The sequence below is a fragment of the Streptopelia decaocto genome, assembly GCF_964273445.1.
Source record: "Streptopelia decaocto genome assembly, chromosome: 1".
NCBI classification, from domain to species: domain Eukaryota; kingdom Metazoa; phylum Chordata; class Aves; order Columbiformes; family Columbidae; genus Streptopelia; species Streptopelia decaocto.
In genome coordinates this window covers 116512596-116656774 of record NC_138663.1, presented here as the reverse complement: position 1 = coordinate 116656774, position 144179 = coordinate 116512596, and the positions used below count along the sequence as shown (strand labels likewise).

General features: G+C 44.0%; 2 protein-coding genes across 4 annotated transcripts; one reads left to right on the top strand and one right to left on the bottom strand.

Annotated features, from left to right (window-relative positions):
* Positions 1 to 77988: 77988 nt before the first annotated feature.
* HSF2BP (heat shock transcription factor 2 binding protein) lies at positions 77989 to 109573 on the bottom strand. 3 transcript variants are annotated; one of them, XM_082074845.1, is made up of 8 exons: positions 109509 to 109573; positions 107048 to 107198; positions 103397 to 103500; positions 99213 to 99362; positions 95475 to 95613; positions 94121 to 94238; positions 87115 to 87218; positions 77989 to 78703 (listed from the first exon to the last, which is right to left on the bottom strand). In XM_082074845.1, exons 1-8 carry the CDS (start codon positions 109542 to 109544, stop codon positions 78495 to 78497), a joined length of 1011 nt encoding a protein of 336 aa, XP_081930971.1. In that variant the 5' UTR covers positions 109545 to 109573; the 3' UTR covers positions 77989 to 78494. The 3 variants fall into 3 exon arrangements, with proteins under 3 accessions (XP_081930971.1, XP_081930972.1, XP_081930973.1); XM_082074846.1 differs by having other exon boundaries at positions 107048 to 107195; positions 109509 to 109564; XM_082074847.1 differs by lacking the exon at positions 109509 to 109573 and adding an exon at positions 108177 to 108300.
* A 490-nt stretch (positions 109574 to 110063) lies between these two features.
* RRP1B (ribosomal RNA processing 1B) lies at positions 110064 to 134432 on the top strand. Its single transcript, XM_082056271.1, has 16 exons — positions 110064 to 110278; positions 113746 to 113828; positions 114335 to 114392; positions 115113 to 115198; positions 116228 to 116289; positions 118351 to 118480; positions 120496 to 120560; positions 121114 to 121277; positions 121826 to 121920; positions 122762 to 122859; positions 123364 to 123383; positions 123798 to 123923; positions 124712 to 125445; positions 129830 to 130024; positions 131882 to 131948; positions 133042 to 134432. The coding sequence occupies exons 1-16, from the start codon at positions 110146 to 110148 to the stop codon at positions 133230 to 133232; spliced, it is 2307 nt and encodes a 768-aa protein (XP_081912397.1). The 5' UTR covers positions 110064 to 110145; the 3' UTR covers positions 133233 to 134432.
* Positions 134433 to 144179: the final 9747 nt, after the last annotated feature.

The window sequence follows — 144179 nt, the reverse complement described above, 5'->3', positions numbered from 1 at the left end:
GGCGCAGGAAGCTCTGTCTACCTTGCCTGCTCCTTCTCTCAGAAAAAGTCTGGGTCCCTTCTTCTCCACTGCTGAATCTCCTGACAGCAGAAGTCTCTGCATTAAGTGTAAAGGGTGAATGCCTGAGCCAGGAGGGACCCCATGCTCTACTTCCCACCTTTGAAACCCAGCTCCGGATGTCCAGGCAGAAGCAGGTCAGGCTGGCTGTATGTCCCATCTTCCATCCTTCCTGGCCCTGAGGGCAGTGTAAGGGGAAGGGTTGATCCTGGGTTTCCCAATTGGCTCAACTTTGTCTCCCAGCAGCTCCCTGGTCGATGCAGTTGGTTATCCTTGAAAGCCCTTGCAGCTGTCGAGTCTTTCATTCGCTCTGGAGCCAGGATAATTAGCGTGCTCCAGGTCCAAAATAGTTGAAGACAACTGCATTCTGTCCACCTAAACGTCACCCTGCAGGTTCTCTCAGACAGCCCCAGCAGCTGGTTAGTGTTTACACGCACTGTTTAGCAGCTGTATTTTGGAAAGGGAGAGGAGGCTCCTGTAATGTGTACAGTTGTCTCAACTGCCTTGGAAAGAAACAGCACACTGTCTGTCCTGGCTTGACTGAAAATGCCCTCAGCCAGTGCTAACTGTGCCAAAACCATAATTACCTCGTCTTCCTTGTTCTTCTGGGATAACCAAGAGCTGCTTTCTATAGGCGATAATAGCAGTGCTGCTTCTTTCCCTAACAAGCTCATGTGAGCTGCTTCTGACGTCTCCATTTCTTGAATCCATAAGTGCAAGCAAGAGAAATTCCCTACCTGCTCTGTAATTATGTGATAACAGATGGGCACAGGAGTGGTATATTCTGCCTGTTTTGAGCCCAATTGGCTTTCGGCTACAGCTCGTCACCTGGTGTTCAGAGGTATCGGAAGAATTGCCACCCAAAAGCAAATTGTGGTGGTGTGTTCTTCAGTTTCCAAAGCTGCAGTGCCTTTGTGCGTAAGCAACCCCACGCAGTCAGTAGATCAGTGCATCCTCATTATTCACCCTGCAAAAAATATGAAACGTCTGCAAAATTTGGCAAAGTGTGTAAAAAGGATTTGGACAAGTTTCGGTAGCGCTTGGGTACCCCCACAGAGTGGATGTGGTGAGTCTGGCAGGGTTGACTGCCCACCCACCAGGTTAGATTTTCTGCTCAGTGACCAGCATTAAGTTTTGACTTTAATTAATCTATGCACAAGAAGAAAGGAAAAAAAGAAGAAAAAAAAAGAAAGCCTCCGCATCATGGGCACTTTTTTTCCCCTCTAACCACTGTGATCCAGCATTATTCACCTTCCTCCTCTCCCAGCTCCTGAGGAAAGAGGCTTTCTTTCAAACAGCCATGTCAGCACAAAGATGCATTTGCCAGGTCAGTAAACAGCAGTGACATATGAAGATGCAAACAGGCTGAACTTCTGTTTTAATGACCAGAGAGTTTGAACAAATGCAGGTAAAGAAATGTACAACCCTTCTGCTTCCACCATCACCCCCAGCATCAAAGGCCCTACTGACTCAAGAGACCGACACACATGTCTGTGGGTAGGAACACCCTTTTTGCCTCTACACCATGAAGGAGTAATTCATGAAGGAGACTGATTCATGAAGAAGACTTCCCTGACACACAGTCTTTGCAGCAGGAACAAGCCCTTGATACTAGGTTGTGTGGAGAAGCCCAACTCAGTACATGAGCCACAGGACATCCCTTACAAGTCGCCTGCTTTAATAAGCAAAGAAGGGCATGTAGCCTCGCTTGTCCACACTGCTTAACTGCTCACTGACTCTGTGGGTCTGTTTTGGACTGCACCAGCTAATTCTTTCCAACACAAGTCTGCTCAGAAGGGGCCTAATCCTGCACAGTGGGAAAGTGAGCCAGCAAGTACTGCACGGGGTCAGTCGGTGGCTTTATTTTTGATTAGCCAGATGTGAGTGCCACAGGGGCTTAGGTGAGCAACGACCCGGTTCTCAGGATCTGGCCCCTAGGATCTGATGCACAGCCCAGAGCACACACACCGATTCAGCAGGTCCCGGACAAACAATGCTGACTTCCACCCGCCTGCACACAAGGCATTTTTAATGTCTGCATTGTGTTAAACAGTGAAAATGAATGCTTCCCTAATAATTGCTCTCAGGAAGAAGTAACATTATAGTCAAGGCATCCTGCAGAAACACCGTGAGTCAGAGGAGAGGTAATTCCAAGACAATCTTGCTGTTAGCTGGAGTCCAAGCTATGAAGAGTTTGCACAGCTCTGAGCAAACAGATCCCGATAGGACTGCAATTTTGAGTCTGTCATCCTTTATTTTCCCTTTTTTCGATGAAGACCTGCCTGCTCTGAACCCCAGGCCAGGCTTATTGCATTACCCATATTCTTGGGAGTACAAGTACCCTTTGGATACGTGGCTTACGTCATTAGTCACAGACTTTGATGCGTCTGCTCCCATTACCTCTGTGGCAAGAGCCCAATCTTGTCCTTTCTCACAGCACTCTGCAGGGCTCAGTCCTTTTGCCACTGCACTGAACAGCACTGCAATGTTTTCAGTAGCTCATCAGGAATCCAGTGACCTGGCTGCAGATGGAAATGTCTAAAATACTCCAGTACATACATGTTAATAACATCCAAACTTTGTTGAGCACTAAAATGCAGCCCTGGAGGATGGCAGAGCTCTGTCTAGGGGGTAGGCACATGAAATGGCCAGCTTTCTATACCGCGCAAGCTTTGCTAATGGGTTGGACATGTCAGGCAGATGGGCTGGGCACCAAGCCTTATGGATTTAATGTGTCTCTTCGATCAGAAACTTCCTGTGCCAGGGGTTGTGTCACACAGACAAAAAGTTAAGCATGCCATTGGCTTTTTGTAAATACCCTATTAGCAGCTGACATCTTCAGTGATCAGAACTTGAAAAGCACAAGCCAAGGAATCAGAGTTCTCTGGGAACCGGGGTGTGGTGGTGGAGATGCACAGGGACAAGATGAGAGGCAACAGGAATTGGCTGTAAGAGAGAAATTCTTATTAGGTACTAGAAAAGCTGGGTTTTTTTAATCCTGTGAAGGTGGTCACACATGGGACCAGGCTGACCAGAGATGCTGTGTAATGTGCAGTCTTGGAGATACTCAGAGCTCAGCTGGTCAAGTCCCTGAGTAGCTTGGTCTATGCTGGCCATGCTCTGAGCAGGGGCTGGGACCAAATGTCATCCAACGTCCTGCCTGACCTGCACAAGTCAGTGGTTTTATTACTCTGTGGCTACTGCCAGCCAAGTCACAGTGATTCAAGAACGCACTCAGAGGGTGAAGACTGAGCTAAATTCTCCTCTGCTTTCTAAGTGTTAAATGAGAAGATGGAAAAATCATCTTGTTCACCTCAAGGACTGTAAGCAGCTACTCTGCATTAGGGACCCAAGAGGCTGTATCTGCTGTTGCTTGTCTCTAAGCTACAACTTCGTTAAGGCTGGATTTCTCTTCTGACTGATAGCTTATTCACAAGAAACATGGTCCCAATCAGCTGTGGAGCGTGCAGTTCCTGTTCAGCAGCTGACATTTCAGGAGGGATCACAAAGCCATTGGGACCCAGCAGCAGCATTTTGTGGTCAGGGCACAGAGCTGAGCTGTGGGAAATCCGTCTGCCTCTTTCAGTCCAAGTGGTGGAAGTGGGATGTGCCACCACACAAGGAAGTCTCCTAACTCCCAGGTCATCCTCTTTTTGGCTCCTGGCTATTTAAACAGCCTCTGTGAAGTGAAACAACTCCAGCATGAGAGACTGGCAGCAACCCACCCTCAGAGAGCACAGAGACGTGGTCAGGACGGCTGCGGAGGAGGCTGGAGACATGGGTTTCCCTTGAGGGGCAAAGCAGTTGTCTCTGCATCACCCACATCCTGCGCCAGAGCCCTCAGCCTGGGGACATGGGGGCACCGGCAGCCCCACGCCTCCCAGGAGGGGAACAGGCACCAGGGTGTTTTTGCTGAGGGTCAGACGAGGGGCTCCATCCTGTGCCAAACTTGTTGCTTGTTTTTGCTGCCAGAAGGACAAACCAAATGGTCCCCCCCAGAAGAAAGGGAGCAGAGGCATGGTGGTGTCCAACACACCTTAGACAGAGAGCAAACAAGAGAGAGCAAGGTGAGCAGGATTTATGGCTCTGACCCTTGAAGCTTTCAGCACTTCTTACACTGTATAGCGGGTAGTTTTCTTTGAATGAGTTGCAACACCTTAACAACCTCCTGCACTCAAAAACATAAGGGAGGTGTGTGCCTGTGTGTTTGAAAGTAAAAATCAAACATTAAAGTGGTGAAAATTGTATATAAAAAAGAAACACCAGATGTAGAAGAAAAGCAATAAAATGAGAACTGCACACAAGCCCAAAAGAGGAACAAACAATATTGAGCAAACAGCATAGGTGAAACACAAGCCAAAGGAAGTCAGCTCTGGGGCAGTGTGGGGAAGAGGGGCAAGTTGCTCTGCAGGTGAAAGCAAGAGCCTTTGTGTTCCAAGGGAGCAGCCTGGAGAGGTGGGAAGCGGGAGGTCGGAGCCGGAGATGGGGAGAGTGGAAGAAGAGATAAGCCCATGGTGCTCCCATGTGAAAGGGAAGAGTAGGAGAGAAGTCCAGCAGGGTTGTGGGCAGGGGCTGCTCAGCCCGGAGTTTTAAATGTCAGAATGAAAAGCTTGGCCAAACATGGAAGGGAGGTGAATGGGATGGCAGCAGATGGAAGGGGCAGCCCCACAGGCAGGAAGGGCACTGACACCCTTGGGTGGTGCTGGGTGACCTGCCCTGCCCAGCACGGGGTGGGCACAGAGCAAGGGGGAAGGAGAGATGGCAGCACAGCACTGCCATGGTGGTGGGACACGTCCTCACATCCCAGAGAAGTGCCGGGCGCTGTGGCGGTGGGAACAAACGGCCCTTTCAGGGACCTCTGCAGTAAACAGGAAGGAGGAGATAAAGCTACAGCTAGAGAGGCTGCTTGGTTTTGAGGGAGATTTCCTCCGTCTTAGAAAGACCAAGGCATGCTTGCAGCTGAACAGTTGGGCCTGAGGGAAACGCAGCCTATGGACCGAGGGGAGAACCCTGCAGGCTCCTTGCAGGCAGGCCCATGCCAGGGAGCATCGCCCTACAGTGATGTGGAGGACCACAGGTGCAGCTCCCCTCCCTAGTGAGAGCTTCACCCCATCTGTCCTATTGGCACCTCATCCATGCTCAGGTTCCACCCCCAGGAGGAGGAGCTCCCTTGTATTTTCACATCAGCTTCATACATCCCAGCCACCAGAGCAGGTTTTCCTGCGATGGGCTCCTCTGGAGAGCTGCCACCCAGATGTAGTGGCTTAGCCTTGCATGAGGCTGGTGGCTGCTGGCAATGCCACTCACACCTTGGACTAGCTTCCTCTGCATGCTCAACCCCCATTCCCATTCCCATCTTACTTCATCCTATCCCATGCTCAGGCTAGGAACAGCAGCCAGAGGAACAGCTGGCTGTACAGAAGCAGCAGAAATGTAAAGGAGATGCAGGAAAATACAAACTGAAGACCCACCATGAAAGCGTCAACAGACAGAGATGCAAATGTCTGGCCCCAGGGAGCACATCTCCATTGCGTTGTATCTCCGATTGCATCTCCTAGTGGTTCTGAGTGGGAAGCCAGGTGAGATGCAGTAAACAGTGCTATGTGGCCCAGGGAAGCCATACTTAATGATTTTGAAGAACTGTTGCACATAGGCTTTCCTTCAGCTCTTGTCCAGATTTGTTCTCTGACACTGACAGCAATGGCTGCTGTCAGCATGTCTGTCCTGGGCAGACCTGGCAGAGGAGACAGGGCTGCTCATGCCTTCCTTTCTCCACAAGGTAACCTGACCCAGTGGGGGTGGGAATAGGCCTCCTGCAGCCTTTCTGGCCATACTGCTCTCACCCCTGCTGTCACCAATCAGTGATAACGGAAGGGAAGTGTTGGTTTTCCAGCAACGATTATTTTCCTAAGGGTTCTTATCCCTTGTGAGTCACTGGAGGTTTTTCCACTGGCTACAGAGAATGAAATCCTAGCACTGAGATGTTAAAAAACTGTGTGTAATGGTCAGGAATGTTGCTTTGTCAGCTTTGAGGACACCACTTGGCTGTAAGACCACTTTGATTAGAGTTGAGATACAGCTAACTACAATTTAAAGACCACATTTTCAAGTGAAGTACATGGGCATAGCTTTCTCTGCCCGTTATGTAGAAGAGCAATGAAGCTGGTGAGGGGACTGGAGCTGCTCCTCTAATGAGGAGCAGCTGAGGGAACTGGGGCTGTTTAGCCTGGAGAAAAGGAGGCTGAGGAGAGACCTTGTTGCTGTCTACAACTGCCTGAAAGGAGGTTGTAGCGTGGAGGGTGTTGGTCTCTTCTCCCAAGTAGCAAGTGACAGGACAAGAGGAAATGGCCTCAAGTTGCACCAGGGGAGGTTTAGATTGGATATGAGGAAAAATTTCTTCACCAAAAGGGTTGTCAGGCGTTGGAACAGTGGAGCCACCATCCCTGGAAGTGTTCAAAAGATGTGTAGGTGGGGTGCGTAGGGACACAGTTTAGTGGTGGACTTGACAGTCCTAGGTTAACAGTTGGACTTGAAGATCCTAAAGGTCTTTTCCAACCTAAACAATTCTATGGTTTTATGATTCTATGAAATATCTGCAATACCCCAAAACAAAGTTCTAAGCTGGTATATGTTTAGCCCACTGTGGGCTTAAGTAAATCTTTTGGTCCATGAGAAGCATTTAAAGTTGGGCTTCAGTGCTAGATGACTATGACCCCGCCATGAGTTTTGTACACAGAGGCACTTTGCCCTTTCCCAGAGCTCACCGCGACGGGCTGATGTCAGTCACGGCAGAGTGCAGGACGATTTCTTAGCGCAGAGTCCCTTCCTCCCAGCTGCCCCAGTTGCCAGCAGCCGAGCACTTCCATCCCACACTGTCAGAATAGCAGGTCAAAATATTTCCAAACAAATAGACACCAACTAAAAGCAAAGTTCAGGGTTTTAAAAACCAACAGTTTGTGCGCAGCTGAAGAAATTCTCTGGGTGGTTACTGCATAACTTTAAAATAGCTAGTCTGGGGAAAAGGGATGTATTACCTACAAACATTGATTTTCTTGCAAACAGAGTGCTTTTTCTGCGCTTTCTTAGAAAGAACCCTCCAGATGGGATCATCCCAACTATCACATGGGAAGATTTTCAAACCACACTTATGTGCAGTGAGATGGAGACTCTTAAGTGCTGGTTTAGACATACTGGAGAAGGTCAAGACCCTGTTTAACTACCATTAATGTCACTCCAGTCACTTTTGATAGTACTGAATAGCAAAGGGGAAAAGAGAAAGATAAAAACAATCTTAAAAGCTTTTCAAAAATACCACATTATTAAGGAAAGCAGACTTTGCTTTAAAGTGGCTTTAAAGGGAAAGCAAGCATGAAAGAACAAACGTTTCTTCACTGATTCCCAAATAATGGGCTGGGCAAGGGATGGCCAAGGCATGATTCAGTACTCACTGGACACTGATATTGACTCAGAGTTGCCCTTAGCGCTGCTGATGTTTCCAAAAGAGATGGTCAGATACCAGTGGGGAGCACTGGGTGGGAAATATCTCCTGGTCCCCCTGCACTTTGGGAGCTGCACAGACTAAGGAGAAGGAAAGTCAGGCTCTGTATTGCACAGCAAAGCAAAGGGTTGAAGAAAAGGGCCATAAAAAATGTTTCCTGTCCAGAAGGAACAGAAACAGGGGTCACAAGCTCAAAGAGACCACAGCTGCTCTCTGCAATGCATAAATGTCACATTGCGCCTAAAATATTTGATCAGCTTTGTTCAGCCAGCTTGACTCTGGCAATAATGTGCTATACTACTTTCTAATGCTTACCTCAAAAGATTGTCCAGCAACAAACACTGCATTCAACAAAGCCCCACAGTTGCAGTTTGAGATTTATTTTAACTTTTCAGAAAAACAAAACCTCAGAATAAAAACAAAAGGAGCCAGAAGGGACTGTGGGAAACTTTTTTCCTAGATAAACGTGAAGTTACATTATTTTGCTCTTTCCACCCTGGCAGGGCTGTTGGGATGCCACCCGGAGAGGACGGCGGATGTGTGGTCTAGTGACTAACAAGGCCAGATGAGTCTGAGTCCAGATATTGCCAACGTACAGAAGCACCTCAGGCAAATCACTAATTGCCTGTGACTTATTCTCGTTTATCTGAGGGGCAGCAGCTCAGTCCTGGGAATGCGGTGAGTGTTTCATCAATTAGGGCTCAATTGCTGCTTTGAAATCCTGGCTTCCAAAAGATGCAGAATAAGTGCTGGAAGTCCTTTATTCTTCCCATAAGCAGGGACCATGGTGCCCTCGCACATACGAATCAGACCCTTCCCAAGACTGGCCGGTCCCCCTGCCCATCTGGGTGATATGCTGATTGCAGAATCATAGAATCACTTCAGTTGGAAGAGACCTTCAGGTTCATTGAGTCCAACCATAACCTTACCTAACTCTAGCACTAAATCATGTCCCTAAGAACCTCATCTAAACACCTTTTAAACACTTCCAGGGATGGTGGCGGTTCACAGCTAGAAGAAATGGCCGCAGTGCCCATCAGTAGTTGGAGCTTTTTTTGAACCCTACCAGATGGGGCTGTGAAGGGGAAACCACAGGGAAACTGAGGACAGGCAACCAGAGGACTGTGGCACTGGTTGCACTGATGAGAGAGGACAGCCAGTTTGCACCCCCGACCCCAAGCAGTGACACCGAAAGGAAGCAGAGGGCATGGCGGTGTTCCTGGCAAGAAGGGGCTTGTCTTGGATATGAGATGGAGATGGAGATGATAGGAAGATGATGGAGCAGGCTGCAGTGACTATGATCAATGGAAATATCAGTGGCCTTTAACTAAAGCCCCCCTGCACTCTGCAGACTGATATGGCTGAAACACTCAGCAAGATGGTGAGCTGGAGGCAATAGTGAGCTCCACGCTGCCCCGCGCTCCTGGGAAAGCAGGACAACCCACAGGGACCCCAGCCGCTGTCCCAGAGGGGTGAGCCTGTGTCCCCCACGCAGCACCCGTGACAGGACACGGTGCAGCCAGCACGCAGCCGCGGGGCTGGAATGGAGTCGTCCGTCAGCTGTGTGGAAGGAAGCCAAGTGACATTTTTTTAGGCGTCACAGATGAGAAGAAGGCTAACTATTATAACTAGATTAGACATTTTCCATCTAAAGAGGACATTTTAAAATGCCCCATTCCCAAACAAACATTTCTGAGAAGCTTGAGCAAAAACAAAGTTCGAGCTCCTCTTGCCTCTGTTTTGACTCCCCTGGCCTCACTTCCCCCTTTGCCTTCTTTCAAGGAAGAAAGAAAAAATGTTGAAATTGGAAGGCTGCCAGCAGGACTGAAATTTCATTTTCCAGCAGCCTCAGTGGCCACACCAAACCCTGTGGGGCCCTAGCGCTGTGCAAGGGCGTGACCCAAGGGGACAGTCCTGTGGCACCACAGGGCTGGTGGCCACAGCCACTGCTGGGCTCCGCTGGGGACCTCGGGCTCCTGGAGGTGGAATGAGGCAGGGTAGCATTTCTACCCACCCATGAAGCGGTGCGAGTCGTGGGGACTGGGAGTGCTATGGGGAGCACCCTCCTCTTCCTCTGGGGTTTGCTCACCCTTGAGGGTGCTAGAAGTGACACGATGGCTCCGGAGGGGCTTGACCCTTCTTCCTCATTAGCTTTGTGCCATTTGCTGTTGAAATCAATGCCCTTGGCTACGGTTTCCCTTCTTCCCTGGGAGTGTCACCCACCTTCAGAGCTAGCATCCCAGTGCCCAATTTGCCTGGGGCAGCCTCATTTTGGAAAGTGCCCAAAGAGGATGACCACTCTATCTACTGTGAAATGTCCTACGTGACACTTCGCCATGTCCTGCTGTGTCTAGATAAGACGGCTGGGTTCAGAGCCTGTGCTGGTGACTCAGTGCCTCACTTCAAAATCACCACAGCTGAAGCTCTTGCTGCACGCAGCATCGAAGTGAGGAACAAAACCTGTGTCGGAGGTCCCCAGACCTGATAGCATCCATGCTCTACCACATCAGCGTAAATCAACCCATCCTGGGAAGCTATTGAGCCAGAAGAAAATCGTTCCTCCTGAGAGCAGGAATAAAGCCTTGATCCTTGCAGGTGAGGCGATGCGGCAGAGCTCAGGTGAAGCAAACATCCTGACGCTGCTGGTGGTTTTATGGCAGCAAAAACTCTTAGGCTGTCAGGCAATGCCAAAACCACGTGTGCCTTTGAAATGCCATAAACGCCAGGGCCACCTTCTCCACCTTTGCAGGGCAAGATGGATGAACGCAATGACTTCCCATATTGCAGCACCGTCTTTGTGCCAATCCTTGCTCTTGCTGACGTCTGACAAAAGGCTTGTCAGATAACCTTAGGGGTTAACCAGATAACCCCACGGGCAAGGAGAGCGCTTGGTCACTCCATCACCACAGCCCTGGGTGTGCGCGAGTGCAGGAGTGGGGAGAAGCCAGTTGAGAAATACGAGTTCTCAGGGAGAACTGCAACAGCCCCCTGGGGAGTGACCAGTGGGGAAATGCCATTGATCCATGTTTCCAAATGAATGGCATTGCCACATGACCGAAAAAAGGAGAAGTGGAACAGTGTAGAGACTGCCCCATTAGCTTCTCCTCATCTCTCCTCTTACCCCACTCTCTCTAGCTCATCTCATGTCCTGTCTGCTGGGATTCAGTTATTTTTCCCTCCTATCAGGCTGGGGCTGCCACTGTTCCTCATGGTGGAAGAGGTATGTTTTAAGGTGCCATTTACACCCTGTTAGCTTTAGCAATAATTCCGCAAGGTACAGAGGAACTTCGGTAACACCCATCAGAGGGCATCCCCTTGCTGTGACCATTTTGTGTCATTCCTCCTCCCTTGGAAGACGTGTGTCTGGCCGGAGCCTGGCGCCCAGGCCTGGGGCTGCCCAGGGGGGTGGCTGTGCTGTGCTGCGCTGCCCTGGGGAGAGGCACAGCTGCTGCGTGAGGGTAGAGGCAGCTGGGTTGCTTGGAAAACAGCTGGGAGGTGGAACTTCTTCAAAAGGTTGACGTCTGGGAGCTCCAGGCTGGCTCTGACGGTCTGCAGGCTCTTGGGCAACCCCCATGTGCTGTCCATCAAGGAGAATGATGCAGCCTGGGCGTATTTAACATGACCCAGTGAGCAAAGGGGAAAAATAGTTCAGTGACAGGCAACAGTTATTAGCATGAGTACCTCTGACAAAAATATCCCAGGGTAACTGCCGTTCTTGATTTCCCAATCCTTGCTCTCTCTTGCAGCTCTGTGCTAGAAAACCATCCCACCTTTTCTGTTTCCTCCCAAAGGATTGCTGGCTAACTTGGTGGAGAAAGGATTTGGGGGATTCATCTGGATGAATCCTTTTACTTTTAGAGACATACCACAAGCACAAACATGTACATGCCATGCGTATGTATATAACATAGTCATACATGCAGCTACCCTTTTCTTTTGGCTGTAAGCTCACTTCTCCTACAGAGTGCCTCCTCCTACAACTCACCTCACATCCTTTATCCCAACTCAGTGTCTCCACGGGGTTCCCTTGCCTCTCTCTTTGCCTCAGGCTCAAATGCATGGGAGCTCCCACACACCTGTCCCCTCTGGCAGTCTACACCATCTCTGGCATCCCGCAGATGAACTCCTTGCTCAGGCACTCTGACATGTTCACCAGGCTCCAGTAAGACTGGACTGAAATGTCTTTAAAAGCATTTAAGGGGTATTTCCCTACAGGCTGCAGAAGAAACACAGTCCGCATGGCCTAAGGAGCCCAAGTCCTGACTTGTCGCCCTCACCATGCAGGTGGCAGACAACAGAGTTGAAAAAGCGGTTACAAAAAGCCCCTTCACAAAACCCGAGGCAATGAACTACAATATTTGCCATCAGGAAAGGTGCTGCCAGCCCGCTAACCAGGAGAGAGGACATTTACCATCCACGGCAGAAAGCTGCCAACCCACACTGGAGGCGTCCCCTCCCAGTCGGTGCCAAAAGTCACGTCCTGCCCCCTCGGATAACCCGCCTGGGACGGGCTGAGCTCCGCCGTGATCCCACCAGCAGATACTGCGGGGAGGAGCCCGCCGCCCTTGCTGGGAAGAGGCCGTGTTCCCACAGCGCCCAAGTCAGCACTATAAAGCCACTCCTCAGGGAAGATTAATAATTTAGGAATAAACTGAAGCCTCTATTGTGTTCTGAGTAGGCTGTCCTATTTACTTATCATGACAACGTCTGAGACCCTTCCGGTAATGCACTTGGCTATCTGATGAATGCTTGGCATGTTTGTTCTCTTGTCCTCTCCCCAAAAAGAGAAGCGCCAGCCAGCCTGATTGCTTGGACAGTGGGAGGCACTTGCTCAAGTGCTGAACACCATTTATCAGACAAGAAGATAGTCCTATTAGAAGCATTCAGAGTAGGGTCTAACAACTCAAGGTAGTCGTGGACAGGGACCACTAATGGTCCATTGAAATGTTAGAAACACAAGCCGTTGAAGAATGGTTGTCAATTGGTTTGGTAGCTCCCCATGCAATCTGGGGTATTTGTTGAACCCACGTAGACCACTGGGACCGATTTAGGCTCTTCAGTTTTCTTCAGTGATTCCTGGAACTGTTCTGGGACAGCTTTTCCTGGACAAGGCTGTGTGCCAGCACCCCTGTCCCAGAGTACACATGTGACTCAGTCCATCCATTTTGGTTGAGGTGCCCAGGAGGAGGTACTGTGCTTTAAATTCACAGCTGTCACTAACACCAGATAGATTTTCTGTGTGGACAGGCTCATGTGAAAAACAGAGTGACCTGGAAATGTTCATGGTCATCTCCTATTGCAAGCAGTGGGGTAATAAGGCACACCACTGTTCGGGAGCAAGACCCAAGCTATAAACGTAGATACAGACAGAAGTTAAGGGTAAGACACGCTTACCTTCCTGTCAGCTAAACCAAGGGGCTGCAACTCCTATGGGAAGTGCTTAATGAGAAAGGAAAGAGTGATTGAAATACAACTTAATCTGCATTCAGCAGATTTCATGAAACCAGTAAATTGACAGATCCCTTCTGAGAAGCCTTGAAAAAGGGTGACCTGAAGGCAGCTGGTTTACAGGAATACGCAGCGTGTAGCACAGTCTCTCCATTAGCTGGATGGAGGGAACAGCTTAGTCACCATTAGGGGAACCGTTCACGGAGAGCCGAAACCTTCACCTCCTCTTGCAACAGAGGAGTTGCTGTTTTTTTTCTTGCCCACCACTTATGTCACCGCTTGTGCGTGGCAGACAACTCTCCCCCACTTCCCAGCAAGCTTTCCATGTCACTGAGTCACACCATTGATGTCCCTGCAGGGAGGTGCCCAAAAATGAATCTCTCTCAGGGAATATTGCAAATACCTTTGGCTGAACAGCAAGGGAGTACATATTCATGGGGGTTGATATTTGGGTAATGCTACAGCCTCTTACTGAAACTGCAGCTCTTTAGAAGGAGCAACAAGGGTCCTCCAGGGGCTTGACTCAGTGGCCGTGAGGTGAATGCCTTTCATCAGAGGCCAGCCGAAAAGTTCTCCAAGATCAAAGGAGACTCACACTGATCCCAGTGGCGTTTTACTCACAGATTAAGGGTCTGGGGTTAGGTTTGCAGAGGGATTAAGATGTTACTTCTGTTCATGAGCTAAAGGTGGGTCCATCCTGTCAAAGTCTTCCTGGCGACAGCACCCTTGTATGCAAGGATTTGAGAATTAAGACCTCTGAGTAAAGGGATTTAAACCCACATTTCCCATCCCATGTGACACAACATAGCACACTGGGTTCGGAAGAGATGATCTCATTCCCTCCTGCTGAAGCTGTTCTGCTTGACATAGATAAATTAAGTATTGATGCAAGTATTGATTACTCTTGTGCTACGTATTGGAAAACTTATCCTCATCCTTTAGTGGACGTTTTTCCATCTCGCTATAATTAGACACCCAGGCAGATACTCTTCCCCCTGAGGAGGCAAGACTGCATTGTCACAATGTCCTACAGGTCAAGACTAGGGCTGGTGGGGAAGGCAACATAGGGCATTGTTGCCTTGGTAGGCAGGGGGAGAACAGTGCTACCAACAGAGCCCACACATGAGGGCTACAGCTGTCAGCTTGCCTTTAGAGGTTGTGTTTGAAGAGTGTCAAGCACAAGAGGGTGAGATCCCATTAGAGGGCTACAGTGCATGGGAAATCGCTGGTTGGGACTGGGAAGGCCTCAAGTAGGGAACTGCTGGAGAGAGTCCAGCGCAGGGCAACAAAGATGATTAAGGGAATGGAGCATCTCCCTTATGAGGAAAGGCTGAGGGAACTGGGTCTCTTTAGCTTGGAGAAGAGGAGACTGAGGGGTGACCTTATTAATGTTTACAAATATATAAAGGGTGAGTGTCATGAGTGTGGAGCCAGGCTCTTCTCAGTGACAACCAATGGTAGGACAAGGGGTAGTGCGTTCAAACTGGAACACAAGAGGTTCCACTTAAATTTGAGAAGAAACTTCTTCACAGTGAGGGTGCCAGAGCACTGGAACAGGCTGCCCAGGGGGGTTGTGGAGTCTCCTTCTCTGGAGACATTCAAAACCCGCCTGGACACATTCCTGTGTAGCCTCATCTAGGTGTTCCTGCTCTGGCAGGGGGATTGGACCAGATGATCTTTTGAGGTCCCTTCCAATCCCTAACATTCTGTGATTCTGTGAAAAGGCTCCTCTGGCGCTGTGACTCCGAGTATGACTTTTCAACAGCATTTATTAACCCACTGTATTAGGCCACATCTGCAACAGGAGTATTTGACCAATCTGAGTTCAATAATACTGGCAAGGCACATGGCTTTTATTGTGCTTTGGGTCAACATACTAGATCTGTGTGCATCTCCCTGAACAATGCCGAGTGAACAATTGCAGCGAACTAGTGGTCTCTGTGCTTTTGCTCAGAGAGTCTGCAAACTGTCTGGGTGAGGATCACACTTCTTTCTACCCCAGCTTAACCCAGCAGGTCTGTGGTATAGATGTGGTCTGTATGAACTGCATCCTCTACCTGTGTACAGACACCGTTGGAAAACACCTTCATTCTTTCACATTTTGGAAGCCCTTCATCTGCAGGGTGCAAACGAAGTAGAGTCAAAGAACCTTACAGATACTAAAGCCCTGGAAACAGAGCAGGGCAAAACAGTTCCTCCCACTTCATGGCTTGATCTATGCCCTTTTCAGGTTTTGCTGTGAATCACAAGGTTAATACAGGTCTTACAGCATGGAGACACTTTCAGTAGAAACAGTAGTTTCAGTTAAACGTATGTTAAAGCAATATACTAACACAACATTTTCATAACTAAGAGGCAAAATTAAAAGAAAATGTATTTTTGATCAAAATAGCTGATGGAGCTTTTGATCAGAAGTAGATTTGCCAATGAGACTGCAATTAAGGTACACCTACAGGGAAGGTGAATCTGCCTGGACCACTCCCAAAGCATAGCAGCAATCTGTCCTATGATTTTGACTTGAAGTAATTTATAATCTCTGGGCTTTTTGACATAAGTCATGGGGCTGTGTGCCAATGCTGTTCACTGACATAGGGTGCATTCACTTCAGAAATAGGAAGTAAACAATAGGTCAGATAAGAAATGTCACATGTTATTCACAAACAGGGAAAACAAAAATTAGGCTGTTTTTTCATAACATCGTGTGAGCTAAAGCTCCGCTGTTTGTCAATAAAGGCATTCTTGAATACTTACTGGCACTCAGGGAGACAACTGAAACATTTTGCAATTTATCAGCCTCTCAGTAGGGTGAAATTTTGCACATGGTGGAGCTTTTTTCTTTTTTTCTTCTTTCTTTTTTTTTTCTTTCTTTCTTTCCCAAAATCAACTGAGAGGTACATGATTTCTCACTGAAAACATAACCGGTTTCTGCAATTCTGCCAGAATCAATAGATTCCAGTGATGCCTTTGATGTGGAGATATGTTAGTGAAGCAAACTCGCCGCGGTCTGTTTTTAATGCTTCCAGCGTGTATGCTCTCATTGGAGAAGAGTAGAGAGAGGGAGATGAAACAAAAACACAAAATGCATTTTACATGACACCTTATCCCACCCAGAAGCAGGGAAGCACTTAAATCTCACAGCTCCTCTCTGAATGGTGCTTCTGTCAACAGTTTAAAGCAACACTGCCTAAAGTGGCATTTATCTTTGGGGCTATCCATCAGATTCCTTTCTCATTTTGTTATGGACGTACTCCTCGCTGTTTACGCCATACATGGTTTGTTTCTCCTCCACAGGTTACAGCGAGGTCAGGACTGAGCACTGTACATCCTTTCGCTTCCTAAATATCGGACACTTAATCCCGAAGGCTCTGTGATGGAGGTGGAAGTGCAGCTACAAGGATACCTTCCCTCCAGTGTGCCTGTAAGGCTACCTCTGCACACAAATCCGAGCAGCCGCATGGGTAGTCCCGTCTGGAAGCCTGTCCTGAGGTCTGCAGCGTCAGGACGAGTTTATGAAAGATTTCAGGCAGGCATGAGCCAGTTTCTTCCTGCTTTAGGTTTACATTAAAAGCTTGGCGAGAAGGGATTTACCCTTGCGCTAACCTACCCTGGGGGACTTCTGAGACAGGCAAAGCAAATCAGACCCTGGAGTGACCTGGGTGGTGATGCCAGCTCTGGCCAGGATATGCGCAAGGTGTCCTTGTCAATTCACAGCCCTGCTCCTATTCCCCAAGATGTACAGGGTTGTGTCATTTGCTGGACATTTTGATAATAACCACACAGTACTTACACATAATTAATTTGCAGCCCGTTAAAACTGGAAGGCAAATCTCAGCTGCCCTTGACTTGTCTGTGGATGAGTGTTGGTTTATCTAAGGTGGTGGAGGGAGGTGTTATGATTTAGGTGATTAATAGTTTCTTCACTCTGGCCCATCAGACAAAAATTAGGGCCTTGGTGAAAACATCAACAATTTCTAGTCTGTTACAGCTGTTTGTGTGCCAAGGAGGCTACACCTCCCTTCCCTCCACTGCTCACAGGAGGAAGGTCCAAGTGCTTCATGGTGTCACAGCAGTAGCAGTAACGCGCCTTAGGAGACAAGTCCCTGTCTGCCGCTGCTGTTTGAGAAGGACAGCCTTGGAAGCAGAGCCCCACCCATCCTGTGGAAGCACTTGACAAAGATGGAGCAAGCCCACCCTTCACACCAGCACACATAGAGCTGAATCTCTGAAGCAGAAAACTGAGCAGGACAAGGGGTATCTTCCTTCTTTAAGGCCCTGATGGGAATCACTTGCACAGAGAAAAAACATTTGACACTGAATGGCACCCCAGGCCTCTTAACAGTGATACACAGATGCACAGAGAACCTCTTCTGTAAGCACACCACGGCACATGCCCCACTCACCATGCAAAAGCTCAGGCTACAATGAGTTGTCAGGATGGGGGAACTGAGTCTACAGTTGAGGAGACAGAAGAATAACCCATGTCAGCAAAAGATCTGATGAAACAAATTAAGAGAAAATGAAAACACCATGGATGGTCAAAAGACCGCATGTTCCTTGGCTCTCAGAGCTTCTCTACCTCCTTGAGGGACCACGAGAGCTTGATTGATTCCTCCGACTGCAGGAGAGGACTTAACTGGGCAACACTATTAATACCTCCAACTCCAATCGGTGAGCAGTTGTGGTTTGCATGGCATGAATTTCAGTAGGAGTCTGGCAGAAACAGAAGGCTCCTTTGCTGTTTATGGCGTGTGAACAGCTGCTTGAGAGGAGAAACATCTCTGCTGTAAAAGTCATGCCTAGATTTTCGGGAATTTCTGGCGTTTGAATCCCTGCTATACCACAGCTGTCTGAGCAAGGCTGAGTGCAAACACACACCCCTCTATCTCAGACAGATGCCTGTAAATCTGACAGAGAAGGCAAAATTAACACAACACTAACTGAATTAACTTTAATGAAGTTACTTCTGATTTCAACCCATGTGTCCAGGAGAAGAATCAAGACCTTTACGCTGAATCTATTCCACAATGTCATGGTTTTGTAACACTAGAGAAGATTAACAGATACACACTAAAACCAGGGAGAAATATCTGTGAACAACTTCACGGATAAACGGTTAAATTCTGGGCTCCTTTACAGTGGTGTAAGATAAGAGAGACAGCATTACCATTGGTGGCGCCTCTCCAGCAGAGATCTGCTGGTCTGACACATTTCATACTCACACCAAGGAAAGCAGGAGCAAAAAATTGCTGGCACCACTGGTGAAACAGCAAATGAGATTGGAAACCCCTGCTCCATACCTGCTCTCAGGGGATAATATTTCCAGCAATTCCATTTATTCATGCCTATGCAGTAGGCTCCATACTCTTGTAAGAGCTATTGAAATCTGGCAATGGGCAGTTAAGAGGCACCAACAAAATGAGATTACTTTTATCTTGCATTTAACCATTAGGAGAACTATTAATCCACACATGTCATGGGGAGGAAAAGCAGCCTTTCTCCTACGTGAACAGTCTCACAGGGTTTTTCTCAACCCTTGGAAAAGTCTATACGCACACTGATGTGCCTATGTGGGTGTGTAATCGTGCCTCTGTTCAGAGTGGGACATACAGTGAGACACGTCTTCATTGAAGACAGAGTCACTTCTGAAGGGGTTGGGTATTTTTTTTAATCTCTTCCTGACCACAGCAGACATTTAAAGGCTGTGAGAACTTCCTTTGCTACTCATATGCCTGGTAAGGACACACTTCTGAAATAACAACCTCAAGGGAGAATTGCCCCCCTTCCCCATCAGCGCTCCTTTCTACTGCCATGCTGCTGCTGTGGCACTTTTTGGTAACTGGCTTCTGCTGCTTCATCCTCCAGGAGAGCTAAGCCAGCGTTTTACTGCAAAGCCCTGTGTGTGCAACTTTGCATGTGTGCAGCTGAAGGGAACTTCAGAACTCGGAGTAGGATGGGTTCAAAAGCTGCGCAGCCGCATTCTTGGGGCTTGTAGGAAGGAGAGTGGTGGGAATCAATAAACAGAACAGCACATGTCCAAACGCCCTCGAAATCCTCACACTGCCAATAAAGCCTGCCTAGGGAAGAGTTAAAAGCAGAGCTCTGGAAAGTTTGGCCAGATGACTTCCTGATGGAGTTTATACAAGTATAGTGTGCGCAAGGACGTATGTGCCTACGTGCCACTTCTCCCGAAGCAGCCTGAGCGAGCAGAGGGAGGAAAAAAAAAAATAATAGAAACATCACAGATGGCTTCAGGCTGAAAACAAGAGTCTGATGGATGTGCAGGGTCATCACACACCTCTCATTACAAACCCGCCTGCCAAATCTGTGTGATGCCTCCTCTGCTACGTAGCCCCCTTGCTGAAGAGCAAGAGCACTGAGGGCAGAGGCAGGGGTGAGGCAGGGCAAGGGGGAGGAAGAGGAGGACATTTGCATGGGGAATTTGCAGTGCCTCAAACCAGCTGTCAGGTTTTCAGCTCTCAGGACACCCCCAGGACTCAGTGAGATACTACAGTCATCTGCAGCCCCTGGGATGGCAGGGTGATGCTGGGGTGATGCCTGTAGGTTCAGTCAGGAGGTACGATGGTATGTAAGTACATACACATGAGCTGGTGTCATAAGACCTAGCTTGGATAAAAATACCAGTGAAACGCTAACACAAGCTTGTCAGCATGGATTGTACAAAACTGTGCAGGACTTTGGTACTCAAACTGTCCCCTCTTCCCTGCTAGCTGTGCATAAGCTGGCTGGATGGCAAACCCTCAGGGTTACCTTGGTACACTCACATGCATGTCCTGCTGTGGAGCTGTGATAGCCAGAGCTGCTAACCGTGAGGGAAGTGGACTCATGTATGCACAGGAACTTAATTCTCACTACCATGATCTCTTCCAGGGAAGGATTTGCAAAGATGGCTATCGATGGCTTTAGTTTGGCTGTAGCTGGCTACCCTGCACCCCTTTTAGCCTGGGTTGTACCTAGTACTCTCTGTAGCAGCAGGAATTAGCTGTTGCAGCCAAGTGGACAGTAGTTCGTGCAGTGATTTATAGCAAACTCATATTCCGGGTCTTTACCCCAACTTTGAATTAGGGTTGAGACTTCAGTATTGCAGCTGTATGGAAGTGGAGTCATCTCCTAAGACTTCTCAGCGTGTGTAAGAACAGGGGAGTGCAGAGCTGGCACAGGACCCAAGGCAACACTTGAGATATCAGCCTCATCTGCCTTGAGGCTGAGAGCCTTTCCTGCCATGTGCTGAGTGGCAGCCCTCGCTGGCCTCCCAGGAGAAAGCAGCAGGGGCAAGGGGTCAGGAACAAATCAAGGGCTATTTGCAGTGGCCTAATTGATAGACTAGCCTGCTCTAGGCAGGTCAGTAAAAAAGGAAACTCCATATTGCTCCCATTTGCAAACTCTGTATTGCTCCCATTTAGCAGTATATGAACCTTACTCTTAATTATGTCGTTTCTCTAGAGTGCATTTGCCTCCTTCTCCTTCAGAGCGGGGTGAGAGGGCACCGTCTATGAAAGGATTAAGCATCAGTCCCTTCAGGGATGCTTAGTCAGTGAACCCGTGCTTCTCATTACATACTTTCAACCTGCTGTCATTTGATAATCTTGTGGAAGAGTTCACAAGTTTGTGCTGTCTCAGAAATTTCTGCTTGTTCACTGCAGCTGTACTCAGAGGGGATGCTCTGTTCACAATAAGTCTCTCAGTGAGACTATGGCTAATTGCTTCAGGAGGTCAAAAGGAAGGTCTTCTAAAGTGCTACCGTTGCAAAGCCCAACTGCATTCCCAGAGTCAAGCCGGCTTGCTTACAGAGCCATCACTAGCACCAATAACTAAAAAAGCTGCAGACAGAATTTAGACAATGTGAAGCAAAAATAAAAAAATACTATTATTTTTCCGATAACTGTGCTGACTTTGGAAAGTTAAACATGTAAATGGTAGAAATTGGCCATCTAAGTAAAATGAGCATTTTATTAATTGATTTCTTTTAGATTGGAATGCTAACACTGAATCCTACTATTTGACCGCCTGATTTCCAAAAGTCATGTTATTTTCTTCAGCTAGTTCCTATCCCATTTTTTCTATGGAGCCCACAAACTTATCTTTGACTGGAGCAATTACAAATCCTAAATTCTTGGGTGCAGTTCTCTGGAAGGCAGTTTCAAATTTTGACTTACTCTGTCCCTTTTCTGGATATTCCCATTTTTACATTTCTATCAAAGATGTCTGTCATTTCCATCTTGCCTCTCTAATGCCCCAAGCAAAAGGTAGGAGAAGTAGGGGAAGAGACGTTACATTTTGCACTGGTAGAAGGAAGTCTGCTGAGAATGAGAAGCCAGGGAGCTGATTTTAGCAGTGGCTGATTCAGAGCTGATTTTCCACCTCTTTGCATTTCACTCTCTCTAGAGACTAGCACAGGCTCAAGACAGAGCTATTAGGATTAGGATAAAGTGAGACAGTGGAAGTGATTTAATCTTAACGCAAGCATTTTGCACCAGATTGTCTCCTGATTGAGCTGATGTGTTAAAGAACAGAGCTGTTTACCTGTGTGCGGTAAAATTAATTCACACTGGGTACACAGCCTGCATTGCACTGCAACCAGAAGTGTCCCTGCTCCTGGATCACAGTCTGAAACACAAGAGGAGAGCACAGAGCATGGTTCAGACTCCCCACCTGACTGACAGACATCTAATGCCAGCCAGCACAGTAGCCTCCCTGTTTGGGTGGGAAGGACGGGCAGCATCAAACAATGGGCGGATTCATATCAGATTTATTCCAAAACCTATGAATCAAATCCATCTTTCCTAAACAACAAGCTCCCTTTTCAAAAAAGAAGAGCAATTTAAGGTCAAATACTTCCATCCTAAGCAACATAAAACGAAGAATAGCAAAATTTGTTTGGCATCCTGTGTGGTTTACCAGCGGTGCCTCAGTCAGGGGGAGGAATGCAACGTCCTGCCTGCACAATGCAAAGGCCAGCAAGTCCTGTGGCAACACCGCGTGGCAGCAGAATGACACCAGGTCACATTACATGGGAACATGCCACACAGAAAAGGTCATACCCTGGGCTCCAACCCAGCCTGCCCTGCTCAGAAAGCGGGTTTCTGTACCCGGCTCTGGCTGCCTTGCTCTGGAAAATGCCTGCTCAGGTTCATCTCCTTGGCCGGCGCTGCCCTCCTGGGCTGCAAGCAGATGCTACCCGAGCCCCCAACAGCAGCTGGTCCCCGTCAGGGAACCTCTGAGCAGGCACAGGTGGTAGGAAAAAATAAAGCAGTCAAAAGGGAGGGCTCGTTTCTTAGAAAGAGAAGAGGAACAGGTCACTCTGGGTCTGGCCAGCTGGTACAGGGTGCTTCACAAACACCAGACCTACATGAACTGAAGTGAATGCAGAGAGCTGCCCAGAAATGAGCTTGACCCTCTTAGGTCAACCACAGCTGACAGCTTTGCTTGCAGGACAACTTCTCCTTCTCTCTCTTCCTTTTGGGGTATTTCCTGAGCTGCTGCAAGCTAGATGTAGGCCCACAGCAGCTGGCAGATACCAGCAATGTCTGGCAATGCCCCCCCCAGATATAGCCAGCCATGTCCGTAACCCCCCACCTGGTATGATTTGGTGTGCGTCACCAGAAAGCAGTGAGCTGTGCCCTTGGAGGCACTAGCTGTCTGTGAGATTGCCCCATGTCCCTCAACCATCCATTAAGCCCTTTGCAACAGTAGTGAGGCTGGTTTCTGCCCAGCCCAGACAAACCCCTGGTAATGGTGGGCAATGTGCTCCACAGAGTGCAGCTGTGGGATGCAGGTCAGCATTGCCAACCCAGAATGACCTCACTTAGCCTTGAAGTGAAAACCAACCTTAATAGGCAGGAACAGTGCTTGATTCCACCCGAGATGTCCAGGCAACCCCCGGCACTGGCAGCAGTGACTGCTATTGGGAGCTGAGCTGGTGTCCCCTGGTTGTGCTGTGCTGTGACTTTCTCTCCCACCCAGCCTTCTCTTCTCCAGGCTGAACAACCCCAACTCTCTCAGCCTGTCCTCACAGCAGAGCTCTTCCAGCCCTCTGATCATTTTTGTGGCCTCCTCTGGCCCCTCTCCAACAGGTCCATGTCCTTCCTGTACTGAGGGCTCCAGAGCTGGAGGCAGGACTCCAAGTGGGGTCTCACAGAGCAGAGGAGAGGGGCAGAATCACCTCCCTCGAGATGTTATTAAGGGCATTGTCCAAATATCTCTTAAACACTGACAGGCATGGGGCATCAGCCACCTCTCTAGGATGCCTGTTACAAGCTTCCTAGATATCAAGTCCATATGGGCCACCAATCTAGCCCCTGCTTTCACACACAAGCACCTTTCACATCCTTTTTCATCCTTCCTGATGCAGCTGCTGTGGCCAGCATACCACCTGCACCCCAGCATCCCAAATACATGTGCCTTCCTCATACTGGACATTTAGATGGGATACTTGTCTCAAAGCTTAGGCTGCTCAGGCTGAGTTGCAGATAAAGTCCTGTTTTTACTGAAGTCAATGGCAGTTTTACATTTGGTTTCATTAGGGGGTTAATTTTGCTTTATATAGTGATGACTTGCTGTTTGGCAATGACCCTGAGGGACATCAGGCAGAGCCCATGTCCATTCTTATTCCCATCCTCCTCTGATGAGCAACTTGCTGTGTGACTTGCAGTCACACCACTTTTTCATGCCTCAGTTTCCCCCTCTGTATCTAAAAGGAAACCCAAGTTGAAAACACACCTTCCCCTTCTTTATTAAGTTCTTTGACACAGAGATCTAAAGTACAACATAAGAGCTAACATTGACCTTCAGCTGCCTTTACCATGTCCAGACCTATTTGGTGCCTATTTATGGCAACATAGTCATTAGCACTATAAGAACAAATTCAGCACAAAGAAAGCTTTAAACTACTGAAGTGGGGTGTGCCGGGCTATCAGAACAGCTATTGTACAATACTTTCCTCCTTGCCCTATCAAAAGACAAAAGCTGCATTTGACGATTGAAGACACAGAAACCAGAATAGCAATGGGAGCTCCTCCTGCAAAAAAGGAATTCCGTATTTCCTAAAACCCACATTTCTCCTTTCCTCCTTGGACCTCTCCACAAGGGGATGAGAGCAGGGTCCTTCCCCCAGCTTCCAACTCACCTCTTGCAGCCCCTCAAGTCAGTCCTGGGCTAAACTATTCCAGCAGTGTCAGATGAAATTGTGATTTCTACCTTTTTTTTTTTGTTACTTCATTTTCAGATAAACAACCGAGCAGGCAGCCGATGTGAGATGTTGACATTCTCTTTGTCAGGCAGGGAGCTGCTGCCACTTGCTGGCATCCTGTCTTGTACAAGTGAAAGGTTTTTCCTTCTGCATTTCTTCCTGTGGAAGGTTTCAAGGGTGAAAACACATTGAAAGCAGGTGATGCATCTCCTGCTGAGCCTGGAGGAATTTTTATTTATGGCTTCAGGTTCCCTCATAGCTCTTTAAACAAACATGTCCTTACTATTGCATATTTCCCTTTATTTTGTCTCTGTCTCTCCTCCTGGAGCAGGGCTGCTCAGCTCCATCTCTAGAGCCAGGTGAAGACCAGACACCTTTGCTTCACTGAAACCCAGAAACAATAAGAAGGCCTGAGTTAACCAGATCTTTCACAACTCTCCTAAAATCAGGCTGGAACTGGATATTCATGTTCAGATGTGAACAAGAGATTGCCTCAGAGAAAAAAAACAAAAGACAAACCCTCGCCCCCCATCCCCCCCCCAAAAAAAAAAAGCACACCCAAAACAAACAAACAACCAAACCTAAGAATCCTATTGGGAAAATGTAATGTCCCGATGGGTTTAATTTTAACAAAAACATTTGTGGTAGCAGCTTGATATCCCTTGAAAACACATGCACAGGCTCCCAGTGTATATATACGAGGTATTTATTTTGTCACTACATAATTTTTTTGTCTTTCATTCAGTTCCATTTCAAAATGACCATCTGGCCTACGTTGCCAACAACATGGCAAACTGACTCCCATCTCAGGGATGTACCCAGAACTCTGTGTAAACAATGCTGTGAAAGACATGGGTTTAGTAATATTTTCCAGCTTGGATATGATGGAAATGTAAATCCATACTCTTTTCAAAGAGGCACTAGCTTAGGCAAGTAGATGCAGCAAGGAGGGAAATATAAAAATGCAAAATAAGACTAGATCTTACAAAACAAGTACTTTACTTCAGCTGTTGGACTCTGTGGATGCTGTGCTGTCTGAACAGATCTCTTCTGGCACCCACATTTCCTGGGAGAAGAGGCTTACCAATATTATATGGTTGACACAAATAAGCTGTAAGGAGGGGATACATTCCCCTCAGAAAGTGCACCACAAACTGACTGAGGAACACCTTTCTGCCCAAGAGGTGAAACTACGCTGTGGATCATGTACGTGCAAGGCATACACATCCTGAGAAAGCTCTGTTTGTTTGTTGACCGTCAGTTTAGCTGGAGATTAGATAAAGCTTAATTAATGCAGACCAGTTATGCTTTGGAGGCTAAACACTCAACCCACAGATAAAAAATATTACAGAAAGTCAGAGGCTTACTCCAGCAAAAATCAAAGGAAGAAAGAGCATTTTAACCACTAGCTCAAAGGGGCTTTTTTACAAAACAAACCTTACTAGCGAGTTGTTATCTGGTTCATGCTCACAGCCCCCTTTGCTTAGCAGACCAAGAGTATCACCCTGGGAAAAGACCCAGAAACAATCTCTCAGGCATGCCCTTTTACGACCCAAAATATCTATTTTCTACATTCATTTGCAAATATTCTGCAACATGTTGGATTTGACCTTTTATCATCGGGGAAGTACCAGTTCATTTACACATATGTTCATAGAATCACAATGACTTTGCAAATGTCTTGTCAGAAACCTTCAGGGTCACCATGACCTATAAGCAGGTATTAACAGCAGCCTCATTCACAAAAATCTTAACAAAGCCTTGTTACTTTCCAAGCAGATATTGATCAAACAAATCAATGCATCACGAGCCCTTTTTGCTTTTCACTCAATTTACAAACACAATGCCATCTTCTGGGTCAGACCAAATAATTTCTGTTACACTGACCGACCAAGTTCCAAATCAACCCGTAGTTCAGTTCTTTCTGGAGCCTTTTCAGGAGTCAAATTCCTGCCTGGTTACACCACTACAGCTACCCGAAAGTCTGGATGGTCAAGTGGCAGCCAAAGGGACTGAAACCAGGATGGTGATTAAGCAGCAGGGGTGGCTGCATCAAGCTCCCAAAAACACCTCTGGAAACAGGACTAAATAACTAAAAAGTACCTTGAAGTTTAAAACACCTAAAGATTATGAACCAAAGTAGGCAACACGTGGGAGAGAAAGGGATCTAGGCATAGCCAAAGGCAGAAGCAGCCTGTTGAGCCCTTCCCCAGAGAAGCAAAGCCCACAGCCTAAGGCTGAGCATAGCGAGACAAAAAGCAGCAGAAAGGAGATGATGAGCATGAGGAGAGGCTGGGGCCAGCTGACACACAATGTCAGTGGGAGCAAAGCCAAAATGACATTAAATCTGCAGAAGCATCGTCAAAACAGCATCCCTCTAGCCAAAATGCCACAAGTCTGAGGGTCAGCTACAGGCCAGCTACTTCAACCGAGTCAGGTGGTTCCCAGGGGGTACATGTTCCAGCACATCCAGCAGACCTAACTTTGGCTACGCCTCCTGTTATTGCACCCAGTGCTATGTCAAACCACCCAGCAGGTCCGCAGCGCCTTTCAGCAGGACAAGAGGGTCACTGGCACGAGCCAGGGGGGATGAGTTAGTACCTGGTGAACTATCCCTGCTCTAACTCTGCTCCATTTGTAGCCGAGGAGCCAAGCGCGTCCCTCCCTGCACAGCAAGGACAGGTCTCCTGAGGTGAAGGAGCAGCTGAGGAGAGGGAGGTGTTCGAAACCACCCGAGGAGGCTGTCTGTGCTGTCTGTGGACCTGGCCAAGGGAGCAGAAAGGGTTAATGGGAACAAATAATGATCATTTCACATATTTGTATTACTTGTGGAAGAGAAGGGAAAGAGGGATAAATTATAGCATGCTAAGATTGCAAATAGTCATTTTGATTTCTCCTCTATAACTGCCCCCCCACACACACTTTCTGCCTGTTTTCATATGGAACCAAAGCACTTTGATCCCCTCCCCCCAGCTTTAATACCTTTTGAGCATATTGGCCAATTTTGATTAAATTTACTGAGAGGCAATGGTATCAAAGATTATTTCATTCCCGTAAGAGTTGCCCTGGCCAGAAAGAGGATTTATCCCATTTGAGAGACCAGTATAAACTCCCTGTTCACGAAGCAACAGAGAAGGCATGTGTGCACATGCCTCTGCAGGGGTGAGGAAGAAAGATGACCAGGGAGTGTCCAGGAACAGCTCTGGCCAAGCTCATATGGTCTTAGACATCGAGGCCAATAAAGCACTAGACAGACTGTCTCACTGGTAATGTGTTTGGGAGACATGCTACTTGAAATGGCACAGAAGGTCAGAAGAGGCAAATTTTTCACAATGAAAACAATCAGCCATTGGAATAATCTCCCCAGGGAAGTGGTGGATTCCCCAACATTGGACACTTTGAAGATTCAGCTGGATGGGGTACTGGGCCATCTTGTCTAGACTGTGCTTTTGCCAAGAAAGGTTGGACCAAATGATCTTTGAGGTCCCTTCCAATCTGCTGTTCTATGATTCTATGAAAACATGCTCTCCTTTCACTTGCCTGTGCATCACAGGTTTCAGACAATGCCCTCAGGTAGGGTTGGTGCTCATGCTAAGGCTGGGGGAGCACTGCCCTAACCCCTAACCTCTAACCACCCACCTGCAGCCACTTGCTTCCCTTTCTACCTGGGGCAGAGCCCTTACCTGCCTCCGAAGCACAAGCATGAAGATCCCACCTACAGAGGAGTGGGAGACCACTTAACATAGGTGCTCTCCTCTTGCATTTTGGCTGTATATAGACAGTGCCAAAAACCAGCCTGTATAAACCACCAGAATAGGAGTGGAAAGCATAACAGAATGATCATATGCCTGGTATGAGGCCAAATGCTGACAGTGAAGAAGCCTATATGGGCTTGTTAACCTACTAAAATAATGTAACTCTTTCCCCACTGACACATTCATACATGACTTCTGCCACAACAGGTCAGTAAAGATTTATTTACAAGGTCTGCTTCACAAAGGGTAGGAAATGCTAGCTGGACCCTGCTGGGACGCTGGAGAAAAACAGAGTAAACAGCAGCAAACTGTTGTACTGGTGGTGAGTGTAAGTGCTTTGGTGCTTTTCCTCCTGCTGAAACCTCCGATGGCAGCTATCAATCTTTTGCTGCCACTTGCAGAGGGTACTTATTAATCATGGCATCAGCACGTCTTGTACCAGTCCGTGAGTCCTCAGGATAGCCTAGTAAAGGAGCAGAAATAGCTTTGCAATGAAGGCAGGTTCAAGGAATGAATGTCTCAGCACTGGTCTCTCCACCACTCTGGCAGCAGCACTAGAAAACTAAGGATCAAAATACGGAGAACAAGGATGTTAATTCTGCCTAAATAACAGACTGCATTTCCTCTACCCGGCTGTTCTGAGGAGCTAATTACACAGATTCCCAAATCAAAGAAATATAAAACAGTCTGCAAACGATTGCAATGTTGATGTGTTGGCAGTCCAAACCATGACATATGGTCCTTCAGTATGCCATCCCAGAGAACAGGCTCATGAGCAACGCTCATTACGCAAAATAATGTCGTAAATAACAGAAAGAGACTGATTTTAGAAATGTACTTGAGGTGGCCTCCCTTCTTAGCCCCACAAGATGACAGTCAGTGTTTCTCAGAGCTGCTGCCAGCCTGGTGATAGGTTCCCAAATGTACCTCCCTTGAAGGGGAAGGAAGGTGAATCATATCCAGACAGGATCCCTTCTCAGTCAATACCCGCACACAAGCTTTACTAGAACAGCGCTAAGGTTGCAAAGTCAAGTCAAGTTTTCAGCACCAAGCTTCACTGAGCACGGTGTCTGTGTCTGTATGTGTGTGTGCACCACCAGCCTTGTTTCAGGAGCACCCAGCAGTGATGCACAGGCCCTCACCCTGCTCAGCAGAGGGATTTGGACCTTGAAGTTCACCACCCGGACCTTTGCTGTGGATCTCATGGAGTAAGGAATGCACAAACCACCTGTAGGCCAGGAGGGGAGAGGGCTGAGACACTCCAAGGGCTTTCACGTGCCTCCAAACACAGCAGCCACATGGAGGCTTGATGATCTCTGGTCCTATCCAAGGAGGTGAGCATCGCTCCCCGTGGCACAGGGCTTGGGCCATTCCCAAAACAGAGACCCTTTCTCTCTCCTTCTCCTCCTTCATGCTGCCCTTGCTCAAGCTCTTCCTCTTCTTCCACCCTGGCAGCACATCACTTTGTACTTTTGCAAACTGACCCACTGCCACCACTCCACCTTGGCCCCTGGTCAGCCTCTCAATTAGACCTCTATCCCCTACGTGCACCCCAGCACTAGCCCAGCTGGCACGCCTGGCCTGGAGCAGAAACCCTCAGGACCAGACCAGTGCCTCCTTCCTGGCAAATGCAGAAGTGAATTTCCCTATGCAAAGGTTAAGGATAGAGCTGATCTATTTTCTCCTAACCCTTGGGGCTACAAAGTTCAGCTGCTCAGCAGCACAGAGCAGCAGCCCTGCATCAAGCAGTTCAGGGCACTGAGATCAAGATTTTGGCCCAGAACACCTCAGGCTCCCCTGTCCCCATCCTCAGGCCACCCTCCTCCTGCCACATCAAGACAGGACAGAAAGGCAAGGCAAAGTGTGATCCACTGCACCAATCCTCCCTTAAAGTCATCATTTTGCTGCTTGTAGGCCTAGGTAATGGAGTATTTTTACATGCCCTACACCTGCCCTGGACATAAGTCACTTGCCATCGAGTTTATTACTCCAGGAAAGACTGAAGGGGCACAACACCATTGCACTTGTCTGCCTTACTGCATACCAAAATCCCAAATTCTCGAGCGCCGAGGGTCCTGGGTTGCCTTCCTCTCGCCCTGCCTGTTGTTTGGCCTTCAAGCAGGCAAATATAACTCCAGTAACAGCATAAAAGAAAATTCAGAGAGGCCATGGGAGCCTTGTGCCTCTTGGGAAGGAGACAGCAGATAAACAGGATTAGGGAATTTAGCATAGCTCAACCTGCCAATTTCTGCAAAAAGGAAATGTAGGCAGTGCCTGCAGCCCTGACTCAGAGGAGAAGCCTTTGAAATGCCTGACAGGCAAAATGTGTTAAGATACGAGCTGCTTTTCCTCTGTAACAGGGAACAGCCCTGCTCTGTGGAGCCCACCCTGCACCAGGCACAGTTTGTGGTGTGTGACCGGACGGTGAGAGCCCTGGGAGCCAGGCAAAGGAGACCTGATCCTGCCTCACGGGCTCCAGCCCTTGCCGGGATTCAAACCAGGAGGTCAGCTGCAAGATGTTCTGTTACAGACCAAACTGAAAAACCTTACTAAAGAATTGGTTTCCCAGGAAAATCTTGATTTTTTTTTCCATCTCTTCTTTGTTGTTGTTGTTATTGAAAAGAGCAGACCTGCAAACTGAAATATTTGAAATGGTGTAGGAAAGGGTTGGATTTGGGGTTTTCTCCAGAGAAAGAGTTTGGATTTTCAGGTGAAAACAGTTAGGTTTCAACTTTTCATCAGAAAGGCAGCTATTCCATGGGGAAATACTGGTGTATGCCCACTAGCTCTGACACCTGATCTCACAGCAGCAGGCACATTCTGCAGTGGTTAGGGCTTGGCCCTGCAGGAACGTGACATTAGAGGGGACACCCTAACAACGCCAGACTCTGCCCTCAGGAGTCTTACACCCCCAGGAGGAGAGGACATGCCCGTAACTGCCTCTGATCTGGAACAAGCGGAGCCACCAGGGTGTCTTCCCAAAAGCAGAACCCTCAGCATCCTCTCTCCACTCCTGGTCACAGCACCAGAGGACAAACGCTGATTCTCGAGTGAGCTGTCTGCAAGCAAGCGCAGAGCAAAGCCCGCAAGGGCTCTGCTCATTAAACCCAAGGGAAGCATACTGGGAGAAAGGGTAGGAGCACTCTACAGGGCCAAATCAAACCCCAGTATATGTAGACACACAAAAAAGTTGCCTGGAGTATTTAGTTATAGTCAAGTTCAGCTAAAATTAAGAAAACACTAAGCTTTTAGATCATGTATATTTTTATAATTATTTATGTGCAGGTAGTGATTTAGAAAAGCTTTTTTTCAAACTTGGTCTGGACAGCCTTTTGTTAAAATTTAATTTTCTCCTGCACAAGTGGCACCCACCACTGGCAACTTCTATGAGCAAAGAATTAAGTGAGGAATCATGTCTGGTTTCCCTACATCTGATCTGAATTTTCTCTCTTTCACTTTGTATCATATTTGTTCTTTCCCTCAGGGTACTCTTGTACTTGGATGAGATTTTAGTGTTGCTCTTAAATCCTGTTTGGATGGACTTCCAGCAAGCCCCAGACAGCTGAAAGCTTGGTTGCCCATCACGTGAGACGTGACTATTTGGTACATGGTGCACAGAGCCAGCATGGGGAGCAGCTGCTTCTTGAGACAAGGTTTCACATGTGGTGGGCAGGTTTCCAAAGCTGCCCACACCTTCCCTGCTCTCCTGGGCCAGGGGGCTGAAGGTAACCTGTGTTGTTGGCCTTCTCCACAGAACCCCATGCCCAGCCAAACCACTCACCTCCATGGCCTTTCCAAGGCCTTGGGGACACCACCTGCCTCACCTGGCCCACAGCCATTGCTGTGTTCAGCCAGGCCCTGTTGGTTTTCAGGAGCTGGCAAGCATGATGCCAAATCAGCAGGGCTCAGCAGCACCCAAGGGCAATGCCCAGGGCTGGGAGGAAGGTGGGAGACCTGGGGTGGAGGGGAGGGTGGTGGCCCTGACAATGCAGTCTGATGACATGCCCATGGAGATCCCAGCAGCAGCCAAGGCATGTTCATGTTGGTCAGTCAGGCTGAGCTGTGTCCTGTGCTGTCTTGAGCACCGATGCAGCCAGATGCAAAATGTTCATAAATGTTGGACCTGAAGCTTTACCTTGGTTTGCACTCTGAGAAGAAACTCAACTCCCTCTCTGAGTCTTTCTCTTTCAGGTACGCTGTATGTCAAGTTACATCTATGCAGAGATTGCTTAGGGCATTAGAGACAGGCAAGAGAAGCTGCAAGTAAAGAAAAATTGTCAAAGAAAAGTTTAAAACTATCAAATATCCCACAACAGTATGAAATAATAGTTTGGCTGCTGAAATTAAACCGGTCAATCTGTAGAGCTGTGCCATTTTATGCCAGATACAGGAGCTAGCTTCATATCTGCTAGACTATTTCATCATTTGATTTTTCAAGAATCCATCTGTCTGCTAGTCACGATGTCAAATAAATCTTCACTAAAATGTAAAAATGTTTATGATTATACCGACTGACCCGTTCCTTTATTAAATGAGGACAATAGGATATGCCCTGGTATTTGCTAATGGGTTACTCCCATCTAACCCCTTCTTGTTCATCCAGATCATCTGTTTTCATTTCATCATACAATAGTTGCCAATAAAATTAAGTCAATTAAATTAAATGTCTATTATGTTCTTTGAAATTAGGCTGAGACCTTTTTTCTTTCCTCAGTCAATGGTCTGGGAAGATTTTTGATAGGGCAGCTGGGAAATCTGGAGCAGATTCTCATCTGCTGTAAACGGGTTTAACTTTTCAGAAATCAATAGAGTGGCATCAGCTTACTCCAGTCGAAGGCCTCAACCCTAATGTGTATGAATAAACCTCAAGCCTGTCTTTGGTCTAAAATTCATATCTGGAATTGGTCTCTCATGCAATCCTAAAAACGTTGTCTACTTATGAAAGTGTTAGCCACTACCTATAACATAGGTTCTATAGTTAGGTATAGCATTAGCAGCCCTATATACGGTGCAGTTACACCACGATTTCTTCCCTATGTAAACACCCCTATTCCAGTATAAAAAGTGAATAAGCGAAATCAATAAAATACTGTAATGTCACATAGTTGTGTCTGCATGAAGCTGCCTGCTTTGGTTTTCTGATAGAAAATATTCTACTGCATTTTTTTTTCCAGTGTAGACAAGACCTTAATATCTCATTCAGTGGTTATTTAAATAAAACAGCAAACAGAGGAGGAATGTTCTACATCCTAACAAAAATCCCAAGCTCTCGCCTTGAAATGCCATTCAAGTATCTTAGGAACTAGTAGAGGATATTACAACTATAAATGGTCTTAATTTGCAGGCACTTTGCAACATTTTTGTAAGTGACTTCTCATTTCTGGACCAGGCTTCCAGTAAATTTTTGCCAAAATCAGCTTCTTCTTCGAAAATGACATTTAGCTCTTGCATCCTTAATGAAAAGGCTGAGGTTGATAAGGCAGGGAGCCCATAGTTTATTCTCCTGCCTTACTGTGGGACAAAGGCTTTGTGAAGAGCTGAATGTGCCCCTCACGCAGGATATCACAGAATCACAGATTGGTTGGGGTTGGAAGGGACCTCTGGAGATCATCTAGTCCAATCCACCTGCTAAAGCAGGTTCACCTAGAGCAGATCGCACAGGAATGTGTCCAGGCAGGTTTCAAATGTCTCCAGAGAAGGAGACTCCACAACCTCTCTGGGCAGCCTGTTCCAGTGTTCTGGCACCCTCAAGGTAAAGAAGTTTTTCCTCAATATGTAAGTGAGGGGATCTCAACCGCTTTCAATATCCACGACGTCACTCATGGCTGGCGTGGTCTCCAGTTCTGTCTCATCTTCTACTCACCCACGGTGCCTGTGGCACGTCTGATAAAAACACAACAGGGAACAGCATCTCATGTGTTGGGGCAAGACAGATGCCTCCAGTCAGCCAGTGGAAGATGCAACGTTGCAGCCAGGGGCTCCAACCCATCCAAAGGATCACCTTGGGGCAAGATGTCTCGTAGGAGACATTAAAATTCATTGTCCCTCCTAAGTAGTCGCAACTGGTAGGTAAGTCATTAGAGGCACTGGGGACATGGCTTGGCAAGGTTTGGGCTGTCAGCGGGGCTGTCAGCCACTAGGAAACCTTGGACTGCAGCCTCCAGCCGCAGGACATGTGGCCTGCCTGGTGGAAACCCTGCACTGAGGTTATCCCAGCAGGGTGTGGGGATTGGGGAATCCTTCTCCAGGCACAGATGAGTGGCAGCCACTTGTGTAAAAGACTACATGCTGGCAGGGGAGAGATGAGAAGCTGCCAGAGCAGCTGGGGACTACCTCAAGGAGGCTTCCCAAAAGGTGTTGGGGCTGCAGTCCCATAGATTCCTGGTGGAGTGAGGGACGTCAACTGGAACTGGTCAAGTAGTTTCCTTCACTCTCAAAAGGTGGGGGTGAGACCTGCCTTTGTACTCTTTGAAATGGCAGGCCTTGGTGAGACAAAGGGTATGATATCTGTCTTAGAGGCCCAGGATATTCTGATTAACCCTTTACATGTCATAGAGAAGTGGGGTTGTTCACATCACCCCAGGATACAGTTTCCTTTTTGTGTTTTACTGTTTTTCCCCTAATAATAAAGAAGGACTGCAGATCTTTTCTGTAAAATTCTAATAGGGCTAGTGAAAATGTCAAGAATAAACCTAAGCAAGACACCATCATCTAACTCAGGTGACAGTCTTGAATGATTTTTTTCAATTTGAAAGCGGTGAAACTCTTTAATGCTGTCTCTGAATGCTCTGTCAGAAGTCATTTGTAGGCTCCTAACTCATCCTATCAGTACTACTGTTAAATATGAATCTCCAGCCTTTTGTTAGCAATCATCCTGAAGAGCTGGTGCACAAGTAGAAAGTGTCGTAACTGTCTTCCTGCGGACTTGATAGCAAAGTCAGCACAATCCCCACCAAGCCTAGACAAACTGCTGTGAAAGGAAGGCAAATAAAGACCTGGAAGAACTCCTTCATAGGGATTGAGAGGAGAGAAAATGTTTACCCAAAAACCTTAAAGCAAACATGGGAATTAACACTGAACAGCTTCATGTGTATTTCCAAGTGAGAGACTTGGTAAGCAAAGCTTTATTTAACTCTCTGCTGTCACAAATTCTAAGAGTGAAACAGCTCTTAACCCTAATTAACTCAAAATATTTGACATCTTACAAAAGTTTTGAAGCACAGAATGGCTTCCTATCAGGCAAACCTACAGTGCAGACAAGAAGTTTCCTTATTCAAACTTCAAAGTTTTTCAGTTTGCATCAGGCATTGTATAAACTACATGCAACCTCACAGAAGATCCAGCAATGTATTTTGCTCCTAGAGTGCATTTTTCTAGAATAAAAGCTTTAAAGTGATCTACACGTTTCTAACTGTAAGCAGAAAATCCCAGCTTCTTTTCAGACCCAAGGGACTTGAAAATGAATGCAAGAGATATAGTCACATCATCAAAAGGCTAGGTAAAAATGTCCCTTGCTTGGTGTTGCAAGGGGGATAGGACAAGAGGTCACGGTCAGACCTTCTGAGTTGATTTCCTCTCTGTCACTGAGCAAGGGATGGACTGGAAATATCCCAAAGTTTCTTTTCACAGCAGTCCCTACTTAGGCTAGAGACTGGCTAAGGATAGAAAGTTTAACACTCTCTTTCCTCAAAGGATCTTATAATTGATTTATGGGTTTCCGGCTCTAAACAGTCTGAAACGATACAAACAAGATTTGGTTGCTCATTGCCTGTTAATGACCCTGGTGCAGGCAGTTTCATCAGCTCTGTGTAGAGCTAATTTTTGCTGAGGAATCACAGCAGAGCTGCTGGAAACCCACGTGTCATCAATTTCAAGAACCATAAAGGTGAGCTTCCTCCCAGGAGATCCACAACCCTCCTGTAATTGTCAAATTAATGGAGTTACGTTGGGGTAAAAGCATTGCAAATGAAGAGAACACTTGCTTAGCAATTTATGTGCCGTATCAGGAAAATGTTATCACTTCAGACATATCAGGTGGATTCTCTGTTCGCTAACACCTTTGTAACACAACAGTGATTTTGATTAAATCTTTAGGTAATGATTACATCAGCAGAGATATACCACTGAAAATACGACTGCATTTTCCATCTGAGGTGCACATTAAATATCAGCAACGATGACTTCCATGGGGTTATCCCTGTATAGAAGTGAAACAGTAGAGCTCAGATGTTTGCATTTTTGTCAAGGCAACACATAGCTTTAAAGTTACTTCCAGTTGCTCACACAGAAACAGGATCTTGAGGTGCTTTACTACATTACAGCTTACAAAGCAAGCAGTGGTAGTCACAGAGGTGCCACAGGTAACTACCGCTTCTCATCATGTGAAGCCTGAGAGCCACAACCAGGAGAGCTCGGTGTCAGCTAGAGGGAAGGGGATGTGCTCACAGAAGGAACAGGGTTTGACCAACAGAAGCAGCAGCAGAATGGCTTCTCCATCTCCAGATATGCATCATGTCTACAATTCACTGATTCACTCACAATGGTGGGTTTTAACAGAATGTAGAAGAACAACAGCACGAACTTGCTGAGCAAGATAACCTGAGTTTGTGTATAGCAAGCTTTGCAATCCAGCTACCTTCTCCTTCGAGGAAGATCTTTCTTCAGATCAAGGTGCCCCAACAAGACTTAATGCTCCCTTTCACCAAAACAGAAGCATTGCTGAGATAAGGATTAGTCTGGAGACCGTGGCAGAAAGCACACCATGCTCAGGGCAGGCCAGGATGGTGGGTTCTGCTTTGTCGCAGAGCTGCCCAAAGGGTTTGCAAACAAGGGACATCTGGACTGCTAAGTCACACGTGCAGAGAGAGCTTCTGCTGCAAGCTATGGCCAAATGGCAAAAGCAACCGAGAAAAGCTGTGTACTCTGTGCCTCCCTTACAGGACATGGGGTTTGACAGTATAATACAGGAAATCTGTGTTGGAAGGGCTGGTGGAGAGGCTTAGCCCTGACAGGCAAGGGGCGTCCGTTGCTAAAAATGGCAGAGGTGTGCAGCTCCTGCGCAGGACACGGCACACAGCAGCAGCTCCCACCCGTGCAGCACCCCATATTTGCTGAGGAAAGATGCTGCGGGGTATCTCTGGTCTCTCCACTGGGGTCTCTTCAGGCCATGGCTTCCAAGGAGGTCAGCCGCCTGTTTTAAGAGGTTGCTGCTGTCCTCCTCTGGGTGTTGAGGGTCAGTCTGGGCCTCCCCTCACCACTGCCTGGGGAAGCAAGCACTCTCCCTGAGGGTTTTCCCCTGGAAGAGTGGAAAACCACCAGCATCTCTCGGCAGGGAAATGCACTTGTTGTAAGAGAGAAGAATGATGAGATAACGCACAGACAGGGGTGGGCGGCAGCGAGAGGGAAGAGCAGTCATTTGATAGTCTGATTTATTGAGTAGGGGTTATTCACAACAATACCCACAGCACAGTGATGGAGCTGAGGCTTTCGTGGGGGTGACGTGTCTGAGTGGCAGTGAGAGGGAAGAGCAGTCATTTGACAGGCTGATTTATTGAGCAGGGATTATTTACAGCAATATCCACAGCACAGTGATGGAGATGTGGCTTTCGTGGGGGTGACATGCCTGAGCCCAGTTCTAACAGCCAAGGGGTTCCTGTGTCACAGGTCCTGTCTTTCCTTCCCTGCCAGGTAGACTGGACACCTGGAGTGTTTGGGGTTTTTCTCCCTCCTCTTCTTTGCTTACAGGAAGAGGAATTCCATTGCAATTATCTGGGAGCAAAAGCCAAGAGAACAAAAAGTAAGTATTGCAAGACTCACAAAATCACAAGAGCTGGCAGCACTGCATAAATTTGTTATCTTAGAATAGTTGGGAGAGACTTAACCATCCCACTGGCAGAGGCAGGGACACAGGGTGCCTTGTAAAACTCAGAACACAGAACAAAGTGTAAAGATAGTGTAGCCCATCTCCCTGCAGATGCAGAATTGCAGAGTGAAATCCTTGCAGATCTGGTCCCTCTCTGTTAATGCGCCTGTTCCCTGCAGTGTCTCCAAATCCCTGCATATTCCAGCACAAACAGGTACTCCTTGAGCCTTTTACCAAACTGCAGGGGAAACAAAGTCCATATGACAAGAGCATGAATTAAGAAAAAGCACTCATTAACTCTAGGCAGTCGCCAAGTTAATGTGCCTAGAGTGCATCCAGTAAATGCTTCCTGTGCCATGTGGGCAGACCAGCTTTGATTCCCACTGCCTCTGGCATTTCAGTGGCAAGCAGCATTTTGTGGTGTAACCTTGTCCTTAGTTCACTCACAGTTCCCTGCAGTTCTCTTGGGGATTGTTTGATAGAACATGATCTTCTCAACATCACCACAGTAAGGACCTGTGAGCCACATCCGGTGTTCCTCATGAGTTTGATGCTTGCAGGGCTACGGAAATACGCACTCCAAAGCTAACATCTCAATTAAAAACTTAAAGATGCCCTTTCAGAAAAATATCGTGGTTGGATGCTTCAGGTCTTCTCTCGGGTCCGGAGCTTCAAAACCAGTTCCCCATATGGAGTCATGGTTTAAAGGACAGCAACAGTTCACATTTTGTTTCTAGACAGCCATTTATTAAAAAATGCCAAGACAAGCCAACTTTCCAGGGAATAACAGTAGCCCCATTTCTGCCTGCTGAAGGACAGCTCTCTTAACCAGCTACCGGTCAGACCTTTCCCCATGGGAGCACACCAAGCCTAACATCCTGCAGCATCTAGGTCTCCCCTCTTTCACTCCAGTTTGGGTCAGGAAGCACTGAAAGAGGCTTGACTGATATAAAACTGTAGGAAACAAGATATTCTTGGACACAGTGGTTATGGTAATATGGTACCTTTGCAGCACAGAAATAAGAGAATTTATTTTGACAAGAACCAGCGGCAACAGAACCATTGCCACTGGCAAAACTGGCTGTGGTGAAGGAGTGAGAGCCATCTGACAAAGCTAAGGAAATACACTACAAAAAACAAGATAATCCCAACAACGTGGCAGGTAAACAGAACAGGTTTTTCTCTGCCTATACATACACACATGCATGTCTATATATACACAATACACTCAGGCAAGTATATATATTCAGGCAGCAGCATTATTCAGACAGAGCTCTAATTTTAAGCTGGTGATGTGCAAGGTGTAACCGGCAATTTGGAAGCAGTTGGAAGCATTTCCTTTTGGGGGTTTCCTCCTCTCTTAGGAGCCTGTGCTGCACAGCCCCAGCAGGCAGGCTGGTGCCTCTGCTTCCCTGTGTGCCTTTCATTGCAAGCCAGAGCTCGGCAGCAAGCAGGATTTGCTGCCTTATCACCTCCTCCTGCCCCTTTCACTGGCGTTTACATCAGCCTGAATCTGGCCTGGCTCATTTAAACAAAACTGTCAAAGAAAATGTCACTGTGTTTTTCCTAAGCACAAATGGATTTAGAGAGCCCAGCGTAGCAAACGGCAACGTAAAACTCACTTGCTTTACAAGTGCAGTCTTGCTGATGTAAACCAAAAGACACATGCCAAGGGAAAGTTTAATAGTCACCTGGAAAAAACATTAACTTGACTTACATCTATTTTCTAATGGCATATTGTGTATGAAACAAAACACCCACAAATAATTTTGGGACCAGGGATGTTCCCCCTTCTAATTGTTTTCAACATGGGGGTCGCCAGGGCTCTTACGTGCGCTTTCGACTGCCGCTGTGAAATATGTGTTCTCTGTTTGTTCTTGTTCTCCCTCTGCAGGAAATCAGAGACTCTGGCTTCCTGTAGGCTGCAGATGCTTTATTCTTTGTATTCCCCAAATAGGAAGTCCTGGGGTCATTCTGCCAAATATATGGAAACTTAATTTCATTTCAACACAGTATTAATCACTAGGAAGTGTCAGGACATTGATGGTCTGATAACAAGACAGTTACAGCAGAAACCTTGTATGGGCACCAGGGCTAAAGTATTTGGCAGCAGACATGGCGCTTTAAGTCCCTGCATCAAATGGGGAAGGAAGGCTACCTGATGAGAATTAATGCCGGCAATTGTAATAGCCAGTGGTTTTTTTAGTGCCCTGTAAACCTTACTAACATTTTATGCCTTTTTATATTTTAAGAGGAAGGTAGATTGTTTTTGATGACTAACCCCTGTTTTTGATGACTAAGCTCTTATGTTTTTTCTCTACAAATCACAGCAGCCTGTGGTGAATGTCCCCTCACTGACCACAGCCCGGCAATGGCACACCTCTGCTCAGCTGAAGGAAAAGCTTCTGATTTGCACCCTTGGAAGTCACAGATCAGTCCCCGCTGCCACTGCATGTCGGAAGGGGTGCAGACTCCTCAGGCTAATGGATGCAATGGGAACACTGGAAAAAACAATTGCTAAATTTAAGTCCATAAGCAATTACTTAGTGTTTCACCAAGTGCGTTCAGACTTTCTCTTTAAAGCACTGTTTAAAACACAGCCAACACCACACTGCTGGGAGGTTTGCAACTGTTACTATTCCCATTGTAAAGGCTGGAAAAGTGAGGTGTGAGGACTGAGAGCTTGGTCTGTGCCCATAGAGTTGGGCTTTTTGTCAGCACTCAGGGATTGACAGCATCAATCTTTATGCAGTGTCCAGCTTTTGCTCAGGGCTCAAGATAGCTTGCAGAAGAGCTGCTGTACCTAGCATCCAGTTTTAACCCATCAAATCCCAATAGTATGACCTTTGTAACAGCTCCTGCTGGATTCACTTCTGTGTGGGCCAGCTGCTACAGGCCCCATCTCTCGTGCTGCACCCTGCTCGGCTCATTAGACATTTTTACACTTTTTCCGAGATCTAGCTTTAGGGACAGGTACAACACTTGTTTTATCATGACACTGGGCTGTGTTTTTAGCTGCAGTTGGGACAGAAATGCAGCTCTGTAAGAGATTAGTGTGTTTTATGGGAAGCAGTTACGGACAAGATAATGTTGTTCAAAACATTTCATGAATATGACGTCATCTCCTGCCTTAGAGGAAGGGATCTGTCTAAATCATAGGACTTTGTGAAGACACTATGCTTCTAAAAACATATTCAGTTTAGCATTTTCTACAAGGAGTAAACAGGGAGGGAGGAATCTCCTTTACAGAAAGCAAGAGGCCCTTCACAGAGACCAGCAGGCATGTGGTCCTTGCCCAAATTGCTCATGGGCAGTATACAAATGGAGCTGTCACCTCCTCCCTTATAAAAACACACTGCAGCAGTGGAGTATTTCAAATTCTACCCTTGTGTGAAATCTGCTATGGGAAAGCAGTAAGGTCAGCCCACTGTGCTTTGCATGCCTCCTCCTCTGCACTGTCCGAAGCCAGAGATGAGAAAAACCAGGTGCATAGAGGGATGCCCTCTGCACGCCACATGGGATCACGCAGCTGCTATCACCCTTTCCATGCAGCAAAGCTGAGATGCTCAACAAGGTCTTGAGCAAACCCACTGGCCATTTCACCTGGTAAATCCAACACTACAAAAATGTCCCTTTATAAGCGAGACTAAAATATCAAAATTCTGCCCTGGAAATAAACCACTGGATGCACAGCTGGTGGAGAGGGGAAGACTTGGGGCAGGAAAGCACCACTTTTCTGTCTGAATCCAGCTCAGCAAAGCTCCCCCTTCCTTGTAATTAATCCCCTTCTCATTCAGTGATGTAGTGTGAACATTCACCTAAATCCAATAATAAGCCACAGAATTTGAGCATGAGTTTAATATTAAACTCATGGTTAAACATTATGCTGAACAGAAATGGAGCCAAAAATTGGCTGACGTGCTTTGCTGAATAGGAATATCCTGCTGCAGTTCAGCCTCGGTGGAGAGGGGAGATTACTCTGTGAGGATGATTCACTTCACTCGAGCCCAGACAAGCCCACGCTCCACAAGCCAGATCCCACCCTGCTTGTAAAGGAGACTGGAGAACACAAGAGGCTGCATTCGAACAGTGGTGCATATGATCACTGCCAGAAGACACCCAGGACATGAAAATAACAAATGCAAAAAGGTTTGCTGCACAGCGTCATTCCCTCGGGGGTCTACATGAATCTGCAGAAATGCATCGTGAATAAAGTGGCGATCTTCCCTAAGGGACATACGGCAATTGAGTCAAACCACAGGCACTTCACTCAGCTTCACTTAGGAGCACTTGTCTATGCTACAAAGCCTTTACCAGCAGCTAAGATGGCTGATTTATGTCAGCAGCATCTCCTAAAGAAGACTAAGCTTATATTTAGAAAGGGGTGATTTGGAAGATTTATCTTAATGTCCTCCCTGAATAAAATAAGCTGCGTTCTTCTGCTTGTCTAAATTCTGCTTACTTGGCTGGTTTTCCTGACCTTCCTAACCTGGTTTGGGAAATAATCTCTTTTCACCAGAAAACTTCAGAACATCAGCTTGACTGAGGAGACCGATGCAGCGGCAAACACACATAAAGAGGGCAGCCTAGGCAAAATGAAATATAAAGATGACAAGAGGCAGGAAATTTGGGATAAAAACCAGGCAAGGCAAGGCTTCCCAATGGTAAATCATTTTTGTTACAGATAAAACGCAGAGGGAAAAAAGCTTATCACAGAAAGAGTCATGCTAAAAGCCTGTCACAGAGAGAGTTTACACTAGGGGACAAACAAAAGACACCAAGAAAGGCATAAAATATTGCCCTGAAGGACACGTCCTTTTCCGAAATGGCCAGGCTCTGGAGGACAGAGCAATTGGAGATGTGAAAGAAACCAAGAGACATAAAGGATCCTGCTGAAATTTGTTGAGCTATCGGTTTCAGTATTTAAAGCCTGAATTGGCGAGCCCCCCTCCCAGAAAAAAATGGATAACAACTTTTCTTCAATTTAAGGGTTTTACCAGAAGCCCTCTGAAGATTTATGGTGTGCACATGCGTAGTCCAGGCCACAAGCTGGCAACAGTCCCCAGTGGTGGGTGCGAGTGGGCTCTTGCCTGCCTCTGTGCCAGCCAGTTCCAGCTGTGACAAGCAGAAATCTTCTGACCATGGGAGCTGGCACTGGTGAGGTGTGTCGGAGACCAGAGCAAGCCCCTGGGGGACGCTGTTCTTGCAACTTCACTGACATCTTTGTGCAGCTGTGCAGAGCTGGGATTGGGGAAAGGGTGAGGAGTCCAGCAGGGGATATACTGAGAATAAGAAGACCGGTGAGCAAGATCTGCATTTCTCAGGAAAAAAAAAAAAAAAAAAAAAAAAAAAAAAGAAGGATATCGACACTTGCTTTCCACTCCATGCCAGGGCAGGAACTCAATTTTGGATGGCTCCAACACAGTGAGAGGAGGGAGGAGAAGGGGGTGGGGGAAAGGGTGAGGGGAAAACTTGGAGAAAACCAGAGAGGAGTGCCTCAGCAGCAGGCACTTGGGCTGGGGAAAGGCCAGCATGCCTGAGGTCAGGCGTGAGGAGCACTTAATTATCAGCATGGCCATTCATTTCCTCACTCTAAAAAAAAATACATATATTTACAGAACCTCTCAGGGAAGGGAAGTTTTGTGAATCAGTGCCTGACTATTAGTTGCTGACCCAGACGAAGGCATTAGTGACTGGGAGTGCCCCCTTCACATGGGCTCCCCAGGCACCCTGTTCACTGTGTGCCATTACAGCTGACCTCACCTGACCTCGCATCACTGCCTTGTTGACATGGCACTAGTAATGCCTCTCATGGACCTGAGCTCACCTCCCATGGCCATTTACTAGGGCTTTCTCTTCCTGCCTTGAAACCCATCTTTCAAGGTCCTCAGCTTGTTAAAAGTATAAAATCTATCAGTTTCATGATAGGAAATTCTTCAAAAGGAGGTACTTTCTATGCCACACTATCTTTGGAGCTTCTCGCAGCAACAAAGTTCCCACCCTAAGGTGCTGTTGAGGGTTTAATTGCAGGGTGACAATAAAACCATGGCAGATGTATTGTTAACCTCCTCTCCCCTCTTCCCCTTTTAGCCCCTCCCTCTCCCCCCTTCCCACTAAGGACAGGCAATTGGGAGGGAAAGAAGGACAGAGAGAAGAGAGTTGGAAAAATTAAAAATGTTTTACTAATGCTACTAATAAGAATAGAGAAAATAATACAAAATATACAAAACCAATCTTGAAAGTCTCAGCAACTGCAGGGCCGGCACCCGAAGTCCTGGATTGGACTCTGCAGCCAACCGGAGCTGGATTCAGTCTGTCACTAGGCCTCAGTTCTCAGGGACGACTCGCAAGGTCCTCTCCCAATGTCAGCCATAAGGAAAAGGGATGAGATCCTCGTGATCTCCCACTTTTATATGAAGTATTCACGTGTGTTATACACAGTTGATCAGTTTCTTGGTCACCAGTTTCTCGTTGCCCCTCTCGTGAGATGTGCATCACCTTGTTATCAATAACCTCACATTCCATTGCTATGTCTACCAAAACACGTATCTGGTTTTCCAGGAAAACGCGGCTAATATGAAGGCTTTAGCTGACAGGCTCATTAAAAGATAAACTTATTTTTAAGAAAACCAGGACAGGTGCCTTTGATCATACCACTGTTCTGCACAGCACCCCAAAATATTTACTGCCAGTTTCCAAGAACTATAGACTGCTCTAGAAAATCTTGAAGTTACCCATGTTCTGCTAGGTATTAAAGAGACGCTCCTTTCCCCCTGTGAGCTGCCATCAGGCTCTGCAGCACTCCTCCAGGGCTGAAGGGTCACATCTGATTTAATCCTCTGTCAATGAGCCCTTTCCTGTACACCACAGCCCTGGCCCTGGGCCAGAGAGGGGTTGTGTTCAGCCAGCGCGGCTTCCCCGAGCTCCTCATCCCTGAGACAGGGAAACCCTTGGAGGACAAGGGTCATCTGGAACCCTTGTGAATTAGACAAGTCCTAAGTTTTCTTGCAAGTCAACCCAGCCCAGGGAACTGTGGCCACAATGTAAGGTGACATTTGAGTCTACAGAAGTGATGGAGAAACTTGACAATCTGAGTGGTTTCTGGTGAGAAAGACGCACCCAGAGGCACATTTGTAAAGGTGCCCAGCAGAGTTTTCAAAAGATCCCAGTCTCCCAATGAGTTTATTTCATTGGAAGTTAGGGACCAAGGGGCTTCCCAAAGTGTAAACTCTCCACACTAGCAGGTCACCTGGCAGCACAAAGCTGAGCCCAAGCAGTCACGCTCACACAGTTGCCTCTCCATTGAATTAGCCACAACACATGGCCCGACGTCTGTGCAGCTTTATTCCATCAGCCTGGCCTTGTGCCAGCTTCAAGGGGATGTGTAGCACCTGATCTAGCATGAAAGCTGCTCTGATAACATTAACCCATCCAAGAATGTGCTGTTCAGTGAAGAAGAAGTAGCAGGGGGATTCAAAATAGCAGCTTGCTGTCTCGTGTTATATAGTTGCAGTGGATATGGGTCAGTGCTAAGTGCCCTGAAAGTTGATTTACTATCTCATTGAGCCACAGCCTCTGCTACTTAGCAAATTTGGAATAACTTTTCCAGAAATACCTAAGTGCTCCTGATAAATTTTACTGCCAAAAAATTAATTTCCTTCATTTCCTCTTTTCCTCCCACTTTCTCCCCTTATTCCCATTACAAAGAATTTATGTCAGTGCCACAAACAGCTCTGAATTCATTTGCTTACGGATTTAGGTAGGGAGATTTTTTTTTTTTTTTTTCCCATCAGAAGTTTTTATTGCATTTATTCTCTCCCCCTCCTTTCCTGCACCTATGCGTGGCCTCTTCCTCCCTGCACTAGCATTTCCAGACTCCCCCTCAGCTGCTCTTGTAATGGAGGCATCACTACTGAGTCATCCCTTCGCATCTAGCTCATTGCTAATCCACCTCTTGCTGTTTCCTTCACATCTATCCCCAGCACTTCGTCATTTAGGAATTTCCACCCTCTGTTACCTCCTCTCTGAATTTCCTCTCTCTCCTTTCTCTGGAGTCTGCATTATTGAAGACGGCACCTGCCTCTTTCCCCCAACCTGCTCTTTATTTTAATGTCCTCCTCAGATGTAGTCCCAAGCTTCTGGCCTTCCCCCTGCCACCCCGCTATGCAAGTAGCTGCCTTATCCTTGTCTTTACAGTCACTGCGGATGCAGCAGGAACGGCCTTGGCAACCTTTCGTTTTGATAATTTTCCATGGGAAACAGACTTCCCCATTTTTGTGGGGTTTTTTGTTGTTTTATTTTGATTTGTTTTTTGCTTTTGTTTCTCTTCTCTGGCCACCTGAGTCCTAAGACCTCCTCCTCCTTCTCTTCCTCCTTGTTCCCTTCCTCCTCCTTCAGAGGTAGCTCAGAAGGAAGGAGGCCCAGCCACTCTTGGAGGCTGGCAACGCAAAGTCAAACCTCTCCAAAAGCCATTCAGCTCCCTGTGCTGTTGAGGCTGACTCAGGAGACAGCCGTAAGCAGAGGTCCTGAGCAAGGTGTGGGGACAGGGAAGGGAGGAGACTGTCCCCTCCCTGGTGCTCCCAGACAAGGCAGCAGAGGTAGGGCAGAAACTGCTGCCTCACACCACGGTGTAATCGAAAGAACAACTTTGGCCTCTCACTACAAGAAAGACATTGAGGTGCTGGAGAGAGTGCAGAGGAGGGCAATGAAGCTGGTGAGGGGTCTGGAGCACAAGTCTGATGAGGAGCGGCTGAAGGAACTGGGGCTGTTTGGCCTGGAGAAAAGGAGGCTGAGGGGAGACATCACTCTCTACAACTACCTGAAAGGAGGTTGTAGCGTGGAGGGTGTTGGTTTCTTCTCCCAAGTAGCAAGTGACAGGACAAGAGGGACAGGGGAGGTTCAGGTTGGACATTAGGAAAAAACGTTCCATGCAAAGGGTTGTCAGGCATTGGAACAGGCTGCCCAGGGCAATGGTGGAGTCACCATCCCTGGAGGTGTTTAAAAGATGTATAGATGAGGTTCTTAGGGACATGGTTTAGTGCCAGAGTTAGGTTATGGTTGGACTCGCTCATCTTGAGGTTCTCTTCCAACCAAAATGATTCTATAATTATCTGCAACATTATACAAGGTATTTAGTATCTTGCAACCACTCTATGGGCAGGTTGCTTGTACTTAACCAAAAACCTTGGTTTTCTCACCTCCCTAGGAAAGGAGAGGACATCACAGTCCTTCAGTCCTCCAGGTCCTGCTCCCTTCCCTCCTCTTCCTGCAGCCCTCTGCTTGTGATTCCAGACACAGGGTTGGAGAACCTGAGGATTTCTTACTCAGGCTGCCTCTGCTCGAGTGTCTGGGAGCTCAGAGACACCTGGCATGAGCATCGCAGCAGGAGGTAATCACACCGAGTGTCTTTCAGAGAGGAGCTGGGGCTCCTTTGAAGCCTCTGAGTCCCCGGATAGGAAGCCAGTTGTTATTACTACCAGTGAAACACACTTCAGAGGAGCAGGCCACACCAGAGACAGTGATTGATAACTGACATCTACAACGCAGGAGGCTGCATGCTTTTTTTACATCAGGGTCAGGAGTTTTCATACCACATTCTCAGGGAAAGACTGAGACCACTGTAAAGATCAGACCCTTTCTCATCCGAGCAGCAGCTCTGCCCTCCAGAACAGTTAAAGCCTCTGGAGCGGGAGAGACTCCTCGTGTGTGAGCACATCAAAACAGGCTGTCACACCAGCAAGTGTGCCCATACCAGCCTCTTTGTGGTCATCATCAGAGAAGTCTAGTGTGTAAAACGGAGGTAGAAGGCACACAGAGAACAGGACATGCTTCTCTTACAGGTCATCCAAAGACCTTTCTTTCAGAGGTATATGGACACAGTCTGTGTAGTCTAGACATTAGCTGGCAAAACTCAATCCCCTGAGTAAAAGGGAGAGTTATAGGATGCTTCGGCAACAAAACAATCAAACAAACAAAAAACCCAAACAAACCCAAAACAAAACAAAAAGGTTCAAGCAGCAACAAATAATTCAACCCATAATAGCAACAAACTTTCAGCAACTTACGGGCTATTCAGTACCTTTCGGTGCCATTTTTATTAGCCCTATAGGATGGAGAAGATATGATCCTATCTGGGTAACACCGTTAAACCTGGAAAAGGTACTACAGCAAAACAGCCTTTTCTGTGGCTTAATTATATGGCCCTCATCCAAACTCCACTAAGTCAATAAGAATCCTTGCCACTGACTTTAATGACTTTGTACAACTGAATACTCCCAGCAGGGCTTTAATAGGGAAAAAGACTGAAGTTTAAACTGCAAAATACAGGATAGAATCCATACAGCAGGAAACCAGCCAACATACCTTCGTGGCATGGGCAACTGTCCTTGATGGAAAAAGGGAGATTCTGACCTAATGGAAGAGCTTTAGGGTTTGCATATTCATTTTCTGTTTATGGACTTAAGGAACTCTTTGGGATTTACATTAATAAACCAGTGCTTAACTATAAAATGTACACTGTCAGAGGGCCAAAATGCATGTCTGTGTATCTGAGAGAGGTAGAGTACGTTGACACCCAGAGCTTGTTTTCTTACTGTGCCAAATCTCGATTATGTTGAAGGGAATGGAAACATGTCCACAGGCTTCAGCAGGATGGTGATTTAGCTCATTCTCTGGGAAGGGGCTGGCACTGTGGAAGGAGCACTATTGCACACCCTAGACTGACTGTCGCTTTGCAGAGTCCTTTTTATAGATGTTGGTTGTTTATAAGTAAAAGTACTTACATTAGTATTGCAAAAACAAATAGTCTAATGTTGTTACATTTTAAGGCCACATTTGCTTGAAAGAGCAGCCAAGTTTGTTGACTACAATGATTTACACAATTCTAAGGCCACTAAACAAGTATTTCTCAATGTCTCAGGAGCAGCTCAAGGGAGCAGAAGCTAAAAATGCCACAGCTCAACAAACAGTTTTGTGTTCTTACTGTTGATAAGTACATCATGTTTCTTTGCAAATAAAGCCTGTAAGGAGTTGATTTAAGAAAAAAAAAAAAAAAAAAAAAACAAAACCAACATACCAACAAACAAACCAGAAATAAATAAATAACACGAGTAATTTCTAAGAACATACTGTCCTATTTCCCTCATATAACTCCATTACAGCATCCCGAACAAACGACCTGCAATGTGCCCAGGATTCCATAATTACCTTCAAACAGGCTACTGGCTGGCCAAGAGGCAACCCCTAGTGTGGCTGTTTCAATGCAACAGCCCTTTGCTTGGCAGGGACAGGAAAGTCCAGGTGTCAGTAAACTCCATTTACACAAGCTGATCATCCAAGGTGCCCAGGTTGCCTGAGAGATGCTGAATGTCCTTCACCAGCAAATCTTTTGATGGGAGGTGAGCGTGTTCAGCATCACATAGACATGATAAGCACCTCACGGGGGACAGCCCTAAGAGCACAAGCCTATGCGTGGCCATGGGGCTTTATGCATAATTCCAGTTTGCAGATGCACTCTCTGATCTGTCAAGCTGCAATGGGAATAGGTCCCTGTCAAAGCTTGTCATTGATTAAGAGCTCAGTCATGATCTCTACTCAGTTCACTGAAGGGAAGTGTCCAGGTGCCTTGCCAAGGAAGCAATATAAAGTGGAGATGGCTCTTTAACAAAGTAGGCAAGGGACTGGTAAGATGAGCAGCTGGAAACTGATTCAGGGAAGTGTTATGCTAGCAGACATCTAATACTGAGAGCAATCAGTCAAGGGATTCATTACCAAGGGACACGGCGCAATCCCCATGACCTGATGTCTTTACATCTCGACTGGCAAAACTTTCACAACAAACACTGTTCAGTCAAAAGCTGTTGTGCTTGATTTTAAGAACTACAGGATAAAATTCAAAGTTTTCCATCATACAAAGGTCAAGCAAAGTGATCATAAATTATTTTAAAACATTGAAGACTATGAATACAACCATTTAAAAGATTTGAAAAGCTTTTGTTTCTGCCAAAATGTAGGAGAAGCAGAATGAGAGGCTGTGCTCTGCAGCTGGACTGCAGGCAGGGAAAATACCAAGAAGCACTACACTGCTCTCTGTGTTTTGGTAATTCCAATGGCCATGGTTGCCAAACACAGAGATCCTCACTGATGTGTTGACTCCAGCAGGCCCAGTGAAGCATGAACATGGCCAGCTTCCACAGCTACAGAAAGATATGAGAACCACTGTTTTATGTCACCCAGTCACATAAAACATAAATATGTCCTAATAGAGGCATGCAAAGTACTTGCCTTACTTCCTATGCTAAGCCAGCTGAGAATGTTTTGCTATTGCAGTAAAAATGGTCAATCTGCCTAACATCACATTTAGGGCATACATTTTCCATTACATGTAGTCTGTCTTTTCCCTTGGGTTTCCTTCTGTCCTCTGTAAGGTAACAGGAAAGTTTCACTCTAAGTAGACAGATGTCTTGCAGACTTAACTTTCACTCAGGTTCTGTGTCATTACCATGCATATTCATTACACAGATCCATTCTGCCAGAAGAAGATGGCTGGTCTTTTGCCCATGATATGACCATTTGCCAGAAACTATTTTAAATAAAGCAGACAATGAGACTGTTACTTAGAAGTGTTTTCTGATAATTATGTTCTGTCACCCTGAGCCAAAATGATGTAACACCTGTGCTCAACCAGTTCCTACGCAGATGCTGTCTGAGACTCGTTTTCCCTGTGAACATTTGGTGAACAGTGCAAGACAGAGCATGAAAACTCCACTTTGAGTAACATTTGGCAGTAACTCCATAATTCAGGGAGTAGTCCATGAGCTGAACTCTCTTTACATAAACACCAATAGGGGATAAGTCAGTAACCTTGAAATCAGTATGTCACCTTATTTCAACATCAAACTAAAGCTTGAAGTGAAAGTTCAGTCAGAGCTGAATCTGGCTCCATGATTTATAGTGTTTATTTAACTTAGGAGCCAGCAGGATGGATAGTAAAATAACTCAGATATCTCTTTATTCTGGATAGTTTATATCCAAAATTACATACTGTCAGAGGATGGGAAGGAGGGAGAGTCAGAGTTTGGACCAGGTTTTATTGGGTGCATTGGGAACTGCCTCTTGGATGCCCATCCTGGGGAGCAAGGCCTGGGGTGCAGCTCCAGAGTGGGGACAAACTCTGGCCTTGGAGGCCAGAGGAGAGGAAGGAGAGGAGCAGGGAGGGAAAAACATGTCTGTACAGAAGGGCAAAGTCACTTGGGATTTCCCCCAAAAATGTATGTTACAGGGCAGGAGGCTCAAACGAGAAAGGCCAAGCATGGTGCAGGAGGCAGCTTGATTGACTATGCTGCCCTGGGAGCAGACGGACATGGCTCCACAGGAGACAGGCTGCCTGCAGTACTCAGCTGCCTCTTGTGCTCCCTCCTTCCATGCTGAGTGATGCCGTGCCTCTCCCTTGCAAGGGATACAGCCCAAAACCCAGGGGCCAAGCTTTGCAATTGTGAGAACAGGGCCCCCACTCAGGCTGCGAAGCAGGGACCTGACACCACAGCTGGTGGGACTGGTCCCTCCATAGAGGCTGCTGAGGGGCTGGCTGGACATGGGGGACACTGAACACCCCCAGACATTCAGCGTCTGGCTATTGAGCCACACACAGCCCCTCATGTATAGGTTGCTAATACTTTACATGCATTAATGACTGGGCTGAAAGCTGCTTCAAGTAAGGAATTATATCCAAATCAGCTTCAGTTCAGGGGGCAGCAAATAAAATCTCAGTAAGTTGCAAATTTCCCTCTAGGACACAGAGATATGCATTTGGATTTTTAAACATCAATTTGAATGTTATATATAACAAACATATACATTCACACACATATGGACTTAAAAAAATATGTTTAAGTACAGTAGAAAGTTATCCCATCTCCCTTCAGGCAGGGCCCTGAAATGCCTCTCATGGCCAGATGTTATTCCCCAACTTTCTCAACAGATGTCTCAAGAAGGTGGTGGAGGCTTGTTCTTGCTCAAGAGCCAGAGCCCCTCAGGAACTGCTGAGGGACTTGTGCTGCCCACCTCATGCAGGCTCAGCCATGGGTGAAACTGAGTGAGGTGGGGCCAGGTTGTCCCCAAGGCAGGAGTGCTGCTGTGTTTTGCGCAAAAAAAAACCCTGCGGCTGTTATCCAGAGGGTGCTGCAGGTGAAGTACTTGGGTACAATATCAGGGTTGACAGGTCTCAGAACCGCTACAGGTCCCAAGGCAGATCTGCTGTGGGTGGCACAGTTACAACGGTACACTTGGACCAAAACCACATCCACCCACAAGCTGAATGGTTTGGTTCACTGGGATGGAGAAGAGACTCAACAAGGCCTGAGGCTTGGCTTTACCAATTTGCTTGGTCTTGGTTTGCCAGTGCCAAGATCCCCTCCAGGACACTGTGACAAATACCTTGTCTAATGGCTCCCCACCTGCAAAGCCAGGATTTTCTGCGTCCTGAAAATAAGTCATCGCTGAACAGTCTAGGAGGCAGACCTAAGTGATTCAAACAGCAAGAAAATGCCAGAAAGGGATGATTTCACTGCATTCTTGAACGCACATTTGACAGATAAGCCTAGCAACAGGGACCCTGTCTGCAGGCTGACTCCCAACAATCAGCTACTGCTATAGCTCCCTGACATCCGACTGCACTGCTGCAAACACATGAATAAATAAATAATCTCCCATAGCATTTGTGCAATAAGCAGAATATTAGCATGTGGCTCTCAAGATGACCTTTATCAAAGGAAGCAACATTTATACTGGAGAAACTTATCTAAAAATAAATGATTATCACTCATGTATACATAGAAATACCAAGGGCAAGATTTGACTTTCTATAATGTGAAATGACTCATTTTCTCCCTGAAGTTTCAGTGTGTGTCGAAGATACGTACTTCTCAGAGTGAATCACTCCAAATGGCTACTGGGTGACTGGCTGAGTTTGAACTAATCTTGGGGAGGAGAGCTGACCTAAGGGCCGTGGGACTTGGAACGCATCGGCTATTTGCAGGGCAAGGATGGCAGACATTAGCACTCAGTTGTCACTAGTAAATCTCAAATTGCTTTGACAGGTGGTAGATTGTGAGACATGAATGGCTACAGCTTCCATTGGAACACTTCTTTTCATGGAAAGTGGGATGAGGGCAAGGGAACAGCCCGTATTTCTTCTCTATTTACATGTGTGTGTGCACACACAAACACACATATATAGCTGTAAAAAATAAAGCACCTCTTTTATGGATCAGTAAATTAACTTGCACCCTCATTTATACTTGCTCGCTCATCCCCAAAGTAAGAGATCAAGCTTTCTGGAAGTGTAGCTGGATTTGCAGCCTCCAAAACAAGCCTCAAAAGGCTTGAGTGACATATCTACAAACTTCCTAAGCACGAGAGAATTCAGCAGCTCTCCAGATATTCACAGGGGAGTGTGGAGCCACTCAAACCACTACTGGGACAATCAGTGACCATGGTATGATGCCTCAGGTGTTGTTTTTTTTGGTTGCTCCAGTGAGGTTTATCCTCTGTGTCATTCCCAGGTGTCCATGTCAGCACGGGCGCTGATCGGCACCGCATGAGATGGCATGAGCCTTGGGGAGGGGAGGCATCCCCTGCCTTCCTGGACACAGCCAGTCTGGCCAGTGTATTCGTTGTGACATCACCAGGGGAAGAGCTTTATTCTCTCTTCCCAGCGGCACAGATGGAAATTGAGGGTGTCAGGACTAAGCAGACATCGCTGCAGTGTGCTAATTGGGCACACAATGAATTCCTTACTCACTTAGGAGTGCCTCCCCCAGGGCACAGGCATCACATATACGTACATATCAGCTTCATATTGGAGACAGGTTCCAAAGAGCAAAGTGAAAGACAAGCGAGCCTTGACTTTACAGATTAGCTCACAGCTTTCCACAGTCTCTCTTTAAACAGCAATCAGAGCAGCCAGACTGCTCGGGAGGGAAAGATCCCCAGAAAGCTCTGTCTTCCAGAGGAACTTAGCAGTCTCCATAAGCAATGTAAGCATAACTTGGCGATAACAAATGCCAGTCTTGCAACATGTCACACAGTTAAAATGGGCTGAAGCAGCAAAGCACCAATGCCTTGGAAATGGCTGCACATGCAAACTCATATCCTATGATACCCTGTGTACAGCTCCCTGCATATAGCCCTGTGCCTGATGCACGTGTGGGCTCCAGGGGACTTGGCTGCTGAACGAGGGTCCCACACCGTCTTTACTCCTCGCTAAGGGACTGTCTGGTGCAACTGTGTCTTTCATTTTCCATGGGGAGCAGCCAACACAGCTTGCCCTGTATTTCATAGGGAAGTTCGTGGAAACTAGTTACACTGGGGTATACGTTTTGCTGTGGGATATAAAAAAAAATAAAATCAAGCCAAACTGATTCAAGGCAAACTTGTTATGAAGAAATGTTTCCTCAGAGGACAGAGCTGTCAAGCAGAAGGTCTTTCAGAGAGCAGCAGAAAACTCTTTTGACAAATACAGTCTGCCAGAAAGGATGAAATCTTGGAAGGATTTTGAAAATGAGAAGGAAAAGTGGGTATTTCCAGTACTGCCACAGAGATTTTGTGTGACCTTCGAACAGCAGTTTAACCCTATTTTGAGCCATAACTTCTCCCCTCTTCCAAAGGCAGAGAGATAACAGGAATGCCTGCAGTTCCTCCCACTCTATAAAGGCATCAGTAAGCCAAACACAATGTACAGGTAGGGATTTTAAGTAGATGAATTATTTGCTATAAACATTCTTTTCCACTTTCCTAATTATTCACATACCTACTTAGATCGCTTTGTTAATGATTATTAAGCAAGAGAGGGATGCAGCTGTACCTCATCCTGCATCCAAACTCTTAGCACAACAAGGATGGAGTCAGCCCTTGTCCCATTGCAAAAGCTGCTGCTGAGGGAGGGAAAAGGGTCAAGATCTCTCATCCAGCCTCACACAGGAGTAAAACAGGAGTGCAAACTACTCATTTTTTTGCTGCCATGGAGTTATACAGTAGCACTTTCTAGTCCCGTAGTACCTGATGGCCAAAGCCACAAAGAAGTGCCAGACTAACCCTATGAACCCTTCTCAAATATTGCACTTCGCTTTCTTGAGAACAGTCTCAAAAGAACATACAAATTCCTCAAGTAAGTAGAATCCTCAACAGCTAGTGACTCATATGTCTTCTAATGAAATTAAGGTTTCGGGGTCCTTTTGGGAAGAATTTCAATCACTTTGCTCTTACAGTGATCCAGCTTACCTAGAGGAAAAGATACCATATAAAACCACAGATGAGCTGGTTTCAAATCCCATCATGCCCTGGATCTCCTCTGTGATTTCAGACAAACTGGGTAAGTGTTAACTACAGTTTCCATTTTTCGCCAGAGGACATTCAAAGGTCTGTTATACCAATGACTGAGAAGGGCTCATAAACTACAGAGATGAGATATATAACTATCTGCACTGGTGAGGCAGGAGACTTCAACCTGACATGCTTATTTAACAGAGAGCCAGGCAATAGTTGATACCTGAAGAACTGATTCTTGCATGAGGAATTCTGATAAGTATATTCCATTTTCCATGGCTGAGATTGTCCTTTGGAGAATAATTAAGTATGCAATATATGGTCTAAAACAGCCAGGAAAGAGACTGAAAATACAGAAAATTGAAAGGAAATTATTTCAAACTGAAGTGTTCTGACTCTGGAAACTAAGTTATAAATGCTTTTGAGAACCTGCATTTATTACTTGCAATAAATAACTTTTCTTCCAAACACGCCTTTGTGTGAGAGACAGATTAGCAGTGCAAGTGGAGCACATTTCTGCTGTGCAGAAGTTACTTATTTTAGAATAATGGACGTCACAAATTGGCCCTGCATAGCAACACTCATTGGAAAAAGATCACAGCTCCACTTAACACAAAAGTGCAATCTTGAAGCCCATTGAAACTGAAGTCTCTTCACAGGGCAAACACTGAAGTAGCTCCTCATTTGCGTAAAGCCGGACAATTGCTCCACTTCCACACACAAAAAAATGCTTAGATATCTGCTATGCTTGGGGAAAGGCTCATTAATCACATTACAGAAAGTGAACATCCCAAGGTTAAATCCTGCTCCTGTGGAGTATTTCAGCGCTTTATAAAATCATCTAAATGGGATTTGTATCCACAAATCTTCACGGTGCAGTGAAGATTTGGAGCTTACCTTTAAACTTGGGGCAAGTCTTTTTCCCTGTTAGAAAAGCACAATTCTGAAAAACAAATTTAGATACATAAGGTCTCATTCGCCACTACATTAAGCCTATTTTACAGCTGTGTCACTGCAGTGAAAATCAATAGAGTGACACTAGTGGAAAAAAAAAAAAAAGAAAAATAATTATGAGAAAAACTAGCCCAGGATCTTTCAAAGGCAGTTAACGCAGCCATTCCCTCAGGTTTGCTTCAAGTCCATTTTGCTAGCTGTTATATGGCAGGAGGATGTAGGGGAAAAAGGCCATGAGATGGCAAAGCCTTCCTCCCTTGTTTGCTTGTTTTACAGCATTCCTGTCTTTCTGCCTTTGCATCATAACTCTGCTTTTCTTCAAGGAAAAGAAAACAATGAGACCTAGATTTATCCTCACTAAGCGAGATGCTTTTTCTTACAGTTTTCTTCTGTGAGAAGCAATTACACCTGAATTTGTTCTACTTCTTATCGCCTTGGGACAACTGCTGGGAGCACGGGCTGTAAGCCAGCATAGCTCTAAATGAGACCAAGGGAACAGTGCTAATTTACACCCACAGAGGATCTGTCTCATGAGGTTTGCTACTAGGCACGTTATTTCACTTCTGGAGTCTCCCCTGGCAGACACTAAGTTTCCCCTCAGAAGCTTGCCAAAACTGCTCAAAATCTCGCAGACCACTTCAAAGTCACCTTGAAATGGCTTGTGAGCAAAAAGACAGAAGCTCCTCTGCTTGTCGCCAGTCACATACGTCCCCCTCCAATGCCCACTGCCTCCCAGCCAGCCCACACCAGCTATCCCCCGTGCTCCTCCAGGATGCCAGGCACAGGGCTGGATCCAGCCTCCCCACCCCGTCCCAGACAGAGCCCACTGACCAGGCACATGCGCTGGGGCTTCCCCTCACTCATCACACCAAAAGCTGCTCCTATGTGGTGGGGGCCCAGGCACAGGCTGACCTTTAAATTTGCTACAGACTCCCCACATGAGATTAGGGAAGACGGTTGAGCCCTCCTCTCTGTCTCAGTTGCCTATCTCCAATGCCGACATGGTGGCTTGTCCTCTCATCCACCCTCTGTCTGATGCATAAGCTTTTGGGCACAGAGGAGTCGTTTTATATCTCCCTCCCAGTAGGACCCACCCGATCTCACTTCACTAAACAAAACTCCATTCAGAGCTTAAAAAGCAAAGGTGGGTTGCACACCTGTGGCTGCGTTTGCTTTCTCAGAGCTGACACTTTTCCAGTTTGGGTCTAATAAGGCCAAGTGGCAGGAGAGCAGGCTGGGTGCTGCTCAGTATTGACAAGCTGAGTTGCTGGCTGCGGAGGAGGCTGGCACAAAAAAGCCGGCAGCAAGGAATTATCTGACTCAGGGAAGCATCCAAGCAAAAGAACGTGTGTGTGAGCACAAACTTGCGTAAAAGAGGGGGACCACATCTGGAGCCATGTCTCTGGAGAACTGAGGAGGGAAAGGAGATAGGATGACGGAGCAAAATTCTGGGGAGGATTCAAGAGCCATGTAGGCAACACACCAGCTCAATTTTTTCACACCTCTCCAATTTGGCCAAGAAATATTATTCCTCTTAAGCACTTTGTGTCACACAACTGCAGTGTTCTTTTGCTCAGGACAAAGTACTCTAAACCCAGGTTTGCCACCTCCCAGACATATGGCCTTGCAGCTGGGGTTTTGCCCATGCTGGAGGCAGCCCTTGGGAATAATAGAATCATTTTGGTTGGAAGTGACCCTCAAAATCATTGAGTCCAACAGTTAACCTGACTGGCACTAAACCATGTCCCTAAGAACCTCATCTATACATCTTTTAAATGCCTCCAGGGATGGTGACTCTACCACTTCCCTGGACAGCCTGTTCCAATGCTTGACAACCCTTTCCATGAAGAATTTTTTCCTAATACCCAATCTAAACCTCTCCTGGCACAACCTGAGGCCATTTCCTCTTGTCCTATCACTTGCTACTTCGGAGGAGACCAACACTCTCCATACTACAACCTCCTTTCAGGTAGTTGCAGACAGCGATAAGATCTCCCCTCAGCCTCTTTTTCTCCAGGCTGAACAGCCCCAGTTCCCTCAGCTGCTCCTCATCAGACTTGTGCTCCAGACCCCTCACCAGCTTTGTTGCCTCCTCTGAACTCTCTCCAGCACCTCAATGGCTTTCCTGTAGTGAGGGGCCCAAAACTGAATACAGGACTCAAAGTGTAAGGAGGAAGGAGCAGGGGTCCCTGTGCAGGAGGGTGGCTCTCTGACCACATCTCCAATAGGCAGTGCTGCAGCTGTAATGTATACGTGTGACTGGCAGAACTAAATCATCCTTCGTTAGATTAACAACCGATTCAAAGGCCACGCAGCTGTCATATCATCCATCCCATTCCCAGGGTCAGACTGTTTTAATTTTAGCAGCCCCCACATACCTTCGGGGCTACTTACAAGATTAGAAATGGGGGGTTTCCAAGTGAAAGCTGTGGGTAGCCAGACCCACCCAGTGCTGCTTCGTTCTGAAGATGACGCAGCTAACCAGACATCAGCAACTGGAAGACACAGACAGCTCCATGAGGTGGCTGTGAGTCATCTGCCTGGGGTTTCTGATTTGGTTTCTCTTTGTCTGGAAGTAAAAGTGAAGAGCCACGACTCCCAGTAAAAAGACAAAGCTTGAAGAGGAACTGCAGGGATTCAGCCAGTCCCAAAGTAATGAACGAGGTAGGGAGGAAATTCTGCTTGGAGGACTCCTCTGTTAATGCACAGCTGGATGGATTACTCCTACTGATAATATGCACACATTGTCCACCGACAACAGAGTGGGCTTGAGATTTTCTGCAATGCCCAGCACAGTATGAGATTGAGCACTAGCTTGTGGGGACGTGGGGCCACGTAAAGGAAAGATGGTGAAGAAGTGGCATATCAGGACTAAAAAAACGGCAAAAAGTTAGCTTTGTCAGTGGTCTAGCCAGAAGGAAACACAGCTTACCCATTTTTAATTCAGACACGTCCTTCCTTCACACATGATCAAGCAGCCAAAGTGAATTTACCGACCTCCTTCCCTACCAGCTCCCGCCAAGCTGTACTGTATTATATTTAGTTGAACATCCAGCTCTGGCGCTGACCTTTAAAGCACTATACAAGCCTTTGTAACCCCTCTGTAAATAAAAGAGCCTTCTATCCTAGGGACAGACAGCTGGAGACACCTAGGCTATGTCCGTAACAGTGTTTCAACGTGCCCAGGTCTGTCCTCTGGCATTAAGGCCAGCCAGCGTGAGATAATCTAATTCCAGACTATTGAACTTTCCTTTCTGCCAAAACAAGGCAGTTCCATCTCAAATGTCTAGTGAGAATGGTCTCCAGGCCCTGCTGGCTTCCAAGCCATGCCTGGCAAACATCTGAAATACGGTGCAGGTGCTTCAGACATCTTAACAACTTAACAGCACAGAAGACTCAGTCTTAAAGTCTGGGAATGTTCCCTGGCACCATTTAAGTGACAGAGAAATATCCTGAGGTGCTGAAGTACTGCAAATACAGCAAAAAACAGGGACCGTTTCAGGCAGGCACTGGAAGCTAGCCCTTCAGTGGTCTGAGCTGAGCACCGGCATCCGAGGCATGAAGAACAGAGCAGCTTACTAAAGCCTCTTTGTTGTGACTGATTCACTCAGTAACAGAAGATGTGTCAATATTGCTGCCCCAGAGCGTCTTGATGTCTCTTATTTCCTCCTAGAGAGTGACATGGGACTGAAATGTCCTTTCTCTCATCTCCACTGCACCCTAGTTCCCACAGAAAGGAAACCTGAGTGCACGAGCTCAGCTAGACCCATGTCACAGCTTGTGGAAAATGTAGATGGAGCTGCAGTGGTCCAGAAGAAGAACTTGCAAACATCCTCCTAAGAGCACTACCCCTCCTCTGTCTTTTGCCCCAGGTTTCTGGACAGTCTTCTTCTGTGGCTAGGTCATGAAATCCACCCTGAGCTTAACTGCACAAATGAAATGACAGCATGCAACTTGCTAATTAACGACAGACATGTCAGTCTGCTTGTATGAGCTGCATACATACCATGCATTTTTAACATCACTTAGTAAACAGTGGTGATGAAATGTGATAAAGAATGCCAAATGTTTAGCACTGATACAATGCCCAGACAGGTTTGAGTGCCTTTAGCAGACAAGGGAGTGGGTGAGCTCCTTTTCTTCGCCATCACAATAACCCAGCAGTCTCACTAGAATCCTATCTGTAAGATCTCAGCACTAAGCAGGATGTCCTGTTCATAAATCAAATCCCAGCAGACCTCTCCCTCAACAGGCTTTTCCTTTCCTGAACTGGACTTTCTGGAAACTTAACATTTAAGATTGGAATCCTGCAACTATTTGTACATGTTTTCCTACCTAGAAGTCCCATTAACGAAGATAAATCTATGCATGAATGTTGACAGCACAGGCCCGTGCTTTGGAAGAGATTTTGTAATGTTTCTTTTCAACAAGTTACTGATTTCTAAACAAGTATCTGTATTTTTCCACATGACCTCATAACTCTGGGGCAAAAAGAGAACTGTATACACCCACCAAGTGACATTATAATCAGTTGTCTTAGCAGCCTTGCCCTACACCAGATTTGGGATGTGCCCTATGGAGTACCTCAGATATTGCTCAAGTCTGTGGCACTTCCCTCCCTATTATTTAGGCAATAATAGCTGATGGGGAGGGTATTTCCTGAGAGTCATCTGGAGAAAATGAGGTCTCTGCCTTAGGCCTATAATTCAGTGAGGAATGTACCGCCAGGAAGCAAGTCCCACCCTGTCCCCCTACACTGGGCCCATCACTCTTACAGCAAGCCAGCAAGTGGCTGCTTGGTTTGGGGTTTTTAGGTATAAAAAATACATCAGATCTACATTTGTGTTTTCTTCAGTGAGCTATTTCTCAGGTTTCCAGAGTGACTGGTCATTTTGGAGACACAGAAGGCTGCTCTGCTTCCAAAGGGAAATTTTGCCCCAAAGGGTCAATGAATCGGGGGATGTCAGGCTGGAAAGGAAGAGACATACAATAGACAACACACGCAATATACCATAGACAAGATACACAATCAATACATGATTGCTGTCATGTGCCACATATTGATTGTTGTGGCCTTCACAGGACACACAGGAAGGCTTCACAAGCAGCAGGGGGCTGAACTCTGTATTTGAAAAATCTCTGCTTCACGTAGGGACAAATTTACTGACCTAACTACATGCTCAGAGCCACTATTCCAAGCCATGAGCTGCCATCCACAAGCTGGGTTTGTGGCTATATTGAATTCCCAGAAAGATGCACAGCAATCAGAGCACACAGGGGAATCTGCCACAATGATTTTATACCAGCATTTCCTGACTGATGTGTTCTGTTCTTTTCTTTTCATAGAACCTTTTTTGCTTAAAATTGTTACAACTGCAGGAATTATTCTTCTCAGCAGTTATATATATATATACACATACATATGCATATACATAATAGGTATATATATTTCCTTTTTTCCTAACAGAGAAATAAAAAAATACACCGGGATTTTGAAAACCTTGAATTCAAACCTGGAAGAATGCCAGTTGGTATGCTGGGGAGAGTTTTGTTAGCTGTATTACTGTAAATTGTGAGCAAATCTTTTTTTCAGGTCTGTACGTGTACGACTACAAAGACTGCAGCACAGCTCCAGCAGCCTGCAGAACTCATCGCCACAGGACAGAAACGTGTTCACAGCCTGGGTAGGATTGATGTGGAGTATTTGGAGCCATGGGATATTCTCTAAAATTACTTGTTGCTGCTGCAAATTAGCGCACTTCTCATAACTTTACCAGAGAGCTGTTGCCATCAGCTCAGGTTTTAACTGCAAAGCTTCCTGTGGGCATAGTAACACCAGGACTAACAGGCTCTGGTTTCACAATACAAAGCCATCAGTAGCAACACTGGCACAGGCAATTGACATCGCCCTCCCTTCTTGTCCCCTGTGTCATCCCCTCACGCTACCTGTCTGTGTGGCCTGGTTTTGAACCGGCTGAGGGAATGGATCCAGCAGAAAAGTAATTAAAAAAAAAACAAATAAACAAACCAGAACCAAAACAAAGAATCCACCCAGTAGATTTTCCAGTGGATTTTCCTCCACAAACTTGTCCAGCCTCCTCTCAGATACACATGAGCTTCCTTAGCATCTACAATACACCTGTAAGGGAGAGAGCTGCTCCACCACCAGCCCATGGAATGGGACCATCCCACATGTGCTGGAGCAGGGCTCAGGCAGGGAGCGAGCACCTCCTGGCAGGACTCAGCAAGCCCCTGCTGAGGGAAACGTGGCACCAACTACGGGTCAGGCTGACACATCGCATCAGGCACGATGGTTGGGGTTGTTATGGGGCTGGGGAGACGCTGCAGTGTCTCCTCCTGCCTGAGCAGCAGGTAGTGGCCAAGGAACACACAGCGAAAGCCAAGGGGTCACCTATGCTTTGGAGTACAGACCAAAGCAAACAATGGAAGAAGTGTTACATGCCCCCCACCCCATCCTCCTAAGAAATATACCTATTGCCCAGATTTTCAGCATTTTTCTTGACAGCATGTGGTGGCATCCCCTGCCGAGATGAGATTGTGGTTTATGGGTTGCGATTTTGCACCACACAGCTGCCACTGTCTTTGCGCAGTCCCCACCACTGTGGAAATAACCTGCTTGTGGAAAACACAGTTCTTGCTTTTTCTTTAGTGCTGATCGATTGCACAGTTTGGGTGGGACTCTCTGGATTACTGCTGATGTGAGTTATGGCAGAGTGTCAGGTCATTAACCATCCAGAAGGTTTCGACATCTTGCACCTGCTACTTGGACAGCAAATCCTGGCATTTCAGATTACCACCGGACAAGACTTTAATCCCTTTACAAAAGCTGAATTTTCAAAGACACCAAATCCTCTAGCATGACAAAACTGATGGCATTTCTATATTCACTTTAGTTTTTCTCTCTTTATTTGAAATTGCATCTACACCCCAGTGTGGCTGAAACTCTGGATGTACAAATCCATTGGAACTGAGTCACTGGGCTTGATAAAAGCTAACAGACAACATCATAAGGGGAGCAAAGCCCCACTTCAAGTCTCTACTGCCATGCTGAGTTACAAGATTAATTAATGAAATGTATAAAACTGCAATGAATGAAGCAACCATTAAACATGTTGCTAATATTTAAAGAAACCCGGCCAAAAAGAAAAAACAGCTAGTGGACTAATGTTTACATTGTAAAATGTAAATTTACAGTGTTAACTTTCTCCAGTACGAACAAGTAAATATTTTAAGCAAGCAAAAAAAAAAAAAAAGCACCTACTTTCAGCAAAAGTTGACATCTCCCTACACTGGGGAAATTCTTGTCATGCTTAACCGAAGTGTGACCCAACACCTTGTAATAATTATCCATTACTGAAGCTTATCTGGCCCTTCTGATAGCCTGGTGTTCCTGTAGCACATAAAGAAATGTGTATTGCACCCCATTTATCTTGGACACCAAGCTTATTTAATCCACCTGCCACCTTAGGAGGCCCAGCTGCCTGCATACTCAGCATAAACCCAGAAACCCTTGGGTGCTTTGAATGACTCATTTGGGGCTACAGTCAGTCCTTAGAGAGTTAACAAATCTATGGACTCAGATACCTCAAGCAGGGCAGGGTGATCATTTGCTAAATATCCACTTCAGGAGCTGAGGGTTGGTCCCCCATTTCTAGTTTCACCAGTGGAAAAGCTATTGTGACTTTCCTCAAATCTTAAAAAAAAAAAAAAATGACCCAGAAAGAAGTCAGAGATTCTTTTAAATCCGTGAATCTGTGCTGCCCCACAAGCAGATGCTCCAGCACTGCTGAAGAGTGTATCCTGTCCTGAGAATAGGGGAGAGGAAGGGTAGATGTGATGGAGGAGGACAAAGCTTCTTTTCAGGGAATTGTAACACAATACCATACCGTGCTTTCATGCACCCAGGGAAAAGCAGAAGAGGCCTTGACTGAGACCACCTTCTTGGACCATTAAGACTGTGCCAGTGCTCCCAGCCGCTTTCACAGTGGTGAGTCCCTGCTTTTTGTTGGAATGGACCAATATGGGCTATAGGAGAAGGTTTATCTTGCAAAACTATGCTGTGCCCTGACGCTGTGATAACACCACTATTCTGGTCTTCAGAGATCCTCTTCAGGGCAGCTGGAAGACCACCTGAAGGGAAGCCTTTTTCTAAACCAAATTAGAATATATCAATGACTACAAAATACTTGTGGCAAAGAGCCAGGCAGATGCTGATGTTCCAGCAGCAGTTGGGCTGAGTGGCCCCTCTTCATCACACCGCTTAGCAAATACACCCCACAAGGCAGAGATGATTGGGACACAGGAGGGCAGGGGGCTTACACTCCCCTCACGCACATTCCTCTTGTTTCCCCCATCTAATCCGTAGCACAGGGAATATCTATGTGTCTTTCTACTGATCTTCCCACTGTAATGCCCATTTGTGGCTATGCATTCAGCCTTGCTTCCACAAGCAAAACACTGGCAAACTTGGAAATCAGTTTTAAGTGCACTTATTGACAGAATAGACCTGATTCCAGCGATAAAGGTTTTGTGTGGTTCTGCCTTTTTTGGTTTGGAGAGCATTTACATCAGGTTATGTTAGTGGGCCTGTCTCTTTTCTACTGATGTGGAGAAGGGATAACTCTTCCCACTTACCCCAATTCTTTTTATTTGGAATAGCAGCTAAAAACTATTACTTATCATCAGAGAAAACAAAGAAAAACAAAAACAGAAAAAAAAAACATTTTATCAAAACTCAGCAGCAGAACCTCAATTTCTTTGGTCAGGCCTTTAGTCCTGGTTTGCAGTCCAATAATTTAAAGTTACTGGTGAATAAATTGAACAGATGTGCGCATGGGGAACAACAAGGAGACACGGAACAAAGCAGAGAAGATAAATAACCATATTATCCTCTTCTCACTTCCAACAGCCCCACATTTTCAAGCCACAGAATTTAATTTTCATGCTGTCTCTAGACATAAGGATAACTGCTCTTCAGGAACTACTCCGTGTGTTAAACAAATATGACATTTACAGATTGTTTTCTCTCAGTATTTATTTGCTATGTCCTGAGCTAATGACCTTAAAAATTGCTCTCTCTGATGGCATTAGTGTGAGATGATTTCCAAAAAGCATGAAATTGCAATAAACTGTCGAGTTTGCACAGGTGCATAAGAGATTAAGAGATCAGCCACAGAGCCATTAAGATCTATGGCAAAATGCCCAATATGACCAAGATCAAACCTTCAGAGTGTTTTAAAAAATGTCATCATTCGTAGAGAGATGCTTCGCCTGGCAATTCCAGGAGCTCAACACAATGCTGGATTTTAACCATACCCTTCTGCAGTACTCCTCTGAGATGGCAGCTGCTGGAATTTCTTATTCCTCTCAAAATAGGTGAAGCAGATATTAATTCTGCTGGAGCAAAGATCAGTACGACATCCCCACTGAAATGTTGGTATATACTATGGAAGCCTTCAAATTCTTTCTAACCTGCAGGAAGAGGGTGTTTTACAAGGGCAAGAAACCCATTTGCATTCATTAGACAGGGACATATTTTTATAATACCGACCATGAAAAGCTCTAAGGAGCCAGCTCTTGTGAAAAGCCAGCTATCAGAAGGTGGTTTTGAGATCAATCAGTCATCAGTCACATGAGTTTCATGCTTACCCTACTACCTTTCTACATGGAAGGATTCTGGCCTGGGAAGCTTCTGCTAGCTGATGTGGCCAAGGGCAAAAGTTATGTCCTGAGCTGCCTGTCTGCACAGAGAAGGTGGGGAAAGAAATCAGTTAGTGTTCAAAATCTTCCACTGCTTTCCCTGATGTTTTCCTAGAAGGACAGACAAGTTTTCTTTTAACTGCCTGGGAAAGAGCCCTAGAGCATCTCAGCCCAAAAAGCCACAAGATGCGCTCCAGGCATACACAGGCAAATGCAGAAACTTTGGTACTGAGGAATGCAGGCAGAAATTTGCTTAGCAGTACTCACACATGAGGTTGACTCTGCATAGGTAACGAGTGTTCATAATGGCTTGGGAATGCCTTTCAGTGCTTCTCATTTAAAAAACTACATCATCAATGCTGAGGTTACATTTCACTTCAGTTCTCTCTTGGCAACTCCCATTTCTGTCCTTTTGCACTGTTACTTTTGCTCCGTATCAGAAGTCTTACTCCACAAAGGAAAATAGAGAAAGAATCCAACTTTTTTTTCAAACTTTCCATATTGGTTTTCTCAAGAGAAAACCCGGGATGTTCACAGAAACCCATACCCTCTATCACACTGTCAAGCACATACTTTCAGCTAGTTCTTCAAATATTTTTTTAAGATAGAAAAGTCAAGCAGGAGGTGGGAAATGACTAGATCTGAGGGAACATATGCATAGCAAGCTGAGTCACCCCTGAATCCAGCCAGCTGCCTGCAGACAGCTCCTCTGCTGCTCAGCTGCAAATTAGTTCTGGCCTTGTGCAGAAAATCTGTTAAACAACATATAATAGGTGCTACTTCTTTATTGCTGCTGATGTTGTCCTTGTCCCCTCCCACCATGGCGCAGGCACCTGAAGCCCTGCAGTTGACACTATTATCTGCATGATACTGAAGGTGTTTTCTGCATGTCTGTTCACACAAGTCCAAATCAGACAAGCATCGGGTGTAGCACTGCTGACAAGAGACAGCTATATCCCAGCCACCACAGCAGTTTGCAGCCTTTTTCAATACAAAGGCCCATGTGCATTTTCTAGTGGTTAATGCCCAGGAGAGGCAAGAGGGCATAATAGAGGAAGGTGCCTGTCTTTGTGGAAAGGAGTGAAAAGGGAAAGAAATGGAAAAAGATTCCCATTGTGAGTCACAGACACCTAGGAGACCTTCTGCCCTGTTGTTGCATCCTTGGCCTTGGCTACTATTCTGAATTCAAGGACAGTGAGATTTTCAAAGTAAAAAAAAAACAAAGCATCCCCTGCAGGGCAGGGGAAGGAAAGGAACCACAGCAAGCCCTTGGCAGAAGGTCAGGATAAACAGAAAGTCACGGCACCTACCTGTCTGCCTCCCTTCCTCTCTCTGCAGGTTGTGACCATGGAGCAGACAGGAGAAGGCAGCTGGGCAGCTCCAGGTGCCCTGGCTTGGGTGCTCAAGACAGGCCAGGTAACTTTACACAGCACTCCGGTCACTGCTGCTGCTGTTTTCCCTTCTCAGTTCTGCTCTCTCCCCTCCAGCAATCCCACACTCATTGCTGATGCAGCTGAGAAGCTGAAATATCAGCCTGCTTGGTTAGGACAGGATTTGCAGCCCCTCAGGGATAGCATCACGGCAGCTACCCTGCTGTCAGCTTATTAGATACACCGTCCAAAGCCACCAGCAGGCTCAGCAGTGTGGGGAGGTTGCTCTAAAACCTTGTGAAATGAAGGAAGGAGTTTCTCTGAGACCTGACAGGGAGATGAGGGCTGCAGGGCCAGCATGAACACATGCTGTGCTTGGCTGAAAGTCTGGGAGATGTGCTGATCCGCAGCCAGAATGATGCCATAGACCCAGCCAACTTCTCTAGGCTCCCTCTAGCAGCAGGAACCAAACGCATGGGACATTTTCGAGTTTCCAAGACACACTCCAAGTCTTAGGTTGCCCACTCCCCAGCTGTACCTTTCACTTTGCAAGGAAGTTGAGCTCTTCAAGAATGAACAGATTCAATATTCAAAAAGCATCCTGCCCTTACCCCTTAGAGGAGGGAAGGGGGCCAGGTGTGCCTGTGCTGCGGCACAAACAAGTACCCACACTGGCCTCCTCAAAGCCTGGCCCACAAACCGCAGCGCACCAGTGCCACAGGCAATGCAGCCGCAGACAGTGGTTTCTGCTGCTGGGAGACAAGCTCCCCAGGGAAGGGACCTACCTCTTCACCCCAAAGGACAAGCTTTTGTTGGCGAGCTGCTTCTTCCCCTACCCCACCACTTTAATTTCCTCTCTCACTTCCTCTGTAAACAGAATCTCCTTCTTTCTACGTCATTGTGCTTAAGGGTTGAATCCTTGGAAGCAAGTTTCTTTTTTCTCTTCCTCTTGGTGATGGAATGCCCTTTGTCCTTTTGTCTTCCCTCAAAGTATCCAGAAAGGATTGCTTCATCATCATTTAGGACTGGAAAGGACTCATGGGACTTTGCAAAGATGGGTGCTCTTAGCAGCTTGCATGGGTCTCGCTCATTACCTGTGGGTGGACTATCAGGTTGGCAGAGAAGCCACGTCACAGCTATGCAGCCGATGCAGCCAATGGAGTCGGGAGCCAGCTGGAGGCTGGGAGCAGTAGCCTGGGTATCCTCAACACCTCTGGGTCCCTCTTCTCTCCACCACCCATTCCTTGGACTGCAGTGCTAGCCAAGCAAGATGACAGCCCCCTTGTGTCTGCCAGACACTTTAGATACTTATCTCAAAGACTTTTGCAGCCCAAATAATAGTGGTCAGACTAAGGCAGAAAGGAGGACAATTACATTAAAAGAGAACCAAAGCAGAAATCTGATTTGGAGGACTGAACTCTCCAGCATACTCCCTCTGAAATTAGGAATGCTCCAACAGCAGCTCAGTCCCTCAGCAGATTTGTTCCATGTGGTTTACTTGGGCACACAGGAGGTCTGTGACTACACAGGGAATGAAATCTACATCCTCTGAGTCCCAGATAAGCCTGGCAGCTATACCCTACCTCATCCTGGGGGGCTGTATTTCAGGCCCCAGCCAGGAACCATGGAGACAGTATCTCCTGCCACCAGTGGAGCACAAACAGTATGATCTTGTGCCCAAAGAAACAGGTCTAAGAAACTGTAATTTTGTAGCACCAGAGCACTTCAAGGGAAATGCTCCGTTTGTGTAGTGATGTTTCATTTTTTGTGGTATTATAGCAGTGCCTTAGAAACATTTTCCAGCCCTTTCCTCTGTGCTCCTCTTGTGACAGCCTTATCAGCAAGGTTGCCAGTGGGCCACTCCCCACTGTGGACAGCCTATAGAGTAGAAATCACCTATCACCACAGAACACTCCATTATAATTAAAAATTCATGGCAAATGCACTATCCCCCTTTCTCCATTCTGAAAAATGTGTATCATTCCAGGGCCAAAGGTTTGTGGGATATCAAGCACTTTCCATTACAGGTTCAGTATACTGCTCAAAAGCTGCCTCCTCTGTGGCAGCTTCCACATCAGTTTCACTGTGCTCTCATGCTTGTAATCTGCCCTTGAAGCCTCCCCCTCTCCCTAGGCCACTTACAGCCGCACTATTGTTTTTAGCAGCTCAGCTTTTCAGCTGATCCCCAGAGGCAGTTCATTTTTTTCTGATTGTGTTCCAGGTTGCCATTGGCACTCATGAAACAGCTCCAGCACCTTTTGGCCCCTTGCCATTTACAGGCCAAGAAGGTACCTCCTTTCCCTTGGCTTCCTTACCCGAGATCTGTCTGCTGCTAGATTAGCTGCCTGGGCACTGGAGGCACTGGCTGTGTCTGACAAGCAATCTCAGAAGGTTTCCAGGGCAGTATTACACACTGTCAGCATTGTTAAAGCTGAATAGCTCGGCAGCGGCACATCAGGGCTGCACAGGACATCGTTGCTAGAGAGGCTTCCTGAAGGGGCTTCCTTACTGGAACAAGGGTGACTCACTCCTACTCAGCTGCTCTTCTTTCAAAGAGATGGAGCTTCTGCTGCAATGGGGTAGTAATGATGTTCATGAAAATTGCTCTGAAGGAATAAACAGTTACTGCAACAAAAAGGAGAGAAAGGATATGTTTGGGAAGAACAGCAATCACTATCGGTAGTTTCTTCCTGCTGTACAATTTCTGAGGGCATGAAGAGCTCTGCAGCTCTTTCTGTCAGGCACAGGATGAAGCACACACTGCATTTTCCAAAATGTGGCTGCACCCAGCCAAGCTGTGAAATGCAAGAAACAGACACAAGAGCAATGTGTTTCTGTATGCACATGCTGGGCATCTTGCAAGCACTACGGTAAGCCTATACATGCAAAGCAGAGGTAACCACTTGCCCATCTGCCACACTGGTGCTGTGACCACAGGCCCATTATGCACTACAGATCCCCCAGAAGTTCCCTGTTTCCCCTGAGAGCAGCTCTGCCCACACACCTCCAGTGCCAGTGAGGTCTGCTGGGGTGGGCAGGGACACATTGGGAGGCCAGCACTTGGGGTTAGTCTCTGTCTGCCCTTCGTGTTGGCTACCCTGTCCTTTGCCCCAGGTTAGTTACTCGGAAAAGGCAACCAGCATAATGCTAGCACCACTTTCTGGCCTTGGTGATTTCAGCCACCTCCCTAGAGTAAGGCAGCTCAGGAAAGTCATTCAGGATTGCATGTGCCAGTGCAGAAACATGGGGGCCCTGCTGCTGGGAGAAGAGCCCAGAGCATTGCCCAAACCCTGGGCAAAGAATCATATAGTTTGGGTTGGAAGGTACCTTCGCAGTTCATCCAGTTCAACCCCCTGCCATGAGCAGGGACATCTTCAACTAGATCAGGTTGCTCAGAGCCCTGTCCAGCCTGGCCTGGAATGTCTCCAGGGATGGGGCATCTACCACCTCTCTGGGCAACCTGGGCCAGTGTTTCACCACCCTCATTGGAAAAAATTTCTTCCTCATGTCTGGCCTGAATCTCCCCTCTTCTAGTTTAAAATTATTACCTCTTGTCCTGTCACAACAGGCCCTGCTAAAAAGTCTGTCTCCATTTTTCTTATAGGCCCTTTTTAAGTACCGAAAGGCTGCAATAAGGCCTCCCTGGAGCCTTCTCTTCTCCAGGCCCAACAGCCCCAACTCTCTCAGCCTGTCCTCACAGCAGAGCTGTTCCAGCCCTCTGATCTTCTTGATGGCCTCCTCTGGCCCCTCTCCAACAGGTCCATGTCTTTCCTGTACCTGGGGCTCCAGAGTTGGACGCAGGACTCCAGGTGGGGTCTCACCAGAGCAGAGGGGCAGTCACCTCCTTTAACCTGCTGCCCATGCCCTTTTTGATGCAGCCCAAGATACGATTTGCCTTCCGGGCTGCAAACACCCATTGCCGGTTCATGTCCAGTCTTTTGTCCACCAGTACCTCCCGAAGTCCTTCTTTGCAGGGCTGGACTCAGTCCCTTCATCCCCAGCCTGTATTGATACTGGGGGTTGCCCCGACCCAGGTGCAGGACCCTGTACCCATGTCTGCCCAAACCTCACTCAGCTGCTCTGCCCTGCCCATCACCTCCACAGAGACTTCACTCCCTCTCATGGCAGGCACCCAGCCCACTTTACAGTGGCAAGTTCCAGCCACATCTCAGTATGGTGTCAGGAGCACCTGGCTGCTGACTGCAGCTTCCCAGGGCTCTGCTGGGCTGATTAATGCTTCTCTTAACCCTCTTCCATGGCCATTCGTGCTGTGGAGGCAAGAGACGCTCAGCCTGAAAAGCTTCAGACAGCTCGCCGGCATGCAAAGTGGTCCTTTGGCCAAAAAACCTCCCTGATGTTTCCTCTCGGTGCCATCAACAGCAGCGTGGAGGAACATGGAGGAGCTGCCCTCAGTGCAACGAAGCTGGCTCACACCCACTTAGCCTGGCCCTGGGGTGCCACTGGCCATGTTTAAAAGTGTCTGAGGAGGCAGATAGAGATGAAGCAAGGCCCAGTGACCCCATGGAGCTACGCATGCCAACTCCTCATCGCCACGCCACAGCTCCCTCTCGTCCTGCTGCAGGTCTGGGGCAGCAGCTCGGCTCTGCTCCCCACCAGCTGGCTGGCTCTGTGGAAACCTCTGTTTCGGCAGAAGCTGCCTTCCACCCCACCTCCCAAAATGAAAAATCAGTCTCTTTCCTATTTACTGCAGCCCTCATGTCAGACCAGTGAGGCCCCAGCGGGAGCCCCATGGCTGTGCTGGCATGAATGGCACTGCCATTGCGATCTGCTCTAGATGAACCTCCTTCAGCAGGTGGGTTGGACTAGATGATCTCCAGAGGTCCCTTCCAACCCCAACCAGTCTGTGATTCTGTGATTCGGCCTCATGGCTCCTGTGGAGCCCCAGGCCTCCTGCCCTCAGCCACCAGTGCATGTTTCACTTACTATGGTGTCACCTTGCAGATATTCCACTTCTAATTACATGTTCTAGTGCATGTCTAGGAGTACTAACACTGATCCAGACTCACATCACAGCAACTTGGAGGACTTCTTACCCTAGTAGGAAGTCCCAATTCTCCTTGGCCTTTCAATGCACACCACCCTCTTCCCAATGACACCTGGAAACCCACAGGCTGAACAAATGGCAGAAGCCCTCCTGAAGACCTATCCTTGTGCTGCACCAAAGGTCCCAACAAGCCCCATGAGAGCTATAAAAACACCAGAAACCATAGTATCAAGTCCTCTGGTAAAGCTGTAGTACATTGGCAAGCAGCAATGGGCTGGTTGAACTCATCAGCTTTTGAACACTCCTTGGCTAAGCCCAAGAGTCCTTGAGATTGATTCTGGACACCACAGATCCTGCTCAGGAGGACAGGGTGCAGACCCAAGAACAGGGCTTCTTTTCCTGCTTGCTCCATTTTACATTTTGTGCCAATACAGGGTGACTACTGCACTTCATTTCACCCCAGTGGTGATCCAGCTACAGAAGAAAGGAGGCATTTCCCTCTCTGCAGAGAGCTTCAAACAGCTCAGTTGCTTTCCTAACACCCAACCCACCCTCCTGCCTCAGTTCAAAGCAAGACCCAGGTGTCACGAAAGCCACTTATACAGCTCCGTTGGACCTAACCTTCCCCATTCACCTGGCAGAACCACCCAGGTTACACAACATCTTGCCCTTCCCCAGCCTTGCCCTCAGTGATTGCCACCTCTCATGCCTGCAGCCCAACGGCAGAGAAAACGAAAAACACACGCATTCAAAAAGACTGAGCGCGTGGCATTCAGAAGTGCTTTAACAGCAGTCACGCCCACAGTAAAAATTACAGTCCTATAAATTACATGTGGAACTATAATTTGGTCAAAGTCTTTTTAAGGTTTCCGAATGAGCAAGTTATAGGTTGTAAAGGTCATCATAAAGCATTGGAGAAGTTAAAATCTGTATGACCTCAAAGAGTTTTCTGATTACTTTTTATCAGCTGTAACTTGCAACTCACAGATAGGAGAAGCAACTAGCAGGTGCAAAAGTTCCTGCATACAGATCAGGAAAACTGCCTACAGAACAACACAGACACCGCCAGATGCAGCTGCAAATTAGATGCTATGAATGGAAGGGAAGAGGCAGCCATGCTTTTCATTTCCTTTAACTTGTAGGGCATGCATTGGGCAAGGATAACAGAGGTTCTTTATTCCCCAGTAAAACTCCTTTCTCCTCACCTACCACATCCTTGCAGGACTGGAAGCAGCGGAGGAGATGAATCATATAACATTTACAAGACTTGTAAAATCTTATCAATTCTGAAGTCCAATTTGTGCTAATCAGTGCATATCACAAATGCAAATGTTAACCCAAAGGAACAGCCAAATGACTGGTGCAACCAGTTGAAACTGAATCAACTGAAAGTTCACTTGTGGCCATATGACCAAACAGCCACCCTTTCCCATTGTTCCTTGGACATACTTCCCGCTCTTAAACAATCATAACGGGACGATGTCTTGAACTCCAGTTCACCAGCTCTGCAATGAGCTCCTGGGAGCAGGCCAGCGTCAGCATGGAACCAAACACCAGCTTCCCTCAGGAACTAGACAGCTGGTTGCCGTTCTCATCCAAGATCGCGCAGTCCCCTTCAAAGGTGCCAGGCCACTCGTGCTGCCATGCCTGTCACTCAGCAGGTCTGCCCTCACACTGGGCCTTACTTTCTGCTACTGAGGTTTTCCAGTTCCATTTCAGCCAGCTCATAGTCCAGGCAAAACATCAGCATAAGGCACCACACGAAGAACTGGTGGGGCAGTACGTTACACAGCTAAGTTAAACTTAAGTTGCAAGAAATGCGTTTAGGGGAATCTCATTTATTTTTCCTTTGCATCTAGTTGATTATCAGCATCAAATACAAAAAGCCAATATTTCCCAGGAGCGTCAGCAAACTGACGTCATTCCAGCAGCTCTGTACGCAGTATACAAAACTGAAAGGAGTAAAGTTCAATTTTAATTGTGCAGCTGATACTGTGAAATAAACAGGCACTTTCTTCTAAGGATTGTTAAAACAGATTTTTCATCTTTTGAGATAGCTTAGTGTAAGAGTCAAATTTTGCCTTCAGTTATAAGGTTACAAATCTAGAGTAAATGACAAACTTCTCAAAGCAACACCAAACTCACATTTCTTCTTCACTGAAACTCTGAGATTGTGCAACGGAGGAAATTACAACGACAGAGTAACTGCAGACTTTGGACAGGGCTAATGACACTAGTGCTTTGATTGTGTGAACTGCCTTCACTCCTGCAAGCTAGTAATGTGATTAATCAATTACTACATAGAAGTATCCTGAACTTTTCAGCAGAATGTGGAAAGAGCAACACCATAAAGCTGATGTTTTCAAAATTATACGCTGAACAATTCATTTTAAAATAGTAAAACTTCCTAATGACCCAGTTTCAGACTGAAGCAAAATTTCACAGCAAAGTAAAACCAGAGATTTATAATGCACATGTTAACCAGTCTTCAACTGCATAGTGTTATATTGTGTTGTGTATCACACTTGTTCAACTTCATAAATAAAGTCTGGACACACTCTACACCCTTTGAGCATCACCTGTTTAGACACTTCCTTTTATTCATAAACTGTTGAAAAAAAAAACGGGTTTCAAGAGAGAAGGAGACTCAAAGAACTCCACAGTTGCCTAATTTCTGGCACTAGCCACATGAAGACAAACTAAGACCTTAAACACTTGTCCCCTCCAAAGAGGGATTTCTCAAGCTTATCAATAAACAAAGTTCTAAAACGCTGTCTGCAAAGAGCATGGGAACCCAAAAACTTGCTTTGTATCTATTATTGCAAAATAGACACCAAAGTGCCAGATTGATCTCACCTAATTTAAGCCATCTAAACTAAACAGTTGGCACCTTGTCTCAGCAAGTCACTGGAGCTTCCTCTACAGCCACTGGCATCAGACTCCCATTAATTTTAGCACAGAAAAATAAACAATAAAGAATTGATGATGCTGATTGGAGAGTATAGATCATCAGTTTATGATAGGTGCCAAGGTCTGGGAGAATCCCACCATGCTATGTCCAGCAGCAGGCATGGGCTATAGCAGACACCTGTATAGGAAGCTGCAGGCTTCATCCCACAGCAAAATGGTTGGATTAATTGCAACACAGCCCTAGACCTGCAGAGGAGCAGGAGGAGATGGCTGGTCCCTGGCTCCATCAAATATGGGATTGGGGAATAAAAGAACCTGAAGAACAGCAAAAAGATATAACAGCTCATAATAAAATCTGCAACTAGTAACGTTCAACTTATTTTACTAACATATTTAAGTATGAGAAACCTTAATGAAATTTCAAACACTCTGAAATCCTAAGGGGTCAGGCTTATCCCTGGCTTCTATCCACTTGCTCTACTTCAACACACTTCGATTCCAAAACAAAAAGTATTAGGAATTTTCTTCCCTATGATAACAAGTTCCCTTAACTGTTGTCTTTCTCATTTCCATGAACCCAAATAAAGAATTAAAACTCTAGCATTAATTGCAGACACCTATTCAAAGTAAATTTAGGGAAAACATAAAAGACTTTCCTAGAGGCCACAGTCACAGGTTCTCCCTGATGCTTCGGAGATTTTTCCTGTCTGGTATTTTTTGGAGATACATTGTGTTTCACAGATGTGGTGACTTTTTCTTATTTATCAATCCTGTATAATGAAACACTTAGTACAGAAAAAAGACTTTCTCAAGGTTGGTGGACCATTGATGGCTTGATTCTGAAAACAGTCCTGCTGAGCTACACCTGAAAATAAAGTCATCTGGGAGACATTCCAAGACTTACCATCAGACCTGAGCAGCTTGCTGGGGAAAAACTGTAGTGTCTCAAATCACCTACTTCAGCACAGCTTTCAAGTGCTGACCATGCCAGTGGACACACAATTAAAATGAACAGTCCTGAGTGTTTTGTTTCCTGATTTCATATGGAAATGAGGTTCAATTGCATTGTCAGTCCACCTCACAACATTGAATCTGTCAGTCAGTTCCCAGCAAACTTGACAGCAGGAGAAGACATCTCAAAGATAACCAAGCTCCCTCAAGCCCCATGACCAGCTAGGGTAACAGCAGAAAAGACCTAAATTAAAACCTTCATGATGGCAAAGCTGGCAGAGCGGCGTACATCCCGCTTGGCAGCAGCTAACCAGCTCATAGAATCGTCCTGGCTGGAAAAGACCTTTAAGATCACAGAATCATTTAGGCTGGAAGAGACCCTCAGGATCATCGAGTCCAACCATAACCTAACCTAACTCTAGCACTAAACCATGTCCCTAAGAACCTCATCTAAACGCCTTTTAAACACCTTCAAGGATGGTGACTCCACCACTTCCCTGGGCAGCCTGTTCCCATCCTGACAAGTCCAACCACCAACCTTGCACTGCCAAGTCCACCTCAGCACTGCACTTCAGCAGAGTATCCACAGCCAAAGCACAACTATGGTGCATGTGCATGTTCCTGTGTGATCTCCTAAGTGGCTGTGGAGACAACGCAGGGTTGGTTGCATGTGTCACACCGCAGATTAATAACCTGGCCACGAGCATCTGTGTCGCTCTCAGGTCACGCACTCCAGGCTGCCCCTCGGGTGGATTTGGCTTCAGGGGGAAGTGCTGGGAAGGACAGGGAAATTTTCAAGAAATATCTCAAACCTACAGGACGTGAGGCTCCACCAGCTCTTCTGCTCAAAGAACTACCTTTTTTCTTTTTCTGTTATTTACTGGCTTCCAAAAGTTTGATGAAAGACCTGCATGAGCAGATACCCATTAAACGAAAAGTGGATGACATTTAGTGTTTCTTGAACACTTTCATGAGTTGACATTCCAGGAAATTACCGATTATCATTTTGATCCCTTTAGGATTAAACTCTAGGAAGTTTAACTAGGACAGCAAGATAAGAAAACAAACCCAAAGAAAGCATGCTTTAAAGAATATTTAAAGCCTTCCAAAATCAGTAATTGGTAAGTTCAATGTAGTGTTGAATCAGACACAGGAGAACCCCATGCAACCCCCTCATGTATGCGAGACCTTAATCTTCATTTTAGACAGTCCCACATCAGGCTGCTACAGTTTGTAGAATTTGAGCCAATTATCTCAAGTAATTTTAAGCCGATTTATTACATTTCTAACTCTGAACATTCATCATTCTGCAGACAGCCTAATGAGAGATGACCTATACCTTATCTTACACATTTCAAAACAGTCTTCCCTCTAAAACTGTCTGTGAATCAAATCCTGTGGAGTTCAGTTCATGTTTTCTACACATTTGGATTAGAAGTCCACATTGCATTTTGTTAATACATTGGGTTCACAGCTGAGGTACCGCAACTTTAGTATGGAAGAAACGCTACCACAGCATTGCATATCTCATTTGCTATTCCCCTGAACAGCATCACCTAACTGCTGTGTTTCTGTCATCGCTGAAATGGATGCTACTTCTTTGTAAAAAAAATGTGTAAATTATACCAATACAAAGCACACAAATGTTTGTATTTACCACTGAGCTAAGCAAGCTGTACAGAGAAGCTCTGAGAAACACCAGAGCTGTGAGGGAATGCAGTGCTGCTCACGACAGAAGCAGCAGTTCATTTTAGCCTCTTCAGCGCACAACCAGGTAACACAGGCAACAGTCATTCATCTCTTTTCTTCAGGGCTTTCGAAAACACAATGGCTCAGTTGCTAGTACGCGTGGCAGCCACAGGCTGGGTCGTACTGCAGTTTGAGTGAATCTGAATGCGAATTTAGAAAGCAGAATCCATTACACGTTACGGAATTCAAGTTTTCTTTTATTAGAATAGAGGAAGAGAGGTGAGAAATAACAACAATAGAACTGGAACTTGGGATGCATTCTAACACGTAAGAGTTATGAAAAGCAACAAAGTTTTCCTCATAGTACAATAACTCTTCAGGATGGACCAAAAGGATTATATATGACTGCAATAAACTATATATTATCAATGACTGACATTGCTACTTTACTCCATATATATAAATAGACAACATAACCTGGATCATTTTTGAAACCCATTATCAACAAAACCCTACTCAATGAAATTAAGTCTGTCCCATCTCTACCAGATCACCTAAGATTATATTTGGGCAGCTAAAAGCCAACATGTTTTCCGAAGTATTATTTCAGTTGGGTTACCTAATTTCTGAAAAGGATTTTGTCAGAGCAACTTAGGCAGAGGTTTTTTTCAGTCAAGCCCATCTCCAACAACTCTTTCAGCATAAAAATATAGGAAAGACGTAAGCAGCTGGTGTCATAGAGCTCTTCTATGCTTCATACTCAAGTATTTTAAGATCTTCAAGTAGTTCTTTCGCAAGTGCTTGCAGATCTGCATTGCGGCTCTTTGACAGCGCAATGATACGCTGAAATGGCAAAGTGTCACGCATCTCGGAGGCTGACTTGGCTAATACTTCTGGCTCCAGAACCACAGACTGGAGGAGCCGCAGAGCATGAAGACAAACTTCTGTATCTGGGTCTAAAAGTGGGGGAGGAAAAAAATCCAGTGTTTACGAGAAGCGAGTCCAAAAAAGTAGAATTAAAGCTCTACAGTGTCGTTCCTTGGGACCCACCAGGCAGACAGGGAATAACTCCAGTTTCAGTAATTCACATCTGCCATTTGGTGCTGGCAGGCTCTAGAAGGAACCTGAAAACAACATCTTTGTCTTGCTCAGCAGTGTTGGGGAGGGAGGGATAACAAGGACCCTTTCTCTTGTTTTTCAAAATGTTGAAAATGCTATAAACCAGGGAATTTATCATCATGCATTTACCCGGTCACTACCCAAGTCGTATTGTTGGATGCAAAACAATTTAAGAGCAGAACAAGCTACATGCCATGACAAACAGACCAACTAATCAAATCTGCAGTAAATCACCAGGCTTTTCGCTAATTTCTTTTTATACAAGCCTTCAGACTTCTTCAAAGCTCAATGAAATATTAATCTTTATAAAACTTTCTGGTAACCATGTGTCAGCCTTCCAAGTGTTTAATTCATTCTACACAAAATTGAGATGGGTACTGAAGCTAAGCACTGCTGCTCAGGAATGCGTCAGAGAAATGCAGCAAAGGCCTTTGCTAGGAAAACATAGAATAACCGTACTGTTAAGAACACAGGATGCATTTTTAATTACTGACACATTAGGAGCATTATATTTTAATCGTTCACAACAGTCCATGTGCATTTAGTTGTTTATAGATTTATCAAAAGCATGCAGTAGAAAGCCCCATTTTTGCACTTCTCTGTGCTGCATATTTCAAATGAAAACGTATAATATACTTTAATGGCTGAAGCAGTTATTTGTTCCACGTGCCATACATATTTTATGTATTTGTCAGTAGCATAGCTAGTCTCCAGCAAGCTTTTGATAAAGCGTTGTACAGAAGTGTTCAGAAAAATTAATTCAGATCACTTTGCACACCACAGAGACCAAAATCTCACTGAAGGAGCATAAACGCGGTGCAGCGATAAACCACACCGTACTGAGTTTGAAGGAAGTGTTTGGTGGGCTGAGGCAAGTTATTTCTGTTCCCGGCGTATTTAATACCCAACACTGGTGACCTGAAAAACGACTAAGGAGAATTATTTGTTAAAGCATAAGGGGAAATGCTGAAAACACCCAGGGGAGAAAACAGAATGTGATGGACAGTGAAGATGACTATGGCTTTAAGCACGAAACATTGTCAAGATGGGAATTTTTAAGTAATTCCCACGAGCACATGGCTGAAGTATAATATTAAAGACTGTGACATCTGATCTATACCCACAAGTCAGGCACTATCTCCCTCTTACCCCATTTTCCATCATGAATGAGATACATAGGTCTTTTCTACCACACCTTCTTCCCTATTTACGGCATAAACCTCTTAAGAAAGAAATTCTGCTTTCTCCTGGGAAACCAGCAGAGTGGGGTATAATCTGAAGACACAGGAATTGTCCAAAACCAAACAATAACATGCATTTTCTGATTTTGTGTGCAACAAGAATCTTAGCTATTGAGCATGCTGGACAGCTTCAGACATTCAAAGTAGCATTTAAAAAAACCCCAATGACTAGTGCTTCACACCCCACAGAAGGGGCCATACCCATCGCACAGCCACTCCTATTGCTGCCACTGGGGCTGAAGGCTCTGAGGAGTCTCCATCATCATCTCCAGCAGTACCCGCAGGTGCCATTTTCTGAGTCATGAGCAATTGTAATTCATGGAGAAATGCACTGCAGCTCAGCCTCACATACAGCAAGACTTTATGTCCAGTGTCTTGGACATCAATACTTCAGTGAAACCTTTTGAAAAAAAGTTGGGTGCAAGTTTTGGTTTCAAGATTTATTCTGACCTACTCAAAATATGACTAAAAGCCATGAATTCATCCTCCCATTCCTTCCATTTCTGTCTTCAAGCCTGCCAGAGATTCTTTTTAATTCCTATATTTTTTTGCCAGATATAACATTCAAACTCTGCACATATCACCTGCCCCTTTGTCTGTACTTGGTATTATTCTACATTTATTCACCAGAATAGCAGCAACAAGCCACAGCCCAAATAGGTAAGAAGAAAGAAGCTTCTGGGAGTGAAATCTATGTAGTTCAATACAATCTTCCTCCATGTGACATGATTCCTCCATGAAATAAAGCCATTACTACTTTTAATGGCTTGCAGTACTGCTGAGAAGCTTCATGTATGTAAGATGTTTTAAATCCCTGGATAAAAAGTGCTTTGTTATTAATACTGTTACAGGCATCTATGTTACTATTATCTGCAAGCATTTAAAGGCTGTAGAAAGTGAGGAATTGATCAGGGAGAAAAGTGGTAGCAAGGGAGCTAACAAAATTAGGATCTGTAGGAGATCAGGAAATTATTTCCAGCTTGACGAGCAAGAACATTTTCCAGTAAGAGCAAAGAGGTTCTAGGAAGAATCTCCAGCAGCAGCCAGGGAAGCTCAGCGGCTTGAGTCACTCAAATGAAGAACAGATTAGGCACTCGGGCACACAGCGAAGGAAGGAAATGATCCTGCACCAGAAGACGACTTAATATGCATTTAACCTCTGATTGCCATTGTTTTGCATGTATTTTGAGATGCTTCGAGTTAAATAAATACATATGCCTTAAAATATACTCCCTTAGGATTACATGCGGTTTTGAGAATACTACTTATTATGGATAATCATGTTTTCTAAGAGGATTTTAAAAAAATACCCTAGATGTCTCTTGTCTCTCCAATATCATTAGGGATTTCTTTTCTAAAAACCCTGTCTGAAGAATACTCAGAAGAAATGTAAGGAATCTTCATTATTCAGCATTATATTTATTTCAATAGCTCCCAGATTTAGTAATTTCTACGCTAGCTGAGTAACATTTTGTTTGCACAGGATCAAAAAAATCCTTTAGCTGTAATCAAATCACTGCATCACATCCTCCCAACAACTAGCACACACATCTCTTCAACTCACATTCCAAAACTACAATCATGATTTCTGGGCAATAGGGGAAGAAATCAAGCTGCTTGCCTCAGCCAGGGATCACAAGTGCAGTGTAAGCCTACCATCATCATAAAATGCTGATGCAATTTTAACAAGGTGTTGAAACTGCCGGAGTTTGCTGACGTTCTGCTAGCTGCCAGCACTACCGTTTGATGTCACTGGCTTTCAGTCACCGACAAATGCAACCGATAACGTGGATAGATCTTAGTCACATCTGTCATTAGCACCGTGCTCTCAGATGAACCGTTCCCTACAGCAGGGTTTAAAGTAATTGCATTACATCAATGCTAAACAGCTTATCTGCAACTGGGTCTGAGTTGAGTGAACTCAATTTACACGTGCCCACACCATTCTCTGGCCACCTGAATGCAAGACTTATTACAAGCAAGCTGTTTACAGCTATGCCTATGCACAAAATCAGTATTTCAAAAGCTTCCCACTACTGTCGTAAATGTCATTCAATTCAATTACTGTCTGATTCTAGCATGAAGGGGCGTCCTGCCACTCCTCCTTTCTTTTTTATGAACCTGTCAGACTACCTACATTCACAGCATGCCTCACAAAGAGAGCCAGGGCCACAGCTTGCCCCATGTAAGATCTCTCTGCATTGCCACTGCTGGCAGAGCTGAGCCAGTATCTGCAGCAGCAGAGTCTTCTGGACGTTTTCATAACGCTGGTAGGTCTGAGGAGACAAGAAGTGTTGCAATACAGGTGCTACGTGGGGAAGGAGCAGGGAGAACACCATGGCAGAAAAAAGGCTGAGCTTTGCTGCTGCAGTTCCTACAGACACAAATACGCTTTCTCTCTGCAACATACTTGCCCTAGCTCCTGTGGAACAGCTGGGTTTGCTTCAGTCTCCTCCCTGGCCAAGGTGGCTGCTCTCACATGGAGCTCAGCTAACCTGAAATCCTCGCTCTCGCACAGACACACGCCTGTCACACTTGTATCTGGGAAATCCTTGAGAGTGACTCCCAGGGTCCAGATCAAAGCGGCAATTCAGTCCCAATTTGCCTGACTGCCACTTCGGGGCTGCGAGTGACAAGGAGCTTGCACAGACACGGCACTGTGGCTGGCAGATCTGCGGGTGAGCTGATAGATATATTGTCCAGCTCCCATCAATCCTAGCTTGGGCTTCTGAGGGTTCCCACAGGAGCAACTGGACAAGGCGAACAATCTAAGAACAAACATTCGCTTTACAGTGACAGATGCATTTACCAGAGTTGAAGTTTCTCGCATATATTCACATAAGGAGAAATACCGTGCCCGGCCCAGCTCCATCTGGGCAAGAATCATTCGCAGCAGCTGCTTAGAGTATGGAAAAGGGCAAGTGTTCAGTGATTCTTCCCCCAGCCACGTCCAGCCTCTCAGCTCACTGGGGTTCGAGGACTCTCTTCAGAGCTCACAGCTTTGCATTTAAGAAAATTGATGTGGTCTTAAAGGGCAAGAAGGGCAATCCTCTTCTTAAGACTAGTTTCACAGTCTGAAGAGTAAAACTGTTGCGCACTTGAAAGACCAGTAACTGACGTTTTGATTTACAAACAAAAATTTGCTTTAATACAGACATCAGTTTATAAATAGGGGGGTTCTGTATGTCCAGCTGTCATTTAAAACATACTGCCATGTAAATAACCTAAATTTTCTCACAGCCGTAACCAATTCAAACAGAAAAGCAAGGCATTAGAAATCTTCAGGGTTAGTCATGAAAAGCAAATATTGAAGGCTGCAGACAGCATTAGCAAAATGAGAACGTGCTTCATACAAGCATTTATAACAGAGCCCGTCATTTGCAAAGAATTTGAATAAACAAGGCTAGATTTCCGTGTGGAACTGTAGTGGAGGAAACTGAAGGGCAAGAACTAAAATTAGTCATACTTTTCTTGTTGTCTTTTGTTTAATGAAGTACCTGGAGCAATTTCCCAGCTATAGATGAGAAATGTTACTGACATAGTTTCTCTGAATTCCACACTTCCTCCTATATCCAAGGAGAGCAATTTTTTAAACTGCATTCAAAGAAAAGAAAAGTGGGGAAAACCAAATTGAAGATACAGGATAGCAAAAAACCAAAACAACAAATGAACTACAGAGCCTAAACTCACTTTCTCCAGCACCCATTTGTTGGCAGATGCTCTGCATGATCAAAAATATAAAACTTAAATCTAGTCTTTATTATTAATCACTGAGCTGACTGTGTCGTCTTATTCTTCAAAAGATCCTTGGCAGAGAAAATTCCCAGTCTATCTCTTCAGGAATTACAGAAGGAAAGTCCTATTGCATCTATAGATATAAAACACTAGAAAAAAAATATTGAGATATGTCAAGTGGATTTTCACCCAGAATTATGTAACTTCTTTTTCTATTGCTGGGGACAGGGCTTCTTTAAATCTGAAAGTTATGCGAAACCCTTAGCGAAGAGATCAACACAGGGACAGCAGCTGATGGGAGAAAACTAAAGCTGCCTGTATTCTCCAAGATGGGAACAGCTGCTCTGCAAACAAACAGTGCACCACAGGAAGAGAACTTCACTGATCCCACAAGCTGCTCCATGGACAGAAATTTGAGTCATCGTTCACGTGTTTTATGCTGTCACCAGGCTGGGAAGGTATAGGCAGGCATAGCTGATACCTACGCAAGAGTACAGCAGCTACGTAAGCTATCAAGATTACGCTCTTCAGTGATCAGTGTTGCTTATTAAAGGGTGTCCGTCTTTTAGGCAATGTTTACAAAGGTAGAAAAAGAAAAAATAAAAAGATAGCCCACCTCATAAAGTGCTAAAACTACAGAGATCTGCATTACCTTCAAAAAGTGTGTCAAACATTTGTTTTTCTCCTATTATCAGAATAGCCTCCAGCAGAAAGAGCTATTAGGAATTCTTGTAAGCGAGTGTGAAGTCATAAAAGCTAATTCAACTCTTCCAAAGACAGTAGGACAGATGAACCCACTTTGCTGTTAACATTCTTACTCCACTAGAAATCTTTATTAGATTTTTCTTTTCTTCCTTTCTCTTCCAATATGTCTTCAATGTCAAGGCATATTTCCATCTCTTCAAAAAGCCTGCTACACAACCTGAACCAAATCCCTCTTTGCTCCAGACACAACAAAGCACAATAAAGAAAATCAAGTTAATGGTTTGCTCTCTTCACTTAATGGAAAGGAGACATTCTTCTTCAGGGAACAAGAAAACTGGGCACAGACTGAGAATTCAGAGAAGGAATTTGAGGTATTTATCAGCTGTGTACAAGCCAGTGGGAGAAAAATAGCCTTGATATATAGGCTTAGGTCACAGACACTTGTAAATTGACAATGGAAAAGCAAATTGGAAAGTTCTCTGAAAATAATAAAAAAAAAGTCAGAAGATTATTTCTGGGGCCTCTCTTAGTGGGAATGCGATAAAAGCTTACGGAATTGTGGAAAGCTGAATCATCTCATAACCCTTAATCAAAACACTCTTTGAAGAAGCTTCCTGCAGGAAGGCGGCATATACAGGATACCCTGCCAGCAGAGTGCAGGGCTCTCTTCTCTTGCACAGCAAACACTGTTAAGCTGAATCACGGCTGGCAAGAAGCTAAAGATGCTGGGCACAAAAACAGGACAGGAGCAAGAATAAGAGGAACCTACTGAATTTTCCAAGTTGAAACATTTAGAAATAGATTAAATGTAGAGAAAACTAGAGAGATCTCATACAAAACAATGGGCACAAAATCAGGTCTTGGATCTGACCTTTCATCTGACATACCAACTAGTCAGCCCTCTCCCTCAACAGTGAGCAGACTTCCTCTGAAGTCAGAAATCTGCACCGGCAGATGTGGTTTATCTGAAAATCTTCCTCCTTGGCTGTAACTGGAGAACTTGTATTATCAAAGAGTGAAGGAATTAGCCATGCCTGTCCTTCCTTCTACAAGCCAGCCATACACAAATTAACACTTGCAAAATGCAGAGTAGTCTTTCCATTTCTTACTTCCATTAGCAGCTGCAAATTAATTATAACTGTGCCACATTTCATCCTCTTATGTGAGCTAGGAGCCTTCTTCAAACAACAAACTGCATCAAACAATTAGCTTCTTTTTTTTATCGCAACATTTAGAAGGGCACATTTTGGAATTTTTGAGGTTTTTTTTTTTTTCCTAGAACAACAGCTTATGTATATATTAGCCAAACATAAAGCAGAAGAAAAATCTGGACTAAGCACAAGAGAACAAAGGACCATGTACTCAGAGTTCTGCAAGAATACAGTTCTCAGACTATATAAAAAACCCTATAAAACTAGATTTTTTCCAGTCTTACAAGGATTACTTAATTTTCTGAGATCTCAGAAAAGAGAGCCTATGGCACTGCAAAGCAGGAAATTATGGGGTGAAAAGCACGAGTACCTACACTTCCTGTAAAACAGTGGAGGGAACTGTGAGCAGTACAAGTAGCTTCCAGTTTACCAGCTCAAATCAAAGCTTTTCCAAAACTTCCATATCAAATTATTCCTTGAAAAAGCAGATGCAACCTCTCTCGCTTCAGCTGCTGTTAGTGTGTACTAGTTGCATTTCAGTAGGGTTTTGCATAGCAGCAGAGAGCCAAGATGACTAACCTCTCCAGCCCTATAAACCACACACCAAAATCTCCTCACACACAAGCCAGAAAAACTTGAGAAAGCCAAGACAGAGCAACTCTAGGAGCAGTTCAAAGGCAGGAGAGTGTCATGGCTCTGTCCTTACCGCTGTCCTCAGCGTCCCTTACAAGCTGTGCACACAGCTGCCAGCCAAGTCCAACGCACGCTGGCAACGTCAATCTCTGCTGGCTCCTACGCAGGGATTTGAAGCCTCTGAAAGAGCAGAGCCTTGATGTCACTCATGTACCTGACAGTGGCAACAGAAATCCTTGACGTCCTTGAAGTCCTGCACCGGCCAAAGGCAGAGCTGGGAATAGTACTCAAGCCCTGCAAGCCCAAATCCTATTAGAGCACAAGGCCTCTCTTCAGCTGTAGAAGCGGTCACTTTTGTCACCAGTGACTATAGTTACAGAGGTTGGTTTATTTCCCCAAAAGGTGTTAGAACACAGTTACATTTTCTTTTGTTAAATGGTAGCAACCTGATAGGTAGTGTGTCCTCAGGGTTTATTTTAAAGTTGGTATGTGAAAATACAAGTGTCTTTTTAAAAACCACTTTACCAAATTTCTCCATTCCTTACTTCTAATTCTACCATCCCTAAATGTTATAGTCATGGAATATTGCACACAGTATCAAAATTGTTGTGAGAAATGCACATCGTCTCCCCCTAGCTATTTGCCCGTTTTGTTCACTTTTAATCTGACTAAAGCTATACATAATCGGGTTACAGATATACATTTCTGTTCTGTTAATTCTAACACCTATTGCCAATCTACAAACCCCAACTCACAATTTACAAGGTTCTTAGAGCAACTTACCATTCAATAGCCACCAAAGCAAAGGAATAAAACCTGGACTTTCACTGATGTACTTTAAGCCTTTCAAGTTGATACTCACGTTGTACAGCGACATTAGCATTAGCCTAGAATTGAAAGAAAAAACATGTGATGCCTTTTATTCTTTTGCATGTTTTGGCATCTTTTGCTATTTATGCCAAGCATGTACTGATGCAGAAGCCTATTGTAATAATTTATATTTTGATAAAAGAGATAAGTCTCAAATTACATATAAGCAATATTATGCAAAACCTTGCCTTGACTGTTCAGTCACGTATTTCAAACACATGGAAAAACATCCCATGCAAAAGTAAGAAAGTTTCGTCAAACTCCACGAGATCTGTTAGGTGAAACGTGCAAAACTAGGACTTGGTGTTACGCGACCACACTTATACAGCAGAGCTTTCATCTTGACAATCTCCAACGGGCAGATGACCATCTCAAATCAGCTGTTTGCCCTGACAAATTAAAGGGCCACTAGGAAACACAGAAAGCAAGCCTATATAATGAGTACTAGAAACAACGTCAAAGGAAGCCTCTGCAACACCTGCCTTTCTATACACTGACCCTCCAGTCAGCTGAAACATAGACAAGTTGCTTATGCCATCCTCTCTCAAGCATCAAGAGGGACCAGAGGAGGGTCACAAAAATGAACAGAGGGCTGGAACAGCTCTGCTGTGAGGACAGGCTGAGAGGGTTGGGGTTCTTGAGCCTGGAGAAGAGAAGGCTCCAGGGAGGCCTTGTTGGGCCCTTTCAGTACTTAAAAGGGGCTTGTAAGAAAGATGGGGACAGACTTTGTAGCAGGGCCTGTTGCAACAGGACAAGGGTGATGGTTTTAAATTAAAGGAGGGGAGATTCAGGCCAGACACGAAGAAAAAATTTTTCACCATGAGGGTGGTGAAACACTGTCCCAGGTTGCCCAGAGAGGTGGCAGATGCCCCATCCCTGAAGACATTCCAGGCCAGGCTGGACAGGGCTCTGAGCAACCTGATCTAGTTGAAGATGTCCCTGCTCATGGCTTTGAAGGTCCCTTCTGACCCAAACTGTTCTGTGATTCTACAATCCTCCTACTCCTCCTGCAAACAGGAACAGATGCAATATTTAGCCAGCATGCAGCAAACACCAATGTGGACTCTCTCAGCTGGCAGGGGAAGTTACTACGCGTACAGAAGCCTTTGGAAGAAGTGGATGGGCCTGAAGGAGGGAAAAGGAAGGTATTAGTAGTCCCGGGTCTGCTTTGCACGCTCCCTCCTAAACTAGACTCATCCCTTCTGCTGTGGGTGCAAGGCAGAGAAGCAGCTCGCTCTGCCTCCCCTCCAGCCCCTTGCAGTCTGGCAGGGCCAGTCCATCTGGGCCACTGAGTGAGGCTCCGCTGTGACAAAAACAACTGCTGGTCTTTTATTAGGTCATCATGGACTTCTCTACTTACTCTGCCTTCAGGAATCCAGACTATGTTCAATGTGCAGGTGGATTTTTTTTTTTTAAGTCAACAACAATGGAATTCAATTTGGCTGTAAATTGTGCTCTTGTCTTAGCATGGACCAAACCCGGGATAACAAAGGCCAAAATGGTATTCTCACCTGCACCTCTTCAAAACTGTTTCAAATAACATTTGGACTCACTCAAAGCCCCCTCCCCCCGCCCCCCCCTTTTTTTAGAAGGTAATTTGTTTTTCTCTTTTATTATGGCCATTGATGTTGAAGGACAGAACCCATAACCTGACTTCCAGGTAACAGAGAAGGTCTGTGGCCTGGCAACTAGAAAATATTTCCTTAATCGAGCAATTAAAAAAAACTAAAATGACATCGCTGACAAAACAAAACTGTTGCTCGCACACCAGTGTGTAAACAACAAAAAAATACACATAGTAAGTATATGTTAATTTCAGCCACATTTTCAACAGCTTCCGAACCCAGGATTTATCAGCCTCCTAAAACAGGAAGTTCCTTAGTCATTTTGGGGCTGAATACATCACAGATCTTAAATTAAAGTCTCAACTTCTCTACAGGGAGAAAACAAGGTAGGCTGGAGAAGGCTCTGCATTTTAAAAGGACCACTCGAGCCTGCTGATCCCACTGGCTTCTCCCATGGTGGCTCATGCTGAAGACACTGCAAACACGAAAAGTTTCAGTATGATCAGTAACTTGCAAAATCTGAAGTGGGTTTGGCTACTGATACCCCCTCAGCCTTAGTCATGACAGAGCTGGGGGAATTCTGTAAGGTACAGGAGGCTGCATGCAGAAGTGGCAGCTCTGCCTCTTTATGCCCCAAAAAAAGAGTCATACTCTGGAGTCAAAAGTTTTCTTACAAATTCTTTCACTCTTCTAGAGGTGTTCTCCTGTCCTGACTTTTATGCAGATCATCTCTACATCTGTGGAGTAGTTGAAGGGAGAGGTCATTAGTGACACTTTATGCTATGTTATGATGGATGCTCTCTCATTTTTATTTTATTTCTTTTCAAAGATGATAACACCCAAGTCAATTTTCTGGACAATGGAAAAGGAAGATGAATGAGCAGGGCTCCTACAACATTTACAGAACATGCCATCATACCCACTCACAGCTGGGTGCTGGGTTACATACAAAACAATTACAGAGAAACAGGAATGGGCTGGAATGTCCTTCTCTGTTCTGGGGCCAGTTTGGCAGCTGCTATCTCCCATGACTGCGATAAACCTGCATGTCACTGCACTGCCATCATTTCCAAACAAGAGGGAAATAACGTTATTCCAAATGGACTTCACACCTCGCATCCTATTCTCAAACGAGTTCTCATGGTTTAAGTTACTACGCCACCAGCAGACTTTCAGACCCTCTCAGTGCACACCTTCAGAAAGAAAGGAAAGGAAAGTAACCCTGATCGGGTCAGCCTGCAGTGGAAGAGGCGTTGAGTTGTATTATGTGCTACACCACTGGAGGTTTGATCACCCAGGGTCTTAAGCAGCAGAAAAAAAAAAGGAACAGTAGATTTAATAATCTACTTCATCAGTGGCAACCACCAAGCAGTGAGGTGTGCTGTGGAAATAAAATTGATGCTTGGCAACGTTCCTTGTCTTACAGCCTCTGCAGCTTCTACTTGGGTTCCAGAATTCAGGCCCTGACAAAGGAGCACGGCTGTAATTATTATACCTATAATCAGCCAGAATGAGATGATCTATAGAACAGTATCTTATAAGGGAAAATGTTGACATTTCTTGACAGTGCCTTTCATCCTTAATCTGTTTGACATTTGCAGTTAGAAATAAAGTGACGTAAAAAGATGCGGCTATGTTTGTATTTTTACTTCTCTTGTTTGCTTTGTGTAGACAAAGTGGACTGGTGGTGGTGACCCAGGGAACTGTGGTGGTTTTGGAGTGTCAAAAGAAGACACAACCCACCCCACAAGCCAATTTAAGGCCCTAATCCAAAAGTGGCCGTGTATTATTACTAATTAAACACACTCACCTGAGCACGGCACAGAAGCATTTCCAGGCTTTTTATACCACATTCACCTCTACTACTTGCACATTCTAATGAAGTATTTTTTGCAATAATTATTGCAAAAGTGCTTATTGAAGCAAACTTGACACACACCATTACTGGATAAGCAATACTTTCTGTGGTTGTTTGGTTGTTTTTTGCTGTTGTTTTTTGTTTGTTTGGGGGATGTATTTGTTTATTTCCATTTGGTTTTTCTTGTCATTTTGGTTTTTCATGTGGAGAGCTTTTTAATTATGCATTTCATAGTCTTCCTGTTTAGGCAAGCCAAATGTAATTAACACCTTGTACTAACGTACCTGCCAATGCTTTCTCTAAAATCTAGAACTACAAGCACAGCTAAAGACTCTTCTCTTCTGCTCAATACATGGGATTGGTACATAAAACGTACTATAATAAGTACTAAAGTACTTATTTTTACTGCCTACTTTCAACTGCTACGTTAGCAAAGATGAAGATTCCTAACAGTTTAATTAAAGGTATTAACAATTGTGTAAATGTTTATTGACTGCCTAACGTTGACGAATGTTGAACTGAGAAGAAAACCTGAAGTCTGTTACACCACTGCTATTTCGGGAAGGCAAAGATACCCATGAGATTTCAGTCCCAGCAGTGACATAGATGCTTTGGACATATTTATTAATATTATGTACTTATGGTCTACAATGAATATTGTAGCAGTGCTGGAATAAACGACAACTTTCCCCTGTAAATTTTTTATTTATATACTGTTACAAGTGAAACACAGAATTGCTAGAACTAGAATAGGAAGACAACTCCTTTCTTTATCATCTTGTTTTGTTTGAAATTGCTGTGTGAAGAATTAGACTGAGAGTTTCCCCTGATTTGTCACACAGTAAAACATTTCTGAAAATAAAAGCTAGAACTGTAAAACCACAAAACCGAGCAAAGGACAAACATATCACTGAAAATAATAAGCCAAATTTTTTTCTTTAACTGATTAAATTTTAAGTTGATGATGGCCTTCTGTGTAACACTATGGTGATATTTTGAGAAAAACACATTGCTTTTCCAAAACAACGTACAGACGTTTTCATCCATTAGGTATAGTTTTAAAAATGCGTCTGCCTATGTATATTTCTATAAGTGTGCGTATGTAAACATTATTTATGATGACTCCAGAGTCTGTCTATCCCTAACTCTGAAATTTCACTAAAATTTCTGTTAACTATCATATCCATATCTCACGCTCATCTGTCATTTTGTACTGCCTTATGTTCCTTTTGGTAGGGAGAAAAGGGAGTTTCTGATACACCTGCTTATGAAAATGTTAATTATTTAAGATTAATAAGCAGCTAAGAAGCCTTAACTGCAGAGAACCCTGGGGGTTTCTGGGCTGGGAGAGTGGAAAATCCCCAAAAAGGACAGGAAGGAGATCTAGTGTTAGAAGTGGGGTTTAAGAACTGAACACAGACAAGACGCATAGGGCGCTCATAGACAAAACGGAAACCTGACCACACACAAGAAAGACAAACACAGGGGAAACATTTTGCACTAAAACATTTGGGCAAATTAAGATCCCTCGTTCCATGACCAGGCCATGAAAGAATCTCCTTTCTGGCATTTGCTCTAATGTCATAATACAGCACTTTTTTTATCAAATGGCAAGTTCAAAGAAAGATTATTGGAAAACATTATCACTGCACTGAATTCAAGTTATTATAACATACACTTAATGTTTCTCATTTATCAAATACCTCAAGCAACCTCTTTTTTAGGCTTCACTCAATTTGTTAGCTTAAGAGGCCGGCCCCTATTGAATCCCTAGCCACTTAATGGGATTGTTTTATGTATATTTTATCAGTATTGCTGTATGGCAGCCAAGTTTATAACACCATGTGTAATTCTTCTGCAAAGCAGACAGATTTTTAAATATAATTAAAAAAACACCCAAAACATCAGTTCAAAAGGAAGGCCTTGACATCCAATTACATCAATACAACCTGAAATGATCAAAAATAATCTATCTGGACCCACAGGCACACATCTTCTTGAAATTCAGAGTGTGTGTCTGTGTGTGTGTGTGTTTAGGAACACTTTCCTCTCCCTCCTCCTCTCAAAATAAAGTCTCCTCTTGTTATCTTTTTTCTGTACAGATTTTGAAACAGTATAGGTCCTTTTTGCATTTGGTTTGTTTGTTATATACATGAAGGCACAAATTGCCTTTTCTTTCTTGAAATTCTCATACAAATCCTTCAGCTGGGGCTTTACAAAAAACATTCCCACTGCTACAAGAGTTAACTACCCTGTTTCTAGCACTGACCTTCAAGCCCAACACTTGGGAAACACAGTAAATGACTGACATTAAAGTATCTGACCACTACCTACAGCACAGGCTGTTCAGCTTCCCCCTGGTTACCCAATGGGGAAAGTCAAGCACCTCTGGAGGGCAACTCGCTCCCCCTAACACTGTGGGGAGCGACCACCTGCCAGCACCACCTCCTTACACCAACTGTGGGGAGGAGCCCAGACAGTTCACAGATACTCGACATATCACTTTCTGATAGCTGAGGTAAGGCAAGATAAAACCTATCCAAAGTTAAGACTGAGCCTGATTTCAGGCCTGTCACGTACAACCTGCCTAAATGTGTGTGTGGACACAGTCAAGCTACTGTGGCTGATGGGCTTGCTGTTTGTCAGCTGAGCTGTGACAGCTGCCTTGGGTATGAATTCTTTTGTGTGTGTGTGTGTATGTGTGTCCCATTTATGAGAAAAAAAAAAAAAAAAACACAGCCGAGTGTGAACAAATTAACCAGGTGTACGGGACAACTGCCCACAGCTTAGCGGATAAGCACGTATTCATTAGGTCACAGTAATTTGCTCAGTCAAGGCCATATACCCTCAGCTTGTAACAGCTCTGAGAAAAAGGCAAAGATGACAGTTTATTTAATCTCTCTATCAGCTGGAAAGCACCACTTTTGCAGCACCTGAACTCTGCAACATAGCCTTTTCTTTACAATGCTGTATCATAATGTCCCTTTATAGGCATTACCTTTTACAAACTTAACTGCATGGTGCTTCTGGCTACTAGCAACATAAACTATTTTAACTTTTGCTCTTCACAGAAAAATAACTAATTTCTTCCCTAAGCGGATGTAGCATTTCACAGTCTTCATCCTGGAAGCGAATAAATATGAGTCCACATTTTCCACATCCTCTCTGTTTTAAAACTTGACCTCACACCTTCTTTATCTGACTCTAACTCACAATACCTTCCTAAGGTAAAGGAGTGCATCCCTGCTCATCCCTACAGTATTATGGTGCTTAAGAGACTTACAAAGAGACGCAAAACCTGTATGAAGCTAGCGTTGTAGCCAAGCCTGGTATATCTGCAAGGAATGCTACTGTGAAAAGAATTTCCAAAAATTATATTTCCTCTACAGAAAAGGAAATAATGGGGGAGTGGGAAAACTGCTCTCATCACTGGGACCTACACTGCAAGATAATGCATTTCATTTGAAAGGAAAAAAAGAGAATAAAGTTGTCATACACTTTGAATTTGGTACAGAGCCCCGGCTTCATGTCTCCCAGTAGGTGCATCATGGTGTCCAGTAATTCACGACATGAACTAACCAAGAAATCACGGCCACATGCCAGTGCTGCCACATCTGTGAGAGAACATAAAACATCACCATGAAAATCTCATTTAAAACAAAAGTTTATGCTAACAATCAGGATCACTAAAAAGATACATCAGCTGTCAAGAATGAACTACGGCATCTATATAAACTTCGAACTATATTAAGCTATGTAGCAAATACTGAAGCAGCAAATTATCCCGGTAAAACTCCTTCAGAATTCTACTTCGATAATTGAAATATTTATTCAGCGCAGCCAGGATCCTGATAGTAACACAGTGAATTAAGAAACAGAAGTCTGGATTCATCCACAAATAATGTGTGACTGAAGCAAAGCTGACCCCCATTAGAAGTCTCAATTTAAAGAAACAAAACTGCAGATTGTTTTTACAATCGCTCAATCCAATATACCTGGCACATTACAGAACCAAAACTCTCAAGGACCTCTACTCAAAAGCTCGTTTCCTACCTCTCTGCAAGTGCTGCATTATTCATGCACAAACCAAAAGGCAAATACACTTCCACAGGCTACTACTCCAGAGCAGACTTCACTTCAATATTTTCCCTTACGCTTGCCCCATGCTTTAGGGCATCTTTATGTGCAAGAGGTTTGTTCCAGCAACCCAAGTTTCTTTGTACTGAGCACCTGGCCAAGCCTCCTCCAAACACGTGAAGCGTGGTGTATGCAACTCAGGACAGAACCTGGCTCCCTGGCCTCCCATTCAGCTAAGTATGGGGATCTGCTGAATGACAAGGTTCCTCCATTTCCACACAGCTGCATGTTCTCTCTCCTCTGCAGGTACATCATGATGCCTTTTGGAATCCTTAGAATAAGGAGAGGTACTATAGACACAGCACATAATTACTGTTATGGCAACGTTTGTGCATGCTGGGCTGTGTTAAGACTGCACTGAGAACTTCTGCTCTGATGTTTTCTAACTTCTGAATACTTGGTGCTTCACGACCTCCTCAGTGTTCTTTTAATATAGCTTTCTAGAGTAACACTACTTTATGGTGTAACTAGGATGATTCGACTGGTACCTTCTACATCATTCAGCTGACCATATTCTTTATCACACTTGAGTTTCAGCAGCCGTCTTTCTCAAATTACAGAGACAAAGACAGACATCTTGGGAACATAAAATTCACTGGCAAAATTTAGATCAGCTTCAGTAAAGCAAGACTTTGTTTCACCGTTCTGATTCCTCCTCAGGCAGAAACTGAACACCTCCTACCCCCCTCTTCTGAGAGATAACATTAACTTACTTGTTACAATCCCTGCCAAAGCTAATACAAACTGATTTTCATCAGAATCCAAATCCTGCTGTTTCATGTCTTCACTTAATGACTTCACAAAGCTCTCCATGGTCTGTGCAGTGATTGTGAAAAACTTTACTGCTTTACTCTGCAAGCGTGGAGAAAAAAAATCTTATACACACTACAGCAACTATGGTTATTAGAAGCTACAGTAAAACTGGACAGTTGCAGAATTATTAAAACATACAGTCACTCTAAAGAAAAAAAAATTTAAAAACCACGAAACACACACACAAAAACCCCCACCACAACACAAAACCAGAAAACAAGCACCGCTCCATTTGGGGTATCTTGGTTGAAGAACCAGCCACCTGGTACAAAGCTCAGGGCAGGCAAAAGAGCTTGGTCAGAGGTATAGACAGAGCCCACAAAGGATGGAGAAAACTGTTTCTGTTTATTAGTAATTCCAATCTGTAAAACATTGATGTAACACTATTTCCCACAAAGTATGCTGGTTTTTTTATATCAAAAATACCGTAGCAGAGAGCCCATAATGCCAGGTTTCCCAGTGTCTTTAATAATGCTGCCAATTGTTTTATGAAGCAGCTGAAACGTTTAGTCATTCCTGGCAGTGACCCAATGGGACAGCCCAAGAAATGCCTGAACTTGTATTCATTTTGCAAAGTGACTGGCAATTTTAATATTTTGTCAAAAGTACTGCTTTGACAATATGTGAAAAGCTACTGGTAACATTTATTTATTCCTCCACTATTGTACATTCACCATATCAAAGATGTACACCTCCTGGGGGGTGACTCTGGCAAGAAAACGTAAATATCAGGATCAGCCAATACTCACTGTCTTCACAAATGATATTGTGGTCCCAGAATAACAGGAATGAAGACACCGTGGGGAAAGAGAATGGAAAAAAAGTGCACTTCTGCATGTGCTGGATGTACTTTATATACTTGTATGGACACCACACCTCAAAGATGGAAATTTTAGCATAAGCAGTGACTATAGTTCAAGAAGCAGAGGCCGTGAGAAAAAAATGAAGAGAGCCTACTATAGCAGATTAGCGTAAGTTATTGTGAAAATATGTATTTACATGGGAACATAAGATTGAGTACTAAGCAAAGCAAGTAGTTGGTACATTGCACAGAAAACAGCCAAAGTCTTCTATGTGTCCATCTCTTGAGGTGCCACTGGTGTGCTCTCTGCTGGCCATTAATTAACCAGTAGTGACATTTGAGGATCTAGAACAGTTAGACCAACCAGGTTTATAAATAGCAAACATTATGTACTCTGTGCAGTCTCTTATTAGCTTGACAGTATTTTCATGGGACTGAAGAATGTCTCACCCAAAAACACAGAGATAAGGACAATTCTGAGAGCAGCCATTAAGGTGCTTGAGCTCAAATGGTGCAATGAACCCTTTGCTGTCCCAGTAACTCCTGTGTGAAACATCAGTTAACATGCAAAATTTCTGCTATGAAGTATAAAGCCGTTTGTCATCATAGCAGATAACTGAAGTAGCAGACCATCTTGTAGGATCCAAAATTTCTCAAGTTGAAGCAAGCCTTGATGTCATTCTGAAATCTATCAGCTTGCATTTCCATGTGAGAGCCCTGTCACGTGGGTACCTGGTTGTTTTAGATGTCTTTCAAATAAAATTCAATCTCACGGGAATTAAGTGACTTCTTTTTTGTCACATCCAGGTAGGCCTTCTTGAAAACACTCTCTCAGGCTGCTTCTCTGAATGTTTCTTCAAGTTCTCTCTAGAAATGTTACACACAGGCAGAACCAGTAGGCACCTCTCCCCCTGTGCCTCAAAAACTACTTGTGTTACATTTCGAATTTGCTGTTCAAGTTTTGACTTTCCCAACCTGTATGGACACAAACGGTATATTGGTCCCAGGCATGATATCAGCCAATCTGCATTACAGAACTGTACAACAGACCTACTTCTGTATCTGTGCAAAGACTGAAAAAGCTTCAGCATTGTGCCCTAATGCATGAAAAGATTTTGAATTGACGTCAACGTCTCCACATGCTTAAATATGAGAAACAGTTTCAAAGTGCTCTGGATGTTCTCGTTTGTATAGTCCACAGCACCTCCTCAGGGAAGGGGGGAAGATGCTACAAGCTGTACAACTTGTCCAAAAAATAATCAAGCCAAAAACTTGGTATGACAAACCTCCACCGTCTTTTAATAACCTGACTCACTGCCAGTTGTTATCTGTGTTTGATGCAATGCCATACAAGTTGTTTATGTTTTTCCTAGTAATTTTGTTGCAAACCCTTAATCATGTTAAGTGCACCATCACAAGAAAATGATGCCCAAAAACTTTGTGATGACGTTCACCAGAAGTGTAGCAGTTCAATGGGCTCTGATGATTGATGGGAATGACTATAGTAGAAGTATTTTGCATTTCAATCAAATCTAGATACAAAAGTATTGCATCTTCAAAGTTGGGCTTTTTAGCCTTATACAAACCATCAGGGAATGGTTTGTTTTGTTTTGATCTAATTCTACTTAACTTGGATACTTAAGACTGCTTTCAATAAGGCTTCTACTAATTTTACTCTCACCTTGTAGAAATAGAGCCATTTTCATCACTGCTAGCATTCTGCTTGTGGGAAACACACCACTTCAGTACTGTTTCATAAGTCAAAAAACAACGGCTAGTCACTAAATATTGTTGACTCTTACAGTTATAAACTGTTCGGAAAATACAGAATGTATTTTTACACCGTTTTTGTTGCTACATGGGGTTTCTGTAACTGCTGCTGCTTGGACCTATCATCATCACAGCTTATCACCAAAAGGTATCACAGTACAGCTTTCTAACGTCCAATATAAAGTTATAATTGTATTTTGGTGCACCCAAACTGGAAAACCTCTTACAAAGACAGTAGTTTACTGCTTACTACAATTAACTAATCCTATTTACTCAGCTGTTCATCATGCTGCTGAAAAAAATCAAGCCAGAAGAAACTGTGGCATCAGTTTACTCAGACTAAATACAACAATTCCTTCTTATGTTGGCTGTGACAAGATTGGAAAACCAATCAGGCCTTTTTCTCTGATTCCTTCTAATTTCATCAGCTACACTCTGCAGTGAAACTGTGTTAGTTGTAATATTACTACTATCATTAAGCGTTGGGTTTGGTTTTTTTGTTTGGTATTGGTTTTGTTTTGTTTTTTAATCTACCTGTCCACATTTAGCATTGAAGATTTAATAAGATTCACTAGCAGCTAGGCTCTCTAAATTTCCAGGAGTCATGCAAGTATTTAGGCAGGACAAAGATTTAAAGAAGTGGAGGATCACTGGATATGTCTTCCTTCCATGGAAATAGCTCTTCCAATCTTTCTACGGGCATGGGAACTGCTGCATGTGTCCAATAATTATTTTCTTCTTCTGTTAGCTTGCAAAGATATTTACATTGTGCTAGCTGTAGCCTTGGTTCTAGTTCGACTGTGTGGTGGAAAACAGATAATCCTTGCTTGGTAACATAAGAATTAATTACTGCATTTATTCCCAGCCTGCTTCATAATACTTTATAGTTCCAACAGTTCTTAAATGAGAATGGATGGGTCTCAAAGAATAAACAATTCAAAAACATTTTCACAGCCCAATGAGTTTCTGAAATATGTCCTTATATTAAAGCGTGTTACAGAGCAAGGTCCTTATTTTTAAGACCTAACAGCATTGCTATCAGTAAGTATTCACCTGCCATACTTACTCCTCCTAGAAGGGTTTTAACAGCTTCCTCGTTGCTAGAGACACCCCACAGCAACGTGCACACCGCTGCACCCATTTCTGTGCAATACTCCGCTTGCTGCAGGAGCTGCTGCTTGGCCTCATTCAGCTGCTGGCGGAGGTCTAGTTTCTCCTAGAATAGCATAAGGAAATTTTGGTTGCACTTTATGTCAGGCAAAACAAGTTTCTAGGTTAAGGGACAGAACAAGAACCGTGGCCATATATGAAATGGGGTGGGGGGCTGCAAACTCACAGCAGTTGCAGATACACACCTTCTTTCTTGAGTGATATCTAAGCAGTGAGAACATCGTGGAGGCTGACAGTAACCAGAAGCCTGTCCACGAGGTCAGGCCAAGTGACCCACCGAGACTGAGTGGCACCTAGAGAAGTCTGATAGGAGACTCCACTCCTCCTAAGCAAATAGCTACACGTCTCTGGGAGAGAAGGGATTTCAGCATCAGAGAGATCAGCCTTTCCAGACACCTTACAAAAGATACATCTTGCAGGAAGAAAGGGTTGTTTCATTTTTCAGAATAAACTTCTGCCTTGGCCAACATGGCAGAGTTGCGGGATATCTAGGATAAACACTGTTGTCTCTTCCAACTTTTTTCTATTGGCATATTCCTGATTAGCAGTGGCAAAGTAATATAGAGTCCCCAAGAAAACACAACTCAGGTTTGAAATTTGGAGGACCTTGCATACTAGGAAAGCACAGGCACCATTGTGCATCCATCACCTAAGTGAACTGCTCAGCAGTCCTTCCCGCAAAGCATAAAGAGAGAACAGAGCAATCCTGCATGACAGAACACAATTTCAATTTGGCAATACTTTTTTCCCAATCACATGGAAGATTGGCCAGAAGAATACCATGAGATTAGGTACAACTCTAGGTCTCACCAGCTTCCTACCCCCGGCCCCAGGGGCAGTGAAGCTGCTGTGCTTCTCAGCTTAGAGCTCCTGCAGACAGCGAGATGAAGGCAGGGATACCGTGGTCTGCGGACTCTCAGGGTGGCTGTGGGCTCCCTGCTAACTCTGGGGGGGTGGTATTAGTGCTGCAGGGAAAGACCAAGGCCAATCAAGAAAATTGATGCTAAATCAAGTATTAAAAGAGAGAGACAATCACAGATCACATGATGTCAAAAGAACAGAAGGATCTTGCTTTCCCCGCAGAAAGCACCGTCCTCAGCCCAGCCCCCCCTGTGTGTTTAGCTATCGGCATGAAGTCTGCGGAAATGAGAATGAACCTTTTGTACATCAATTTTGAAAGCAAGTAAACAGAACAAAAACTTTCAACCATGTATTCCCATGAAGATTTTGAAAAAGGTGTCTTGTCACTTTAAGAGTTCGCCTCAGTGTTTTCGTTTGGAAAGAACAGAAATGTAAACTCAACTGAAAATTTATTTCATATATCAACCAGTATAAAGCCGCTTGTGCTCTGTTGTCAGTTACCTGCCTAGCCTCCTGTATCACACCCAGCCTGATTTGCATTGTTTTATCATGCTGCTAATGGAACACACAGCTTAGCATTTGTAAAGTTCAAATTTATCAAGCAGATTTCTGTGTATATTTACTCTCTGGAGTCTCTTTCAGCTTATAGTTTGATATATGCAAAAGACTGTCACTTGCTGATGATTCCCTAGGCATTGAAGTCCCAGGAAAAGTCTCTTACTTCTTAATACTTTGATCGTTTTCAAGCAAGTTATCAAAATTTTATTTTTTACATAACTCACGGCCAGACCTATTGGCTTTTCTGCCACTGTGTGCATCAACAAAATATCCACAGGCATCTTCCTGTCCGATCCTTAATTGTCCCTGTCTTTCTTTTCTGCACTGTCCTTGTCTTAGAAAATGTATCTTTTAAAACATTTTATTTGCATTTGGATGCTAATACTGAATAGTAAGACATAAAACTCTATAATACCAAAGCTAGATTGCCCAACAAGGACACAAAGCTAGCACAAGAAACGTCAGAATTTTCAATACATCAAAAGCAACATCAGAACAAAGGTACAAAGCAAGGAAAACAAAGTAGTACATTCAAGAGCCAGGAAAATGAACAGAGCCTGCAAAAGCAAATAACCCAGCTGGAAGCATCTCTCCTGAGAGTTCACATCACGAAACCATCACTGTGCTGTGCAACACCACCATCTTCAGGAAAGGGTCAAGGCACAAGAATACAGCAGTGCCTAAGTACATAACTATGAAAAGACAGTCAGAGAAGACATTAGCCAAGAATAACACGTGCACTTCAAGTTTTGCTCAGGTTCAGAAAGCACAGCAAATCCCTAATCAGTGATACAGTGCTGCACAGGAATTTTGGAATGCAAAACGTTGATGTATGATCTCCTAAGAAAAGGACACTGCTCAACTAGAAAATGCATTTATTTTATGTTTGCTCCAGTGAACCACTTCCTTTTCCTTCAGAAGATAAATATGTAGAAAATATACACAAGGATGCCCACAGCAGAACAGCAACCAAATGAAAAACACCATGCAAAGTGATTAACAGGAGAAAATAAAAATATATATATTAAAAAAAATTAAAATCATATGTATACATACACCATCTTATTTTATCCTGAATAAGCTACAGGATTTCACAATGTGCATAAGCATAATCCACTCAAATACACCTTTGTGGCATATAACAGGAGCCATTTAGATAAGGAGTGTATACTACACAGCAGCAAAGGTATGAAGAGAAGAGTTTTGGTCAGGAACACCAAGATTATTCTTCGTAAACTATCTATACTTTAGCTGAAACTTTCATCCAAAAGAAATCACAAACCTAAACCACTTGCCATTTATTTTGTAATATTAACATAAAGAGTGGGACCCACTTCATTAATGTGCAAAGCAGCAACATTAAATCTTAGAGATTTCATCCTGGATGCTTATATAACTAAGGACCTGGGTGCACAGCAAAGCTGCTGAACTGCAATAGATGTCTCAGAAGATACTTATTTTGAGGTAAGAAATATCCAGATAGACAACTATTCCATCATACTTCACATCCATACCAAACTGCATTCCAGAATGACTTGTCTACGCAGATATGTCCTAAAACTGCATGACTGAACTCTTCACTTATTCCTTTTCAAAAATGAAATAATTTCTGGAGATTCATCGGTCTTTGTGCAATCCCAAGGCTAGCAGATGCTAAGTGCAGAACCGCAACAAAGCTTCTGCTGACTACTGTAGATATTGCTATTAGCTCCAAGGAAATGAACTTCTGCAACAAGCAATCACAACCGATTTTCACACCTCTCAAAAATTAAGCCACTGGCCTTGTGTGATCCCATTTGAACCTCAAGAGATTCACAGAAGACCTACAGTCGGAGAAGCCACAGCCTTTGCTATTCCTTCATTCTTAAGAATCTCCCCTCTCATAATCACTAAATGCAATATTGACAGAGCAAAAGGAGTCTTGTAATTGTTATTTAACTCACAGCCGTACATGGCAATTGGATCAATAGGTGCATTGAGAAAGACTATTAAAACTAAACAAAGGCACACAGCTTACAGCAAGCCAAAAGAGAGGCTGGTTTCATTTCATACATTGTGTTGCTTACATTATGATCCTCTTTGAAAACACATTAATACTTAACGAAACTCAAAAGAACTGATTCTGTGAAGGAACTTTTGATGCCAGCTACACCACAGTCTCCCCGAATACCCAACGTTTTACTTCAACATGTTAATATAAACAAAATGCTAATGGTTGATTTTTAACTTCATAGAGACAAAAACAAACCCTACCAGGAAGCCTGTAACGCAACCCCATACAATCACACCTCACACTATATGGAAGTTAAGAGAGACCTATGTAGTTACGCAGGAGTTATGCACCTAAGTGGGAGACCGATTGTCAGTTGGTACCTTTGTTTGTACACATTGAATACTTTTTGGTACTGCGCCATATTATATTTTATCTAGTTATAATATCCACCCTTCTGCTCTAGAAATATCACGGGCGAAAAAAAAAAACATCAGTCATGAACTTATAGGTAAGTAATCTACTCATCACTTGACTATATAAATAGAAATCCCAGATTGTTTTCCAGGCTGAAGCTGTATTTTATGACATGAACATGAAAGACTGATCATTACTTCTTCTGTTATTAAAACTCAAGCATATGGGTACAAATATTCTGACAGCAAATCTACCTTCTTCTCCCTCATGCAATCTGCCTGGGCTGTTTCCAGACGGCCTCTGAAGTGTTCACAATCCATTTTCAGCTGCTCTATTTCCTCCTCCTTTTTCTCCATGTCTGTGACAGGACAAATTGGATAAACAAAGTAATAAGTTATGACCAACTGGCTGGCACTAAAGAAAAAAGAATCCCAGAGCAACTTTAAGGAGGTGCTTTAACTATATGCTTGTGTCAGATCACCTCCTCGTGGCTAAACTGGTGTATCACAATTTGCCACATTTCAATAGTTCTTAGAAGAAACTAAACGCACATGACATTTCTGATTTAAAACATGGGAAGACTGAAAGAATCATATCTGGCTGTTCAATACTATAAGACACCTATGCCTATAAGACACCGTTCTGGAACTGAGTTTTGACTCCTCAGGGATTTTTTAAAATTTACTCAATTTTCTACTTTGTTTTCATGGTGGTTTTCATGTCTAGTATTTTTGAAATTCAGTGAGTATAGTGAAAAACGAAGAAAAAGAATACCAAGATCAGTCAAAAGTGAGTGTTTTAATATACAAATTATATTAAAAGAATGAAATGCAACTACTCCAAACATTTTAAATTAATGTTTATAAAATAAGACATTATAAACTACTTAAACATTATGTCACTGACAAGCAAATTCTACAATTCCCTTAAAAAATTAATCTTTGATGTTATCAGAAATATATTACAATTTAGACGCTTTATATTACTGAATAGAAACCAAGTTTAAAGTATTATATTTCACGATCATTATATCTGTTTTAAAGAATTCACATTAAAGAATATTTTTAACAACTGTTGCATATTGTATTTTACTTTAAAAACCACGGTTCTAGATGCTTAGTATTTATATTGAAAAAAGGAAACACATTCCAAAAAGTAATGTCCAAACAGCATCTACTGTGATTTTGGTTAGCTTAAAAAACAAGTTTTACCCCACTTCAAGAGCCACACACTTGAACATAAGGGTATGTTCTATGGCTTAAAACACTTCAAAGACTTCCCCTTACATACAGTCAATATTTTTGAATGAATTTATCAAAGAGCATATCAAATTCAATCATTGAAAAATAATATAATTTTAAAAACCACAGTCTTTATTATCCAAAGAGCCTGGATGCTGGTGTTTTATTTAGTAATTCTACATCACTGCGAAATAAATTTCCTTCTTTTTTGGTCCTAATTGGCAAAATGTTATCATCTCAAATACATATATGTTGCTTTGAGTAGTAGGCATAGAAGAAGATATCCTAGTCATGAACAGCTTTTCTAAAGAGGCAGAACTCACTTCCACTCAGCCCTTCTGCAATTCTAACACTGACTTTTTGACAGAAACCAAACAGACAAAGCAAGGGTCCTCTCCGAGGAAATACACATGCGCAAACTCAAAGCACTGAGTTATTTGCACCCTGCAATCCAAAAGAAAAGAATGAAGGGGGCAATAGATTGAGTTTTTGATTAATAACTCATGTCAGCAGTAGGAAACTTTAATTTCCTTCTGTCAAGTAAAGAAAACTCAGTCCCATGGACCAGTTACAATGTGGATGTTAATCCTAAGTACTTGACAGAAAGATGTCTTGAGCCAGTGTAGAGCACACTCTACTTATCAAGGGCAGACTAAGAACCTGCTCATCCTTGCCAGGTAACACATCCAGTGGAACTCAACTCCAGTGAAAATCTGTCTCGCTGCAAAGAAACAAGCTCTCCCAAATGACAAGAATCACTTCCAGCCTTTGACAGGATGGATCCACTCTGAATCCAGTATCAGCACAGCCAGTAGACACACAAAGATGCCCCATCCTTTGCTGGCAGTCTTCAAAGGTCCTGGAACCAAAACTGAGCCAGGAGAAGGGAAACAGTATTTACTGAGTGTTAATACAATGCCACCTGGACTTTTTTTGAAGTCTTCCAGAAAAAAAAAGATGATGCTTCAGCCTCCTCTAAGGTATCACAATGTTCTATGACAAGGGAAACTATGCCTAGGTCCAATCTAGAGGGAGAAATATGGGTAATATCTGAAGTTGACGAAGACAGATCTAATTCCAGGTGTGTCTCATTTCTAGACGCTCCCCCTATTGCATCCGTTCAACTCTCCCGGCTGTGCACACCTTTGCTCTGAAGAGAACTCAAGGCTGCACGCACCAGTCCTGACATTGGACAGCCTCATGACACACAGCAGCAGACACTTCGGTGACACTAAGGACTGCAGCTGTGCTGCTGACTCCTGCACACCATGGTCCTGAGCCAAAACAGAGGGAAATCCATCAGGCTCTCCCACCAGCTGCAACTCACAAACACCTGCTAAGAAAGTTCCTTCCCTCTTGACACTAAAATCCTGTGCCTCCTTCTCATCCGTGCTGTTGGCACGGCCAGGAAGCTTTTCTGGACAGGAGTTCTAACCTCAAAGCTCTGGGAGGTGGAGACCTGAGTACAATTAGGATGAATGCCAGCAAGTCATAGAATTCCAACTCTATTGATCCAAATGCTAGATCAATGTTAAATACAACTTTTTTACATTTCCGCCGTGGACAGAGTTCCACTAAACATATGCGTAATAATATTGAAAAATGTGGTGGAGCTATTTTTCTAAGATTCCCAGAGCCGAACACTCTTCCTGAGGAGGAAACAGTCCTTCATGCTTTGCAATGGCATAAAAAGAACATTTCCAGATCCTACATCACTTCTTGTGACACAGATGACATCTCAACTAGCAGCAGGAAAGGTGGTAGTCTTCTCACCTCTGTTAGGATTTGGTAGCATGGGAGATTCTTTCCAAAGAGTGGATCACTGAAGCAACTGGAAGCTCTGCCCCAATATGTTACTTGGTATCAGAGACAGGCCTTGAGGCTCTATCTTACTCTTTCTTACCTAGCGGTTGTAAGTTAATTGTCAATTAATCACTTGATATTCCAGAAGAGATATACCCTCTGTAATCCATCTCAGTGCTTGTCCCGTGTCTTTTCAGACAAAACCAGTTCCTAGGAAACCAGATGAATTGTGCTGCTGGATGTAACCTACACACTAGGGATGAAGCAGACTCAGTTTTGGTCCTGATGGCATGTTGGGAGTGATGACATTGTAGAATGAATAATGCACAGAAAATCATAACACTGAAAAACTGGGGACAGCAGTAAAAAGACCTTTGTAACAGAGAGTCTTCAATATTTTTTTTTTAAATTATATTTATGGCAATAAAAGCATACAAGCTAAAAACCAAGACTGGCTAAATACAACAATATTATCTGTTCCTTTAATTTTTTATCCACAGCTATTTACCATGTTTTTTTGCTGTCCATCTAAAGTGACACTTCAAAAAACAGAATGCTTTCACCTGTTTTCAAAGAGGAATCTCTTTTTTTCCTGATACATTTTCCCTTACTGTCTGAACTAAGCATGTTTTTACCCACAGTAAAATAGTTTTGAAGATTAATTTGACATGTCTAATTATTTCTAATACAGTTTGTAATTTTCTTCATTACAAACACATTAGTTTACTGAAGCAGACATTGAACATGATAGTTTAATCTGGAAGATTTCCACAAACTCCATGACTATTCATAGGGGCATGACAGTTGGTTCTAAGTAGATTTGGCAGAAACTATAATAGCTTGTAACATGGTACTACTCACTCGATTCAACAGCATCCAGTTTCTGGAATGTCGCCAGGATATCCCCATTCAGTATTTTGGGTAGGAAATCCCGCAATTGCATAACCTCAGTTGTCAGCCTTTCCAAATCCCTCCTTCTAACTTTAACAAATTCCTCTTTGGCCTCAGTCTTCTGAAATTAAAAATAAATCAATAAATAAACCACCACAAAGAAACCAACAGCCAACAAAGACACTGTTCTGGCCTTGCAGCACTTTTCTGCTTGAACTTCTTCTCTCAGACAAAGATATCCCTCTGTATTACATCATTTCAGAAATCCATAACCTTGTAAAAGAGAAATATCCAGTAATAACTAAACCTGAAAGTCTCTGAGATGGACTCCTTTGACTCTAATCTAATTTTTGCCACTCTGGCTTAAAGCAAATAATATTACCTCTATGCATATGTTTCTTCACCTAAAATGTGTACAGTGTACCTCAGAATGCTGTAAAAAATAACATTCATATTTTAAAATGTGACCAGCTATGCATATGCCAAGCTATTGTTTCCAGACTGTAGTAGAAGATACAACATAACTCAGTTTTTTTAATTAACTCAAATATTTGCAAGATCTTCAGTCACCTTGCTAAATGACAACAGCCCTTTTAAAGGAAATTGTATTTTTTCAAAATAATTACTCTTTTGTGAGGAGTAAAAAATATTTGCAACTGTTTGCAACCTAATGCCACATAAAAGCAATTTAATCCTGCATTAAGACAAAAAAAAAATGTTTACTAATTTCCTCTTCTGCCAAACTATTGCTAGAAAATAACTTCCACAGTCCAAGAGCATGTGCATTTATTTTAAAATTACAGAGAAATTACTGTACAAAAAAACCTCCCAAACTCCAGTTTCTGGTGTATGTACACATGCACACTGCTGTATCTTAAACAGGCTACCATATACACACAGACGTAAAACAGGTTTATCAACATTTGAATAAAACATTAATCATCTTATATACTTTCACAAAGCAAAATTAAAACATATCTTAGTACTGTTTTGCACTGCATTGAGAATGGTGCAGGAAAAAAATAAGATCCTTTAGGTATCATATCTTATTCCAGGGGGGAGAGGGTACTACAGAACAACACAAGAAACTATCTCCTACAGATACAAAACATGTCATTGCCACTTGAGTCCAGCTGTACAAGACAAACGGAAGCCATTATCAGTGGTACAAACAATGCTACCCTGGCACTTCTATCCTTTCCAACCATTTCCTACAATTCTCTTTCTGCTTCCCTAGGTTAAAAATTTACTTTCAGTTTTGCCTTCTACTCTCTTTCTTTCCCATCTGTCTTTCAAACCCAGACAGTTACAGGGCCAGAACAGGCCAGTTCCAGCTTTCCCAGTTCAGAGGCATCAGAGCCGCAATAAAGGTACAGAAGAAAATATTTTAGTTTTTTTTAACTTGAATTGTATGCTCCAAGCTGTGTTTAGAAAGCACTTGTGGCAAAGTTAGTATGGCCAAGTACCACCACAGTACATGATTCAAGGAAAATACAGTTCATTTAGGTCTCAAGAAAGTATGGAATAAACACATGGCAACAGAACTCTATAAAAGAAAATCATCTGCATGTCTGCAAACAGGAAAGACAGAGAAACAATTCAGTATTGCTCAAAATTATGGAGCACAATTTTGTACAGGCATAGAAACAGCCCTACTCACTAGCAGAAGCTGAATTCAAATACACTGCAGAAGTACTGGGACTGAGATATGAAACATACAATAAGGTGAAAATTCTCATTTATAGTTCCCACTGTAAACATAGATCTTTGCGATACTGTGCTGCCAGTAGACAAGTTTTATTTTCTCTCTACTCAATATCTCCCCCTGCTACCACGGTATGTTAAAGGCAAATATAGACAACAGAGTACAGCAGTTTTCTGCCCTTTACAGTAACGGCAGGTGACTGGATGTAGGAAATTTGACTTCAGTCCTCACAGATCTCTTGCACAACAGTCAAGTCACTCCAGTTATGCACCCTGGCTCAGGATCTGCAAGAACTGAATCCCGCTTCCCCGCGTGGCAGGGGGCTGAACGAGACAGAATTCTGACACCCAGCAGAAAAACACAACCTGCCCTTTCTACACTCTCCCAGCGAGGGGGTGGTCTCTGGCACTCCCCTACATAGCCCTCACCGCGCTCCCCCCAACAGTGGGGAGGGTCCCTCACCCCCCTGAGGTGCTGACCTCCTGTGTGCCCCACACAGTCAGCCCCCAGCACTGGCCCGGCCCTGCCCTGCCCGACACTCTCCGGCCCCACGCCGAGATCCACTGCGCCATCGCTCCCTCAGGGCCGCCACGCAGGCCCCTCTTCCCCTTCGCCGGGGAGCCAACTCCCCACCCCGGCGGGGTCCCACCACACCCCGACCCCGGGGCGGGTGGTGTCGGGATCAGTCCCGCGCCCACCGGGACGAGCGGGCCGCGCGCGCGCTACCTGCGCGTCGCCCGCGAGGCAGGCGCGCCGCCGCATGGCGCCAGCTGCCGCCGCCAACCTCGTGGTGGCGGGAAGGGCGCCCCTCTGGCGTCACTAACCCCGCCCCTGAGGTAGCCCCGCCCCCTCCGCGGGCGGGATGGGCGGGGCCTGGGGGATGCGGGGCGGGCAGGACATGCTGCCGGGGACCGTCCCGCCCGGAGCAGCCGCAGGGCAGCGGGCGCCTGCCTGGGGACGGGCTCGGCGGCGCCCATGGCCGGGCAGCGCTGTGGGGGAGCTGGAGGGCGGCCCGGCTGCGGTGTCGCTGGGGCAGGGGCTGGCGGCCCCGGGCGGGGTGACATAGGGTCCTGGGCTATGGGCGGGTGGGGGGAGCCCCGAGGGGGCCCGGGCGGGTCCTCTCGCTCGCCCCGTTGGTACCGATGAGTTTTCAGGCTGTCAGAGACGGGTTTGAGGCGACACGCCCACAGCCACACCAGCCACCCGGCGAGGCGTGGCCGTACACCCACCGCCGCACCGCCCGCCCTGCGATGACGGCAGAGGCGGGCGACGGGGGCGTCGGTGACGCCATCGGGCGGCGTCTGACTCTGCGCGGCGCGGACGGGCCGGGCCGGGCCGGGCTGGGCTGGGCTGAGGACAGGCCATGGCTCCCGCCGCCGTGCAGCCGCCCGAGATCCAGTTCGCACAGCGGCTGGCTGCCAACGAGAAGCGCATCCGGGACCGTGCCCTCAAGAAACTGCGGGGGTACATCAGCGTCCGGACCCAGCGGCCGGACGGTAGGGCCTGGCTCGGCTCGGCTCGGCACTGTGCGGCCCGCCGCTGCTCGGGGCCGGTGGGACTGGTGGGGACCCGGGTGGGGCCAGCGGCGTGGACTTAGAGGCGCTGGTGGAGCGGCGGCCCCGTCAGGCCGGCGTGGGGAGCGGAAGCACGTGTGGCCGGGAGCCGGGACCCGCTTCCGGCTCCCCGACCCGGCACCGTGCGGCCACCACCTGCGGGGGCTTGGGGGACTTCTATTAGTTGTGGTGTTGGTTTTTATTATAACTATTATTATTATTAACGTCTGGATTTTATCGCAGAAAGTATGCGCCTCGGTGATCCTGCAGGCGCCGAGTGCACCGCCAGCAGCCCTCAGCAGAGCGGGGACCTTTTGGGATCCGTACCCATAAAGCTTCCCCCGCGTTCAGGCCGGGGCTCGGCGCCGGCTCAGGGGGCGGGAGGGCTCGGGGAGGCCCGGGGCGGGGGGCCTTGCTGGCAGCGTCACCACTGCCGGCATCAGAGTGGTGTGGCTCCCATGCTCCTTCTCAGGAACAGAACGTAAAGGCAACTGAGTGCAGCCCAATGTATCACAGTATGTTTGGGATTGGAAGGGACCTCAAAAGATCATCTAGTCCAATCCCCCTGCCGGAGCAGGAACGCCTAGGTGAGGTCGCACAGGAACACGTCCAGACGGGTTTTGAATGTCTCCAGAGAAGGAGACTCCACAACCTCTCTGGGCAGCCTGTTCCAGTGCTCTGTCACCCTTACTGAGAAGAAGTTTTTTCTCAAATTTAAGTGGAACCTCTTGTGTTCCAGCTTGATCCCATTACCCCTTGTCCTGTCATTGTTTGCCACCGAGAAGAGCCTGGCTCCATCCTCATGGCACTCACCCTTTATATATTTATAAACATTAATAAGGTCACCCCTCAGTCTCCTCCAAACTAAAGAGACCCAGCTCCCTCAGCCTTTCTTCATAAGGGAGATGCTCCCCTCCCTTCATCATCTTTGTTGCCCTGTATGTATGAAACATATAGTTTTATTTTCTGCTGTGGTGCATGGTGAGGTGGTTCATTGGAGGGAATTGAGGAAAGCTCAGGAGTGTTTCAGCACTGGCATAATTGCAGTTGATTCTCAGTTACCCACTCACATTATCTGGGTTACCTGTTAACCTCCACATTCATGGTGTCGAAAGCTTTTTTTTCAACGAGGTATATTATCTCAGATGGAGCTGTGTACTGCTGCCTTAGAACGTGGAATCCAGTGCATGGGCACTTCAGTGGTGTCCCTGGACACAGCTGTGTTTAGCCATGCCAGGCTGAAGGTGCCTCCTTTGCACTCTCCTCATGGATGCAGGTTATAGGAGGCTTACGAGGTCAGTCGTAGCACTGTGTGATATCACAGATCCAGCTCAGGAAACCTTCCTGTTGGAGTCATAAGGAGCACAGTGTGGAGATGCCCAAGAGATTCTGTGATGATTCTGGATTGCTTTTTCCAGCACACTGTTTTGCAAGCTGGACACAACTCAGGGGGGAAACTGGTCATGAGCATTTGCAGAGCACTGTGTCTGACCTAGTAAACCTTCTGACAGCATTTGGGAAACTGGTACTGAACTTTATGCATATACACTCCTTTGGCTTTGAGGAAGCCAGCCTAGGCCCATCACCCCAAGAGCTAAACTGAAACTGGAATGCTAGTTTAACCTGAGTTAATTCCTTGAAAAGAGGCTGGGGAATAGATGTTGTTTCTTCCCTTTACCCTCTTACCTTTCAAAATAGTATTTGACCCGTTAGCCACGTTTGATAGAAGGAAGAGCACATAAGAACAGCCTTACAGGGTCAGGTCAGAGAGCCAAATAGCCCATTATCCCTTTTCTGACAGTTACCATAGATCTAGGGATTACATGGGGACTATTAAGAGCAAGTGAGTGTACATTGTATTCCTCCCAAGTACTTTCTGAGTCTACAGCTGTTTTTAACTCTGGAGACTTCCTAAGCTGAACGTGGCTTGTGCGTATTCAGGAGTGCTCTGTGCATCTCACTGCAAAGTGCAGATTCCTTTAAGTTTGTGGAAGTAGCCTGCCAAATGGACAGGAGTCCCCTAACTGAGGTAAAAGATATTAGGAAGCCACCACAGGGAAATTATGAATTGGGATGTGAACCTTTTGCACATTAAAATCAGCCCACCGTGAAATGCAAATGAGTAGGAAACAATGGTGACTAATTTCCAGAGCTCTTAGATGTACTTACTGTTACATACTATTCAAGACAGTGATACTAAAACAAAAGTTATCTTCTTTGGACTTGGAGAGAAAGTATTATGTTCAGTAGATATTAAAGTCATTTATTAATTAGCAGTCTTCTATCCATCCAGCGTTCTGATAGGGTTGCAGTTCATATGTTAGATAACCCAGCTAGATACCCTACTTTAAACAGCTGAGAACACACTAACTTTTGAAAGAGGTTCACCTGACGCCTCAGTCACATGTTTCACAGGTAGGCAGGACTGCTCAGCATGGTCAGTGCTAAGGCTGAATTACACGTCATGCTGAACTTTTTATTTTCAACAAGAAATTAAACTCCACAGAGTTTGGCTTATGCAGAAACCTAGAGTTTAACTCTGTTATGGTGGCTGGCATGTGTAATTTCCATAACAATCTCTACCACATGCCATGGCTTGAAATTAAAAAAAAAAACAACAAAACAAACGAACTGAAATTTCCTCTGAAAGGGATCAGCAGCCCCAGTCAAACAGGCTGAACTCTACTGGGCTTGTTCTACAGGCACAGAACTACCGACTCTCTGAAGTTGTTGTGTGTGCTGATGAACTTGGATGAGCACAGTATTCCTTGGACGTGGTCCTTTTTTTTCTTGTTAACTCATTCTTCTTAAAATCTGTACATTGAAAGAGGAGAAGAGCATACTTTACTGGGCTGATAATAGCAGGGTATCTGTATGGAGACAATTGGTAAATGAATTGGTGAAAAAATAATAAATAAAAGTAACTTTTATTAAAAGAGGAAAGATTGCTGTGTGGTTTTCTATCTGACGGAGCTGCACTTATTTGGGTGCAGATCTGTAAAGGATTTATGTCATTTCCTCTGAAATGAGCCCCTGTGGATCTGGTCCTTGGAGATTGTCTAGAACAGTTTTAGTGATAGCAATGTCAAAACAGAGTAACTCCCAAACAGAATTACTAACAAGGCTAGCATGAAAGTAGCATGTCTTCAGTGAGTGCTTGTGACATCACTAATCCAAACTCCCACACTGTACATACGGACAGAGTTACAATCAAAGCCCTAAAACCAAAATCCTTTTCAAGATAGCTTAAAGGTAAAGAAGGCCTTCAGTTTTGCATGCTGTGGTTGCTAATACAATAGATTCAGGTTTTAAGACAAAGAAGAAAGCAGGAAATAGAAGCAACTGCATGAAAACGTTTTGGTGGAAATGTGGGATTTTTCATTTTCATTCAGACAATTTCTGTTCTGCAGGTGGCTTCAGCCAGGAAGAACTGCTAAAAATATGGAAGGGCCTGTTCTATTGTATGTGGATGCAGGATAAACCTCTGTTACAGGTATAGTAACTGATTTTATGTTTGCTTCAGTGGGTCTCTTCTAAAATATACTATAGGGACATACTAATTGAGAATAGTGAAAATTACCGTAGTGAGTTTTGCTCACCTTTTTTTTTCCCTTCCCCTGCTGCCCATATGTGGCATGTGCAAGAGAGGTGACTGTAACTTGATGATCTTCACCAGATGAACAGAAGCCTAAATGGCATCATTTTTGGAGTCACCTTCTGAATGGGATTTTTCTCCTAATTTAATTTTGTCTGCTGTTAAACATATGACTTGTGTAGAGGTCTGGTGAAGTGAACAGAGCTTCGTACCCTTGAATCTTCTCTTGCAACTGATCTAATCCCAGTGGAAGGATAACTATAGTACTAAAACAGCTGTTAAGACAATATTTTTATTTTTGAGGGAAGTTTCATGCTATTCATTCTTTTTGTTGGTTTCTGGTTGCATGTTTAGTGAGGAGATCAAGCACTGAAACATGCTATATTAACTATGTTTACTTCTAGGAGGAACTTGCAAACAATATCTCGCAGCTTATCCATGTGATTCAGAACATGGAGGCTCGTAAGTACTATTTTGTTATCGAATGCTTTGTAAGGTACTTTCGTCTTTGGTGATTTTGAGACCACCATCACAGTGCCAGAATAGAAAGAGCCACATAGGTGTGCTGCTTTGTTTTTTCTTTGCTTTTTGTCCAACTGGTATGTGTGATGGCACTAAGGAAAGCACGAGATGTGGTTTGTTTCTGCTTGTCACAGGGGAAGAGCTGTTTCTCCAGTGTGGTAAAGGTGAGGCTTTGCAGAGTGGGTAGCAAAGCAAACTTGTTGCCTTCTTTGTTCTGCATAGACTTACTTGTTCTGTGTATTTCCTACTCAAAGCCAACCTTGTTTCATGAGCTGTTGTTAAGCACCTAGTATTCAAAATGCACTTGAAATACAGTGCTCAGTCAACACCAGAACTTGCATGGGTAAAAATGAGTGCAGAATTGATATTTTGCTCTAACTTGTGTGTATGTAACACAAAACAGATACAAAGCTGTCCCCGTAATTACACTTGTCTTTAAAAGTAGCTGGGTACCTTTTTTTGTTTTGTTCTGAAGTTTTATTGACTTATCCTTGTACCCATCTCAAGCATGTCTTCCCATAGCTCTGTCCCTGTTACTAGGCAAATCCCTAGGAATGTGCGTCCCTTTCTCACGTTGTCATGATTTCTTGAGATTCTTTTAGGCTAGCAAAACAACCTGTTGGGCCAGACATGCAGATATGCTTTCTTACTCTCTTACAGGACACCTGTTCATTCAGACCTTTTGGCAAACTATGAACCGTGAATGGAATGGTATAGACAACCTGCGCCTTGATAAGTACTATATGGTAATACTAACTTCCTTGTAGGTCTTTTCTGTGAGAAAAGATGTAGTGGTCGTATGCCGGAAGGCAGCTTTTTCTACACACGGATTTATGTATGTTGTAAGAAAAGACAAGTGACTCTTCTTGAAGAATTGCAAGAAATCCTTGTTTTAAAGGCTTTCATTCACCACTGCAAATCTAAACTCCATTATAGCTGATATCATGCTGCAAGTCCTTTCTTGTTTGCTTTTCTTTATAACATAGTGATATTTCTCATGCATTTCTATATGACATATAAATACTCTCTCAGTGGACACTGCATCAGCATCAGTTATTTAGATCAGACTGTTTAAAGACTTTAGTGATTGTATAATGTAGTTGTCACTAGAACCCCAACTTTCCACTACTAAAGTATCCACTGTAGTACATTCAACTATCATAATTCTTTCTATAGGAAACAATATATTAAAACAAATAGTAAAATCAGCAAGAGAAGAATCTTAAAAACTACCTTTGTAAATACCAAAATCAAGTTAATCATCTTCTTTGAAAGAAGTTAATTGCAGGCATGTTCACTGCTGTTTTTAGTTTCTCAATGTTAGCAGAAGCCAGGTCTTTCAGTAAGTAAAGTGTTTTGAGCCACTTTAATGTAGCTATTTTACATATATCTGTCTCTTAGTGCAAGTTACAAGTAAATTAAATTATTGTACCATCTGTGGTGTTTTGCTGTCTCCAGTTTAAGCTGTGGGTTTTTTAGATTTGGAAGCACTTAATGAAGAAATCAGGGTGATGGAGCAAGAGAAAGCTGTGTAGTAGAAATGGTCATATATTTCTCTGGGCTTAGGATGTGAAAATAGTTTGTCTTTTGAGCTTCACAGCATCCTTCTGTTGCTTGACATGATAGACAAGTCTGTGGAAATATTCATATGAGGAATATTGCCACCTTTTTGTGCTACAAAGAGCTTTACTAAGAAGTCTATTCATGTTGCAGTCACAGTAACTCCTTTATCTGTTTTCATGAACAACACATATAACGAATCTTTTACTTTGCAGCTAATGCGTATGATTTTGAGGCAATCCTTTGAAGTACTGAAAAGAAATGAATGGGATGAAAGGTGAGCAGGTTTCTGAACGTAGTTGCATAATAAAGAAGTTGCTCCATTTACCTTTATCAAATACATTACTATTTAATAGATCCTTTTTCTCCACAAATGGTGCTTTCATTAAGCCTTAACACTAGAGCTTATTTGTTCTCCAAAGCACTTCTGATATGTAGCTTAGAAACAAAGTTAGGTGTTACACTTCATTACGTTAAATGCACACTGTCACGTTAACCTAAACCATTTAGTGCATGTTTCCACAGAAAGAGACTTGAGAAAGTAATTGATGTACACTTGTGCAAAACCTGAATGTAGGAGCTTGTCATGTGGTATTCCAGGTAGCTGTGAAATCTAAGGTTTCCAAATTTATAATGGAGTTTGCTAGATCTGACTGATTTAGCCAGGAAAGCTATCAATGGAGTATCACCTGTGGAGAGATTATACAAGGAGCCCATCCCAGAAGGGGTTTGGAATAAACTCAGTCTGGTGGCTTGTTATAATAATTGCAGTCATCTTGCTCTGTTTCAAGCTCTTTTGCAACTTCTAAGCTTGCTCTGGGTTTAAACTGATGAAGAGCTCTAAGTCTTTTGATTAAAGTTCTTGATAACCTAGTGTTAAGGCTATCCTTTCTCTCTCTTGCCTTCTGAAATGTAGAATGCCTATAGACATGTTTTTGTGGAAACAGAAAAGAAAGCAAAGTTAAAGTACATCACATCCCCTCTGTCCTAACTTAATTTTGCCTTGGGTAAACACCCACAGATGAAGAGATGAAAATGCTCCTTGACAGAGACAGAGAGTGTGGGAAGAATGTGTGATAAAGCCGAAGCCCTTATTTTCCACGCACCTTCCCATGGCAGACACATGGTCACCCAAACAGATCTCTGACAAGGCTTCTTAGGGCTTTGCCTCCCTTTTTCCAGCTTCACTGGAAGGATGGCCAGGAAGGCCCTTCCCCACCAGAGGAGGCAATATGGGAAGAGAAGATCATGATTCCTTTCTTTGCAGAGTGAGGGAGCTCAGGAGCTGCCTTTCCCTCCCAGGTGGAGCCTAGAAGCTGCCTAGTGTGTGTTCCATTTATCTTTTTTTGAAAATGCCTTTGAAGAAAGGAGTATTAAAAGTAAAACCAAAATAATCTTAATGGCTTCAGAATGTTTTAAAATTCTCTTTGGAACTGGAAATGTTTGTTCTGGGCAAAACTGCAGGAGATCCTACAGAATGCCAGGGGAGAAAGTGTGGAACATATAAATCTTCACTTTCCTGAAAGATAGCTAGGATAGGCCTCAGAGAAAAAAAAATAAAAAATAATTTTAAAAATTAGGTTCCAAGTGCTGCTTAGATGCAGCAATGACAGCCTGTCTCTCTGAGCCGTGTCAGTCCAGCAGTATTTGTTAGTACTCCAGAAGTCAGTAACTGAATGGAGCCACAGTCGTACTTGTACACAGTCCAGTCACTTGTAACTTGAGCTATTGGAATAATGATTTTTTTTTGCACCTGGCTTAGCCCTCAGTCTGTTCTTCATTGTAATTGTTTTGCTACAAGGGACAGTGGACAACATGCTTTAATGAAGGCAAAGTCTGCACAGTTGAAATGAGTTTGAGAAGGATCAGTATCACATTTCATTCTTGGGTGTGCGCCAAAATGAAAATCTTCTCATAAAATGGAAGAGTATGAGGTATTGCCCATCAGGGATGGATGAATGTGACTGCTGTGTCTTTGGAATGCCTGGCTCAAATGTCCCTCCTCCTACCCATCAATCATATAGCATAATAAACTTCAGTCCAAATTAAGGTATGAATTTTTAAACAGTGATTTTTCACTGTAGCAAACTGCATTGAGTGGATTGTCTGACACTACAAAATCATCTAGGCTGTAAGGAGTTCTGATCATGGATGGATTTTTTTTTAAAGTTTCCTTTAAGATATGAAAATTGGTCACTGGATTTGTTTCTTATGAGTCTTGGACAGCCATCTTAAGGAACTGGTAAAACTGTGAATGACTGGAGTTTGTTTTCAAAGCAAATAGAACATGAGCAACTGAATATTAATATCTTGTTCTTTTTTCCTCTTTATTTTTCAGTCTGATTGAACTATTCCTGCAGCTACAAATTAAAGAAATTATGGACCCGGAGAGCGGTGCTCCTGTTGGGATAAAGTTACATTTCATTGATATCTATCTGGATGAATTGGCTAAAGTTGGTGCAAAGGAGGTTAGAAAATACATTGTAGTTTTCTTCCCGATTAAAGTTAACTGTAGCATGCAGCATTTTACAAGAAATATAATTTTTATGTATTATGTATATATGTTTTAACAATTTTAAATTAACACAGCAACACTGAATAAGTGTGAAGAAAGTGACTTATTACAATTTATGCTTTTACTTTTGTCTATGTCTTAGTGTAGACAGTGAGTAGTTCCTGAGTGCTGGTATACTGCTCCAAATTGAAGTTGGAATTAGTGATATAAAAGTTACGCCACTCTCATTTGTTTGTTTCAACAGAAAGGACTTAACATCTTTTTCCTTGTGTGAACACATTTTCCAGTCTTTGCTTTTGCACAAACTGACATAAAGCCTTCTCTTGGCTGATTATGACACCTAAATAGAGGGAGACAGTGAGCTTTCAAAGTTGTCCATTACTTGCTTCTTGTCAGTTTCAAACCTTGTTAGCTGCTCGTTGAGCAAGTTACCCTCTGCGTCCATTTGTTCATTTTGTTGATGACATGTCTCTCTCTGCTCTTTATCCCTGTTGCTCTTGTCCTTAATTTTGGTTGATGTGACCGCGGTGCAGAGTTTTGCAGGCACTGAAAGTCACTACTGCAGCTGTCGCTGCTGAACTTCCTCCAAAGGGTGCGTCTCCTGTTGCTCTGTGGGGGCGAGCTGCTCGCTGCCCTGTGCCCTGCTCCAGCCTTCTGCTCATTTACCTCCTCTTGCTTCTGGCATCTGATACATCTCCTCACAGTGGGTGGAACTGTTCGCAGTTTTCCATTTGCGTTCTTTGCAGTCAGTATTGAAAGTGATCCTGCCTGCGGCTTTTGTAGTTCTGGGTTGTGGAGTGTGAGAGAGAAGGCATCTGCACAAAAGAAGTGCCTGCACTTGGAGCCCAAATGATTTCTGCAGCTCCGCAGTCACGAAACTGTGGCTAAGCCACACACAGGAAGCATGGGGAATTAGTCTCCTGGACTATTTGAAATTGCAGATGATACTCATAAATCGAACTTAGGGAAGGTTTTTTATCCTTAGTGCCACTGTGGCTGATAGTGTTTCTTGGTCCAAGCAGTCCAGCAAAGAGAAACTCAGATCTTACTCATGTCTGCTACAGACCTTCTATGTGAAACTACATAAAATTTTTCTAAGTTTTCTCTGCCTCTTGTTTCCATATCTAAAATAATAAGGTTTGTTATGTTTCTGTACTCAGTAGATTAAAGTCTGCAAGGCAATCAACATTTTTGTAATGCTTCCAGAGAATTTCTGGAAGTTGGTGGTAGCAGAGGTAACAAAAAGTCACTGGATACTCCTGTCAGTTGGAACCAGATAATATGCTGAAAGACTTCAACTTAGCTTCTTAAAGAAGATCCCATACACCAAATATTCAAGGAATTTAATTGTACACATATACAGTATTTACTAATTTTTTTTCTTTCTTTCTTTCTTTCTTTCTTTCTTTCTTTCTTTCTTTCTTTCTTTCTTTCTTTCTTTCTTTCTTTCTTTCTTTCTTTCTTTCTCTTTCTTTGTTTCTTTCTCTCTTTCTCTCTTTCTCTCTTTCTCTCTTTCTCTTTCTCTCTTTCTTTCTCTCTTTCTTTCTCTCTTTCTCTCTCTCTTTCTCTCTTTCTCTCTTTCTCTCTTTCTCTCTTTCTCTCTTTCTCTCTTTCTCTCTTTCTCTCTTTCTCTCTTTCTCTCTTTCTCTCTTTCTCTCTTTCTCTCTTTCTCTCTTTCTCTCTTTCTCTCTTTCTCTTTCTCTCTCTCTTTCTCTCTCTCTCTTTCTCTCTCTCTCTTTCTCTCTCTCTCTTTCTCTCTCTCTTTCTCTCTCTCTTTCTCTCTCTCTTTCTCTCTCTTTCTCTCTTTCTCTCTTTCTCTCTTTCTCTCTCTCTTTCTCTCTCTCTTTCTCTCTCTCTTTCTCTCTCTCTTTCTCTCTCTCTTTCTCTCTCTCTCTTTCTCTCTCTCTTTCTCTCTCTCTTTCTCTCTCTCTCTTTCTCTCTCTCTTTCTCTCTTTCTTAATTATACAGCTCACAGCAGACCAGAATCTCAAGTTCATTGAACCTTTCTGCAAAATTGCTGCCAATTCAAAGGAGTAAGTTTAATGACATTATACATATTTTTTAAGAATTAAGAAATTCTGCATTTACTGCTCCACATGGTAATAAATGGATTGAAGAAGAGCCACAGCATAACTTTAGAATATAGAGAAAGAAGGATATTGTATTAATGATGTGCACAGTCATTTGAAGATAACTTGTGTTTATCAAAGCTAGAGATAATCTTCATGGATTTATAAGAACTAGATCAGCCTTTGTTGCTTGGTTTTGTCTGCTTATATTTTTTCAAACATACATAGGACAGCTGCTCTGGGTAGATTTTTTGTTGTTGCCTTGTAATATAGAGCAGCATATAAACACTGTGACATTTAAGGGGGGAACACTGGCAGGACACTGTTTGGGTTAAAAGACTGCTGTCCAGGAAGTAACAGGTTCACTTGCCTCATCTGGTGAGCTAGATGCTCTTCCAAGATCATCTTTTTAATCCATTTTCCCTGTGTCCCTCAAATTTCCATTTTTTTATTGTGAGAGGGGAGAGCGTGCATGCTTCTGCCTTTCAACTCTCATCCCTGCTCTCTTGTAACACAGTCGAAGTGTGCTGCATGCCGTCGCCACTGGTATCTTTGAGATCATTGTGGATCAGTCCCCCTATGCCATTGAGGACCTGATGAAAGAACTGGGTAGCAACAGTGACGAGGAGGATGCATCTGAAGAAGACAAAGAGGAAAATGAAGAGGCATTTAAAACCAAAGGTGAGGAGGAAGTTCTAAATGGCCTTGGTAACACTAGGATTTAAAAATCTGATTCTTAAAAATACATTTCTGCTCTGAACCAGTCAAATACGTGTTGAAGGTATTCTTCCCCTCTTCCCTTCAGATGCACTTAGACAAAGTGACTCCAAAACAACCTATCACAAGTATCAGTGGTCTCTCTAAAATCAGCTTTCTGCAACAGTCCTAGATGATAACCCAGTCTGGCTTTTGGCTCTTGGATGTCCAGAACATTTTTTAGGATTATGAGGTTTTGACATTGTGGGAGTTTTAAATAATTTTTTTAAATGGCTGAGCAGGATGGTTTTCAGTCCAGATACAGTGCTCTGGTACAGACCAACTTTTTAAAAGGCACTCAGATAATGCCATAGTTGTGTATTGCATAATGGTGACATAATGTAGTTAGATCAGACCAGGCTCACAAGAGAGCACGAAGAAAAATGCACCTGATCTTCTGTCTTTCAGAGTAGTGCATGCTGTCTCAGTTTTTACAAACTAAACATTAATATTCAGTCTTCTTTATTTAACAGGAGACAGATGTTTGTCAAGAAAATCAGTACAGAGCTCTGAAAAAACAGAGGATGGTTATGAAAATTCTGATGATGGTATTGGGGCTGTTCTTCAGGTTTGTGGCTTACTTGCTTTGTTCTTGTACTCCCTTTCTGTTTTTTTGTTTTCGTGTCCCTTTCAAGACATGGAAGTAAAACATGTTAGTTGCAGAAACAAGTTACAAAATTTTAGTCCCTTCTGCTTTAATGTAAGGTGGTATTTATGTAACATGTACTCTATGAGTAGTTTATAAGAAAATAAATCCTTATCTAAATTCTGAATCCTGCGTTCTTCTCTCTCATACCTTCTCTTTTTTCTGCTCCTCCCTTCCTGTTTCAAGAGTTCAAAAATATGTGGCAAAAGCCAAGTCACTATGGGTGGTGAAGCTGTCAGCATAAATTTCATTGGTAATAAGAAGAAAAGTAATAGATGATGGGGTACATAGGAGGGAGGGTAACATTGCAATTTGGGTGGTTTTTACATGGATTTCCAGTGCAGTGTAGTGTTTTTGACAGGTCCACCAATAAAACACACAGGCAGGCAGATACGCTTCAGGCATCTGTGGCTTTTAAGCAAGAATTAGGACATGACACACTTTAAATCTGATACTTAGCTAAATATTTGTGTGAGTTTTGATTTGATTGGCTTCTCTCTTGAGTAAGAATTAAGGTTAGAGATGTTTGAGAAAGTGATAATGAGTTCAGCTGTTCTGTTAGTAAAGCAACCCTCTGTAAAAGTCACTATACATGTGTGAAGAGGGTGTAAATTTCAACAGGGAAAAAATGCTTTGGGTTTAAAGGAAGTGGCTGTTGAAAGGATGTGTATGCTACTTGAAGTGCTGATAACATGAGTTGCATTGGGTTATCCTGCCTGAATAAGCTGACTAAGAAAAGCTGTATCATACTTTCCTCCAACAGTTTGATTATAAGGCTGTTGCTGACAAACTCTTTGAATTGGCAAGCAAGAAAAACGCACCTTCCCTTAACAGAAAGCGTCTGTACAAGCTGGTCAAAAAGTGAGTTCTGTTGAAATACGGCTTGCATGTGCCACCTTGTTATAAACAACTTTGCTTTCTCTCCACCTTCACTTGTCCTGGCGACAATACCACAAGAGCAGGCTTGTCTCACAGCCCTGGGTAAGGTGCATAATGTGCTTGAAGCCTGTGCTGCTGTTGCTCATTGGTAGGAGACAACCATAGCTGGCCAAGGGGTATCTGCACTGGGTGGGTTTGTACTGCAGGATGTGACATTAGATTCTGTGTGTTGCTAGTTACAAACACAGGAGAAGAGTTAACATGCCATTTTCTCAATAGTTCCAGTGATTTGGTTTGAGTTTTTTGGATTTCTGAGGCACATCTCTTCTGGAATGAGCTCTTTGTAACTTCCTGTGCAAAATATGTTGTTTCTATTTTTACAAAAACATAATAGGTACAGTGACACTATGCTGCTAGTGTTATTATTGGTACTAAACCAGTAATACTGTTTTGGTTTTCCTTCTCTCTCTTCCTCCCCACCTCCAGGTTCCAGGACTTAGCAGAAGGTAAGGACTGAACAGCAGACAGAGACGGTAATTTCTTTCCTTTAAAGGATATATAATGTTCCTGTACAATGTGTATTGCAAAGATTTTTTTTATTTTTTTCTTTAATATGAATCTCAAGAGCACTGTTTTGAGGGTTTTGTGAGTTTTTTTAAAATCTCATTAAGACACATTACACTTTTTTGGTGGGATGGCGAAATCCTCTTTACAATTGGAGCAACCTCGTACTTGGTCCTTAAATAAAAGGTTACTATTTTTACTTAAATAGTAATCACTCATATGATTTTCTTTTGGGTTTAGTGGGGAATGAGGAGTTGATTTTCTTTCCGTGGGAGTTATGCTGCATATGAACAGCATAACTGTTAATAGAAATAGAACTGTTAGTTTTCAGATACCTTATCCTTCCTCCTCAACAGGAATCTTCCCCCAAGATTTTCCTGAAGATGTTTCTACAGATGAAGACGATGATGAATTCAGCAGGGGAAGGCGAAAGAAAAAAGCTGTCAAGCCATGGGAGAAAAACAAGTTGGACAAAGTAAAAGGTAAGGCAAGACCGACCTTTGGAAGAGAGACAATCTGCAGTCACTTGTGTTAATTTAGAAGTATCAGACACAAGCTGTTCTGAAGAAGACAAACCTTTTACTCAGGATGTACTGACTTGTGTCATGTTGCGATGAAGGTTACATGTGAAATGGAGATCTCTTTGAAAGCGGTGGGAATTTTATTACCAATTTTGAAGCAACTATCACCTCCAAAATGTCAATCAAAAGCAGACCTGGAAGCTGTTGTTTACATTGCTCCATTAAGCAGTTCCATTTACTGTAGGAAAACAGAAATATGTCAGTCTTCTTAAAATAGGATGACTGTTAGAATATAAGATTTTTGGGGTGTTTCTGAAAAGGTGAAGAGAGTTACTGAGAACCAGGCACAAGTATCTGTAGCATCACAACTTATAGTGATGTGGCACAAGCCCAATCATACCCAAAAATATCTCACCAAACTACTGAACCCCTGAGTTGCCCTTCTGATGGGCTTAACAGGAGAGCAATAACAACTTTTTCTAGCAATATTTCTATATAAAATAGGGTTATCACAGGGAATGGCTCAGATGTTAGCAAATTATTAATTAGGCCAGGCATCAGAGGAATGCAGTGTCCTGACCAGCTGTAATAGTAAAACAGTTGTGCTGGCTGATAGCAGGAAAATGGTATGCCTATTTTAAAAGAAATTAAAGAAAAAAAAAGTGTGGGGGGGAGTAGGGTAGAATTCCGTTGTTTGTAATTAGCTTTGTGTTTCACATCTGTGTTATATGGCATTCTTTTGGGGGCAGATTTAGAAGATGAACAAGAGATGTCAAGTACAAAGGAGGCACTGGTTCCCCAGAAGAAGAGGAAAAAAAGGAAGAAGAGGGACAGCCTAAGTGCTGATTCTGGAACAGCTGATGGAAATTCTGAGGAGGGAGTAGCTGAAACATCTGGATCTAATGTTTTTAGCCAGGGAAAGGTGCCAGAAAATAACAAGGAAATGAAGAAAAAGAAATTGCTATTAAATGAGGCAAATGAGACCACAAATGCAGCAACTGACACCAGAGAAAATCACAGTATCTCTGCACAGAACAGTCTGAGAGACACAGATCAGAGCAAAAAGAGTCAGTTGAAGAAAATTATTTCCAAAGTGCAGAATGTTCCTGTAAAACCAGCGTGTCAGAATGGATCAGCTAATGCCAGTGAGGCAGAGGGTGTCAGCCCTTCTGTCACACCCTTAACTCCTAAGGCTATGAGAAAGCAGCAGAAAGCAGGGGCTGTCCTGATGAACGGGGATACCCTTTTGCAGCAAACTGACATGAAATCCAACAAGGAGGGATTGCTGGGGACCCTGTCAGAAGATGCAGACTCCAGAAAGGTCAAATTGAAGACAAAGACAAAGCTGGTTGGTTTGGGAGGGATGAAAGTCTCCAGCCAGAAAGCAGCAATCTTGAAAAAGAAGAGAAAAGTAAAAGAGGTGTTGAACTCTGTCGAAGCTAATGGAGTTCTGGAGACTGCCTGCAAGAAAAGCAGGAAGGAGGTGTGTATATCTCATTCTTTTCTCTGCCTTCTTCATGAACTGCCAGGCTCATTTTCAAATTTGGCTTTAGCTTTCTGAGTGCAGGGCTTCATGGGCAGGCTGTGTGCAAATCTCATCGTGCATTGCCAGCAAAAAGAGCTCAGTTCCCCAGAAATCCACAACCACTGCCACAGTCTTGAGCCCTCCTGTGCAATGGCACTAGAGCCTGTGCCAGCTATTCAGCTGAAAGAACACATCTAGCTGAAAATTGGTTTGTTAGGATATGGGGTTGTTGGTTTTTTGTTGTTTTGGGGTTTTTTTTTGTGTGTCCCTGGGATAATTATTGTTTTGCACTGGGTCTTTGAGCTCACAGCATGTTGACAAAGGATGGAGCCAGGCTTTTCTCGGTGACAACCAACGATAGGACAAGGAGTAATGGGCTCAAACTGGAACACAAAAGGTTCCACTTAAATATGAGAAGAAAATTCTTCTCAGTGAGGGTGCCAGAGCATTGGAACAGGCTGCCCAGGGGGGTCGTGGAGTCTCCTTCTCTGGAGACATTCAAAACCTGCCTGGACACATTCCTGTGTAGCCTCATCTAGATGTTCCTGCTCTGGCAGGGGGATTGGACTAGATGATCTTTCAAGGTCCCTTCCAATCCCTAACATTCTGTGATTCTGTGATATTTTGGCAAAAGGATGAGAATGGAAACATGGAACATCCCTTTTTCAGCAGCAGATGCTTAGATTAGTATAAGCTCCTTGTGAAATTGCCCACAACAATTCCAATAGTGGCTTCTTTTGCTAGCTCAGCTCTGCATCTTAAACAAATTGTTAGTGCTGTATGGAGAAAGAGCAAACAGAGAATATGACACTGTGACCTTCAATGTCATCAGTGGCTGTACGATCGCATTTATGAATGGTCCAGTTTCTTACTAAGATAATACCTGTTGTTTTTTTTTCACTACCAAGGTCTGATTGTGTTCTTCTTCAACAACGTATGTCTTGCAGTTTGGGAACAAGCATGGGGTTTTTTTCCCCTCTGCCTCCCACCCCCATTTTCTTCTTGGCAATAAGTAGAATAGCATTGATTTTGTTCAGCGATTCGAGAGTCAAGCATTTTGCACTGTATATTTTTGGTAGTGTGGCTAAGAGGGAGAGTGCAGGGGTTCTTCCTTCTCCTGCCACTGAAATTGTTTTAATTGCTCATTTCCTGTGTGTGTATTCACCTTAACACATTTAGGGGTGCAGTTATATTCTTGGAAGTCTCGCTTGGGTGGAAAGAAAATTCATAAAGCATAAATGAGATTCAGAATACAAAACAGTTTCCTCTGACAAGAAGTTGTATGTTACTGGCCTGTCAGCTCACTTCTGTTTGACTTAATTTTAAAACTCTCAGATTAGTTTAGTAGTGCAGTCCCATATTTGAACTTGGCATAACCACTGAATCCTTCAAGGGAGAAAAAGTTCATTTTGAAACATTGCTTAAATAGTATTAAAATAGCTCTGACGTTTTCTATTTTTTTATTGTAAAGTACTGAGAAGGAAGAACCAAAATGTTTCCTCTTCCCAGTGTGCAGACTGCATTTTTCTCACTGCAGGGCTTCTGAAGTAGGAACCGTTGGCTTTGTCTCCTGTTGCCTAAATATTCCTTGTAGCACATCTCCTCCTTCTTTCCCTATAAAAGCTTAGTTTCTAAGAAAATATGATCGTGCCGCCCCCATCTCCATTTGTAAAACTTTCCTGCACAGTAGCAACAGATTCAAAGACCCGTGGTAGATTCAAGACTATATTTCTGCAGGCTTCATGGAAATGAGTTGGTGGCCCAAATTAGCGTAACCCCTTAGGGACAGGGATGGGCAGCAGCGTGAGCCCAGCACTTGCCTGCTGGCTGGCTGGCCAGTCCGTGCACAGGCTAGTGGGCCACTCTTTCCGTGTGTAATTCAAAGAATATGACAGCATTTGCTGTTTCTTGCCCAGTCAAGATATCTGTGTCTGTATGTGTGTGTTGAGTGGGAGCAAGGGACAGAAATGAGGAAAGAAATTTGGGAGTTGAGTCAAGAGGAGAATGAGAGTATTGGTATAAGAAGGAGGGCAGGGTTAAAGCTAAAATGCACAAATGTGGAGGAAATTCGGCTTTGCTAATTTTGTTTTCATTGCTTGAGAAAAAAAAATTTATTTCCTGATTTTAGTTACATAATACTGGTCTTGTGCTCAGAAATCATGAGGAGTGAGTTTTGAATCTCGATTTCAAAGACAAAGCACACCTTCAAAGAATTAGCTTCAAATATCAAGAGGGAGGAGGAGGGGGAGAAGGGGAAAAAACAGACAAGTTCAGCATTACTTCACAATTATCTCTGGAATTCAGAAAGCTAGAAGCCTTAGTCTTTTCACTTTGTTTAAAGCAGAAGTGATTTTCAGAATTAAAGAGACCATATCCCCTGGACATTTTCCACAGCATGACTACAAACTGCTTTCAGAATTTCACATCTGTAGGTTGATGTGAAGCATAGCTGCACCATCCCCCCACAATAGTCTGCAGATATCTGGGGCCCGTAGACAGAATCACAGAATGTCAGGGATTGGAAGGGACCTCGAAAGATCATCTAGTCCAATCCCCCTGTGGAGCAGGAACGCCTAGGTGAGGTCGCACAGGAACGTGTCCAGGCAGGTTTTGAATGTCTCCAGACTCCACAACCTCCCTGGGCAGCCTGTTCCAGTGCTCTGTTACCCTCACTGAGAAGTGTCGGGGGTCAAGACCCCGGCATGGGTTCGGGCCTACGGCGACGGAGGAAGAAATGCGGCCATCCGATGCGGATGATAAACATGCTTCGTTTATTGCTTCGAATCGTGGGCATTTATAGTGGTCACAGAGCACAGACTTTTATAGCAGTTCTATTAATAGCAATTCTATTTATAGCAGACCCTTATAAGCAGTGGCAATTCTATTTATAGCACAGACCTTTATAAAGCAGTTCTATTAATTATGCCTACTCGTCAAACACCGATTTGATAGCATACGTAATGAGCCCATCCCAACATACATAATGAGTCCATCCCCTTCTGTGGCCCCCCTGGTATGTGAATTCCCTCGTTATCTCGGAGCTGCCTCCTGAGACTTGTTTATCCAGGCCTTTCTCAGGAGCTGCCTCCTGAGACTTGTTTGTCCAGGCCTTTCTCAGGCAATACCTTCTCACTTACCCTTGCTCAGCTCATGCTAACTGAGGCCTACTCATGCTAACTAGAAGAGATCCTCTTCGTAGAGAGGGTCTCATGCCCTTTCTCTCTTGGCCATTCTCCAACAGAGAAGAAGTTTCTTCCACAAAAAGTGGAACCTTTTGTGTTCCAGTTTGTACCCATTACCCCTTGTCCTATCATTGTTTGTCACCGAGCAGAGCCTTGCTGCATCCTCGTGACACTCATCCTTTATATATCTGTAAACATTAATGAGGTCACCCCTCAGTCTCCTCTTCTCCAAGCTCCAAGAGACCCAGCTCCCTCAGCCTTTCCTCATAAGGGAGACGCTCCACTCCCTTCATCATCTTTGGTGCCCTGCGCTGGACTCTCTCCAGTGGTTCCCTGTGCTTCTGGAACTGAGGGGCCCAGAACTGGACACAATATTCCAGGTGTGGTCTCACCAGGGCAGAGTAGAGGGGAAGGAGAACCTCTCTGGACCTACTAACCACCCCCCTTCTAATACACCCCAGGATGCCATTGGCCTTCCTGGCCAACAGGTTGGAAAGCTCTGGAGGGCTGCACTCCGTTAGTGGCACTGCCAGTACAGCTCCTAAGAATTCTCTTGTGCTGGAGAGGATTGCTTTAAATGGCAGTCCTCAGTATGAATATGAGGCTGCAAACTGTAGTAATAAGCAATAGCTGGATTTCTGAGAGTATAGACAGAGTTCATACTCTACCTTTTCCATTTCTCCAAACTTTCTATCTTAGTGTAAAGCTGGGTTTGTTCATTAGCTGCATATCTTTTGCACCCAGAAGTACCACAGAAGAGATTTTGCTAAGGGCAAGGAAAAAAAAAACCCAGCACTTGGTGTGCAGGAGGGCTGGATCAGTTGTAAGGCAGCCTCATGCATGTGAAAAAAACCCATGTTTGTTGTACTCTGACAGGCCAGACAAACATATTACAAGTTCTTTGCTTTGCAATGACCTTCCTATTTCTGTGCAGAGCTTGCCTTGAACTTCTGTTTTCAGTCATGCTAACTGCAAAATTAACTCCTGCAAGTTAACCATGATGATTAGCTTATGTGAGTACCGACTAAGCACTTTCTCAGCTGTGGTGATATTTACAGAAGCTGCGTGTGGTAAGCTCTGAGCACTGATCACTGTCCTAGGTGGAGTTAACTACAGTACTTTTGTACTTATGAGCATTTCTTCCTTTCTCTTCCTTACAGGAAAGCAGTGCTGCTCTGTCATCATTAAAGAAAAAGAAAGCAAAACCGGGAAGTGATTTCGTAAAATTTGAAAAATCAACTTTACCAAAGCCAGGAAATGATTTTGTAAAATTTGAAAAATCAACTTTACCAAAGGCAGTATTCTTCAGGAAAGCCAGAAGCACCATCTCTTCTACCAGGGCCCCGTCCATGCAGGTATTGCAATCCCACAGCTGGTAGCTGAGTCTGGGCACAGGTCTTTTCCCAAGCTACCTGCTCCAGCCAAGGGCATGACCTCATGCATGCTTGTTGCAGGAGAGTGATTTAGGGTTCTGCTTACTGCAGAACAATGGTTATGTTTATCAAACAAAAGTGCGACTTAAAAGTGGTGGGTTAACTCTATATTTACTACATAGGGGAAATACGCCAAGCCAAATGCTGCTTATCGTCTCTCCAGGAGCCTGATACCATTCGCAGAGCAAACTTTCAGGCATCTTCATAGGAAAAAGAAAAATAATAATGGAGCAGAATAGCAAAGGGCTGGCTCAAGTTGGGTACCAGCACAGGGGTCCAGCTAAGCCCAGAAAACCATAGATTTTTATATCTTTACAGATCATTCATACCATGATTCAGTCCAATAGCAACATTTCAGATTGGGGTCTCCTTGCTTCTCATTGGATCTTTTTCTCTAATCTCATATGTACCTTTGTTTTGTTTAGCTGTAGATATTGTTTATAGTCCATAGCCTTGCAGATGCTATTTTGTCTGAATAAATCCTTTTCTTCTTGGGGAAGTGCAAAACAGCCCTCATTCTGCAGATGTCTGTAATGTCTTCACATTAGCCTTAAGTCGTTTTCCCAATCATATTCCCTTCTTCCCAGCAAAGTGCAAACTAGACCTTATCTTGCAGGTGTTCAGTGTAGTTTGTAGTTGCTTTTATTAAATATGAGCAGAACTTTACAGCTTAAGATTTCAGCAAATCCAGCTTACTAGGTAACATGAAGCAGAGAGTATATTAAAAATCACACAGTCTTGTGCTTCTAGAGGACTCATTATATTTAGTATGCATTACTTAAGCTAAATGATTGGTATGAAACTTAAATTGGGCTCACCCACTGACCTATGAGTAGTAAAACTGTCGCCATACAGCCAGCTATTCAGCAGAGAGAGCTCACAGTTGCTTACCCAGGCTGTCATATTTATAGAAAAAAATGGCTGACTTGTAGACAAATTGCACACAGTGGAAAAGGTCTACACGAGACTCCCTGCACCCACAATTCATTGGTGCTCAGTGTGCTGTTCTGCTTTCTTGTGGGTTTCCTAACAGAAGCTCTTGGCCTGGCTGCAACTCGGGCCTCTCTCTCCTTTGGAGCCTGGACCAAACTGCTGCTAGTTTGGCTGGGGGTGGTGGGTGCAGCCACCACAATGCTGTCTTTTCCACTCTCTTAGTCTAACATGGGCAGATAAAACTGAAATGCTGTTGCATTTCCTGGTAGACAGAATCACACATGGCTCCAGAGTTTCAGAAATTGGGTTGTAGGCATCTTTAAAATCTCTTCTTCCTCCCCATTGCTTTCAAAATTACCTTCTTGTTGAAAGGACACCAAACCTAACCTGCTCATTTCACAAGAAAGCAAAAGCATAAACTGACTTTCAGTCTTACTAAGGGACTTAGCCTCCATTTCTTCCCATTTCTGGAGGCTGGCAGCAGTACAGGGCTTCAAAAGACTGCCCTCTTTTCTCAGCCTTTTTAACGTGTAGTATCTTTTCAAACCCGCTTTGCACTTTGAGGCCTGAGTGCTATGAGGCCAGTGTATTTAATACACAAATACCTTCTTGTTTGTTGTTGAATTACATAATGACGTTAAGGAGAGTATGTGATTTCTCTACAAATGGAATATGTTTGCTTTCGGCTAGAAAAACAGTGCTGTCTTAGCAGGGGTCAGTGCTAGAGGATTAGGCTCTAAATCGAAGGAAGGAAGTGGACTGCTTTGTCAGTTTTGATGGGATGTAGGTAAAAGAACTCGTAGCTTTGCCTCATACTTTATTTCATGTCTTTATTTTGCTTTATAGATGAACAAGCTGCAGTCATCCAGCTCCAAAAAAGTCACGTTTGGCTTGAATAAAAACATGACTGCTGGTGAGTCTAATAAATCTGTATGTCTCCAGAGTCTCTCTTGTAGCCAAGGAAAGGGGAAGCTGTGCACACTCATGCACACCTATACTTTTCACCTCTCTAGGCCAACATGGTTCTGGTTCCTTTTGCCTCAATATTTGTGAATAGTTTATAAACCATCCTCAGGTTCCTGCCCAGAGGAGATGGTAAAGCTTAGGACACTCGGCCCAACAGCTAGACTTGCATGATTCCAGGGTGTTGCGTTACTGACTTGGAGATGGAGCCTCATGAGTAGAAAACAATGCAGCAGACTGACAAACTCTCCTTCCTGAGCCGCCTGTTCTGCAGGGCACCTCTTAGGGAAACACGCGCACTGCGGTCGTCATTGCTCACTTCTGTTCACACGACAAAGGTGCTGATATGCTGATGAACTCAGGCTGTATAATAGCAAATTTCTGTTTTATCTTGGCTGCCTGTGGTTTATTAATGGTAGTGAGTAGGTAAATGTGAAGTTCCCTTCTGGATACCACATGTAAGCAGACAGTGTTTTCCCTGATAAATAAATGTCTTGCCCCATAGCATAGAAGTTTATTCCATGTATACATTTAGCTTTTTTTTCTCTCTCTGAGGTGTGCTATAGGCCAAGTTCTAGTGGAGAATAGTGGGTTCAGATATATGTCTTTATGTTAATATAACACAGCTGTACAAAGAGAAAAAAAAAATGACTACCTGCCAGCAGAAGGGGTAACCAAGAGACTCCAGAGCAGTACTGTGTAACACAGTAGAGCCACTTCTTACCCATCGTCATCTTTTAAACTGAAGTGTGATGTTCTCCAGGATAGCTGGAACTCTCGTTTCTGAGGGTAGGCCCAGAGTCTCCAGTGGTCTATGATACCACGGGGAATGCAGCAGACCCCATTCTCAAAGGAACTCTGCTGAAAGATGTGCTTCACCAGCGTCTCTCCATTTTTTTGCGAGGTCTTAGGCTTCTGATGCTTAGAGACGGACTTAAGGATCTAAGGCAGGCTTCCAGGGTTGGGTAATTCCACGATTGATTGATGGCTCAGCTATTCCAGGATTTCTATTTCTTTTAACTTGTTTACTTGTTTTTCAACAGAGTTTAAAAAGACTGACAAAAGTATACTGGTGAGCCCAGAAGGACCCTCCCGTGTGGCTTTCAATCCTGAACAGAAACCCCGTCATGGGGTGCTGAAGTCCCCCACAGGTACCCCAGCAGGAGAGCCTCAAATGAAGAAACCATTTACTGTATCAGCTAAGAAGAGACCAACTGCTATGGACTTCTTTTAAACCAATAGATGTGGCCTACTTTTGTACAGGACATTTTGCTAACCTAGAATGTTCTCCGGAGGTATTTGGAACTTCTTTATTTTTTTAAGTTAATACAAATTGTATATACAAAATTCTGATTGTGACCCAGGACGTTGCTATTTTGACACCACTTCAGCTGTATCTTGAAATACTTATTTTGTGTATTTACAGAAAAGAAACAAAATCTGATCTCTGCTCAGGTTTGGTCTACAAAAAGTATGGTTTCTGCCTGTGTCATTCCCAAGAGACTTGTTCATTTAATTAAGGAACATTCGGGGTTTGATTGTTGCGGTGATTTTTTATATTTTTTTGAGCCAGTTTATGAAAACTTATACTTCATGTTATTAAACTGTCTTTCACTGGACAGGGCTTAAAATGAAAAAAGACTGTCAATTTTAAACCTACTAGTTGTTCTTGTATTTTAAAATTTTACCCCATCATTTTTCCTCTGTCACCCTTGACATCCTGTTAATTCTTCTGGAAATAATGATTACCTCATGTCTCTGATACCAGCTGGACTTGGATAGCTGTACAGTTAAAACGCAAGCTTTCCCTGGGATAAAAAATGCCCAGCTGCTCAAGTGGTCACTGTTGCAAATAAACCTTCACAGCTGGTTGCCTGCTGAGTTGGGAACAGTCACCACATTATTTTCAGTAACGCGAGCTGACTTACTCTTGTCATATTGTAAATTGGCTTCTCTTTACTGTAACTGAAATAATGCAGGTATTCCCCCAGCCCTCACTGTTGTCTTTCCTGAATGTCTGACAAGACTCCTATTTTTCTTCTTTAGCAGCTGATGTCACCACATTTTACCAGAACTCAGATCTCATTCAGTGAATGAACGTCTAATTGTACTGAAGCGAGCTAGATCGGCATAGCACGTCTTTGGTTCAGACATACCTCTCTGGCAGCTTTGGTGCCTCAGTACACAGTAAAACTTAACAGCCCAGACATCTTGGTTTTGGTTTTGATATAGAACCAGAAGAATTCTTTCTGCAGCATTTCTTTGCGTTGTTTTTATTTGGATATCTTATTACTACTGTGCACGGGTTGTTTGCTTTGCTGCTTTGGTAAAGAATGAGGTGTATTTCTGTGAGAGACCAATAATGTATTCTGAGGGGGAACTGTGAGGAAGGGGAGAGCAAATGAAAATAAAAAATTTTTTAATATGGTTGGAAGATTTGAAATCTTTCTTTGGAAGCATTGCTTATGTGAATGAGGCAAAGGCTTTGCAGCGCATGTCTGCATTAGAGCTCAGCTTCAAAGCACAACCTGGTGCCAGGGCAAAGCTGTTCATTAAGCTTCCCACCAGTTACTTTCTGTAAGAGAGAGGGTAGGCCTGCTATTATGGTAACTGCTAAACATTTAGTGACTTCAGGCAGCAAAATTAAATTTTGTAACTTAATACATTTGCATACTTCAGTGCTACTTTTTACCATTCTTTGATGCTGACTGTCCTTTGCCAGATTACCCTCCATAAGTATTGAAACTGCTCTTTCATAGCTCATGTAGAACTTCTTCAGAACACTTGTGTAGTTGCAGATTACTGGGTGGTCTCAGTTGCTCAGTTCTAATCCATGCCAGTTCTTGCACTCAGTTTGTGACAGGCCGTGGTTTGTGGTACTGCCATCGAAGTGTTGAAGTCATTTTGCTCTTCTTTCTTCTGATTTAAAGTGAAGGACTGGATTTCACTTGGTTTTGGTTTAGTTTGTATAGGTTTTACTGGTCAGTAAGAACTCTGAAAAATACATCTGATAAAATTAATAATACTTGCTGTTTGAGCAGTTATTGTTCATTGATTTTTTTTTTTATCTCGTATATTAGCATAATGCATTTTTTTACAAGACAACGGTAAGTAGGATTTAAGAAAGACTGTTCAATATGTTGTACTGTTTATCTTGTACTGTGGGTGAGAAGTCTCTTGTGGAATATGCACAAAAGCATTTGTATGTGCATGGTTGTTAACACATTAGGTTGAAGATGCCATGTTCTTCCAAGGATATAGATGCAAATAATCAGTAGGTGGATCTGATGTGCACCAAAAAGTCCAGAACAAGGACACATGGGTTTGGTTTTGGTTTTATTACTTATAACCTATTACAGCAATGTATTGAAATGTTTGTCTGTATCTTTTTATATTGGTTGTGGATCTGCTGAACCTGTTGCTTGCCCAAGTATTTTGTTGCCCCCAGTGCTAAATGGAGAGGGCAGAAATGGCAGCCGGTTTATCTAAAATTTTAGTGATGTGATTGCTTGTCGGGATTCACACGTAATCTATCTGTGCCATGAAATTGGTGGAATGTTTTGTAAATATACATATGTAGGGTGTATTGTCTTCAGTGGTGTCTCGAATTTCATCAGGACAACTTTACAAACAAAAACCAAGCACTGTCAATGCAGTTTTATCAGCATTGTTGGGTTAAATGGAATACATTACCTGAAGTATTTGGATGGTAACAATTCCAATAAATGTTGAAGACAAAATAAGTAAATGTAACATCTGCAATATCCACTGTACAGACACAATAGTACTGTAAGGAGGGATGTGTTGATAGGAAAAGAGAAAAGAAAACCAGATCTGACCTGTTTGATATCATGTGTTTTTTCTCATAGCGTTATTCCAACTCTGCAGCTGCCAGTCATTCTCTAATTCAAAGTAAGTTAATGAGGCATACCTTTTAAAGGACAGTATTTTGTAATTATTGTCTCTACATTTTTGTTAGGAATCTGATGAACTTTGTACTTCTCAAACTCTAATAGTTTATAATTCTTTATAGCTTCAAGAGAACTCAAAAGCACAAAACAAATTTAGCAAGGCAAAAAGTTAAAATCATATTTAAATTATTGGGTACGCAAGATCTTTTCTAGTCTGTCAAAGCTATGTGACTTGGAAACCATCAAATGCCCTTTCTGTCATTTATCTCCTGTGCTTAGACTTAATTATAAGCAGAAAAAATATTCCATGTGTAATTCTCTTTACATTGGCAACAGCATTGTCAGTACGGTTACAGTGTCTAAGCATTACATCCTTTAGTTTAGTCCAATAAACCATCCTTTTTTGTGGATGTTGTATTCTGGTTAAATCTGTAAATTTGGAGGGTGGGAGATGGGAAGGTACCATCTGGGAAGCCACTTGAAAATACAAAAGAAGTTTTTCTAGCATGAGTGGATGTGCTCTCATTCTTATTATATAAATAACCAAAACCGATGAAGACTCAGGCACATCAGAAGTGAGCAGGGTTGTGACAGATACACCTGTTCATACACCTTGAGCATCTGACCTTTGTAATCAGGCTGCAGGGTAGATACCAGCAGCTGAAAGATTGCTCAGGAGAAACAAGAACATCACACGCAGTCATTCCATGACAATTAAAATTGGTAATTGAAGCGATAATGTGACAAGAGGTGTACTTCAAAGGTGGAGTAGGTAAGAGATGAACATTCTGAAAGCTTATTTGCTTATTTGTTAGCAGTAGTGTGCCATATGGAATTATGTATGTACAGGAATCCCGCAGTACTACTGACAGGCCTTGCAACTGCACGGGATCAATTAAAACAAAAAGGGAATGTTTTCCTGACAGGCACAGAGTTTTCAGAAATGCATAAAACTTTATTCACACAAAGAAAAGTGACCTATCCACAGCAGTGGCACTAGTAAAATTAAAACATAAATCCTTAGGTAAAATGAAAACAGATTTCCTTCAAAACAAGGTCCTGTAAAAGTGCCATTCTTGTCACATGTTTAAAAAAATTCACACATCTTTAAAGATGCCTTCAGTTTCGAGATGGCGGTATGTGCTAACAGTGTTGAAGACCACAGTGATAGCATACAACCATAAATTAAGTGCTGCACGTGCTTATATTATGTGTGGTGTTAGGTGGAAATCCTCATTTGTAGTTGAGCTGTGGGGCTAAGCTGTGACTGACTTCTTGCGGTACTTCATGCCACCCTCACGCTACAAAGGGTCTCACTCACTTTGATAGGGTGCTGTACAGCAAAACTTGGAGTGCCTGCCCTGAACGTTCCTCAAGGGCTCGTCCTAAGATTCAGTGCCCCTCATGGTTCTTCATGGGATCCATGCAAGTAGGGTGGACTGGGATTAGCATTTCGGTGATCCATACTGGCTGGAGTTTCCAAGAAAGCAGAAAACATTTGTCTGAGCAACAGTATGCAAGGTAACGCAAGCATATTTTACATTTTATTCCTACTCTGCAAATCAAGGAGAAACGTATATTCTATATTGTAGGGCCCAAACTCAAACATTTTGTATGTGTAAAAGCACAGACTACTTTGAAGAGAAAAAGAATTATTTCATCTGCAAAAACATTGCCACGGTGTTGCAAATAATACAGTTAACTAAATAAGATCCAAAAGGTGGTCAAAATACTTTTAACAGCACTTTGTGCAGTAGTTTCCCTTAATACAGCCACTTTATTGGCATGTCTTCTTATTGGACACAGAAGTGAAAAAATCTACAGTTCTTTAGGAAGCCTTTTTAAAGAGGGTTTAAGAAACTTGCAAAACCTGTTTTTGGAACCCTGTTTACATGAATTTCATCTTGGAAGATGAATTATTTTACAGAAATTGTTTTTCAAAAAAAGATCAGGCTGTGTTCTATAGAGCTGCTTATGCTCCTTATTTCTGAGAGGCAGGCTTCAGGTTTTAGCACCTCAGTATTGGCTTTCTGATATTGGCCCTACACCAGAAAAAAATACAGAAATATTAAAGGAGGCATTTGTGAGATTCCTATGTAAGAAATCTTCTGAATATTTCTTCTTGGAGAAGAGCTTTAAGGCACATGCTTAAAATACTTCCTACAATCAGTTGTGTGTTGGCTTCTGGGGAGTTAAATAGAGGAAAGCTCTGTTCGTAACCTCATTCCTTTAGGATTTGTATGCCATTCTTCTGAAATATAACAGTGCTTTAGATTCAACACCAGCAGATACTAGCCAATTTCAGAGTTGTTTTAAAAAAGTTAAAATCTCCAATGGCTTCAGCACAAGTATTTCACAACGTTCCACATGGAACTCGAAACTTGGTGCAATTACACAGTTCCTAGGCTAAGCTGTTCCTTATTTACATTTCTCTTTCAAATATTTGTCTTGCATAATCAAAGCAAAGCCCTGGGAGGTTTCAATTCCGTTCATTGAGTAATTTCGACTGTGGGTCCAAGTTCTGTAGTCTCGTAAACCGTCTCCTGCCTGCATTCCTCCCATGTTTGTTGCCGAAAATCTGCTGTTGCTGTTTCTATGCTCTACCTTCCCTGAAGGCTAATCGGGCCAACATGATGGTGAATGTAATACTCAGCACTAAAATATGCATGCAAGGTCAGAAAGACCAAGAATTAAAACAGAAGGGAAAAAGACTGAAACCAGAGTTCAATATCTTAATAACAGAAAAGCCAGACTTCTCCCCGAAATCCAGTTAGGATTTGTGGGTACATGGTTTCTTCGAATTTCCTTTTGCTATTGTAACCTGTAGTTCAATGACTGCTTGGTCAGGCTCCAGCCTGAACCCTTCTCTGTGATCCTACTCAGAGAATTATAAAATACTACAATAGCTCTCAGTGAAGGAAGTTTTGCTCTTTACAAAGTTGTGGGGATGTGGAGAGAATCCCTGATTAAATCCCACCTCTTTGAGACAGATTTGTGAAAAACGTGGAAGTGCCAAGAGTTAGTGTCTCCAGGGAAGTGAGTTCCACGCTCAGTGCAGGGAGCAGATCTCCTTCCAGTCTCAACCCACATTTTCATAGGCTTTGCCACTGTAGTAAACATCTGGAAGACATCTGCTATAATGTCGAGGGTTAAGATTGCGGGGTCACAATAAAACCCTGGCAGATGTATTGTTAACCCCCTCTCCCCCCCCACTTCCCCTTTTTTGCCCCTCCCTCTCCCCCCTTCCCACTAAGGACAGGCGATCGGGAGGGAAAGAAGAACAGAGAGAAGAGAGTTGGAAAAATTAAAGATGTTTTACTAATGCTACTAATAAGAATAGAGAAAATAATACAAAATATACAAAACCAATCTTGAAAGTCTCAGCAACTGCAGAGCCGGCCACCAAAGTCCTGGATTAGACTCTGCAGCCAACCGGAGCTGGATTCAGCCTCTCACTAGGCCTCAGTTCACAGGGACGACCAGCAAGATCCTCTCCTAATGTCAGCCATAAGCAGAAGGGAAAAAGGGACGAGATCCTTGTGATCTCCCACTTTTATATGAAGTATTCACGTGAATGGAATGTTATACCCAGTTGGTCAGTTTCTTAGTCACTTGTTTCTCGTCGCCCCTCTGGCGAGATGTCCATCCATGCTTATCAATAAGTTTGCATTCCATCGCTAGGTTTACCAAAACATGTGTCTGGTTCTCCAGGAAAATGCAGTTAATATGAAGGCTTTAGCTGACAGGCAAAATTCACTGAAAGAGAAACTTGGTTTTAACAAAACCAGGACATATAAAATGAAGGCTGACACTGTAAACACTTGTATAATCCAAAAATGTCTACTTGTGTCTGCAGTGTTGCCACGGAGTAATTTTGTTTCTGAAAAGAAAGCTCTCAAGTCTTTCCCTGTCATTAATCCCTTTGAAAGGAAGAACCGGAATCATTCACCAGGTCTGCACTGCCTTTGAATAAACTGAGAGGAGACAGTGCCCACTGATCCTTGCTTAGAAATCCACTCAAGAGCCCTTTCAGGCAAGAGGGGAAAAAATTGCTGTTCAACATTTGCTGGCTGCAAAATTGCCTACTGAGTGTCTGAGCTCCAACATGGTTGTCTACCAAGAATAGGAAATATTGTATTGTATTGTAATGCCAGGCACAGGAATTTGCAGTTGACCACTGGCATGTTTATGGCTTGCATATGATACACAATTTTTTGCTGATTATTTCTGAGCAGCCATGGTCAATTACATTAATTTGCCAAGGAGCCTACTGTTGCTGTTGGTAATGACAGGCAGCTCACGTGTCTGCCAGGACTAGATGGCAACTTTTTGTCTCTGTCCATCTATTTCATGCAGTCTTCAGATATTTTCTGCTTATTTATCTTATTTAAATATAGAGGTATTCAGTTGTCCCAGAGAAAAACCTTCGCTATCAAACTCACCAGTGTCTTGCTGGATGTTTTTCACTATGTCAAACTTTTTCTCTCCTTCAGTCCCCAGATACCAAATTAGGGAAGACGAAGCATCTTGCTTTCAATTAGGTGAGAGACTGTGATGAGTCTAAAACAATGTTCTCTTTTTTGGCCCTCCCTTTCCAGAAGCCCGAATCCAGATTCTGTGGCTTGCACACAATTGCATTGCTTATGTTATGCGAATGGTCTGTAACCTTAGGTTCTTATTTTGTCCCTTTTGCTAGAGTTTTGGGAGGCTGCCTTGGAATTGCTGCTGTTTGCTCAGAGAATCTTAAACTGCGTTTATCTTCAGTTCCAGGAAGGAATTGTTTATTATTCAAGTTCTAAGAATGAAAGCTAATGATGAATTTTTGTAACTTTGGCTATTTGTGTGAATTTGTGTGCTGGAGAAGTGCATGTGGGATTTAGGCTTCTCTTTTTTTTTCTTTCTTTTTTTCTTTTAAATACCTATGGGTGCTAAACCAGCAAGGCACTAGTAAATGCTAAATATAGTAAATTTAGGATCATTCTGAAACTCCTGATGAAAGTATGAAGGTTTGATATGAAATTCTGGTCCCACTGATGTCTGCTAGTTTCATCCTACCATTATATTTTTGTACTAAGAAGGAAAAAACAGGAGACCTTCAGAACTACCTAAGTTAGCTGTTGCTGCTCTTCACAATGGTCATAGTGGGGAGGATTGTCCCCTGATAGCACAGGCAAAAACTGGAGCAAATTAGAAAGCAATTTCCAGCCTGGAACAGAATCAACACCTCTCAGATACTGAAATCTGTCCCCATTATCCCTATTTTGCAAATTGGTGAAGTGACGCTAACTGGAAAAATTACGTAGTTTGTTTCTGAACTTACTTAATTTCACTCAGATTCTTAAAGGTTAATTTAAAGTAGAAAAACATTGTTGTAACCACTGAAGGAAAAGAACAAAATGAAATTACCATTTCCCAGGTAACAGGACTAGAAATAGATGCTGTATTAGTCAACTTCGCATCTACTCCCTGCAGCTTGAACTCAAATGCAAATCTGTTCTGTTCTGAGCACAGCAGTGGCCTGACTTCCCACTGCTCTGTGTGCAGATTTCCCCAGGGAATAAGCTGTGTAGCGACAGAGCTTTGCCAAGCCGATATCCCTGAGCAGTGGGAGCTGAAGCAAGTGACTCATGACTGCAAGACGACAGCATGTGATGCAAGACACGCATAGGACAAGCTGCTGAGAGACGCAGTTCATGACTGAGAGGTTCATTGCCACTGCCAGGAAGGGCCTTGTTCTTTTCCAGCTGTTACCATGTGTCTTCTAAAACAAATATACGTAGCGGGGCATTTCTGATCCAAAATCTGTATCAAACAATTTTCAAGGTTAAATATTAAAACCCAGGCACACAGTGTCTGTAAAATCAAAATATTAAAAGCAATGAAGTAACACCGATTTCTTCAATCTTCCCCCTTAAAAAATAAAGCAGAAGCAAAAGCAAAAGTGGAAGAATTTGTATACATTTCTGTAAAGCTGTTATCGTGACGACATGCCACGTTGCACTGGATGGCTGTAACTGCTTGCATCTCCAACCTCTTTGCTTGCCGGAGCAGAGTTTTGGTCAGCTGCTACAGTGGAGGCAAAGAAGTACATGCACTTACCCTGCTACCTCTTTAATGCTGGTGAATGGTTATTCAGGGACAGAAAGGGGTAACTGCGGTTAAACTCCTGATAATAAACGGTTACTTTTCCCCAGTAGTAGATAGTAAGTGCAATAAGACTGGATCCTGAGGGCATCAGCATGAGCATTCAAGACAAAACTGGAAGCTGATCCTAAGCACTGTAGCTCTCTCAGCCACCCTAAGGAGGCCTTCTGCTGCCTTGTCGTTCACTTCAACCATCTTGTTAAATGGACACTGGAACCAAAACATGCATCAGCACCAAACGAAATATTTAGGTACAGTTACTGTAGCAGTATAAGGGGTGCTTTAGCTTAGAATTTCCCAGCAGAGTGGTCTTGCATTTGTTTTGTTTTGTTTTAAAGAGGCGTGTTTTTACGTTTCTGAAAGAGATGGAGGTCAAGAATGACATGCTATACAGTGCTGTTCAACTGTGATAACTTGTGACAGTGATACAGCATTTTAGAAAGAACTTTGTTGTCACTGGCACGTCTCTCAGTTTGACACCCAGTCCTGTGCGTGTTTTTCATAGGAGCAGTTCCATTTACTTCAATAAAAAAATTGACATGAGGACTGCAAGACTCGTCCAGACATTGCACGATCTCCTCCTGGAGGCCCCCATTTTGCAAAAATGCTCAGAATATACTGTTACTCTTCTGATCATGTCATCTCTTAACACATAAGATTACTTTTTTTTCTTTTTTCCACATGGCTACAACACCAGGCTGCTTTGCGGTGTGGGAAAGATTGTACAGGTCCTTGTTCTGCAAGTTTCAAAGGCCATAAAAGAAGGGAGCACCCAGCAGTTTGCATGTTTGGATCTGGAGGTACAGAATTACATGTATCACTTTCATTATTTACTGCCTGTTGTGACAACTGTTTCAAAACTGTTTAAAGAAATTGGAGCATCTATGAGTACTGTTCTTTGCATGATAATCGCTAGTGGAGTCCATGTGGATCTACGTCCAACAATTTTTCTGCAGGTTGTTTTTTCACCAAAGCTGAGAGCATGTCAACCTTGCTGGTTTGCAGTTTTATTTCACGCTAGGTTTGGGAGAAACAGCACTGATGGGTGCTCTTTTTGTACTAGAGGCAGCAGTCCCACCTGCCTGTCAAAGGGTTTAGAATGGACTTTCTAATTCCCCCATGCAGAACAGCTTTGATGGCAAGATCAGTTTTCAATAGTTTGCTTGCTTTTGCTGAGAATATAGCTCCTTCTCTGCCATTATTGACAATTACTGACGTAGTTAATAATTTTAATACAGACCAAGTGAAAATTTGGTGTGAAAGAAGAATAACGGCCCACTTTTACATCAAATGCAGCTAATACTTGATCACTGTTGCAATCATAAATTGATCCTTTACAATCTGTTTTAGCAAGCATTCAACTGGCCAGCAAAAATCAGTGTCTTAAATACAGATGGTCTTCTGATTGGGGAGTACACAATTATTACTCTCTCCTGGTCCAATTTTGCCACCGTGAAGACTTGCTGAGAAAAGGAGAGGCTATCAACAAGACTTAGAACATTCATTTTTATTTTCTGTTGGTGCCTGTGATGATTTAGAGAATCCATATACAATTTACAAAATCTGATTTAAGACTCTCTCTCTGTGCATCTTTTGTCAAGCTGAGTGTGTTATATTCTTGGCAGGCCCATATCTTTTCTGTTGTGCTTACATAGAAAATCTGGACTTTGGGAGGCCTTGGTATCTAACACAGTCTGTCTCCCGTTCCAAGACAAACTTAAATATAGCTATCAATATTTATAAAATATATTTCTTCCACTAGTTATGGAAAAAAAAAAAAACAAACAACCACAAACAACTGAAGATAAAAACTCATCAGTCTTAAAAAGCAATCTATTCCTGTGTTTTTCATAATCCTTTGCATAATGGCAGTAAGTCCTCCGTTATGGACATCAGTTTATTCCCTTCTGCTCCTTCATAACTCTGTGTTATATGTATTTGTAGGCTGTTATTAGAGTTGTGCTTTCATGAAGCTAAAGAAACCATTTCCTCCTATGTTATATCCCCTGATCCTTCTTACAGCCTCCCACATTGATGAATTCTTTCATTTTGAATGAAATGCCATTCCAAAACCTTGGCAGTACTCCACCAGAGACCCTATCAGTCCTAAGATTGCTGCAAGGATT

Bases quoted from the DNA above. Each gene is read 5' to 3' on its own strand.
- HSF2BP (XM_082074845.1), bottom strand. From the start codon at position 109,544: ATGCGGCGGCGCGCCTGCCTCGCGGGCGACGCGCAG. The intron at 95,614-99,212 runs GTAAGTATGGCA...CCACGCTTGCAG, and splicing joins TTAAAACCCTTCTAGGAGGA to AGTAAAGCAGTAAAGTTTTT. The intron at 87,219-94,120 runs GTATGACAACTT...TTTCAATTCTAG, and splicing joins CTCTGTACCAAATTCAAAGT to GCTAATGCTAATGTCGCTGT.
- RRP1B (XM_082056271.1), top strand. From the start codon at position 110,146: ATGGCTCCCGCCGCCGTGCAGCCGCCCGAGATCCAGTTCGCACAGCGG. The intron at 113,829-114,334 runs GTATAGTAACTG...GTTTACTTCTAG, and splicing joins AGGATAAACCTCTGTTACAG to GAGGAACTTGCAAACAATAT. The intron at 130,025-131,881 runs GTATTGCAATCC...TTTGCTTTATAG, and splicing joins CCAGGGCCCCGTCCATGCAG to ATGAACAAGCTGCAGTCATC.